This window comes from Cynocephalus volans, chromosome 12, assembly GCF_027409185.1.
Source record: "Cynocephalus volans isolate mCynVol1 chromosome 12, mCynVol1.pri, whole genome shotgun sequence".
NCBI lineage: Eukaryota > Metazoa > Chordata > Mammalia > Dermoptera > Cynocephalidae > Cynocephalus > Cynocephalus volans.
In genome coordinates, this window is record NC_084471.1 from 90,972,912 (window position 1) to 91,117,090 (window position 144,179).

General features: G+C 38.2%; 1 protein-coding gene and 1 non-coding gene across 2 annotated transcripts; one reads left to right on the forward strand and one right to left on the reverse strand.

Annotated features, from left to right (window-relative positions):
* The first annotated feature begins 1,136 nt into the window (after positions 1-1,136).
* ST8SIA1 (ST8 alpha-N-acetyl-neuraminide alpha-2,8-sialyltransferase 1) lies at positions 1,137-114,939 on the forward strand. The gene is made up of 5 exons (XM_063076402.1): positions 1,137-1,372; positions 38,963-39,107; positions 68,357-68,466; positions 74,191-74,283; positions 114,453-114,939. The coding sequence occupies exons 1-5, from the start codon at positions 1,137-1,139 to the stop codon at positions 114,937-114,939; spliced, it is 1,071 nt and encodes a 356-aa protein (XP_062932472.1).
* LOC134361453 (U5 spliceosomal RNA) lies at positions 94,244-94,359 on the reverse strand. Its single transcript, XR_010021454.1, has one exon. It is a non-coding gene; the product is annotated as a U5 spliceosomal RNA (small nuclear RNA).
* Positions 114,940-144,179: the final 29,240 nt, after the last annotated feature.

The following is a 144,179-nucleotide window of genomic DNA, read 5'->3' on the forward strand; positions in this document are numbered from 1 at the left end:
GTGCACGCACCCCTCGTGCGCGCGCTCGCTTGCGCCCGCGAGCGTCGGGGTCTGCGCGCGCGCGCGTGCGTATGTGTGTGTGTGCACGCGCACGCGCGCGCACGGGAGTCGGCTGGGGCCGCGGCTCCGGGACCGGCTAATGGGGGTGGGGGCCCAGGAAGGAATAAATCTCCGCCGGCCTCCTCGCGCCCCGCTGTGCGTTAATAACCAACCCGTTAGAGAAAGACCAGGGTGACTGGGCGGGGTGACAGCCGGGGCACGCCGGCCGCGTGTCGAAGGCTCGGGATCTCGGCCAGTGTCTGCCACGCTCAGGGATTTCTACGTACTGGGTGGGGGCAGGCTGCTATTTCTTATTGTCTGCCTCTGTCCCCGCGAACAAGGGCCGGAGAGAGGGGCGCGCGCTCCAGCCGAGCGTCGCGGATGGGAGCGGGGCGAAGGAGGCAGTTTTGCGGCAGGGGTGCGGGGAGACCTTGATTTCCACCAATCCGCGGCGTCTGTGTGCCCAGTCCGGGCGAAGCGGAAGGCTGCGGCGCGCCGCTGAATGAACTGATGAGAGCCCGGGCGGGGTGCGGAGCGGGAGTCCCGGCGGGCGAGGCGGAAAAGCCCGGCGCAGGGTAGCGGTCCCGGGCCGCCGTGGAAATTTCCAAGGACTTGGCGCGGCGGGCGCGGCGAGCGCGTCCGGGGGGTGCCTGGCGGCGCGGGAGGCGGGGAGAGGCGGCGAAGGGCGAAGGAGCATCGCTCGGAAGCGGACGCAGCGGGCCAGATGTCTGCGAGGGAGCCCAGCCTGTTCCCGGACCGTCACCGAGGGCGACCGTGATGCTGCAGAACCGGCGGGAGCGACTCGCCGCCGCCGCTCTCCGCGCTGTCCGAGACCCCAGCGGCCGCCTTCTGCAGGGGAAGCGACCATGGCCATAGCTCGTGACTTGCCCTCCGGCCACTTCCCCTAGGAAGAAATCCTTTAAAAAGTTGCTTTAAAAAAAAAAAAAATCCTTGCGCTGACCTTTGGGGCCGTGGGGGCCGAAGAAGTGTTCGTGTGTGTGCATGGGGGGCCGGCGGTGGGGGGACCCTCCGCTGCCACTTCTTCGCCCAGCGTTGTGCTGAGGTCCGGCCACCGCCCCCAGGACGCCGGGGCTGCGATGAGCCCGTGCGGGCGGGCCAGGCGACACACGTCCAGAGGGGCCATGGCCGTACTGGCGTGGAAGTTTCCGCGGACCCGGCTGCCTGTGGGAGCCAGTGCCCTCTGCGTCGTGGTCCTCTGTTGGCTCTACATCTTCCCCGTCTACCGGCTGCCCAACGAGAAGGAGATCGTGCAGGGGGTGCTGCAACAGGGCACGGCGTGGAGGAGGAACCAGACAGCGGCCCGAGTGTTCAGGTACTCCTGCCTTCGCGGCTCCTCCCCTCTAGCGTCCTTTCCTCCCCGTGCGCAGAGGACAGGGTCACCGGCGAGCAGCGCCTAGCAGAGGAGTCCCTTACATCCAGTCTTGTTGTCCTACCCACCCCCCCTTTTGTGCCATTCTTAACCTGGTGACTTTAGTCAGGGTCCCGTCCCCACCCCTTACCTCAAGAGGTGGCCCGACACCTGCTTTGCGCATGTAAACACTACGCATTTCTTCCCAAGCCTGAGTTGCTGTTTAATGATTTGCCAATAACCAGTGGGAAGGAGAACCCGGGATAACTTAGTCCCTTGCAGTTAATGAGAAATTATTTCTTGGGATCTGCAGGCATTTGAAGCTGTAGAGAACTAGAAGAAGGTAAGAGGCGCCTTCCCGAGGTTAGGTGAACAGTTGGTAACATAAATCACCCATGAGGGAGTGATGGGCAAGTCTTGGGCAGGAAAAACATGGAGGGATCCCGCAGCTTTGCGCAGTGTGCCCACAGCAAATAGAGTACTTACCGGCGTCCTAAGAGCCGGTGCTGTCCAATTTTTATGTTGAAATCGCAACAACTTTTTAAAATAACATGTTATTATCTCATCTTGCCGATCACAAACTGGATTCTTTAGTGAGACGAGTTACTTGCCCAAGGTCATTACCTTTGAAGCGTGGGTGCTGGAATTTTCATCACTTAATGCTCCAAAACTCCCAGCTCTCTTTCTTGGCTTAGACTATGGATGTCTCTGGAAGATGAGAGATGTACTTTAGGTCAGCACTTAAAAGCATAAAACAAACAAAAAATCAAAGCCAGGTTGAAAATCAGAACTCTGAGGATCACTCTGGTTGTAGTTTTCCTTCCTTCCTGGGAATTTTAGTTTAAGTGCCTAAAAATAAGTTGTTAGCAGCAGGGGTTGTATAGTCAGATTGGAGGAAAGGCAGAGCTGCTTCCCCTTTCTCTTCTTCTCCCCACGCATGCTGAGGGAGCACAGGGGTGCTTCCAGCCCTGTGAGGTGCTCCTCTCACCTTCAGTCCCTAGGGCTGCAGATGCTGCCGTTGGCTCTTCCTGTGATTGTAGTGGTCTGAATGGGAAGAGCTTTCCTTTGCTCTGCATAGGATCTTTCTAGTGAGTGTACGGGCAGGTGAGAGCCAACTTAATCATTTCACTGCACTTATCTACAAATGTTCAGAAGCATCTGTAAATTTTTTAAAACTTTAAAAACATATGGTTTATCTCCCATTCTCAGGCCTGCTCTTGCAAAGAAGGTCAGAGATAATATAGCCAGTGCCTTCAGAGGAAGTCAGCTGAATTCTCTCTTGGAGGGAAGGCTTTCTTTCTCTCTTTTTAGAACCCTACTATCATTAAGTTTAAAAATAACCCCACTCTCCTTAGAAGTATGTAAGGGTTAATTTTCTCTGGCCTTCACAGTGTCAAAAGCAGGCAGAAGGCCTAGTATCCAACAATTTTTTTCTCTAAAGACAGAAAGCACTTTCATTTCAAGTAATATAAGGAAATGAGTTAAGAACTTCCCATTGGTTTGTGATGAAAGAGTCCTTTTTTATATAGGAGGAGGAATAATGAAGCCAGAGAATAGATTTCTTTTCAGAGGTCACAATCAAGTGGAAAATGCTTCATATTCTGAGAAACACTGGCTGGTAGTTTCTGAAACACATTTGCTTCTTTTCTGTAGCCTGGAGTAATCTTCAGTGTGTTTGGCTGTGGTTTGGTCTGGTCTCTATGTGCAGAGAATTACTTATTAAGGGAGAGGGGTTAGGGAGAAATTGGGTAAGAGGCACAAAGAATAATTACAATTTGTAATAATGAATATGCTAATAATATTGATTTGATCATCACATATTGGACAAAAATAGTGACAGTCAACACTGTACCCCCAAAATATGTAAAATCAGTTATGCTTCAATAAAAAAACACATTCAAAAATAAAAAATTGCCTAAACACACATCTCTCAAAGTTAGTGTCTGTAAAACTGTGTAAGAGGCACCATTGCTTGTTGAAAATAGTTTGAGCTTCAGAGTAGAATACGGAATTTGCACATGGTGTCATGACAGATAAAAAGCAGAGTGTCTTTGGCAAATTACTTTATCTCTTGGAGTCTTAGTTTCCTTAGTTATAAAATGGGAATAAGAACATCTACCTTGCAGGGTGGTAATAAGGTATAAATAAAAGATAACAAAACTGATGCCAGGTGTCTGGTACTTTGTGTATCCAGAAAATGCTTGCTTTATAATTGTTATAAATTATAACTTCCTGTATATGTTACAACTTAAATAAGGACATCTGGACAGCCCATAGAAATTTGGAATGTTTCACCTGCCAGATTTACAGAGAAATGTTATTGGTCCATAGCCCCCTCCCCACCCACATACCTATGAGCTAATAAATAAGGACAAGGAGTTTTGCAAGGTAGGAAAAGTTTTATGGTTTGTTAAGTCAAAAAAATTATTTTGCTCTGTGCATTTAATAAAATCCATTTTTTTAATCATCTGGTTTGTTAGTATGTGGGCAGTACTATATATTTGTTAAATATTAGACAGGTCAGCCAGAAGCCTTTATTATATTGAGACAAAACTTTGGCAAACTGGTGTCTGTGTTTCTCCAGTCTGAACATCTTCTGCACAGATACAAATATATTACACAACTGTATGGTGTACACTTATGTGTGGCAATATATGCATGTTTATTCATAAATCATAAACTGATGTCATATATATGTATAAACATATATGTATGTATACATGCAAATATTTGCAATCAGTCATCGACTAATATTTAATGAGTGACTGCTATGTGCCAGATACGTGTTAGGCCCTGGGAGATAGCAGTGAATGGGATGGACAGATTGCTTCCTCTAAGAGCGCTTACCTCCTACTAGGGGATGACTGACAGAAACAAGTAAATAAATCTGATGATTTAAAGTAGTGTTAAGTGCCATGAAGACACTCAAAAGAGTGCTTCACTATGTTTCTAAGCACCAGGATTTCAGACTTTATTTTGCCCTCTGTGCTTCCATTTACTTTCATGAGTTTCTTCTTCTCTTAGTTCAGAACTGACTTCTCAGAGGGGAATCTTAGCAAACTACGTAGGAGATGGCAGCAAGAGAGTAACAAAGCCACAAGAGTTTTGAGCTAAAGGGAAGTTTTCTAACATTTATATGGTAATAAAGAGATAAATCAAATGAGTCTATCATAGTTACTTTCTTAACTCTCGTTGCTTCTGATTGAGTAGTATCCTGGGAAATGCAAACGAAAGCAACGTTTGTCTCTACCATCAGATCCTAACCCTTTGCATTTGCTCCTCAGAGATGAACCTCGGCTGAGAACATATGTGCAAGGCTTTTTCTTGGCACCTGACATGGTAACAACGATGACGACAACAACAAAACCAACAAATTGTTAGGCGCTTGTTATCTGCCTGTCACTATGCTAATATGTATAGTGTCGTTTAATCCTCTTAAGAACCTTGTATGAATGGATATATTATTATTCATATTTATAAAGATGAACATGCCCTGGTCCCTGCCATTAAGAGACTTGCTGTAATTTCATGAGAGAGACAGATACGTATATAATTAACAAACTAACTGGGAATAGGGTTATCAAAGAGAGGCAACAAAAGAGTGCAAAACTTATGGGTTTGGGAACTGTCAGAACATGGTAGGGATTCTGGCTGTTTCTCTTTCTAGCTGTGTGATCGTTGATGAGTTCAACTCTCAGAACTTCAATTTCCCCGTTGTAAAATGGGGTTTGTGATAATTTCTTACAAGTTTGTTGTGAAAATTATATGACAGCGTACAAAAAGCACTTAGAATGATGCTTACGGACACATCTTTGTTTGATACATGGTCGTTACAATAACAGAAACACAAGAAAAGGGCTTGGGATACTCACAGAACATGACATTTAATTCTACCAGAAGGAGGGAAATCAGAATGTTTCATAAAGTCGGTGGTGTTTGTACTATAAGCCTTGAAGGATAGTAAGATGGGGTAAGTGGTAAGAGGTGAGGGTAGAAGGATATTCCAAGTAGTGAGAACAGCAAAGGCTAAGGCAGAGATGTTTGGAAGTGCCTGGCATGTTTCCTGTATGGGAAGTTATTAAGTCACCCATGGAGAACATGATCAAAAGGGAGGCTGGGACAGGTAGAAGCCAGGTTACAATCTTTGAATATCTTTACGATGTGGCTTGTGAGAAATGGACAAAGACCAAATATCCAAGGGTGCTGGCTGTGTGTCAGCTTTCAGCAAAGATGGCATATCATTGTTACCAGTGGATTTGGGGATGGAATAGGGAAAAAAATACATTTGTTTTGAATATTATGTTGACTCACTGGGTGGTGACCATTACTCTAACAAGTCATATTCCTTTTTCCTTTCCCAACTTCTTCACAAACTACTACTCTAAACAGTTCTCCTTCTGTGTGGCTTTATTTATTTCCCTGTTTTTGAGTCCATAGATGGGAAAAGCTTCAGGTATTTCCATAGCTGACTTTAGTGGCAGCAAAAGGGCCTTGTGGGTAGAAGGGATGAGAAGTTGGTGCTGCCATCTGTATGTATGACATATAATTTTGGTGTTTGCAAGCTGGGCATTTGTGGAATTCACTTTTAAAAAGTAGTTTAGGAAAAAGATAATTTAATAAGTTTTGGTACTTCAAAAAATATGCTATAATTATGTTGCAAATTTACAAATGTGGAAAAATCTTATCAGCAATAATCACAATAGAAAAATCGATCATTAACATTTATTGGACACATAAAATGTACCAGGTGCAGTTTTTAGTGCTTATATATGTTATATTTTGTCCCCAAAGCAACTCTATAAAGTGGCTTTTTGTATGTTACTTTACAGATGAGGATAAGACGAGGATATGGAGATTCAGAGAAATTATGAACAAAATGATGAAGTTGGGTTTTTAACCTAGAACTATTAAATTCTAAACCTTATGCTTGTTTCCTGATAATTGTGAATAAATGAGGCATTGCTGTATATGATCTGTCCCTGATTGCTTCTCCAGTGTCATCTTTCATCAGTGTTCCTCTTTATGCTTTAGTAATATTGGAATCATTTATAGTTCCTGCAATAGCCAGGCTGTGTTAGCTGTGTTGGTTTTGCTCCAGTCATTCCCTGTGCCTGAAATGCCTTTACTTCATGGCCCTATCTTTCTGCCCTTCATCTTGCCAGTTCCTACTCTTCTCTTGACAGTGCTTTATGGTGGTGAAAAGCAAAGGTTCTGAAGTCGGCTGTGTTCAAATCCTGACTCCATCACTTGCTGTGTTTTTGAGCAAGACAGTCTTCATTGTCCATTTCCTCCTTTGTAAAATGTGGCTTCTTACAGGATTGTTGTGAGAATTAGGTTAGATAATGTATCAAAAATGCTTAGAACTGTTCTGGAGTATAATGAGTGCTCAATCCACATTAGCTCTCCTCAAGGCAGCCTCCTTTACTTCTTTCTCCCTCCCCTGGCTGTTTGAAGTTTCTGTGTTTTCTTTATACCAAGTGTGTATTATTGCATTTCTTTAATTTATATCTACTACTGTGTGTCTACCACTATTGCCATAGAAGATGCCAGGACGATAGCAGTGAACTTAACAAAATTTCTTGGAATCTGTAGGCTAATGAAGGGAGACAGAAAAGACGGAGATAAATATACACATATCTGGTAGACAGGTGCATTAATCATGGTGTATTAAAAGTACCAGTGTATTTATTTGTCTTCTCTCCTAAATTTTAAGCTCCTTGAGTACAGGGACTGTGTCTCATTCACATTTGCATTCGCAGAGCTTAGGATGGTCCCTGGCACACTCATTTTTGTTTAGTTATTGTGTGAAAAAGTTTTAGGAAGGTGTGGAACCACACAGCCAATCAGTCAGTCAACAGATATTTAATGACAACCTTCTGTGTGTCCAGCACTCTGCTTTGCAGTGTGTGGGCTCAGACAATTAAGTGGCATTGCCTCTATTCCTAAGGAGCTCTTAACTCTACAGCAGTTTCCTGCTCTCAACAGTACTGACACTTGGGGCTGGATACTTCTTTGCTGTGGAGGGCTGTCTTGTACATTATACAATGTTCAGCAGCGCCCTTGACCTCTGTCCAGTAAATGAGACAACCAAATATGTCTCCAGACTTAGAGAAACAACCTTTAGGAGGCAAAATTGCCCCTGGTTGAGAACCACTGCTTTAGAGAAACAAATCCAATCCAGTTGATAGAATTTTTTTAAAAACCCTGAAAATATATGCAATTGAAGACTAAATTTGGAAACTGCATACTACAAATGTTTTGACTTTTCAGAGAACAGAGGTGTCTCTGTGGGCTCACGTATTTGGAGAAGGCTTCCTGGAAGAGACGCGAATAAATTATATTTGGTAGATGGACAGGGTCTTGGTTAGGGAAGGGTCGGAAGAGGGGATGAATTTTAGGATATTTGCTATAAGCAACCGTCTCCATCAAAAGCATCTGTGAGAGCTGTTTAAGATTCTCTTCAGTGCCCCTCTCAGACCCTGACAAGAGGAGTCCATGCTCTGTGCCTTACACTTTAGGGAGCCACACCCTGCTCTTCCTCTGGTCTCATCCCTTCTCCATGGGGCAAGGTATCAATGGGGTCTTGCTAGACCCTGGAATTACCTGCCCAAATGACCCAAGCCCACTTCTGCAGCCTGCCTGCCTGCCTGTGGGGGGCATTTTCCCCACCCTTCTTCCTGAGGGTGGCTTGTCCCCTGGTGTGTGCAATCCTAGGCCCAAGGGATGGCCAAGCAACAGCGCTTTGAGGGAGAGGGAGGTGATGGAAGAAACGTGGATGTAGGGCTGTGGGATTCATGTGTGTGCATGATGTGGGCTCTCCCTTTGTCTCCATGTTCCACCATCAAACTTCCTGGAGTTTGAGAAGTCTAAATTTGAATCTGGTATTCCAGGTTGTTATGCAGTTATATCTGTCCAGGGAGGAGGACAGAATATATTTTAATTGATTGTTGGTTTTATTACAACTTCTAAATACTTAGATAGATACATTTGTACGTTCGTCCTCTGTCTTGCAAATGGGAGCAGTTAGAATGCCCCTGGTTTGTCCTGTACGATCAATACTCAAGTGAAATATCGTAGTGTTTTGTTTGTTTTGTTTTTGCAACTTGGGAACCTATTAGTCTTCATTTGAGAGAGCAGTGTTTTAGGAAACTAGTTGGGTCAATTGAATAACTGTGTATGTTAGTGTGGAATATGGCCCGTTTATCTTTTGACAAAGTCGTGAATCATCTTGGAAGTGATGCTATCTGTCATCAACGCACTCTTTCATTCTGGAATTGGTAAATTTCTAGTAAAATACAATGATTTTAGCTTTTTACTCTAATTTGGCTCTATTGGGAGCTGTGTGACCTTAGGAAAGTTACTTAACTGCTCTGAATCTTTCTGTCATCTGAAAAATGAGTATAATATACTATCCCACTTCATAGGTTTGTAATGATCATTAAGTCTGGTAATTAACGTTGAATCCATAGCTACCCCCACCTGGCTGGCTGAATGACAGGAAGCGTATTCCCACCTCGAAAGAGTCTGGCCTTTGGGGTCCTAGAGTATCAAGTGCTGATTCTGGTTCTGTCGTTTTTTGACTTTGTGACCTTGAACAATTTACTTAGCTTTTCTGAGCCTTAGGTGAGAGTGGCAATAGTTAACCTTGAGAGGATTAGGTTCTGAATAATTGCTGATTATTAATCCATAATGAGGAGAAGAGCCATGACTTGGGGCACATTCTTTGCTTATTAGTTGTATCTTCAGTAAAGGAATATCTGACAATGAAGAGTGACCTTACAACACACCCTCTTTTTCCACAGAGTTAGTACTAAGGGTGCTGCAATATGGCTTGAAGATTTCTAAGGAAGACAGCAGGGCCCAGCAGTAAATCACCTGATTATTCATCTATTCAGCCACATTTGCTAAATGCCTGTTATGTGCAGTTAGGCACTGGGGATTCAGTGATGAATATAAGACCTGGTCCCTGATTTTATAGAATTTGGAGTCTAGTATAGAGTCAGTTAAATCAGTAAGAAAATTGAGTAACGTGGTATTCCAAGTGTTATAGTTTGGCTGTTGTGGATAATTACAATGAGTTTTGAAGCAATTAGTTTTTTTCCCCTTTCTGTTGAACTGTCTTCTCACTGTGGCATTGCGTGAGAGGGGAGCAGCCAAACCCAGAAGAGCTGTGTCACTCCTTTAATTAGGTGCCAGGAGGATGCTGAGATGAAGATTCAGAGCCACACGGTCTCCATTTTTCAGGTCTGAAGTAACAGAGTACATTACCAGGGATTTCCAGGTGATTGTAATGAGAAAAGAGCTTTTTTGAACAAAGCACCTGCTTCAATTATTGATGTAATAAATATATAAATGATATGATGTCCCCATGTTCATTTAAAAAATTTATAGTGTTTATTATTTATCTGTTTTTGGGAATTATACATATTTACTGTAGAAAAACTCAAGATGTAATAAAAAGGAGAAAAAACCCTACTCATAATTCCATCACCCAGAAGTACTCATGGTAAATACTGCCTTTTTAAAATATATTTGTTTGCATATGTATATATTACAAAATTATGTGTATTTTGTATATTTAGTTTTATATCCTCTTTTATTTACTCAAAATTATACCTTTAGCATTCTCATATAATTAGCTTTTAATTTCCAAGGTTGTGATAAAATAGCTTTATGATTTTTATTTTGAGAAATAATTATTTATTGTCCAAATGTTACCATATTGGGACAAATTACTGTCTTAAAAAGATTATTCATGCTGCTGACAGATTTGCATGTTAGATTTTTTTCTTTAAAGATTTCTCTATATGTATTTGGTGAATAACAGCATAGGAAATCAAAAGGCCTCTTTAAAGAGTTTTACTTTCTCAAAGTTGGCATTAAAATAATAAAAGCAACACTATTTTCATTTAAAAGTAATTGACATTTAACAAACATTGCTGATATTTTGGTGTGTATTCTTCCAGACCATTCAGTGCCTTTGTGTATGTAAATTTTTTAAAAAATCATGAATTTGACAGTACATTGCAAATATTTTTCTAGTAACAGTATATGTAGATCTACATCATCTTTTTCTAATGCCTCTAATATTTTCTGTTATTAGGATACATAAAAATTTAATTAATCCCCTGTATTGGATATATATGTTGTTGCAATTTCTCACTTTTGTAAATAATAAAGTGAGGAATATCTTTTTGTGTGTATCTTAAACACTTATCTGTTTCTTAGTATAAATTTCTAGAATCAGTTTCTAGACAGTTTTTTTTCCGGCCATCAATTCTTATAACTGATGGTAGCTGACTGGTTAGCTCAGCTGGTTAGAGTGCAGCCTTGTAACACCAAGGTCAATGGTTCAGTTCCTCTTACATCCAGACCCCAAAACAAAACAAAACAAACAAACAAAAAAATTCTTATAACTGGCTTCTGTGGTGGTTCAAAGAAAATCTTTGTCCTTACCTAAAGGAAAATTTGGGGATTTCCTTCCTTCAGTGTAGATAGTGATTTCATAAATAGCTGACATGCAATGACCGTTAACATTAAATGATGAAATTTCCCTTATGTGAATTTTCAAGGGAGTCAAAGCAACTAAGAAAGATTCCCACACCACTGGATATGTACAGTGGCAGGGTGTCCCTTCATCGAGAATGGCAGAGACCCAGCTCTGAGGAATTTATTTAGTGCAGTGGTACACGCGCCTTTATCTTTCATGGTTATCCTTTCCATTACAGTGCAATTGACAGTGAGCATGCTGTTTCTTTTCATCTACATTCAAAAATCAGTGTCTTTATAGGACCATTTATATCATTTTTCTAGGACTTAAGCAATTACATAAAACTATAATTTAAAAAGGAATGTGGGGCCGAGCCCGTGGCGCACTTGGTAGAGTGCTGCGCTGGCAGCGCGGCGACGCTCCCGCTGCGGGTTCGGATCCTATATAGGACTGACTGGTGCACTCACTGGCTGAGTGCCGGTCATGAAAAAAAATAAATAAATAAATAAATAAATAAAAAAAATAAAAAGGAATGTGAACTTTTATTTCATGATAAGGTAGAGATGTCAAGGAAGGAGAAAGATGTCTTAAATAAAACAAACATTATATTTTATAAATCTAATTTTGAGTCATTTTCCTATTTGCTAAAATTAAAGTCTTAAGCATGAATCTGGAGCAGATCATACCCACCTGGTGGAGGATGAGGATGGGATAAACAGGCACAAAAATCTCATGGTATTTTCTTGGGTGAGTTTTTTGGAGGTAGAGTTTTGATGATTGTGATGAACTTGGCCTCCATAATCTCTTTTGTGTGTCCTGCTACTCCCTTGCCCCTGTGTGAAATACCTACACATGTGTTGCTTTGGTGCTATTGGGCCAGAGATTGAGGTCGTCTTAGATCTCTGACCACAGTCTTACTAAGTGTCTAACAAGTGTTTGTTGGATGAATGAAAACATTAGATTGTCTGAAAGGCCAGTAGACAGCTGTCTGAATACCATTTAAGGAGCAGTTTCATTCATTGCCTAGTATTAAGACTCTGTGCTGTAAATATTCGCTCCCTATGTATTTATTCATTCCTTCTTTTATTCCTTGTTCAACGAATACCTATTCAATGCCCTGTATGTGTCAGTCACTATGCTAGTTGCTGAGAGCAGAGTGGTAGGCCGGGAGGACATAGGCCCTGCCCTTATGGAATGTGAGCACACAGCACATGTTCTAAAGGGGACATGGACGTTGCCCTCATGGAACATGTGAGCACAAGCACACGTTCTAAAAGGGACATGGATGTTGCCCTCATGGAACACGTGAGCACACAGCACACGTTCTAAAGGGGACGTGGACGTTGCCTTCATGGAAAATGTGAGCACACAGCACACGTTCTAAAAGGGACATGGACGTTGCCCTCATGGAACACGTGAGCATACAGCACACGTTCTAAAGGGGACGTGGATGTTGCCTTCATGGAACATGTGAGCACAAGCACACGTTCTAAAAGGGACATGGATGTTGCCCTCATGGAACACGTGAGCACACAGCACACGTTCTAAAAGGGACATGGACGTTGCCCTCATGGAACACGTGAGCATACAGCACACGTTCTAAAAGGGACATGGACGTTGCCCTCATGGAACATGTGAGCACACAGCACACGTTCTAAAAGGGACATGGATATTCTCCAAAGAGTTTTTCAACTCCTTTTCATGGAAGGAAAAACAGACGCAGGTTTAAGTTCACTTTCAGAACTTAGCTGTATGTGTCTGTAGTTGGTACAGTCCAGAAAGAGCCTAGTTCCCTCCTCTGGTCCAGTCAATTTTGGGTCTGTTTTGTGATTGTGAGGCCACAGGTCTCCATCCAGTTTAGTGGAATAACATCTTCCTGTGCAACTCGTGAAATGTGAGAGAGGAAAAGCTCTTTAAAACGCTGCTAAAAGATAGAGGAGTCCATGGGGAAAGGAGAGCTCAATTACCGGTGGGATGAGAGAGCCTGAGCGGCCGGCCGGCTTGGATTGCTCACTTGGTAAGCGACTGTTCTCAGCTCAGCCGGCCCCTGCAACAACGAAGCAGAGGAAGGCAGGGCAGCCAGTGAGGCCCTGTGAGCTGTGAGCCCAGGAGTCTCATCTGGGGTCAGAACACAAAGTGGTTTTATTGTTCCTAATAACTGCTTTGACTCTGCCATGTCAGATCTACCTCCTTACCCCCAGCAACCCTTAGCGGGCTCTAATGGGTCTCTGAAAAACTTGGCCAGATTTTATTAATTTTTATCCACCTGGATCGCTGGGACGGTCTCCTTCTGGCATTTAGCTCAGTTTTGTTTATCTTCAGGCATGATGAGAAGGCCTGTGTCTACACCCTCTGCCCGCTCAGGCCCCACCCGGGCCTCCAGGAGCTGGCAGTGGAAGGTGTGGAGGTGCCTAGCCTGCTCCCCCTTCTAGGAGCTGCTGCTTCAGTTTGGGCAGGAAGGAGGTGAATGCACAAGGTCCTTCCGCTGTTGGGGATCGCTGCTTCTGCATGAACCCCGACTGTTCCGGCTCCTTCACCTGGAGGGCAGCCTTCTCAGGCAGAATCCTGATAAACACTCTGTCCGTAGGAAGCTCCCCTCTCCTTGCCATGCCAAAGGCTCTTCACCACCTACCCCCTCTCAGTCTCACAACCTCTTTCCATTTCTCTTTCCTCTTTCTCATAGCACAGGAACAGCACAACGTGCAATCCAGGAAGGAAGTGCCTGGCTCTTTACTGCAGACTCTCTCCATCTTTACAAGCTTCCCCTACCCCTTCTTCCCTTTTTGGCAGGAAAGCAAAGCCCTTGTCCCCACCCCCTCACCCCCCGCTTTATGGGGGTGGAGAGGCAGCAGCCTCACTGCAAAACATGGCACTCCTGAGGCCACTCATTTCTCCCAGTCCTTCCCCAGCAAGAATCAGCCAGGTGGTGGGAGGACTGCTTCTCTGGTTTGGCACCTCTTAGAAAACCTCTAGAGAGGTGGCTGGCCATGAAATCTGGTGGCTTTCTAGACTTAAAAGATGGGACTTGGCATATGTTGGCCTCAGTCTGGGCTTTGACCCTAATTTTCAGAGAAGAGGGAAAAAAACCTCACGTTTTTTTACACTCATCCCCTGGATAAGTTTTCGTATCCTCACAAAACTCAGTCATTATATGCTGGCTCTTAATGGATTTCTGTGGACCCCAGAAATAAGGAAATGATCCACTGAATTGAGTTTCGTCTTCAGTAGGAAATCAAGGTTTCCCATGACAAATAAGGGTCTGAGCCCCCCACCCCTGTTTAGGGGGCTTACTGTGAACATCTCAGACTGTCTCCTCACCATTTAGAATCACTCATCTACTGTGGGCTCTTTCTCATGTCCTTTTCTCCCTGCTCAGGAAGCCCAGGGGTGGATCAGCACATCTCCTAGCTAAGGGGACTCTAACTGGGGAGTGAAGCCTGTCTGGCCAGGCACCTCAATCCCCCCTCTTCTTCAGGGAAGGGAAGAATCTTCATTGCTCCCAGTTGTCCTCAACAAGTCATTCTTGCTCCCAGTTGTCCCTTTGCATTGGCCAGGGTTCAGGGGTAGTCATGGTGGTGGGGCAGGACTGCTCATCAGGTCCCTCCAAAGCCCTGCTGAGGGGCTGGCCATATATCCAGTGGCTCTTTCAACTCATGTGGGGTACTTAGCAGCTGTGTCTCCAGCTCTAGACTTAAACCATAATTCCAGCATAAAATCCCACTGAACATCCTGTTACAAAAGGAAAGAAACAATAAAAAAAAGTCAGAAGATTGCTCCTAGTGTAATAGATTTCCAGATTTATACCTTATATGCAGCCCGAAATACTCTTTTCGGGCTTTTAAAATAGAGATGTGATATGGAAAATTAAATTCAGATTTAATTAATGTTTATTGAGCACCAATTATGTGTAAACACTACGCTAGCTGTTTTCGTTCCTCAATTTAACCCTATAGTTTAAGATCAGCTCCATTTTTTAGACAATAATGATGGTATTTTTAATAATATAGTTATTTATTTTGTATCTGCCATATGCCAGGCAATGTTTTAAGCACTTTACACACTGTTATCATTGTGAGTGTTTAACATTCACAAATACGAAATGAGGAAGATATTATTATCCTCATCTTACAAAGAAACAGGCTGTGAGTAATTATTTGCCTAAGGACATTTAGACTGTCTGTAGTGCTGAGAACTTGCATTTGATGAATGCCTACTACGTGTCATCCTCTCCTTTAAATACTTTATGGATGTTAACATCATCATAGCGGCCCTATAAGATAGTCGTGTTTTATTGATCAAGAAACTGAAGCAGAAGGAGTTTAAGAACCTTGCTTAGGGTTTCACAGTTAGTGAGCGGGGATCACAGACTTCCTTACTATGCTGGACCTTTGCAGTAAGACCAGCATTCACATTCAGGGCTTCAAGTCAAAGCCTGGTACCTCCTTATATTGCAGTGCCTTAACACAAAGGCATGAATCTCAAATGATAAAATTTCAGTCCGGGAAGGTTAACTTCCTTCTGTTTCACTGCTGTTAAAATCAGAGGCTGTGTATATCACCTACTCCTCAAGGATCCTACAAATAGATCAGTAAGCTCAAATCAGGGGGCAGGAGGGTGTCTCCTTCTTTATTTACTGTCTCTGCCTAACATCTCTGATTCACCCCAGTGGTTTAGCTTTGGGCTCCATTTGCTCTGCTAACTACCTAAGTGGCACAGCCCATTTGCTTAACTCCCCTTTATTACTGTGACACAGATGCCAAGAAGATACCAAGGTCACGGGCACTAAAACCTGGACAGCTGTAGGAAACAGGAGTGGAGCAATCAACCACGTGGAGACTTTCTGTACCACCTAAAAAGGGAAATTGTTCTTTCATTTCTCTACATTGCTGAAGTCCCCAGGGACTTTTGGCTTTAGTCATTTTCTCTGAAATGGAATCTATGTGATAATGTTTTGGGTCATCTAGAAATTTAGAGATCTAATGTGTATTTTTTAAATTAAAATAATGCACTCTTATTGTAAAAGTTAAAGCTTTGTGTAAGTGTATTAAGCAAACAGAAAAGCCTTCTTCGTTTCATTTTCCAGAGATAAACAATGTTTTGATGTGTATCTTTCCAGATGTTTTCCTATTCAGAGTATAATTTATTATCCAATCTAGAATACTGGAGGTAAAATTGTATAATTACACCAAGACAACAGACATGAACTCGGACTGTTTTGAACAAACTGGGGTGTATAATCCCCCTACTGTGTATGAGTTTTTTATATCAACAGAAACATCTAGATACACTCCACATATATATTCTATAGAGAAAGGCACAGCCTCTAAGGTGGCTCCCCATGAGCCCACCTCCTGGTATTCATGCTGTTGTATCATCCCCTCCCTTTGACTGCGGTCTGCATTTAGTGACTCACTGCGAGAATAGCACAGAACACTGCAAAAGAGATGGCATGCACTTCTGAGGTGAGGTCACGAAAAGACCATAGCTTCTATTTTGAATGCCCTTTTTCTCTCTCCTTTGGACCATTTGCTCTGGGAGAAGCCAGCTGCAATGCTGTCAGGACACTCAGGCGGTCTGTAGAGAGGCCCACGTGGTAAGAAACTGAGGTCTGGTCAACAGCCAGTGAAGAAGGGACTGAGGCCACCAACAAGCATGTAAGTAGGCTGGGAAGTGTGTCCTCTGGCTTCCAATGACCACAGCCCCAGCTGACTGCAGCTTCATGAGAGACCTTCAGCTATAACCATCCACGATATTCCTGATCCTAAGAAACTGTGAGAAAATAAGTCTTTGTGGTTTTAAACTACTAAGTTTTGGGGTAACTTGTTTTATGGTAATAGATAATTAATACATGTTAATTAAATAAAAATTAATTTAATTAAATTGAATTAATTAAAATAAATTGTTTTTAACAACAGCCTTCTCTTTCCTATCCACAACATTTCAAATTTCATTACAAATTTCAGTAGATAGCTTACTTAGTATGCATAGTACAAAGCTATATCAGCTCATTAAAAAAAAAATTGAATATAAAATTCCATTTTAGGGTTGACCATAAAGTTTTTCCTTTCCTTTTCTTTTTTAAAAATCAGAAGTGCCTTTAAAACCCTTTGAAACATGTTTTCCTGCTTCTGCAGTTATCACCACAGGATGGCTTCTTAAAGGGAAAATTTCAGAGTCATGGAGCAACACATTTGATTTTAGATTGGTATTTACGAATTGTCTTCCAATTGAAGTCATTTGTTTTGTGACCAAGAGTGTTTGTATGCCTGTTTGCTCTTGTAATACTGAATAATTATCAACTTTAAAAAATTTTGCCAATATATAGGTGGAAAGTTATAATTTTACTGATTAGTGAGATTGAGCTTTCTTTTACCTTTCTTTTTTCCCTGTCAATTTTGTCTTCTGTGAAGGACACTTTAAAGTCTTTTACCTCCTTTCTTCCTGGGTTACTCATCTTTTCATTTTTGATACTCAAAGAGTCCTTTATTTATTAAAGAATGTGGCTCTTTGTCATATCTGTTGCAAATATTTTTCCTAATTTGTCTTTTGACTTTTGCTTATATTTAAAATTTTTTCTTTTCTGTAAAGACTTTAGAAATTATTGGGCAATCAACTTCATCAGCTTTTTCTTTTATGGCTTTTGAACATTTGTGTCATGATTCTTGCAGCCCAAGACATTTTCATCTGGTGTTTTTATGATTTAACTTTTTGCATTTAAATTTGAGATCTATCTGTGATTTGTTTTAACATAGTGAGGTAAAGATTCAATTTTTCCACCATATGTTCTAGCACCATTACTAAAACAAAAACAGTAACTCACCTCCCCCCCATGATTTGAAATGCCAAGTTTATTCATGCTAGGTAATCCTGTATGCGTTGGTCTATTTCAGAAGTCCCACTTTTCTTCCATAGATTTGTCTCACTAGTCCTATTTTACAGTCATAGTGTCTCAATTACTGTAGCTTTATAGTAAATTTTAATATCTGATAGGGCCAGTCACTGTTTTTTGGTCAGAATTTTCTTTGCTATTCTGCCATATTTTTCTTGGTATAACTGAGATTGTTTTTCAAGGTCAAATGATTCCTATTGAGATATTTTTTTATAAGAATTGCATTAATTTATATATTATTATTATTATTATTACAAAACTGAAACTTCGTGTCCAAGAATAAGATATATTTACTTGTATATTCAATTCTATTTTATTTCTCTAAACAGAGTAAAGAATAAGATATATTTACTTGTATATTCAATTCTATTTTATTTCTCTAAACAGAGTATTTAATTTTTTCTCATAGATTCTGTACATTGTTTATTGAGATTATTTGTAGATGCTTTATATGTTTTTGATGTTTCCATTATTGTATCCAGTAGCATATTGTTTTTATCATTATTTCTAAGTGATTATTTATATATGACGGTACTTCAAAAAGTTTATGGAAAGATTTGTATTATCTGTTAATTCTATTTACCACTAACTTTTTGAAGTACTCTCAAACAGGAAAGTCATTTTTATTTATAGCCAGCCACCTTACTGTAGTTTCTCAGTGTATTTTTCTTTCAGTTTATTCTCTTGGGTTGTCCAGATGTGCACTTATGTATGTATATGTTTTATAAATAATGATACTTTTTTTTCTGTTTTCTAGTGTTAACTTCTCCTGTTTTGTGTTCTTCAGTGAGCTTCTACAAATTCAATGCTGGATTTCTCCCTCTTTCCTCCCTTCTTCTCTTTCTCTTCAGTAGAATCTTACCCCTCATCTGTTTCTAGCTCGGTGACATTGGACAAGTTACTGACATGTGAAGAAAGTGAAGATTAGAAAGGTGGTGAGTGGCTGAGCCAGGATTTGGACTCGGGCTTCTCTGACCTCAGGGCTCAGTCTCTAAGCACTGTCTCTTATGGCCCACTGGAAAGTGATCTGGGAAGCTTCTTGCTTCTAGTCTTTCTCCTCTCTCTTCTCTCCTCCTCCTCTCTCTCTGTGTCTCCATAGTGTCTGCGGATACTATAAATCTAATCACGAAACCTCATCCCAGAATGTATCCTGTTTCAATAGTTGTCCTGGAAATCTGCAATTGATATAATAAGCATCCAGATGTGCCATGATGGTGACTGGAGATTTGTAAATCAAATGATTCTTGTTTCTGGAAATGTTATTTTAGGAGGAAGCACAGGAGGGTGGGAAGGGAAGCGTTAAGGTTTTTTTTTTTTTTGGAGGGGTGTTCCTGAATGTGTTTATTTGTGTTCCCTAACTACTCTTATCTTTTCTGGATTGTTCAAAAGTCCTTAGTTTCCTCCCTAGTTCAAGGGCTTCTGCTGGCTGTTCTCTTGTCCTTTCCTACCACGAGGTCCTTGGTTTTACAGGAAACATAGCTCACTGTGAGATGCTTAAATCAAGTGAATCTGGTTTCTGGAAATATCATTATTTTAGGAGGGAGCACAGGAGAGAGGGAAGGAAAATAGTTCAGATTTTTGTGGGGAAATGGAAAGCAAGAGGCAAAATAGATGTTCTGTTCAGAAGAGAGGAAACTTCTCTAAGTTTTGAAAATCGGTATGTGTTATTTTGGCTACATTTTCTCTAGCAGTGGGAATACTGCATGAGTCTTACTTGGGAAAGAGATTGACTGCTCTAAACTAAGTCCTTTGCTAGTGAAGCACAGGTCTGTGATGGGTGGTTGGGATGATTGATGGACAAGGAGTAGGAAAAAATGACAAAAATAGAAACTTCTTACTTGTAAGTGATAGAATCTACAACTTTGCTTAGCATATTTTCTTTTATTCTGCAAATCATTATTGAGCTGCGACTGTGATTGGAGCTTTGAGGGAGGATACAAAGACAGTGTAAGGCATCGTGCCTGGCCTCCAGGTGATTGTGGCCAATGGGTCAGACAACTAAGTAGAGACACTGGAGTAGAGAAGAGTGCTCAGCTTCCTCCTGAAGGATGAGTGGGATTTGAATTGGCAGAGAAATGGTAATGGCATATTCTGAGCCTGGGAAAGAGCATGAGAAGTGGTTTTTGTTTGAGAGTTAGTGCTGAATGGTTGGTTTGAGCAGAATTATGTAAGAGAGAGAAATGAGAGAATATCTTGGGCAGTTGACATGAGGTTCAGTAGGCGTCGAGAGCCATCGTAAGCTCTGGGATACGGAAATAACGTGATAACTGTGATAGGAGCATGAATCTGGCAGTGGCGTGGGGACAGCTGGCAGAGGCAGGTGTGGATGCAGGGATGTGGGGCAAGAGACCATCCTGCCAGGAGCCCGATCTAGAGTGTGGACAGTGGGAATAGCGTGGAGTGGGCAGATCTCAGAGACTGAGCAGAAAACCCTCCAGAAGAAGGAAATGATTTCGTAAAGTTAATGGAAGAGAAGGAAGATGCACAATAAATAGGGTTTGCGTCTCAAGTGCTACTACTCAAAACTGGGCAAAGAGGCAGATTTGACACTACCTTGGCACTCTTGCTCTGCGTCATGGAATCTGGGCTGGAGTCAAGTTTCCTTCTGCCATTTGAGCCAGTTATCATTTCATTTTTTTCTTTAAATTTTTTTCCCAATTATTAGGTGGGATTCTTGATGTGTTCCCATAACGCATTATTATCAGTTGTGTGTTGAATCGTCTTGAAGTGATCCTCCCAGCAGATGCGCTGGTGAGGGAAGAGTTAGAGCTACCACCCTGAGGGCATAAATAGAGGAGGTTAAACTCCTGGTAGGGCATACTGGCTGGCTTCCTTCTCTCTCTTGATTAACGTATTTGGATAATGTGGGATAACTACTGTATTCTAGAGCTCTTTGATGGCTAAAGATCTATGATGAATGCTAGTACTGGTGAGCATGGAGGAGGGAACGGGAGAGGTGCAAAACTAAGCCAGTTCCACATGGCCACTCTGTTAGTTCCTCTGTTCCGGCCCATGTGCAGTGGCCTTTGTGCACCTGGTAGGATTGAGCTAGCAGGGGTCTGGATGGATGGGAGAGACAGCCTCCTGGCATCCTTCTTCCTTTCCTGTATTCCTCCTCAGATAAACCAACTCCATGCATTAAAGACCACAAAACACTTATACACGGACAGACAGACAGACAGACAGACAGACACACACACACACACACACACACACACACACACACACACACACACACTATACATACCTGGAGCAAATGCAACCAAAATATTTTTTAAGGAGACATTTAAAAAAATAAAAATCTAAATTTACATTGTGAGCAAACACCAAGGCATAAATAGAGCATATCTGCTGGTGCCAGGTATCTGACCACTGATTGGTCAGTCCATATGGCCTGGGACACTTTCCTGCTGGCAACACATGCCCTTGGCTTCACAGACATTCTAGCATATTCCAGATATAACAGCACCCACAAGAGAAGTTAAAGTGCTTACCATAAAAATTGGTAAATTGAGCTTAGGTATAAATTCATCAATATTGGTACAATTAAATGTACATTCCAATGATTTTTTCATTGCTGTTGAACATTGAGGGTTTCTAGCTTAGTTGTCCGTTCACTGAAATAGGATGACATTTGTGGACAAGTGGTTACCCAGGCCCTTTGACACTGGCTGGAATCCTCTTGCCTCTCATTTTCAGTTCCCTTAGATATTATCCCATTTTCTATCCCCGATGGTTTCTTGTGGAAATAACTCTTCCAACATTTGTTCCATGCTTTTCCTAATTTCTTTATTGGCGTTAGTGCACTGAGCTTTGTTGTGCTTTTATCTCACCTATTTTTACTAAATGTTGAAACAATGAATTCAAATAATAATAATAATAATAATAATGGCTAACTTTGATTGAGAAATGTGACAAGTTCCATAAAAAGGGATTTATGTGTATGATCTTAATTAGTTCTGTCTAATGTGTGAGGTAGGTACTACAGTCATGCATGAATTAATGACAGGGATATGTTCTGAGTAATGCACCAGTAGGCGATTTTGACATTGTGCTCGCCTCATAGAGTGTACTCACACGAACTTAGAAGGAATGGCCTACTACACACCTAGGGTATTTGGTGTAGCCATTATCATCTTATGGAACCACTGTTGTGTATGGTTCATCATTGACCGAAACATTGTTATGTGGCTCATGGCTGTTTTTTTCCTGTTTTCTAGTTGAGAAAACTGAGGCCTAGAAAGGTTACGTAGCATCTTCAAGGTCTCATGTAATGAGGAATTCAAATTCAGGATAGCCTGTCTCCAGAGCCTACTAGTCATGTGCTATGATTATAACACACATTTATAGATTATTCATAGATGAACTGTAAATAGTACAGATATGTCTTAAATTAAAGTTGTTCAAAAATTATAGCAGAAAGTACTGTCAATGTAAATTCTCATCACTACACATCGAAGGGTTAGGCCAGTAACTCACAAAAGACTAGAGGTTTTTCCTAAATTAATGAACAGATCTGATTAAAACTTTTAGAGGACTTAAGTATTGAAAAGAATATGGCATACTCATAGAGTAAAACTTTGAATTTGCCCATAATGACTACTTCAGTACTTTTTATGAATTCAACTATTAAATTATTTTATAATTTTTTTTTCCAGTTCTATGATGTCCTTACTTGTTTGGCATACCAAAGACAAACATAATCTGCCTTTTGGTTAATCCAGCAATCACTAAGGTAATTTATATTTACCAACAAAAGCAGTAGCACTTGAAAATCATAGCCAATTCCCCACAACGCTGATGATGCACCTATAAAACATGTCTTTTCCAACAGTTGTGGGAATTTCAAAACTGTGCATGTGTTCATGCACAAAGGAAGCATTGTTATATTGCCAAGTGTTATACAGCCAGGCTTCTTTGTAGAATGTTGAATGTGAATCTTTGGGAAATTCTAAAAATGTGGTAATTCTAGTGTTTGAATACTAAATTTTAAGAACTCTTAAAAATTAGTAGATTGTTAGTAGGTGGTCCCCTGTCACAGATAAAAATCAAAGCCTATGGAAAGATATGTTGTTCATCTATTAGAATCCAAGAAGGGTCTTTCTGTTTTCATCAAGTCATGTCCTATCACTAGAACCCTGTTGACTTGGTATTTCCCAGTATCCTAGCCAAAAGTGAGCCAAGAAGAAGAGCCAGAAGAGGAAATTTTAAAAGCTGGTTAGTTTTTATATTTATTTGGAGGAGAGGGAGAATCTTATTAATATTAACCTTGTACCTTTGGAGTAACACACTAGAATTTATGGAGAATTTCAGCTCATCTTGATTTTGATGTAAGCACTCACAAGTCTTGGTAAGTGGGGTGAGTACTATCATCAGCATTTTACAAAGGGAGCACCAGAGAAAAAGAATAAGTGATTGTCCAGCATCACACTTACTAATTCCACACCCTTTTGAAGGTCACCCTCCTCCTTTTTGCCTATGGGATAAAGTCTAAATTTCATAGCCAGCCATATAAAGCCCTTCATAATTGGGTCCCAACCTACCCTCCAAATTTAATCTCCCGTGTAAACTATTGCATATTTATTGGCCATGTGTACTCTGCTTACTGATCATGCCACGTACCGGTGGTTTTGTTAATGCATCATGCTCAGAGTTTCCCAAATTTAGGATTAAATCGACTAGAAAATTGTCAGATCAAGAAAGTAATAAACAGTGTTGAAAATTTTATATTTTGGCAAGTAAGGAAATTATAAAATAGCGCTATTTCATCAAAGACTTTATATTTTAACATCATAAAGTAGAAAGGACATAATATGAGAATAAAAGTCACTAATTAAAATAAAATATGCAAACCTCACTCATTGCCTGTGTTTTCCTCATTTTGCTAGAGACTTGAAAAAATAATCATGGACTGGCACTAGCCTGTGGGGTTGGGGAGCTTTGTGTCTTTGTACATGCTGGTTCCTCATCAGGAATTCTCTACTTTTCTCATGCTTCTACCTTGACCATGGAAATTCTTCTGTCTTCCTCCACCTGTTCTCTCCCACTCTACCCACCCCTCTAGGTATCTCTTCTCCGTGCAGTCTGTGTCTGCTTTTCCATGTACTGATAAACAGTGCTAGGGTTGTAACACTGCTCTCTCCTGCCACAAAACCAGGAGATTCTTGAAGACAGAGATAGCATCTGATTCACCTTTATTTCCAGAGTTTAGCACATTGTCTTCAGCCCACACTCAGTGTCTAATATTTAATAGATGAATGAATGATAGAGTGAATGAGTGATTATCTGGGTACCCTTCATGCCCTTTGTCTGTGTCTTGTACGTCTTCTGTGACCCAGTTTTAAGCAAATAGGATTTATTCAAACACAAACGCTCATTGAATTGAATTAATTTATGGGTTTTGACCTCATCAGTTCTTCTGTTTTTCTTTGCTGAATAAAACTAATTGTGTTTTCTGCTATCAGAGTGTCTGGGAACAGTCTGCAGCTGCTGTCTGAAACACTTCCATGGGCTATATAATGCTTTTCTCGGCTCTTCTGGTCAGCTTGTGTTTTTCTTTTGTCCATTCATTTTGGGTTACCATGTTGAATATCCCATTTTTATTTGTTTTTAATGGGAAAAGGAATTCAAGACATGCTATAAAGTGAGTATAGAGGAGATTCAGCATTTTTAATAGTCTGATCTTTCTAAATACACAGAAATTAATGATTATTTGTCTTTTTGTTATCATTCCTTTCAAAAATACATGTTTTGTTTGTTTTTTGTTTGTTTGTTTGTTTGTTTTTGCCTTTAAAAAGAATTGTCAAAACAAGTTTCAGAAAGCATGGGCACAGCTTCTCATAGGATTCGGTGGTGATAGGAGCCCTCTCATTTGGAGACGTATGGTCTCTAGGCAATATGAGTTAGTGGATGGAACATTTTCCCAGCTCACAGGTAACTGCGATGAGTTATTTTACTGACTCTTGCTCAGTCACAGGGGACCTGCCTCTGCCTTTCTCACAGACATGCCCTAGGAGAGAGAGAATTGCTGAGACCTCTGTCTCTAAGGTTGTGCAGCCCAGAGGCCTGGGCTTTAGTCTGGGCTTGAATCTCTGCTTTGAAAGAAACATTAGCTCCTCTTCTTGAAATCCTCTCTTCCTTTATCTTCCACAGCACTCTCATTTGTTATGAAAATAATTTGCACTTATAAATGAGAAAATTGAAGATCAGAGATTAAGTGGTTTGGCCAAAGCCATAAAGCACTAAGAGGCTGGGTAAAAAACTATGTGACCACAAATTCTTTGTCTTTCCATTACACCATGCTGGCTTCTTCATTAGGTCACCTGGATCATAGCTATGCAGTTTGTGACTATAGTTAGAAATAAAAATACCTAACTCATGGGATTGTTTTGAGAATTAAATGAGTGATACATATACATATACATACATACATACACACACACATACATACGTACATACATATATACATACATACATATCTATATATATCTTACGTATAATGAGAACTAAATGTTTTTCTTAATTTCTTTTTCTTCTGGGTCTTCCTTTCTCCACTGACTCAACTCTGCCCTCCAACTTTAAACAACTCCTAATGGTTGGTCCTAGGTCTGTTTTCTTTTGTATCTCTCTTGGAGATACCATTAGCTCTCTTGGGCTGGGTATGAGGAATGTGGCTGTAACTTAATCCTTCGTTATCATTAGAATAAGAAGTGCTGAGAACCAAGGTTTGAGCCTTGAAACAGAACCACGTTTAGGTGATGGGAGGAAGAAGTGCTGTTTCATATGGAAAGAGAGAAAAAGCAATTAGAGCGGAAGTGGGTAGGTGGGATGATATACTGCCATGGGTATCCTGGGTGGGGAAGCTTGTAGGAAGGAAGGAGTTGGTCAACAATGTCAAATGCCAGAGTGGTCAGGATGAGTAAGAGATGAAAAAAGTCCATGTGATTTGATCTCATCGCTTGGATGTTTTTGAAGACCTTGGAGAAGGGAGTTTTAGTGAGGTGATGGACTGAGAGCAAGTCAAAAGGATGGTGTGGAAATAGAGGCAGTGAGTATGTTGAGATACTTGATTTGTGGAAATCCTCAGAGAGATTTTATCATATCTTGAAGAGGTGGTATATTTGAGGGAATTTTTCTTTAATTTAGGACAGAAATAAGTACTTTTATTGGCAGAAGTTAAGGATCTAGTTAAGAGAGATTTTGAAGAAGCCAGAGGAGGGGAATAATTGATTGATAAGTGTATGTCAATTTTGAAGAAAGCCTGAGAATATAGCATCAAGATCACAGGAAGAAAAATGTTAATAGTATTTTTCTCTATGTGATAGTAATTTTTTTTAACTTTTAATTTCTTCTTTATTTCTTTTTATATTTTCTAGATTTTCTATAACAAGTATCTATTACTTTTTTAATTTTTTATTTTTTAATAGCTCTTAAAAATTAATCAGATTTAAAATGATAAAGAAAACTTGTCAATGGCACTTAAAAGGTATAGAAACATATAAGATGAAAACTAAAAGTTCTTACATGTCCTAATATACCATTCCCATTTCTTTAAAGCAACCACCATCAAACGTTTTCTTGGTAGCCCTTCAGTCATTGTTTATACATGTATGTTTTAAAATCAGCACACATTATTGAAAAATCATAAGTAAAGACATTAAGCTTGTAAAGGATAATACCATCTGGCTTCTGGTTTTCTGATCTCTCTTGAGAGAATAATAAAATGAGAAGAGAAGAACATAAATGAGCATAAACTTGTAAGAATGAAGATAATGGAAGAGGAGATAATAGCACTCAAAAGACATCAACAAAATTTTAGGAAATGAAAAGCAGATGGCTCAGTGATATTTGAGTAGGAGAGTACAGAAATATAAAACTTGAGTGCTTGCAGCAGGGGAAACCAGCAAGAAGGAAGTCAGTTGATGTTGCAGAATTCCTGAAGGACAGGGGGATTTGAGGTGACAGTGCTGATGATATTACCAACAGGAAGATTGGATGGAAGTGCACCAGATCTCCCCTTACCCACAGGCGCAAGGAGTTGCCCTTGCCCATCTGTTAGAAGACTGGAGATGAAATAGAGAGACTCTGGACTTGGGGCAGGAGCTGAAAACATGGAAATTAAATGTTAAACGCTGTGTATGGAAGAGGGGGACCTCAACCCTCTTTTCACTTAGCTCCCAGAATGTTAGTGACAAGGCTTAAACCTTATCAAGAAATCAGAAGGTTTCTCTCTGGGGAAACTGACTAGTGCAAGAGAAAAGACTGTGGGTGCTGACAGTTGGGGGTCCCCTGTGAAATGGCTGGGTCCCTGTTGGATCAGCCTCTGGTGAAGCCCAGCATTTGGTAATCACCACCCAAACATAATGAGCTTTCAGTCAGCTGTTTAGGGCTTCATTCTTAAATGTAAATAGACAGCTGTGGATCAGTAAATATTTCTAGAAAGTCTCTAACATGAAATACAGAGTCCAAGCAAACCAATAGAAAAAACACAGGAGTACCCCACAAATATGTACAGTTAAAAATAAAGAAAAAAAGAAAAGAAAAAAATGAAAAAACACAGGAAACAGACAATGCAGGAAGCAGAAGAATACATAACAAATGATACGATTGTTCCAAAGAAAATATATTGCATTCATGGAGGATAGGAAGCTATAAAAATAGAACTTTTCAAAGCTAAGAAAGAACTTTTTGTTATTAAAGATGTGATAGAGGAAATTAAAATGTTAATAGATGTATTTGTAAAACAATGTTTAGGAAATCAGTCCCCAACATGTAGGAAGGAAAAATAAAGAGGTGGAAAATAGGGAAAAGGTGAGAAGTTTGGATAATAGAAATTCCAGAAAGAGAAATATAAAAAAGGGAGTACAGAATTTATTAAAGAAATAATAGAAGGCTGTTTCCAGAGCTGAAGGACCTGTTTTCTGGTTGCAAGGGACCATCAAGTGGTCAGCACAAGTGAATGCAAAAAGACAAATGCAAGACATATTAGTGAAATTCAGAACCCTGAACTTAAGATCTTACAAACCTTCAAAGAAGAAAAATAATTTTAATCAAATGATTAGGTATAAGAATGATATCAGATTTCTTAATAGAAACACTGGAAGCCAGAAACAATGGATAATGCCTTCAAAATCTGAGAAAAAATTATTTCTAAACTTTCTAGAATTTTGTATTCAGCCAAATTAGGAAGTGTTTTCAATATTGGAAAGCTCAGAATATGCAATTTGCTTGTATTCTTTCTTAAGAAGGAAATAGAATATATGCTATATCAACATGAGAGAGCCCCCAGAAAGGAAAAGAGCAGGTAAAGGAATCTTGGTAATGCAATACAGGAAAGTGGTGAAGGCAATTCCCAAGATGACAGGTGCTTATCCAAGGCTAGAGAGCAAGCAGCCCAGATTAGAGTAGAAGGACAGAAGGCTCCAGAAGAAATGGTTCCAAGAAAAAAAAAAAAATAGAACTGATTGATTTCCAATGTGATCCATGTGTTTGATCACATTGAGAAAATTTTACAGTTCTTTGAAGAGTTAGAAGGAGAATTACTGAAAGGTGCGTGACAAATGAAGCAAATGAAAAAAGTTAGACAATAACTCCAGGAAGAGTAAATTTTTTAAAAATTCTGCAAAAAAGGAAATATAGTGATAGTACACTATATGACTCAGCTGTTAAATCATACTTAGAGACTCAAAATACTATAATAGTTCTGCTCTAAATTTTTTTTATATTATTCTTTAAGGAATATGGGATAAAGAAAAGTGTATCTTTTTGCAGGGGGAAGGATTAGAAAATGATATCTTTGCCTTCTATAGTAGTATTTCAACAGATAATGCATAAAGTTGGAAAATAAAAATATCACTGTTTGATAATTAGAAAAATGAAAACTATTGCCTTTTTGGATGGGGATGAGGATATGGGGAATAAGAAAGGGAACTCCTGTTTTTGTTGCCTTACAGTAGTTTAAACTGCATATATTTCACTTTGCTAAAAACGATGACAACAAACACACAAAAGGTGGTGTAACATCTTTTTTAAAGCAGGGGGAGCCTCAATAGTATATCACTTTTGATTTAGCAAATCTGCTTCTAAAAATTTATCCCAGGAAAATAATCATGGATGTGTTCACAAATAAAAGTATGAGATGTTTATCACAGAGTTGTTTGTAGCATCAGTAAAATTGTAAATCTACTAAATTTCCATTTTCAGAGGGCAAGGAATGAGCCTGCCTTGTTTATTGCCGTATCTTCAGTCTGTAGAACAGTGTCTGATACATACTAGGTGCTCAGTAAATTTTTGTTGAATATTTACTAAGGGAGGAAGTGAATTAACACATAGGAAAAAAGCACACTAAATAATCTATTAATTGTGGTTATCTCTGTGTAGAGAGATTATCTGTGATATTTATTCTTGCCTGTTTCTCTAATTTGTATTTCTGAAAATTAAAAAAAAAACCCTAAAAATTATAAATGAAAAAAATTTTCAATTCAAAATTTAAATAAAATTCTTTATAAAATTTAAAAATATGATACAGTAACATTTCCATAGCAAACATTAATAAAGAGGAGATGGACAGTAGTCCATGGAATTGAGGCTGAGATAGCCTTATCTGTGCTATATTTACTGATCTGTGCTATATTTACTTCTGAGCTTCCTGAAGACTCAGATCAAAAGGAGATTTAATGGGTCAAATAATTCTCATTGTGCAAGTAGTAGAAGCAGACATTTTTATGTAGTTAGAAAAAAAGTTTTTCTTGGCACTAAATGCAAGGAAGAAGTTATCACATAGATATATAAGACCAAGATAGATAGTAGACATTATCTTCAACTTCAGTTTTACAGAAAATCGAACACTATTCTTGATATAGCCATTTCTTATACTGACCCTCAATAAAAGCAGAACTTAGTCATGTAACTTGGTGAAGGCTTTTCTACAGGATGGCTAGTTAATTCACAGACTCCTAGACTTTTGCATAAGTTAGAGCTCCAAAAGTTGTTTTCAAGTACAAAATGACCAAAAGTATTTTAACCTTGTATTCCCCAATGCACTTCCACCAAATAATGTTGAAAGACATTCTATTAATAGTTTTCCAAAAGAGTTTCAAGCTGTCTTTTGCAAGCAAGTTCTTTTGCTTTTTAGTTTGTAGCCAATTGGGTACATTTTTCCAGAATGGTTAGTTTTTGTTTGCCTTGAAGGACTTTGAGGCAAGTAAGCACTTTTCCTTGATGATCTCCTCAAATGTTGTAAGGGATTCCTTAGCAGGTGCTACGGTCCTGTCCTCTCTCACGTGCAGTTTCACAGTGGCCTTGAATATAAGGAACCATTTTCATTGGCATTTTCATCAGCAGTAGTTGCCATCTGCTCCTTTGAGTTTTTTGATAATGCCCTACCACTACCCTGAGTTATCGTTGGGTGATAAGCGTTTGACGTCTGCTTTTTCTTTAGCAATAAAGTAAAACATTTCTGTACTTGTCCCAGTTATATGTGTCTTATTAATCTCTAAGCACTGAGTATATCATAATAAGTTTATTTAGTTTCTAGTTTTTAGCTTCAGTTTATCTTGTCAACAAACTAAAAACTTTTTCCACTTCATGTGTCATTTTTCATCCCTTTTGCCAATTGTTTCCTTATTCACTCTTTGTCAAATGATTCATTTCATCTACACTTGTAATGTCTTTTTATTCCTCAGTGCTTTCAGTTTAAAAAAATCTCTACTTTGTTTTCGATTCTAAGCCTATGCTTCTCCTTAACTATTGCTGTCAACTTTCTTAAGGCACTTTTTGTTATGATGGCCAATGATATTCACAAAACAATTCAAAATTAAGTACCAATGTAGCAAACATAGCAACAGGTGAGAGATGATGGATAAATGAGATGAAAATGCTTACCTGCCTGTTTTCACAATATGCTGCTGGTAGGCTGAGTTGACGCGCTTCACCCGGAGAATAGCTTTGTTCATTCATATCTATGAAAGTTTATAGGGTGGACTTTTAAAAATAGTCGCTGTTTTCTTTGAAGCAACAAGGTCACTTTGTTCATTTCTGTGAAAAATATTGCCGGATACCCAAGTCTGAATAACCATAGTTTGCTTGTCAGTTGTTTACTCAAGTAATAATAGTATTCCATGAAAAGAGTAGCTAGTGCAGCTCTCAGCTCAGTTGTATAAGTGCTTTTCCTCAAGACAGTTGTACTTCTGTATGCAGCAGAAGTGCTCTATACTTAACATTTGTCACTTAGAATATTATAATGACATGTTCTCAAGGGTGGAAATTTAATAAAATTACTAATTAAAAAAATAATAAATAAAAATAAAAATAGTCGCTGTTATGTGATGCAGATAGCTGACTTGTTCGTGATTTGACTTGATATGGAGGAAAAAATATAAAGACTGTAGGTTCTAGAAGAAAATTTAGCTAACACATCCCTTCGACTCTCCAAAATACACACACATTTAATTGGAACTAGATGACAGTCAATTAAAGGTTGTCGACAATCTGAAAAGCTGATATTCTGCACTGACTAAAGAGAGACACATAGGTTTTAGACAAGCAGGTGGCAGTTAATATTCTGTAAAGAAAACTGAGAATCCCTGACTTGTGCTTACACAGAATTCCATCCTGTGAAAATGGGTCATAGCGCAAAGCCAAAGTTTTCTCAGAAAATAATTTTGAATCTTACTCACTGAAATACCGGAAGTATGTGCCATAAATCATGAAAGGGACAATTACGGTCTGGAAAATTTTCAGGACAAATGCTACTGTCCAGTCCTGCACCAAAGAGGCAGTGGAGCTGGGGTGAGACTAAGGAGCTTGACTCCAGAACTTTGCCCTCTAAACTATACCATCTACCTGCTCATCTCAATGGTTGCTGGTTCATTCCCTTCGCTTAAAATAATCTGTATAATCTGGAAATCCATAATACTGTTTTTAACACTTTTTTCTCCTTTTTCATTTACTTTGCCTTTCGTTAACGTCTACCCATCTTTCACCGAAATAATCTCAGACCTAGGTGTCATTAGAACAAGAAAGAACAGGTGTTTCTGAATAGAGTTCTTATATCTAACACATAATATCTGGCCTCCCCAGTGCTACTCAGGAGCACCATGGACCATGACTGGATAGAGGCATTCCTGCTGCCTCTCACCCTGATGTGTAAGCTTGTACATGGCAGGAGCAGCTCAATTGTAAGTCAGCGCCTGCAGTTTGGAGCATCTGCCACTTGGGTACATGTCTAAAACCCAGTGAAGTATGGGGGGTTACTTGTGGACTGGTGCTTGTGATCTGGGCCTTATTTTCTGCTGTTCTGACGATGACTGCCTGACTACAATAGTCCCCAGTGTACCAAACCTTATATATACTGTGTTTTTTCCTGTACATGCATACCTGTGATAAAGTTTAATTTATAAATTAGGCACAGTAAGAGATTAACAATAACTAATAATAAAAGAGAACAATTATAGCAATATACTGTAATAAAAGTTATGTGAATTTGCTCTCACTTTCTTTCTGAAAATATTAGAGAGAAATTGCAGAAAGCAAAACGGATAAGAGGGAACTAATGTCTTTCTGAGTGGATTCGCCTGCCCTGTCCTTGTGCATCTATCTGAGCCTCCAGAAGTGAATCTGTTACATTCCTCCAAACTCGTGTTTTAAGTTTGAGACCACTAAAAACATACTATCCAAATGTGGTGTGTATCCACTTAGCTGTTTTGTTGTGATGCTAGTACTAGACTAACAAAAACAATTTTATTCGTAATAATTAAACATATACAATAGGAAAATTTTTCTTTGTCTTTCAAATCTCTCCATTTTCTAAAGGAGGGAAAAGTAAAAAAAAAAAAAAAAAAAAATGAGTGTGTGTAATGGGTTTTCTCACACTTAAGTGTGGTGTTAAATGATTATGAGAGGAATCAAAATTGGAGAATCTAACAGAGGACATTGCTCTAGATAAGAGAGATATGAGGGAGAGGGGCTGGGCTGGAGGAGTCATGGTTGGAGGAAATGCTAGAAATGTGTCCAGGGGAGAGAGATACCCACTGGGAGGGTTTACGAAATTTCTGCAGTGTGGTGGCCCCCCTCCATTAGAACTTCAGTAAAATCCAAATGTCTTTTTATGATTTTGGACTTGGATTTATTCTTGAGGGTCTGTAAATGATGCTGCGAGAAGAGTGGTGGGGGCAGATTTCTTCTCCTTTTGCACAGAGTGAAAGCCACCTGCTCACAGCCTTGGCTGGTTTCCTGACGTCCTTTGGAAAGACCAGGCACGCTCCTTCTGAACACCTCTGCACTTACTCTTTGTTCCACCTGGAATGCTCCTGAAGGGTGCAGAATCTGCCACCCCTAAAAATGCCACTTTGACATGAGGATTACTTTGAGCTAAAGGCACTTGAAAAACTTCTGATTCAAAAAGGCCATTCTTCTATTCTTCCCCGTTTCTTCCTGAAAACAGAAGATAAAAACTCCCCTGTGAAAGATGCCCTTTCTATACCAGGAGAAAAGAAACATTCTTTGATATTTCATAGCCGGGAGAATTTTGTGCAAATAATTCCCGTCTTGTTAGAATAATTCCCGTCTTCCTTCAGCCTCTCCACATTATTTACTTTTTCATAGTTGCCTCTCTTTATTCAACCTAATACAAAAACATGTAGGTTTTGCCACTTCTTTGGGTCTTCATTTCCTTATAAGGGCTCCAATGTAAAGTCACCTAAAACTTACATTGAATAAATTTGTGTACTTTTCTCCTGTTAATGTGTCTCGAGTCAATTTAATTCGCAGACCCAGCCAGGACCCTAAGAGGGGAGAGGTAGAGTTTTGACTCCCCCACACTCTTCTCCCGGATATTCACATGGTTTACTTCCTCACCTTCGCTAGTCTTTATTCAAAGGTCACTTAACCAGTAAGGAGTTACTTAGCCACCCTTTGAAAATTACACCCCTCCCACGTCACCCCCAGAACTTATTTATCTTGTTTGTCTGGCTCCTCCATTAGAATTTAAGAGGGCAAGGTGCCCTCCTTGCCCCCAGTTAATTCACTGGTCTGTCCCCAATGCCTAGAGTGGCACTGGACATATGGAAGTCACTCAATAAATACTTATTGATTGAGTGAGTGAATGAGTCTGTCCGAAGGAGCCCAGTCTCTTCCAGCTACCAAAACAGCAAATAGGCGATTCTCAAAAGATAATGTTAGATGCTTTCTAGCTGTATAGACCAGTAAGCATAAGTAGGAAGACAGAAAATAAGCATTCATTGAAATCCTTTCTGGAAAACTTTATATACTTTAATTCAAATAGTCAGGTGTACTTGTAAATAAATTTCAAAACAAGTATGTATTAGTAAAGACAGATCATCCTTGAAATACTTGTGTTCCCAAAGTTCCTCCTTTGAATTTGCTGTGCCTGTTCTAGAGAAATTATACATGGCACTCATCTACCTTTTTTGGAACACTTTTTCTTTATTTTGCAGTCATTTCAAATGTGAAGAATAAATTCTGCTGAATACAAGATTACTTGCTATCTTAAGTACTGGATAAGAGCTACTTTTCTCTGTGTTTGTGGTTCTGGCAAATTATCCAGTAGATTAATCTTCCAAAAGATTTTTGTTATAACTGTAGAAAACATTATTTTAAGCAAAAAGCTAATGAAAGTATTTTTCCTCCACAAAATTTTTACAGAAAAATAAGATGGATACAGTTCTCCTTCCTATATCGAGTTTGTGTTTAGGACCTCTTAGGTCACTGATGTAAGTAAGCCATTGTAGGGGACCACATGGTGGGCAGAAAGGATTGTCTTTGCCCAAGAGACAGTGCTGTCACCACTAGCTTCTACTGTCCCTCATGGGCAAGATCCTGCTGCTCAAGTCTCAAAGCAAATATTAGAATCTTTCTGGCTACGAGACCAGGAAGTATACATAGGGAGACTGAAAATAAGTTCATTGAAATTCTTCAATGCACCCTCTGGCAGTTCTTGTTCTAGATCAAATAGAATAGATGTCTGGGCCCTCAGCCAACAGTGACTCCTGACTTTTAAACTGACATCAAAACAGATCATTTCAGATAAAAATTTCTTTAAGTCAGGGGAAAAAATATCTTTATGACAGCTCAAACCCTGCCTTCTATAATGTCTGTGAAATCATCCATTTAGTTTTTAAAATAAGAGACTTTTCTCATTTTTCTGTAGGCTACCAGATTATTCACTTAAAGAAAAGTTCTCTTTTATTGGATGCTAACTTTTTAGCTTCTATTCTTAATAGGGTGAACATATTAGTTATCATCCAAATAAGGACAAGTTTGGGAATAGAAGGGGGAACTATTAATAATTATGGCCAGAATACGGTCATAAACTAGAATTGTGCGAGGCAAGCAGAGTTGTATGGCCTCTAACTACTAAGAAGACAATGAAATAAATACTTGTGGAGACAATACAATGTGCTATATATATTAGCTCAATTTAAAGCCATCTTCTGATATTGGGGCTTGGGCACATTTTCAGCAGTGAATCTGAGGCTCTGTGACATTAACCCAAGAAGTCATCATTTAATATTTTAAAAGGAATTTTAGGAACTCAGCTCAGGACAGTTTACGATAAGAAGTATTGATTTAGCTGTCTGGAGGAAATGCGTTAGATACACATTTTGGCCAAAAGCCAAATGTTAACATCAATAATTGACTGAAGTCAGATATCACTAGAATAGAAAGAACTTTGGGGAGACAATATTAAATTTGAAACCTTATCAAACATTTTAAAAGTCAGCTTTTGAAAGTTTGACATTATGGTGAAGGAAAAATAATTTATCAGCACCGTCAGCTGGCAGAGGATTCCTGTGGTGGCTGTAATGCAAGTCTGCAGTCCTAAAAACATGCTCACTTCAACTGCACTAATATTTACTGCACAGTATAAGGAACTTGGGATTCATTGCTCTGCAAATTTCAGAAGTCTTGGATTGTCTACTACCGAAAATGTTTGCCCATCTATAGCAATTATTTTGGCAAGCTTTTGTTTTTTAGTCTCCGTAGACAAAAACTGTAAAGAATTGACTTCTTTAATTTCAATTTTGGTTGATGAGAACAAAATGTGCATTGAGGTCTTCTCTTGTTTCTCTGTCTTCTTTCCTTCCTACTTGTTATTTATTCAGTCAATATTATTAAGCACCTTTTCAGGCAGTATTTTAGGAGATGGGTATACAGCAGTGACCAGAAGACAAAAGTCCCTCCCTTCATGGAGTTTATTTTTTGAGACTTGGGGAAACAGACAATAAACAAGACTATAAGTTAAATATATAGCATATAGGTAGTGTTAAGTGTTATAGAGAAGAATAAAGCAGGGATGAGGGGTATGAGGGATTCTCTGTTATGACTGGATCAAAGATGATTTCTCATGGATATTGTTTTTAGAGTATTTATTTCTCATGGAAGTTTTTAGGGGAAAATTTGTCATTTAACTATTAATTCCTCATAACAAAATATGAAGAGTTCCCACCTAAGACATTTTTGTCCCTAAGCAACTCACTGTCTAAATGGAATTAAGTAACTGAAAATTAATATGGTTCTTAAAGTTTATTTTGTTTAATGTTTTGAATGTTTTGAATCACATCAAATAATTCTACAAAGATTTGAATTATGATGTAATCTCAACTCTGTTATTCTGCGTTATACTATTTAACATTTTATAAATATTTGTTGGCAGAAAAATGATGTAATATTTTTCCTGGGAGCAAAGCCATCCCACCACTTTACTAGTTATGTGACCTGAGATGAGTGACTGAAAAAAGAATCTTAAAGCTATCCAGCTCCAAGGTTACTGTGAAATTAAGTGCAAAAATATCTATGAAGTTACCTGGTGCACTGCAGGCACTTGGCCAGTGTGTCTGGAATATTCCTTCAGAGCAGAGGAAGGGAAAGGCAGATCAAAATGGTTCTGAGCAGGCAGCATGCTGAAAGGAAAAACCTAGGCTCGGATCCCTGCAGGTCTGCTTCACTTTCTGCCCTTGTGGCCTTAGCAAGTCCTGTGACAGCTCCAAGGCTGGTCCTTGGATATGAATTGGGAGTGATAATAATACAGTTGGCCCTCCCTATCCATGGGTTCTGAATAAGGGGTTCTGCACCTGCAGATTTAACCAACAGAGGATTGAAAATATTTGGAAAAAAAATACAATAAAAATAACAATATAATAATAAAAATAATACGAATTAAAAAACAATATAGTATTGTTTATATAGCATTTACATTGTAGTGGTTATTATAAGTCATCTAGAGCGGATTTACTGTGTACAGAAGAATGTGCATAGCTTGTATGCAAATACCACTCTATTTTATGGAAGGGATTTGAGCACTCTTGGATTTGAATATGGGGGAGGGTGGTTATCCTACAAACTCTTGTGGACACTGAGGGATGACTGCAAGCATAATAATAATTCTCTTAATTATCTTTTAGGGTTGCTGTAAGGACTAAAGAAAGTAAGGTTATCACCAGACACGGGTAATAGGGAACCAAAAATTTAGTTTATTTCCCACCAAGGTTTAGAGTCATGCCCATGATATTTCTCCTCAGCTTTAAAGATAGTCTTAAATCATGTCCAGGTGTTCTGTGTTGACTGAATATAGTGCCAAAGATGCTCTTTTGACAAAATGTAGGCAGCTCATTAAGAAACTTTACCCTCTCTGGTGAAGCCGCCTTTTAGGTGGTGAAACGCTGGTAAGAATTAATGGAGGTGGAAGAGAAAAGGAAAGAGGCAGCTGACGAGAAATAGAGCAGGAAGTGCCACGAATTCTAGCACCTTGGATAAGATGAAGGCTTTCTTCCTGAGCCCCTCTTCCTTGCCCTCCTTTCCATTGCAACCTTTGTGAAGGGGAGGCCAACCAAGATCTCAAAGAGTGTGCGAGAAAGCCCAGAGTGGCTGACGAGCACGGCCGCCCGTGGGCAGAGGGGCCTGTGCCTGGCTGCCAGGCCTCTAACACTGAGGACTCACCCACCAGCTTTGTTCACGTCAGCCACAAGGCTGGAGCTGTGTAACAACAATACCGGCAACACCTAACACGTACTGAACTGTTACTATGTGTTCTACCTACCCATTCTCAGTGAATTCTCAAAAAAAAAAAAAAAAAAAAAAGGCTCTCAGGCCTTATCTGAAGGTCGGGAACTTTCCCGGTCAGGGAGTCAGTAAGTGGCAGAGCCAGGATTTGAACATGTCGTCCACTCTGCCGTCCCCTTTCAGCTCTCAGCCTGTGTCCTGGATGGCTGAGGATGTCTGAGCAAGCACATGCACGTGGGGACAGCAGTTAGTTTTATTCGTCTTCCTTGAGGTGGAAGTGGAGAGTAAGCTCTCTGAGTCAGTGAGTCATCGGAATTGGTTTCTGCCAGACTGTTCATTAGGGGAGTATGTAAAGATCGCCCATAAAACAAGAGCACGGCTTATGCTTGAGGGGCAGCCGGGGAGCAGCCTGCAAACTACTTCGGAGGGTGAGGTCACCCAGGGGACACTGGTGTTTCAGACACTAAGGGAATGACGAGAGACCTTCCAAAAGTCATGGTCCTCAGCTGTGTCAAACACGACTGAGAGGCCAGGCCAAATGACAATCGAAAGGCCCACGAGATTTAGCAGTTAGAAAGCAGGCTGCTTTGCCAGTGTCTAAGATCACATTGCTCTTTTCATTGTTTCTCTTCAAAAGGGTTTCTGAGGGGGTGTTCTCTAATCGGGTCCCCATTTGGGGGAGTGCACCCTCTTTCAGCCACTCTGTGCGTTCTTTACTCCACATAGCCCATGTTATCCCCCCTCCCCCTCCGAACTGACCCACCTGATCATTCAGTCTGGACACAGATGTGTTTCTGCTGTAGCCGAATAGCTCAGCAATCTCCAAAGTTAGCTCTCCAAACCTTTTCTGGACCTAGATGTTTGAATCAACCAGTAAATCTGCAATGATAATGATTATTTTTGCCTTTAGATATATTTCACCTGCACCTGAGAGCTAATGTACTTTCCTTAATTTTTTTTTTATTATGAAGTATTCCAGTCATGCATTTTGATGGCTGGAAGTGTGAATTAACAGTAGTCTAATCACCCTGGGGACACTGATGCTTCTGTGAGCCGGCACTGAGGTAGAGCTGCACATCTCTGTGGGAATGACAAGTGACTGAGTCTGCTGCTCACTTAACCTGCTGTTCTTTTCTCTCTGTGTGTTCTCTCCTAGGAAACAAATGGAAGACTGCTGCGACCCCGCCCATCTCTTTGCTATGACTAAAATGAATTCCCCCATGGGGAAGAGCATGTGGTATGATGGGGAGTTTTTATACTCTTTCACCATTGACAATTCAACTTATTCTCTCTTCCCCCAGGTTAGTACAGAGTTTGTTGCATTTCAATATAGTTTCTTATATTTCTTGATGTCCTAGGAAAGGGATATTGAGTTTGCCTAACCCATCGGATCTACTTCTTTCCATCTTCTTTCTTCTCTTCTTAATTTTAAATGTTTTACTTTACATCTGTCATCATTTGGTGAAGAAATCACATAATGTTTTGATGCAGGGCTGGAAGCAGGATATTGTAGTGAAGTAGGATATTGTAGGGTTAGTTTTCCTAGCCCTTCCAATCTGAGTCATGTGAGACTGAGAGAAGCAAGCAGAGAATGGTCAGGAAATTGTGGAATTCTAGTGTTTGGAGGTTGGCTGTGGAATGATCTTGAGGATTTGTGATGCCAGAATGTTTTCTTAGGACTGACGTTGCTCCCAGGGAGTGGCGACCATATGGTTAGATGTTTGCTTCTTAGAGCTCTTGAATGTTAACCCTGTGGTTAGGTTACTGCTGTGAAGTGAGGAGTGGTGGATATGGAGAGAAAGATTTCAATTTGATCACTTTTGAAGTGGTCTAAATCAAGTTTTGCTTACTCAATGTTTTTCTTCTTGGTTTCCTGAGCATTGAAATAGAATGTTTTATTAGAATATATTTAGGCAGCAAGTGGGGGAAGAAAGAAAATCTTTCTTCTAGGGAACCTTAGTTGGGGAGAGGGGAGATTTTAGGTGAAATTGTCATTAGGGAGAAATTGAGAAATGAATCTTGGCCTCCTCAAGTCTTCTGGCCACCCTTGGTTTTGCCAGATGCTTGTACAGAAAGGGAATTCATGATCAGAGTTGGCAAGTGGGACTGAACCTTTCATGTATCTCTATTAACAACAAGCAAGTCTTTAACGAAGGGATCCTATATGTTTGAGGCACAGGATCTACCAGATCCAAAGTCACGTTCTCTGTGAAATCAGTCCATATTTACTAGCTCCTCCTTAGGTGTTTTAGTCTAATATAATAGTCTTAAAGTGCAGTGACAAGTTTTAAAAACATTTTAAAAATAGGAAATAGAAGGTTTAATTCATTCTATTATCTATGTGCTTCCACTCACTCTATACATCATTTGCCCTTGGGAGACTTCTTAGTGTCAAAGGAAATGACTAAAAGTCATTAAATGTGAAATTGAATTTTGTCTCCATCTCTTACTACCTAAATGCCTTTGATATCGTCTAACTCTGAGACTCAGTTCTCTCATCTCTATAATGGATAGAACAGAACCTGTCCTTTCCACCCCACAGAGTTGTGGCGATCAATTTAGATAACGCATGTGAACGTGCTTTGTAAACTACAAAGCATTATATAAATATTTGGTGTTGATGTTGTGCTGGTTCATACGTTGCATCTTGAGACTGAAGAATAAAGAATATAATTGTATTGGTCAGGGTTTGGGCAAGGTACAGAAATCTCCCTAGGTATTTTTGGCGTTACAGATACTTCATATAGGGACTTAGGCACTTAAAAAATCCTTGGAAAAATGGAGAAGCGGGAGTCAAGAGGTGGCTCCGAGAATTATTGAGTTCAAGAACCTACTGCTGTAACTGTGGTCTAGGGACAAGGAAACCCCAACTGCCATTGCTGTTAGCATGGCCAAAACTGCCTGCAGCAGAAACAGGAGCAGGAAGATGAGTTCTGGTGCTCCTCCTCCTTCCAAATCTCCTTCAAGTGCATCTAATGGGTAAAGATTAATTTGCGTCCAGAACACTGGCTATAAAGTCCAGGAGAGGCTGTTTTTAACAGTCAAGCTTCAGCAGAAAGCTAGAAGGAGGTTGGGGCAGAGGTTGAGTATAAGCCAATTCAAGATCCTCTATGTACAAATACTGACATCAGCCAGTTATGAAATGAAGAAGGGATAGGGAAACAATCTTCTTTAACAGCTCATCAAATAGAAAAATTTTTAAGGAAATCCAAATGAGGCTCTTTATAGATGAGAGCTTTCAGTCATACCTAACTTTGTATTGGGAAATAGATTGAAAGAAAAGAGATGATTGAAGAAATATAAACTAGCCTCCTATCTTATCTGTCAGTTGCAGCAGTTGGATGGCAGGAAATATTTCCCCTTTAAAGTGTGCACAAATGAATCTGCGCCTCTTTGTGCCAATTGCAAGACCGAGGAATCATCCTTGAGTAATAAAAGAAAAATGCTTTTTTTCTTCATAGCCAGAAGTCATTACATTATGTGTGTGCACAGTCATACGAGGGCTAAACCAATTCAACAAGTAGATTTTTTTTTTAAAGTTACATATGTGTTTTTCTGCTGAGATTCTGAAATGACTAATTTGTAGGAATCCCAGAAAACCAGTTTGTTTTGCAAAAAGAATGGTTTATTTCCCCCTGCACTCACCCCACTATTATTTCTTAGCAAAATGTTTCTAGTTTGTTATCAGCAAACTAAGTTGCCAGTTAATTGATATGCTTCATTAACGTTACCTGTGGGAAGAAAGGAGTGTGTGCAGATTAGGCAGAAATGCAGGTCCATGAGGCTCTGTCGTCAGTCTGCACAACATATCCCTCCTGTCTCTGAGTTTCAGCAAAATAAGGCCAAGTCACTAATTCTCTAACTCAGATTATTCATCCGTATCTTTACACTTTTCCCCTAAATGTTTAGTATATGTTGGCCATCATTATTGTTGTTATTATTTCCTTGCCTCCTTTTATCCATAGTTTTTTGTTGTTGCTGTTATTGCCAAGATGCAGTACAGGAAGGGAGATGCTCTGTACATGGTTAAATGTTAACAGGTCCCGCCCAGGGCTGTGTGTCCCCAAGAAGGGACTACTGAGATGCCGTGTACTTTACCATGCCAGACTGAATCCCCTTTATTACAGTTAGTTGTTTCTTATCTGGACCTCCCACAGCTTCCCAAAACTTTATCACCAAATTTATTCGATTCTGCCACATATTGCAGTTATTGATGTACCTACTTATCTCCATATTACAGTTTTCTAAACGTCCCTATCTGCTGTTCTCAGTACCATCTTGTGAGCTTTTGAGGAACAAGGAGTTTTTCATTTTCGTGCCCAGTGCACTACTTCCCACTCAGCACAGATATTCATTTCCAGCTACTCATAGTTGCCAAGTGGTTCCCAGTCTGTGTCCCACTTGGGCTGGACCACGGCTGTACCCTTGCTTGAACTATAGGAAACCAAGCAGGATATTTGATGTAGCTGTTTCCAAATGGCTCTATAAATGTATTTTGGCAAAGTATTCGTTGAATATTTTTATGCATGAAGGACTGAATTTTAAGCCTCATATAAGATTTTTAAAATATTGGGTGCGTGCGTGCGTGTGTGCGTGTGTGCGTGCGCGTGTGCGCGCGTGCGTGCGCGTGTGTGCGTGTGCGTGCGCGTGTGTGCGTGTGTGTGTGTTTAGAGAGGACAGTGTAATGTATTAGTGTCCCCACTCTGGAATACCACATCGTCTGGGCTGGGATCAGTTGTCTCCTGTTTAGCTGAGGACGGTCCCTTTTAAGACTGTGTGGTCCAGTGTTTGCAAGAACTGTTTGAACTCTATTTTGGCCTAAAATATATTGCTCAGAAAGAGCATAAATTTTCTTGAAAATCAGCAAGGGAGCAGCAGGAATGTTAGAAACCACAACTATGCAGATACAATCTGAAAAAGATTTCCTCTTGGTGTAATTAAAACATGGTCGATTCTCCATTCTTTCACGTTGTGCTGAATAGTTAGTCATGTGATTTGAATTACAAACTAGACTGTCATTTTTCCCCAGAATATCCACCCAAGGCCATATGTAAAGAATCACAAGACATTGTTAATGTGCCGCACACGGAACCGCATTTCCAGCTTCTTAAGTTGGCCATAGTCTCCCTGTCATATTCCACTGGGCTTGGACCTTCAGTGTCCTTGGCCTGTGGGAAACCCAGCAGGACATTTTGAAGCAGTTTGTCAGAATGGCCTTGTCAAACTGAAAATACACATTTTTTTCCTTCACAGTAATGTACTTAATAGAATTCTCCAAGCTCCAGGATATCCCTGAATCTCACAGCAATTTTTTTTCTCTCCTAATGAAATTTGGATCCTACTATATGATCTACAGAATGTGGGAGCTTTGTTTTTTTACTTATCAATATTATTATAATCATTTTCCCCAGACACATACCTTTTCAACTGGAAGGAAACAAACGGGATTAATGCTTGATGGGCATAGATCTTTGCCAGGCTTGTGTTAGGTTATGTTGTTAGGCTTATATTTGGCTGCTTTATAACAGAAACCTGACACAGGGGCTTCGTGAAATAGGTGCTTCTTTATCTCAAGCAATCAGGAACTAATGAGTGGGTAGTTCAGGGCTGGGTGATGGCTACATGGTGTCATCAAGCTCCCAGGGTCTTGTCTGCTTGCTTGAACATTCTTAGCTGATGGCCAAGGAACCTCCTGGTTTGGGTCCAGGATCCCAGCAGGATGGAGGAGGAAACAGGACAGACTCTGCTTATGTGTCGTTGGTCGGGACCCGGTTGCCTGGGCATGTCCAGATGCAAGAGAGGCTGGGAGGTTCAGTACTTTGGCTCTAGGCAAATGCACTGCATTTGCTGGCCTACACTGTCTGCCTCAGTTTCCTCACATGTTGTCTCCCTCTGTCCTTACAGCAACTCTGTGTGGTTATTATTGTCTCCATTTCATTGATGAAACTAAGATGGAGAGGGGTTTAATAACTTATTCCAGGTTCCAGAACTGGTAGGTTGAAGGGCTGGGATGTAAAACCTGGCCTGTCTGATTTTAAAGGTTTTATTATTTATTGTGTTGTTTATTTCTTTAAAAGGCATGGATTCTAGTGGATTCTTTGTACACTCTTAGCACTCAGTCACCTTGAACCCATTTTAAGAATACCCCTATAGGATTAGTTTAAGACTAAATGGCAAAAAAAAATGTTGCAGTTATTTGGGAGAAAAAATAGAGGGTAGATATGCAGGCTATCAGATCCTATTCAATACCGTAGTTTTCCTTTGAAACAGTACTTTCCTGTACAACATTGTAGTCTCGCTTTGACTCTGAACTGCCCGGTAGCCCATGTTGAAAGGAGAAATAAGAGCAGTTACATTTTTTTGATTTTTATAGAGGAGAAATCCAGGTTTTCAGAGGGAAACAAAATTTTTTTGGCACATTGTTTGGGAATCCAGAACATGTTTTCACTACCGTTGAATAATTTCTGTAATTTACCCCGTCATTCCTAGCTAAATGCCAACATTCGAGCACTTTCTGGGGAATGGATTCTAAGGACCTGGGTTCTAGACCTGGCCTTTCTGTGATGACATTTAAGATCTCAGATAAATACACAACCATTCTCAGCCTGAATTTTATAGTTTGCAAATCAGGACGAATAAAACCTTGTCTTTATATTTCACTACTAGTATGAAAACAAAGTTAAAATGAGATTATGGATATAAAAGTGCTTTGTAATGAATGTACGGCACAAACATAGAATGTCATTGCTGTTGTTATCTGCCTAAGCATTAATGGATATAAGCATTTCCCTGGCATTTTGGTAATGCCAGGAACTGATGGGGGAAAAACCAAAAACAAAACACCACTAGAAAAGGGGTGAAATCAATTTTCCAAGACAGTGAGAAGAGAGAAATCTGTTGAGTCTTGGATTTAGGGAAATGTAAAGTAGTAATGGAGAATGCTACAGACTCTGCCAGTTGTACATTTGTGTCATTATATTTGGATAATAGTTATGATAAATTAAAAGTGCAATGTGAAGTAAATTATTAATTTCCAGTGAATCAAGATTGTGTATCTGAACAATGGATTCATATCCACTGTTCTCCAAATTGCTCTAATTGAGAAGGCAAGGCGAGTGGATGATCACAGGACTTCAAAGTATCCATTATCTTTGTAGGGAAAGGAAAGGAAAACACATGACTAGAAGTGAGGCGGTACCAAGAAGTTGCCCAAAAAAGTAGCTGAAGGTGAACTATAAGATGTCCTGTTTTTCAAATTTAGAAATAATTAAAACTTAAGACTTTAATGAAAATTCACAGGTTGTCTGTGGTTGAAAACAAACAGAAAAATAAATGTAAGGGATGGTCTGTTTTGCTATGGCTTAGACCTTTCTAAAGTACTTGACAATGTGTAAAATTTAGTACAAAGACTGATCAAGGCTCGGGCTTCTAGCTTCCTGGGAACCATTGAAAAGAATGCAGGACACCTGTTACGCCAAGTCAGATCTCATCCGGTTGGTCTGATGAGAGTGCTAACTGCTCTCAGGAGGTATTACTGTTCCATATAACATTTTTGTCTTAGGTTTGGTGACATGAAATAGGTTTTTTTTCCTGCAGAAAAAGCTGGTATATCTTTATTTTTTCTCTTTAATTAATTTCTTCATCTTGGTCCTTATTATTAGTAAAGGTCCACGTGTAGAAAGGACTGCCCGTCCTATTTTGCTTCAGTTTTGAGCATTTGTTTGGATACCATACCAGGAAGCCTTGTCCTTCGTAACTCTATCAGGAGTCCCTAAAATGCATAAAAATCCATTTGATTAACTTACAGACAGGTACCACATCAACGCTGAATTTCTTCTGGCTTAATTAATTTGGTCAAGAAATAAAGTGTATATATAAGTACAGAGAATGTTTTTTTAATGTTTGTAGCTATTCAAACTAATTCATGATCTTTCTGCTAATTGGCCTGTAATGCTTAGATCACACGTGAGACAGCACAATATTTTGAACAGCACTCATGGCCTGACTAGCCATACCCTGTGATTTTCAGGGCTCAGAACTTCTGGGTGGATTAGAGAGACTAATCCTTTTTTGTTTGTTTGTTTGTGACCGGTAAGGGGATCGTAACCCTTGGCTTGGTGTCGCCTGCGCTGCGCTCAGCCAGTGAGCGCACCGGCCATCCCTATACAGGATCCGAACCTGTGGCCTCGGCACTCCCAGCGCCACACTCTCCCGAGTGAGCCACGGGGTCAGCCCTAGAGAGACTAATCCTAAAGCTAGACTTGTCCAACAGGCTGGGGGAAGAGATGGGCAGGAGACGGGATGGGGAGTGAACATAGCTGCAGAGGTTGAAAGCAAATCTAGCCAGTAGCCAGAAAGGGATATTTAGATTCTCACCATAGGAAACTGTTGGCAATAACCAGAAGATAAAAGGAGTAGCATGGTGTGCCAATAGTATGCAAAACTCAGAGATGAAAAATGGGGATGGGTGGAGATAGACACAGAGATCCAAATAAAACAGCAACTGACTTCAAGTTTCCAGCTGGATGTTTTGGCAACTGGCAGTTTCCAGAGGTACTGGTCAGAGGTAGACAGGATCCCTACCTTCTAGAGGCTTGGGAACTGATCATTTTTATCAAGGCGGGGACTCAAATGAACAAGGTGAGGGTCCCCAGCATTGGTGTCAAAATTAGACTGTTTTTGAAAGCAAGGCTGAAGCACAGTTCCTGGAACTTGATATGAGCAGGGAGACAGGAATCTGGAAGGGCAACCTGGGGCTGTTTTGAAAAGAAGACACAAGCCAAGTTACCAAAGCCACACCTCAAAGCCAGGGCCAGAAGAAAGCAGATATAACTTGATTCCCACAACTTTGGGTGACCCATCCCCAAATCATTCCCCTAAAGGCCACGATTGATCCACATTTCCCAGGGCTCAGTCTGAATCTGTGGTGGCCTCGTATGTGGGTTTGGGATGTATATAGAGGTTGAGAATTGGGCCTGATAAAGCAGTAGAATTTTCCAGACAAACAAGTTGTTACCTGCTCCTGTGTCTAGCTCTGTGGAGGCTGACAGTTCAAAGGGAGCAAAAACTAAATGAAGGAACGAATTTGGGCACATTGTTAATTAAGAAATTATATAGCAGCTGGTCAGAAAAATAGGTAGAAATTTAGGACAGATGGCCTGTGGGTCAAGATCTGTTGGCTGTAAAAGAAACAGAAGTGCTTTTTGAGGGTATGGCAACATTTTATAGTCTGAAAACTATTATACATAGGATTTTTCTTGCTAAGTTTTATTTTTCCTGTATACCCAGACTAAACGCTTTGCTAAGAAAACAAAATAAGTGCCAAGAGAAAGGCAGTTGGAAATTAAGTTAATTTGATAATCTCTTACCTGGGGTGGCCTGCTATTAATAAAGCACTAACAGTCCCTTAAAAATAAGTGTCATCTTGGGCCGAGCCCGTGGCGCACTTGGTAGAGTGCTGCGCTGGCAGCGCGGTCCTGCCGCGGGTTCGGATCCTATATAGGACTGACCGGTGTACTAACTGGCTGAGTGCCGGTCACGAAAAAACGACAAAAAAAAAAAAAAAAAAAAAAAAAAAAAAAAAAAAAGAAGTGTCATCTGATTATTTTGCTTAAATTCTCCTATTTCTAGAGTTCGGTGTACTCTGATTTTATATACATCTGGGGTCTAATCTACTATTCTGAGAACAGCATATTCACAAAGTATTGTTAATTCTGGAGCCATCCTTTATAAATTTCCTAATTGTTTTTTCTTGTTACAGCCTGACCCAGTCTTTGACTGTAACAACCAAGGTCAGTAAGAACTGAAATAACTATAGTTTGTAGGTGCTTCCTGATGCCTGACATGGAGATTGTTGGAGGACTTTTTTAAATCCAAAGGCCAATGATATTTATAGACTCAGGAAAAAATATAGTACTTCTATATGAGCCATAAAATTTAGTATAAATTGAGAATCTGCAAAATAAAATCAGAGTTGAAATTAAATTTAAAATAAGGATTTGATGCATCAGAAATTACCTTTTACATTTGTTGGACTTGTCACCTAAATGAATATGCCCTGCTGCCATCAAAACTATGCCTTCCCCAAATTTTGATAATTCTATGTAAGATAAGTGTTCAACCATTCATTTTAATCAACTTTTTTTTTTTTTTTTTTTTTGGTGGCTGGCTGGTACAGGGATAGAACCCTGGACCTGGGTGTTATCAGCACCATGCTCTAACCACCTGAGCTAACCAGCCAACCTCTTCATCAAGTATTTGTTGAGCAACTACTGCTCTTTGCTAGGGACTGTGCTGGTTCCTGGGGAAATAATGGTGAGTATAAATAGACCCAGTCCCTGCTCCTGTTGGGTACTGTCCTTAATGTCCCATAGGTTCTGCACCTTTCACGTTTTCACAATGAAATTCAGCCCCTTCCCCCCCTGCTTCTGTTCTTCCATCCCCTGTGTCAGTTAATGGGACTGTCATCTACTCAGCCACCTGAGCTGGACACCTGGGTCTCAGGTGAATTCTACTCTCCAAATACAATTTTATTTTATGAATATCTTTTGAATCTATCTCCGTTTCTTATCTCACTGCTACTGTGTTAATTCAAGGTTTATCATCTGTTATCAGAACTAATTCAAGAGCTTTTGAATAATTTCACTATTATGAACTTGTCTCCCTACAACATCCTCCATCCTGCTGCCAACTTTGTCTCTATACAATGTAAACCTATAAAGTCACTCTTCACCACCTGCCAGGCAAACAAGAGCGGTCAAACAGCACCCTCACCAAGCCTGCTGGAGCAATGCTTGTGGAGAGACTCAGGAAGGACGAGCAGCAGCTGGCACGTACTCTGTTGACTTTTCATTGTTAAAAATGATGAAATTCTAGACACTCTAGACTCCAGGAAAGAGACCCTGTAACTGCGATGGGTTTTTTAGTTGTCTGTTTGGGGGAGTATTAACCCTCCCCCAATGTGATTCAGACACTATGGTATAATAGTACTAAGATATGGCAGAACCTTGCTCTGTTTTATCGACTCAGCATTTGCAGGTGATGGAAGCCTCTGTAGACATGATTGGAGGCTAGGGTACAAGTCAGGCAGATACAGTTGAAAGATACAGCTAGCTAGAAAAAGGATTTACCGCATCAGCTCATGGTTGGGCAAGAACTAGCCTCTTCCCTGGCATGATGAGACTGCCGGGGTCCAAGCCTTGCTTTTGACCAGTATTGAAGGCTTAAGCACTGGGCCTCACCTGGTTTCCATGGAACTTTACTGGAGGTCATTTCTTTCTCCTGTCTGCAGGGGATTAGTCTTGGGCTGGTTAATCCTTCCTCATTACCATCTGTAGGATGAAGTTCAAACTTCTTATGGTGGCACACAAGGCCTTCAAGATTTGAACTCCCTGAGATTATAAACTAATACAAGATTATCAACTGCCACCCACCTTCTTTCCCCTGCTTCTCATTACTTTATAGTCTGTTATTACCAAGCGACTTGCATTTCCCAAAATAAGTTGTATTTTTGCATTTTCTCTTCACATTTGCATGTTTTTCCCCTGCTCAGAGTGCCCACCCTATCCTTGTCTGGTGGATTCTTACTTATTTTTCAAGATCTAGCTAAAGCAAATTCATTTCTATAAAACCTTTCCAGTTTTCTCTTCCAAATCTCTATTGCCCTGCCATGTTGATTATAAATCTGTTCTTTTCTCCCTCCATATTTACATATACCTGTTACTGTACTGTTGAATAACAATGCTTTGATGCTCACTAGATTCTTGAAGGCAGCACCTGGACAGGGCCTGGTAATGACGCAGCAGGAGGTGAATGAAAATGTGCTGAATGAACAATAGAATGGATGGCCATTCTTCCAAAGCCCTTGCACGCACATGGCATCAACCTCATCCTTTTGGAAGGAGGTGCTTGCCTCCTGTGCCAGAATGACCAAGGATCAGTCCTATGCAGGCAATAGCAATGGAGGAAAAGAAAGTTCTGGGTGGGAATGATAATGCATGGAGCGTGGGATGGTGTGTTGACAATCACCCTCTAATTGCTCTGAACTCCACCTTGATCTTGAGAGAACAAGATCATACGATTTTAAAGTCAAACCCCAATATCAGTACTGGCAATGTAGTGATTTTGTTTTTGTTTGTTTTGCTATTGTTATTCACTTTTAAGACATGAATTATTCTTAAGAAATTGTTACGAGATGGAGCTGAAGGACACTTTGATGTTTGTGAAGACAATTACTTTCTATTTCTCATACCCATTCCTTATTTTCTACCATTGCCTTTACCATTTCATTCCAAGTGATGATGGCCTCTTGCTTAGAATTCCACAAAAGTCTCTTAATGGGCTTCTTGTATCTAATCTGGCCTCCTCTCCAGTCCAATTTCCACATTGTAGCCTGAGTTATCTTTTTAAAATGCAAATCAGATCATGCCATCACTTTGCTTAAAACCCTTGATTGTCTCCCCATTGATTTTAGGATAAAGACAAACTCCTTAAGGCCTGGTCTCTTCCTGTGGTTCCAGCATCAGTTTCCACAAGGTTCCCCCTCACCCTTTCCACTTTGCCTTACTGGCCTTCTCGTACACACAAGGCTGTCTCCTGTAGAGCTTTTCAACACGCTGCCTCTTTTCCTGTAAGACTCTTGCCTCCTCTGGTCTAGTTAACTTATGTGCGTCCTTTATACCCACTGGAGCATCATTTCCTGGGGGACCTTCCTCACAGCATGAGGAACCTCTCACTCGCGACTTCATATTCAATTGTATGAGTGTTCGATTCGAGTTTCTTTATCCTACTAGCTGGAAAGCTCCCTAGGGATAGTGTTTAATTTGAGGGGATGGGGCGATAGGGAGCTGTGGTATCTCACTTCTTATCATAGTGCCTAGGACATTGTAGAGATTCAATAAATTTTAGCGGAATGAATGACTGAGTTGAGCTTCTTGGTTTTGCTATATAGCGTCACCAGCTGCATCCTGGTAGATGTATAGCCTATGTTTTGATAGAAACTTTAAGAGACTGGGAGTTCATTATTAGGGAGCACAGGGGGAAATCCTCACACTGGAAGCAGTCAGCTTAAGAAACCTCAGAATGACTGTCTCAGACTGAAGCTTTCAGGAGGTGACTGTGGACATGGTCAAACAGGGCTGTGGCTCTGTTTCACCCTTGTGTGGTTAGACATCAATATAAGTCTCAGGTGTTTGCAATGAAATCAATCTTATGAGACACCATAATGAAGAAAGTGCTTCTCATTCTGAAGGTTTAAAGTCACAGTCAGAGATGTCAGCTCAGCCAGTCTCTGCCCTTTCCACAACCAGACGACAGTGATGGAGCAAAAAGCATCTCTTCCCTATCGTGAGCTGGCATCCCAGGCTCTTGGCTCCTGCAGTGGGGTCCTGGTGCTCTTGCTTTTCTTCAGTCTTCTAACCCTCAGTATTCCTGCACCAGTTTCCCCACAAAACACATGAGTGGGATTTGTATTTTGAAATCATAGCTATTATAATACCACCACCTCCCTGCTTGTTTGCAAGTTATCCTGGCCCAGCTGCTGGAGGAAAGCATTTTTTAGTCTTTGTAGCACTGTGGAACCAGTATGTTTAGGAAACAAGTCAGCCGATATAGCTCTCAAAGTACCTCTTGCCAGAGACAGTAATGATTTTTTAACCCCTTGGAAATCTAAACAGGAAAAAGGTTTCAGCCACATTATAGACACTAGCTGAGTGTGTGGTGTGGGCAGTTAGAACAATCATCCTTTGACTTGAAAACTTCGTGATTTTTCTGGAATTGTTGTGAGGCTGCTGCATGGAAAAGGAACCAGAACACCCAATTGAGAACTTAAAAGCGGGTTTTTATTGGCTGGTCAGTGACTGTTCCTCCAAGAAAGCCTTGGAAGGAAGCAGTTTAAGTTTAAGGGGTCTTTTAAAGGCACATAGTCACACAGGCAAAAAATCATATAGTCATACACTTACAGTTATCATATAGTTACACACACACATACATACATACCCTCCTGGCATGAGGAGGGGGTTTGGAGAGGCCTAGCACAAGCTGATAACAGAAGCTGAAAGAAGCCAGTTAATCACTTAGGGATGGCAAAAACTTTCACAGGGCGGTTTCCTCTTTAGGTTGTCTTGGTACATCCAGATGCAGCTCTTCGTGTTATCAGTCAGGGACAGCATAGGAGGGAAACAGCAGAGGCAGATAGAACTTAACATTTCTCTAAGTACAGGACAATTTTTAACCTTCAATTTTCACCACGGATGTTGGGGGGCTTTCAAACAAGAACACTTTTCAAACAGTAAAAATGGCATAGGCTAAATCAATCTACCTCGTCACAGAATTAGTAAAGGACATAAATTAAGTAATCCCCCAAGACTTCTTTTTCAGATTGTACTCACGTTTTGAGCACATGGCCCTGTAAAGAAGTAGCAAAATGCTCTGCAATGTTCAAAAGTAAGGATATAACGGGTCAAAAATTAAAAATTACAGTCACTAACTTCTTAAGGCATTTTATAATTTCATTGCTGACTTTTTGCATCATAAACAAATAGAGGCAAGGAAGGATTTAGAAGATGAAGATTTGGGCTTAGGAAATAAATGTTTACGAGTAAGGATTTATGAGACGTGACGTGGATGAAATGAAGGCCGAGAAACCTTGGGGAAACAAGGAAAACTGTTATGGTATTAATAAAAATAGTGGTAATAAAATGTCATAGATTGTGTCTTGTCTTTAAAAAGAGTACCTGAAGGAAACATAAATTTCATGTTTTAGGTTATATTATACCATGGGAATTTTTTTTCAATTGACACATAATGATTGACATATTTTTGGGTACAGTGCAATGTTTTGATACATGTATACATTGTGTAATAATCAAATCAAGATTTTTAGCATATCCATTGCCTCATACATTATTGTTAGCCATAGTCACCCTACTGTGGAATATTGATGTGTAGAAGCTTCCATTCCATTTTCCAGACGGTTGAGAGAAGAGGTAAGGACAGTAGAGGGTTCAGAGTACATGAAGGCAGGAAAGGCCCATGTGGGGAAGAGGCCTTCGGAAAAATTACATAATCAGGGAAGTGACCAGAGCAATGTGATGACTGGAGCATTTATATTTTGAAGATATTAAAAGATAATATTTACTAGGTGATTTCTAAGTTCCAGGCTTGGCACTTTTTAGAATTTTCATTTTTATCTAATTCTTTTAATAACCCTATAGAGGTAGTTTTTTGTATTCCCCCCACCCCCCCATTTTTTAGATGAGGAAGCTGAGGCTAAGAGAGGCTCAGGAACCGTCTCAAAGTGACATAGTAAGAGGCAGAATCCTCTGATGCTACGATTTGTGTGCATAACCATTATATTCTCCATGACTTGGGGGGGGTCACTGCTACAGCCTGGGCACTTACGAGACGACTGAGGAATAATTTAGGTATGTTACGTGGATAAGTATAGAGTTTATATGTTATTGTTCCATCTGTCTGTGAAGTTTTCTTCAATGAAGATGTTCTTGAGAAGTACTGAGGATGAAATTGGCCAACCCTGAACTTTCTATTGCCAGTGCATCTTGTGGGCTTGGCATTATGCTTAGTGCACTTGAAAGAAAATCATGCTAGTCTCAAAAATCATCCTGTCCATGCAAACTTTTTCTCACTGACTCAGTTAAGGGGTACGTGAGCCAAATGGTCCATCAAAGCCACTGCTGACAACCAGTACCTTATTTTTTTGAGGCGCCTATTGGAAAGGAAAAGGAATTCCATGTTCCTATGGGAAATGAAGACATAAAGAAAATATGCTACCTCATGTGAAAGACTGCCACAATTGCATGAGTGATGGGGTGGCAATGAACAGCAGACTCAAATGAATATGGCCAAATAAGTAGGAAAAAAGACATATTTTAATGAAGTTTCAAATATGTTTCCATTTACTAATTATGATTCTATAGCCAGCATGTATACAAACAAAGCAATGAACATAAACTGCATACAACTCCTACAAAAGTGTCTTAATCGAAATATATTGATTTAGAGGAAAAATTATATTGAACATGTATTTGTTTTAATTCAGTGTTTATATTTTAAATTAGAAATAATATATACGTTCATTTAAATAAATTGAGTCGATTCCCCAAAATGTACTATTTTTGGTAAAATGTCTAGGAAATATTAATGAAAATCAAACATATTAGAGAAAACCTACCAAAGAGTGGTTTAATTATATTTCTGTAATTTGAATTGGTTTTGTTGGCTACACTCTACAGCTATAGTTTGTTGTGAACTTACTCTGTGCTAGGCTCTTTGCTAAATGTTTTGCATACCTTATCTGGTACTCCCAACATGTAAGGCTGGTATTATTGTCCCCTTTTTACATGTAGTAACTGAGGCTGAGAGATGTTAAGTGAACTGCCTAGGATTTCCCAGCTAGACACTGGTTCCAAGCTGTGAATCCAAGTCAGGATTCAAACCTAGGCCCGTAGAAACCAAAGTCTACAGATTAGCCATTTAGATTGCACTGCTTTCAGATAGAGAAATACTGCATGTTCTCACCCATAAGTAGGAGCTAAAAAATAAACAAATAAACAAAAAAGAAAAAGAAAGAAAGATACAACAATCACAATAATACATTGAACTTTCAAAAGGAGGGAACAGAACTGAGGTTATGAGAGGTGAGAAAGGGCGGGAGGATAAGGGAGGAATTGGTAAAGGGACACAAAAAACAATTATATTGTCTAATGTTGAATATACTAATTATCCTGATTTGAGCATCACATATTGCACACAGATGTTGATATTCAACTCTGTACCCCACAGATATGCACAATCAACTATGATCCAATAAAAAATAAATTAAAAAAAATAAAATTTTATACTAGGGGGAAAAAAACTGCCCTGCCTTTTCTTTCAGATTAAGTAATACACCATAACATGATTACAACATAGTGAAGTCTCTCCCTGGTATGTCTGAAATAGCTGTAATTTTACACAAGGAGATTCCCATTGTGGTTTTGTTTTTTTTTTTTTTTTTTCAGAAACAGAAATAGTTGTAAATTTGTATTGATGTGACCCAAGTTGTTTCATGGAAGCCAGATGAGGATGTGGAGATGTAAGTGCTCTCAGGTACACTGGTGCTGGTGAAGCTGGTACATTTTTTTTAGTGAGTAATTAAGCAGTATGTATCAAACGCCTTAAATATGGGCTTATCTTCTGAGCCAGAAATTCCACACTGAAGGATTTATTTTAAGGAAAAAACTGGACAAGTGCTCAGATTATATGTATCAGGCCAGTAACAACAGAACAAATTATGCATGGAATGGGTTAGTGATGGTAACTTGTTAAAAGGCGCTCTTGAAGAGGCTCTTGTATGGTGCTTTATATAAAATTAAGCAAACTTTATTGTTTATTTCAAAGGAGTGAAAAGTGTGGGCTGATCTCCCTTTCCTCATCTACCTTCCCAGATCTGCCACAATTCAAAGATGTTATAAAAGTGTTGTTTATGATAGTGAAGAATTGTGAACAACCTAAAATATTCAAAATTAAGGAATTGGTTAAATTACGAACTACCCATACAGTCGAATACTATGCTAATACTACAGTCATGATGTTAAGGTATTCATTATAAGCACACATGTTGCAACAGTATGGATAAGATGGTCCCATTTTGCTTAGAAAATAAACAGCTGTTTAGGATGAGAGGTCTCTGCAACAGAGGGCTGAGAAATCTCTGTGCATAATACCTGAATATACCTAATGTTATTTTGAACAGAAATTAGGGACACTTTGAAAAACCCTTTGGATTTCTCTTTGTCACTTAGAATCCTGAATTATTCACCAACTGCCTTATAAAAGCACCTATTATTTTATTTGAGCCAGCAAGAAGGGAGTCTTTCCCAATCTTCAGCTAAAAGTTCTCTAACACATGTATTTTCCTACGTCTTTCTGACTAATTTGAGATTTACAGTCATCTCTAACTGCCTACTCTTTGAGTAAATGTTAAGTCTGCTGGGGGCCTTGTCTGGGTTCTAGAGCAGAATATGCAAACTGGCTACCAGCAAGCCAAATCTGGCTTCAATTGAATTTTGTTTGGCCTCTACTGTTTAGAAAAATCATTTGAACTGTATGCCAACGTTTAAAAACTAGGAGATTTCACATTAAAATCTGGATTTTTAGTATCACTTGGGAAAAAAAATTAGAATATCTGGCAGAGTATCATGAAATATGATATTTCATGAACATCGTGACCATCAACAGGGTACGAGTAGCTCCTGATCCTTTCGGTTTGGTCATGTGTCCTTTGTTTGCCACTGTCCCTAGCACTCCCTATTGCCTTCCTTCTGTTCATTTCTGTTACCTGCCTGAATTGTATAGGCATTTGATTTTGCAACTCGTGTGTGCTAGATTCTCAAAGCATCTAGAAAGTTCACCTGTGTATCATTTAGCAGTTTCCTCAACTTTTATATCAGCCGTCTGAAAAGTAAACAAATTTGTTCCATTTGCTTAGATTCCTGATGGCTTGTCTCTAGATGGCTTGGGGATGGGTTAAATCAATCGTTCAGTTAATCAATCAACAAAAGCATCTGTGTACCTACTGTGACAGGCTCTGAGTACACTAAGAGTTACAAGCCATGATGTATACACTTAAGGGGCTTATTCTCCATTTGTGGAGGATGGGTGTACAAAAACAGCAGCCAGTAAAGTGGCACCAAATGCTAAGTGCCTAGAGTGTCTCATCAGTGGCATTGATAGTAAGTGCTGCAGGTGCTTCTGTGCGGGTGGGTAGGATGCGGATGGGACTGGTCAGAGAAAGTTCTGGGGCTGGAAGACTTTAAGCTGTATCTGAGAGTTGGAGGATCTGGTGGGTCACTAACTTCTTGGACGCATGAACTGTGCACTGACTTCATTGTGTAGGGGAACTTTGGATTTCTAAGCTCTCCCCAGAGATTCTATTTCAAGAGGGTTGAAGTGGGACCAAAAATATGCATCTTTAATACACATTCCACGTGATTCTGATGTATGTGGGTCACACTCTGAAAAGAGCGGCAAAGATAATCTAAGCAGGTAGGAGTAGAGCTAGGAGTGTGGGTGGGAAATTTACAGGCTACAAAATTCAGCTTATTGGGAACTCGAATGCGGGAGTCCTGGGAGATTATTAAGGGAGAAATACTGGGAAGAAATATACTGGGATGCTCTGGAAAAAAAGTTATTTTCCTTCTTCTCAGCAGGAAAGGATGACAGATACTTTTTCTAAAGTTGGGAAAATAAAGCATCAGCATCAGTCAGTTATTCCTAAAAAGAATAATCTCTACTTGATTTCTTACCTTTTAATGGAGTAAAACAGTTATATATGAGACAATCAATCATGAGCTTGCTTTTTTAAAAATACAAATCATAGTTCATTAGCAGGCGATTGATCCCAGTCCTGCTGGTTCAGGTGCCTCGTCAGTTAAATTGGATTAACAGTGTAGCAATCTGCTGCATAGTGTGATTGCACACTATTTATAGTTGAAAACAAAATGGATGTCCTAATTCACACCTTTTAGTGGAACAAACACTGAACTGAAGCTCAGGGGTTTTGACCCAGTATCTCCTATCATGACTGGCATATTGTTGGTTGGCACTCAATAAATACTAGCCAAATAGACTTAACTGACATTTGCCTGATATTTGTAGTTCTTCATTTCTGAAAAAAAAAAAAAAAATACAGCTTGATTAGGTTAGCGCTTTTCTGCACCATCAAATTCCTTGGATGGTGTCTTACTGTCACTTTCAGAAATGAGAGAGACCAAGAAATTGGGGATGGGCTCCCACCTCTTCCTCAAATATCATCTTCTCTTTTGTTTTTCTATGTTTTGTTTTTGAATGGGGGTTTTCTGCATATAACCTTGTGTGAAAAACAACAACAGAGGCTTCCATTTTGAAACACATGAAATAATAGCAGCAACAAATATACATCTGGAAGTCTCTGAAGTATTGAAGAGATTATTTGATTCTCTTTCACACATATTTACAAGCCATTAGTACATAATTCTGCACAGCTTCAGGTACATAACTCTCCTGACTCCTTGAGCATAAATGAATGACAGTGCACCACTTGCGTGCTTCAATTATTGAGCATTCCTTGAACTTGTGGGAGATCTTATTAGACACTGTACCTACAGATATTTCACAGATCTTAAGGATGAAAAATAATTTGGTAGGTAGATAATAGAGTAGGGAAAGTCGGGGGGAGAGGAAGGAGGCATGTTGCAGCTTCAACAAAGGTAGGGAGACAAGAAGTTCTGGCTGTGTTTGAGGAAACACAGGGAAGTAAAACGGTGTGGAGGAAATATTGGGTGTATGCAGAGCTAATGTGGTGGCAGAAGAGGATGAACAGGAAGTCTGGAGTGTTGGTAGGTCCTGGGTGCCTCAGCGATGATCCCAAACATGTTTGTCTGTGGGCCAAAGGAAACATGGTACGTTTCTTAGAAGGGGAGTGACTTGCCAGCCTCTGCTTTAGAAGAATTAGGATATGAGAGTGAAGGACTGATGATGGTAAAGTACTGGAAGCCAACTCATAGTAGGAAAAAAAAAATCTTTAAAAAAAAAAAAATTTACATGGAGAGTGGAAAAAGAAAGAATAAACGAGTAAGTCTGCAGAGGTAGGTGTTAGGGTAAAATGAAGAGAGATGAGCAAACAAGTCTCCAGGATTTCCAGCCTGTGTTGCTGAGAAAATGTTCATTCACTAAAAATAAAAGTATGAGGGTACTTCAAAAAGTTCATGGAAAGATTTGTATTATCTTTTAATTCTGTTTTTCCACGAACTTTTTGAAGTGCCCTCGTAACAGTGGTTAATCACTTACCTTGAGACAGACATAACTCATTTAATCCTCACGACAACTGTACGGAGTGAGTGGCATTCTTACAAATGAGAAGACAAGGTACCGAAGTTCAATAACTCGCCAGTGCTCATAGAGGAAACATGAAAGCCGGGGTCGGATGCAGGCAGGCAGGCTTCAGTGGAATAGGAAGAGGCACGTTCTGTACTTAGAGGGAAAAAAAAGATCTTTCAGTGGTATTTGCAAAGAGGGAATTGCAAATGCAAGGTCTAGCAGTGGCGTGAGGCCCAGTTCCCGCTGCTGCTGCTTCCGTTTTCTGCTCCACTATGAAGAATGTTCAGCACTTCCTTTCAAATGTTGTACATGCACTTCCTATTTCCTTTCTTCTCCACCTTGGAAAAAATCACCAAAAGTGTTGAGGACTTTTGAAATGTGTGCCTAAAGTATAGTCACAGCCTTTGTCCCTGCTTTGGCATTCATGGATCAGAAACATCATCAGTAACAAATTTAAATCAACTGGGAATTAATTCTGAAATGTTTAATAAATCTGCTGAATGGTCACATGAACTGAAGCCATCTGGGGCTGTAATCAGAATAATAGATCATATGTGAAACATACAAAATACTCCTTGGAGTACTTAAGTATGATTTCTTTTATGATGAATTGAGTACAAAATTTTAATAGGCAAATATTACCCAATATATAAATATTCACATTGTTCAATTTCCAGAAGTGCATCCAGTGTAGAAAACATAGTAAAACTGAATTTATCTTTTAAAAGTCACAATTTTTTGGGTAGAATGGAGAATAAAAATCTTAGTAGCAGCTTTCTGGAAATTTGTTTTCCTATAATTGAAGAACAGTTAAATGTTCTTGAATGGCAGGGATCTGCAAATATTCTGTGATTAGTATTTATAAATATGTATCCTCAGGGAAAGTTTTGGGTAATGTTTTTTTAAGAGTTCACTAATTAAATATCTGCAACGAGAAGCATTTTTCACTGAAATAAATGAACTAATTACTAGATATTTTCATCATAAAAATGCTTACACATGCAAAGTAAGAAAAGAGCTGAAATTTTAATCTGGGCTTCCAAAGGGCTAGTTAAGTGACTGAAAAAGCAAATACATGTTAGCTTACTTTCTGGAAAGGACTGAAGCTGCTTTTGATTCCGCTGCATCTTGTCATTATTTTGCCTGTTCAGTTAGGCGCCATGCTTGCTAGGAAGTCACTTGTGGGAAGTTGCCAACCTTTAGTCGAAATAATAAAGTGACGGGAGTGCAGAGATAAAGAGATGCGCATCTGAGGAATATCGTTGGAGGGCTGGGGGTTTAATGGATGCAGTGCTTAGAATGTAGTTAGGTCCCTGAGCAGGGCAGTGCAATTAAGTGTGTCAAAGAGGGCATAATTAGATGGGTGGCTGAATGGTGTAATTACATTCATAAGAGGGGGGCTATAATTAGATGTGAGGCAGGGGGTGTATTTAGATGATTAAGTTGAGGATATAATTATCATATGGGCAAGAAACTAAATTATCTGTGTGGGTGAAGCATAATTACGTGTGGGGGTCCAAGTGGATACGTGGGTGAGGGTACCTAAAAATGAATGGTTTGAAGTGTGATTAGACGTGTATATTGATGTTCTTAGGACAAAAACTTGAGATTTTCATCAAGAAGGGCAGGCATGTTTTGACATAGTGACTAATAGTAGGTGGCATGTAGTGACAGCCTTTCAGACCACTCTGAACGCTTGCAAAGCAAAATCTCTGCTTTTGCACTATGATTTGAGACCCACATCTAACACTGATGTTGATATTTCTTAACAGTGACATTTGATGGTGTTCTAAATGCTGAACGGCTGAATACCTTCTAGATTTAAAACACAACTACATGACAAGAAAGACTTGCTTCCCCTTCCTATCAAAGAGAAAAGAGTTTGAAGGGAGTAGTAGGGTAAGCAAACAGACAACAAAATCCAACTATTACCACCCCCCCCCCCAAAAAAAATCCCCCCAAAACAAACAAAAAATTTCCTTTGTGTTGTCAAGGATGAAAATAAGCGGCAGCTCTTTTAGCTAAAAGAATTTCACATAAAGTTACATATGTACCAAAATCAACAAAACTTCGCTATGGTAGCCTAATTGTTCTAAAGTTCGAAAACAATATTTATTTATAAATAATTATGGCATCCTTCTAATATAAAAGCAACAAAGCAACAAATGTAGGCTACAGGTAAAACAAATGAGGGAGAGGTAGAAGGAAGCTAGAGGAAGAAGAATCAAAAGCAAGGTAGGTGAAAAAATTATTTGGTGCCTCTGAGAAACACATTGAAGAAGTGAGGAATGGTTAAGCGTTACGGTAATAATCTGGTATATCTTCTGTTAAACTTCAAACATGGATTCTTTTGTTGCCATCTTCAAAAGCAAGAGAGCATTTAAAATATTTGTTTGTTGCTTATTTAATTGTTGAAAGATATTTAATTGTCCACTCGTCTCTTTAGTCTTAATTACTTAATTATCTTAAACCCTGGAGTTTCAGAGTCTGCTCACGTCTGTTCAGGGTGTAGGTCAGGTTCTAGCAGAGTTCCACCACTGATACAATCCTAGCAGGTTGTTTCTGGGATTCCAAATCTTTTGGGTTCCTTGTACTTCCAAGAAACCTAAATTTAATGTTAATTATTTTTTTTATAACTTGAGTACAGGGTCATTATGGCCTGCCCCCTAATCTCTGGTCTGCCCTTTAGTGGTTCTATAGAATATTTTCTATTCTTAGATTCTGATTTTACATCAAAATGCACAATGCTGACTTTTTAAATTGTGGACATACTTCAAAGGTGGCCTCTTTCAAAGACTATTACAATTTAATTTGTAATCAGAGGTGACCTGAATAAAATGTTGTACATTGCTGTGAAAATAGTTATCACAGCATTGTTTAATCCAGTTCTCTATCTACGAAGTGCTTTACTTTTTTTTTTCTCTCCATGCACTTCCCTCCCATACCCTCCCTCAAAGACCAGCTAAAAGTCTAAAACAATGAGTGATTTATGGTGGTTAACTCAGGTGCTTATAGAGGCAGTGTAATGATCATTCGAGACGTCTAGTTATGTCTGCGGGATGGCAGATGAGTAAGCACAGATCTTTTTTGTGGCGGTGACTGAGGTCACAGTGCTGGCTCTACTACTCTGGGGTGGGGGTGGAGTCCTAGCTCACTGGCTCCTTGTTGCTTTGTGTGATTGCACATTGCGGGGAGGAAAAGATGAGGCTTCTGGCTTTGGAAATAACACTAGTAAATAATGCTTCATTCATTTTATTACCAAACCATTCTGGGATGCTCTGGTATTATTTACATAAGGCACAAAAAACAGCCTTTAAATTTTTCAGATTTTAATAGCATTCTTCTAGAAGTCAAGTTGTCAGCCAGGAATATCTTTATGGTTGGCAATTACAGTTTGTTTCTGAAAAAGTCTTCTAGCCTGTAAAACAAGTCTTTTCACCCTTATTCGTGTCATAAAACATCAAAGACCCTAATTTTTGTTTGCCTTTTTTTAACCTTCCTGAGATTATCTATTAGACCAGAAATCTCAACAACTTTTCTTATGCCTAAAAACTAAAGATCTCAGTTGAAATCTTACTCTCTCGGAGAAATTTTCCCTTACCTTGTATCACTCTGTACTTTCCTATCACATTTGTTAAATTTTGTGTTTCCTGTTAGAGTAGAAGCTCCATGAGGGGGGGTTACATGTCTATTTTGCCCACTATCACTGGCTTGTGTAACAGCTCCCGGCCTGTAATAGGTGCTCAGCTAATCGTTTTGAATGAAAAGGGAAGTTAGGTGTCGGGGGTATTGAAGAAGAGGCACAGGCAGATGCAAACGGTGGAAGATGATAAGGGTAAGGGCAATTTCAGAAGCAAGATTCTGGATGACCTACTAATTGGCTTGTATTTAGAGAGTGATTTAGGGGTTCATGCTTCTTCTTTAAGTTTGGAGATTAATTTTTATATCCATTACAACATAAGGAAATGCCACTTTAGGTCCAGGCACTGCTGAGAAATGATTAGTGCTTGACAAAGATCTGCTGATGAAGTAATTAATTTATTGAATAAATTGCTGGTCATCTGATCTGTGCTTAGTTTGGATAGAGAGTGTCAAACAACAACAAAAGATATGTTAGCTGCAATGATTTCTACAAAAATGTACATTTTAAAACTCCTTGCTTGATAGCAGTAGTAGTTATATCCTCAGAGGGCCAATGGTCAAAAATATTATTTTGGTCAAAATCTATATAAGTCTTTGAAATTGAAAATATCTCATACAAAGATAAACTATATAGTATAGTGTTCTAGCAATATAATTTCCCACCCCCATTGAATTTAATTTTCTTACTACATAGCAATATACCAATATCGTATATTTGTGCAGGACTTCAGAGTTTCCTGATGACATTCAGCACTTCACCTTATTTTAATTCTCGTGTCGTGCTGAAAGATAGATGGGATTTTCTCCTGCCTGCTTTCCAGAGAGGCATTGAGAGGCTGAGAGGCCCAGCAAATCAGAATCTGAATCCAGATGGTTAATATAATATGGTCATTAGAAAGACGGCCATTAACAGATGGATAGATACAGGTGAAAAACTTTTGACTAAGATCCATAGGATGAGTTAGTGGCTGAGCAAGGACTGAAAAAGTTTTTGAGCTCATTACTGTAGTTAATCTGTCCAATCTATTCTTTCATTTAGAGTAATATTTTGTAAGGTTTGCAGGAGTGTTATAGTATACTATATATAGTAGATATTTTCTTGCATGGGTACAAGGAAATACATTTGAAAAGAGCATGCAAAGCCTTAATAAAAATACTTCCTGACAAAAGCATAATATTCTTGTGACAATGGATGACCAAAATTTCTATGTAGTATAACTAAAAAGGAGAACATCTTGTTCTATATCCTTCTAGAAAGCATTGACCATTGCTAAACTGTGTCCAAAATAGTATGATGATAGTATTATCTCAATTAGCTATACAAAAACCCAAAATATTTTCTCTGTTCAGTTTTTCCTCCCTGTAAAGCTTTGCTGTGCTATTATTATTCACTTCTGTGTAATCAATGCCCAGAAGAGTGCACCTAGGCATGTGAGAAATATTTATTGAAATGAAATGAAATAAAACTTCTTGTGTGAGAGCTAGTAGTGAAAATGAAAAAGGAGCAAGCAAATATTATCGGAAGTCAGAAAAGACTTTTTGTTAACTGCTGGACTTTGGTTTGAGGATTTTTTGGGAGGAGAGGGATTTTAATAATGCCTGGATATAATAGCTTAATTTTCTGCTAATAAAATTATTCCTGATTGTTAAGATATAGTTAGATAAGTCACTGTTTTACCATGTTCCACAAAAACCCATGAAATCTAGGCATTTGTGGCTTGCACAAGTCAGTGAACTCTGCTAGAAGGAGCAAAGGCATGAGAAAAGGGAAGGAAGATGAGAGGCCCACCATGCCATGGCTCGGCTAGATGTTTTGCACATGTTGTCTGATGTAATCTCAGATAATGCTGTGCAGTATTATCCCCCTTCAGAAACAGGAAGCAGAATGCAAAGGAGTTTGACAGTCTGCCCCACAGGCCCATAATCCCACCATTTGGAAGTTAGAAGGTAGTGTTTGCACCCAGGTCTATGTTGTTGCTACTACTGCTTCCCAGATCTTCTTGTTCTGAGCCCAGATTCTTGCCTGAAAATCTGCAGTTGCCAGTCTATGAGGATCAAGGCATTTGAATTGGCTTTTATAAAGCAAACTAAATACTAGTTGAGGATGAGTGAACCCACACTTTTCAAATAAACGACAGCAGTCCCCTCTCACCTGCAGTTTTGCTTTCTGCAATTTTGGTTACCCACGATCAACTGTGGTCTGAAAGTATTACTTGGAAAATTCCAGAAATAAGCAATTCATAAGTTTTGAATTTTTCTATTTAAATTTATTTATGATTGTTCTATTTTATTATTAGTTATTGTTAATTTCTTACTGTGCCTGATTTATAAATTAAACTTTATCATAGGTATGTATGTATGTATAGGAAAAAAACATAGTATATATAGGGGTTGGTACTATCCATGGTTTCATCCGTCCACGGGGGCTCTTGGAACGTATCCTCTGTGGATAAGGGGAGACTACTGTATACCGAAGTCAGTACACAAAAATACATGTAAAACTCACTGAACTCAAGTCAGGCTTTTGTCCTTACTGCTGAAACAAATCTGTCTTTGTCAGAGTGACCTCCATGTTGCTAAGTCCAGTGGCAATTTTCAGCTGTTATCTTATTTAATCTATCAACAGCACCTGATGCAATTTTTTTCCTTCCTTCTTGATGCATTTTTTTTTTTTTAAAGTTGAGTCTTAGACTTCTTCTCTTTTCTGTCCAAACTCATTCACCATCTGGTCTCCTGACTTTACCTGTTCTGATCACTCCCAACTTTCTAGGAAAGACCACTTCCCTAACTTCACACTCAAATATTTAACTGCCTGCTTGACATTGCCACTTGGATGACTAATGGGCATCACATACTCGACATATTTAAGATTGAGCTCAAATTATTCCCCCAAATCCTGCTTCTCCTGTAATCTTCCATACCTCAGTAAATGGCAAGCCCATTTTTACAGTTGTTCAAGCCAAAACTCTTGGCATTATCTGTGGAGTATGCATAAAGCAAATGTACTTCACAGGACCTGGTTTTCCAAAGCCTTGCAATTTCAAATATTGACCTTGCAAAGGATAGGAAATTTTCCCCAGGCTATATAGTCTCTGTTATAAGATAAAAAATTATAACCCAGCAAGGTTGCTGGCTCAAGGACAGACAGGTTACTGATTGATATGTAAAGATACTGGGAAATTGCTGTAAGAAGAGAATGTTTGCTAAAATCAGGTTTTGTTAGTGGATTGACTTAACTGCATTATATAATGTCACCTTGCTTGTCTTACTGAATGTTACCAGCTTCTATTGTTAAACTTGTTAAACTGTACTTCGCAAAAACCCCACCTATGTTCTCTTCCTGTAACTTCCTGGTCTGGAGAATAAATGCTGGAAGAGAACACCAATTTGTGGTTACTTTCCCAAATGGGAGGAATGCCTCTATCTTGAGGGTTCTGGGAGATTAACCCCTTTTTGGGGATTCTCAATGCTCAGAAGAGATGGGCTTTGAGTAATCTTTGGTGGCTCCATTACCCAGGGGAAAAGGGGTGACAAATCTGTGGGAGGCAAAGCAACAATTATCTTTGATTCCTTTATTTTTCTCTTGCCCTGTTTCCATTGCATCAGCAAATGTGGCTGGCTCTTCTTCCAGAATAGCTCCAGAATCTGGCTACTTCTCACCCCCCTCCCTTCTCACCACCCCCAACTACTGTCACCCTGGTCCCCAAATCACCAAAATCTCTAGCCTGGATTTTTACAGGAGACTCCTAACTGGTCTCTCTCTTTCTGCCCGTGACATCCTACAGCCTATTTGCACATAATGTAGTGATTGCTCCAAAATATGTTGTAATGTCACTCCTTTGCCCATCCCACATTGACTCAATTCTCATCTTAGAATAAAAGCCAGTCTTTACAGTACCCTATAAGACCCTGTAGAGCTAGTTCTGCAACCTCCCCACTAGTTAACTCTCTCACCTTTTTTCCTACTTCTCTCTCCCTTATGTACTCATCTCCAGACACAATGGGTTCTTCCTTTCCCATCCAGGAATGTTCCCTCTACTATCACCTCTTGCAGGGGTTTGCCCACATGTCTCCTTTGACTCCCTCCCTGATTACCCTATTCATATTGCAGTTTCTCTCCAAAAGCATCTTCTGATCCCCTCATGACAATGCTTTCTTTCCACAGCTCACATCGCTATCTGACATACTGTTCATTTTACTCATTTATCTGTATTTATTATTTATTATTCCAAATAGAATATAATCTCTGTGAGGACTGGGATTTTCCCTTGTGTCCCTGTCACACAGGACAGTGCCCGACACATAGTGGGTACTTAGTAAATACAAGGATATTTCAAAAGGTTCATGGAGAGATTCGTATTACTTTCTAGTTCTATTTTTCCATGAATTTTTGAAGTACCCTCGTAATTGTGAAATAAGCAAACAGCTAACTTGAGCGTGACACTTCAGTCTTCACCTAACAAATTATAGATCTAACTAATGTTTTTCCAGTGTTGATTCTAAACCCACTTCTCAGGAATGACAGAGAAATACCACGTATCCTCCTGAATGTGTTAGAGTGCTGTTCTTGCCTATCTTCTGTGTCTCACGATCTGGACTTTATTGGACTGGTCTCTGTTGTAATAATGCACAGAACTCTTAACTCTCTGCTGGCAAATGCTTAGACATTCCACTTTAAGTACTATATCTTTATCAACAATATTTCTGTAGCACTGGCTGTCTGTTTTATATACTAGAAATCAAGGAAATTAAATCCTCTTGTGCTGCAGAAGGCATCCACCTCAGCTATCAATGAACGCAGAGACTCCTAGAATTTTATTTGTATTTATTTATGTATTTCTGGTTGAACCACTTCATGCCTGTGAGAGGACGTTATAGTGTATATTCATGTATTTATTCCATTTATTCTTTTGGTATAATCCATATTATTGGCTTGAGTTTCCTCCAGGGTGGCCTACTTGGTATCAGTCTAGTTATTTTCCGTACCAGTTACATATATGAGTCTTCCCCCAGAGAACTCTGGATGCCATGCAGGAAATTCTGTACCTGGCAGTTCTTGCTGACCCAGCTGGAAAAGGCCAAATGACACATTGCACTTTCAGGGACTATTGCTGGGTTTTCATATTCCCTGGCACTATAAATAGCACTTCAGGGAACACTCGGGTACACTGAACATTTTCTTTGCAGTCCAGTTCAGTGTTTGCAGAAAGAAAGTCACACACCATCTGGTTCGACACAAGTCATTTTCCCCTTAGTGCCTCCTGAGCTGTGGATAGACCCACCCAGAGTGTTCATTTGCTCATGAATATGGCCTTTGCTTCAGCACATACTTTCGTGCCTTTGTTGGTGCTGCTTTCTGTGCCTGGTAAAATCCTGTTTATTCTTCGAGATACATCTCAAGCGAGAAAGCCTTCCCTGAGTTGGCTTGGCAGAGATGCCTTCTTGCTCCTCTGTGGGAGTCCCCGTAACATTTGGGGCGCATCTCTTCTGCATTACATTAGAGTTTGTTACCTAAGTCTGTATAGTCACTCTCCTCACTGCTTTCTCTCTTCACATCCCAAATTGTGCATCGTGAGGCCTGTGACCTTTGTATGCTTTATCTTTTCCCAACACTTAGCATAGGAAATGCTCAGAAACATTTGTTGAGTGAAGGCTGATTGTATGAATGAATGACATCGCAGTTACAAAGGGAAATAGAATTCATTTGAATTTGTTCCCAGTTTAATGCCATTAAAAGTAATCTTATATTTAGTTTGGGCTTTTCTATTTTCCCTAGCAAACACCCTCTACTATGTGCATGGCCAATCTAAGACAGAAAAAGAATGTTATATTTAAATGCGCTTCAGGGAGTTTTTTTGTTTTGCTTTTTTAATTTCAAAAGGAAGGCTAGTTTGGCCCTTACAAACTTTTTGGCATCGTTCTTTGCACATGTTCCTTTTTACCCGGTCCCGGTCTTCAATCAAATTCCTCCAAAGGGTCTGCTGTAAACAATGATTTTGTGAGCGGTTGTGTGTTCTTTGCAGTGAAAACCCGCCTTGTTTTCTGTTGCTAGGCAACCCCATTCCAGCTGCCATTGAAGAAATGCGCGGTGGTGGGAAATGGTGGGATTCTGAAGAACAGTGGCTGTGGCCGTCACATAGATGAAGCGAGTTTTGTCATGCGGTAAGAGAGAGCACCCGCAGCGCGGCCTCGGCCTTCTCTCCTTTCCCCACCCCTCCTGCAAGCCCCGGGCCTTTCAAAACCAGTCACCTGTGGTTCATCCAGCTGTAGGACGCTCTTCAGCTCCCCTGCAAGCTCAGGAGCCAGTGAGTTCAGGAGATGGATAAGGGGAGAGAGAGAACATGCCCAGAGAAAATACAAAGCCTTGAAAGCTCAGAGGTAACAGATATCCTCTCTGCTGCGAATAAAGGCAGCAGGGAAAAGTGGAAAACCTTGGATCTTATTTTAGATTATACAGTTGATTATACAAGTGATTAAAACTCTTTAAATTGCTCTTCCATTCAAGCTAGCTCTCTGTGCATAAGCATTTTAATATGTTCATTGTATTCCACGCCCATCTTAGTTTTTCACAAAGGCATTTGTAAGTAGCAAGTGGGATTTGAAGAGGGATTGATCTGTGCGTGATTGGGAAAACTGAAAAGAAAGAGGGGGAGTAACTTTCAAACAAGGCGGAAGCTTAGTAAAGGGACTGAGAGTGGTGAAGGGTACATCAGTTCTAGGGGAACACAGGAGGCCCCCCAGGGGCATGGGAAGGGATCACTAAGACACTCCCAGCCAAGGGCAGCGGACCATCGAGTTGTAGTGGCAGGAGCCCACACTGCTGAGTGACTTTGACCAGACGTGCTTAGCAGCCAGGTGTAGAAGCAAAGACGGCAAGTGACTGGATTAGGACAGGTTTGGGATTATCTGGGTGAGAGGCAAGGACAGAAAGTGACAACACGGAGGGTTCTGGCTAGACAGAGTGTGAAGGAACACACCTTGAAGTGTGGGCTGGACGAGAGTCCAGTGTGGGCCCTGAGACGTGTACAGGAGAGAGACAGAGGCCAAAAGACGGGGTCATTGAGAGGCAGGAGGGGTTGGTGGTAAAGATGAGGGAGAAATGGAACAGTCAGAAGCCAGCATCAAGGGTGGCTCCCTGGAGTTAAGATCTCAGAGTTTAGCTTATCTCTGGGGTGATCAGACATGTTGCAGAAAAAGAAGACATTTGCTGTTGAGGAAGGGAAGTAACTTTGGGCATAGGCTCTGGGAGGTCTTCCAGGTGGACCCTAAAGTCTCACTGCAGTGGGAATGACTATGAGCTGGGTGCCAAAAGGCCCCGTGGCCAGGAAGGCTGAGGACCACAGCGATGCAGAGGGCGGAAAGCTGAGCAAAGGCGGGGGGAGGTTTTGTGTTGGTGTTTATTTCTGAAGATAAATAAGTAGCAGTCTAGGAGAGGCAAAAGGTAGCTAAGGGAATACTAAGCCACCTCTGAGCTCTGAGCTCTGAGCTCTGTGGGGTCCGGGAGAGTAAAGATTCTATTTGAGAAGGTTTCAGGGGAAGCCATATTCTTAGGGGAGGGTCAAGTTCCGTTTAAGAGAATGAGAGTTAAGCTCCTTGAAAGACGTTTTATCTCTGTTGGTGAAGCCTCTGGCAGAGTGGGGAGACCTTTCTATACTGACCGTTCCTTCATGGAGGTGGCCCAGCATAGCTTTTCCAGTGTTTTCCTCTCCATTGCACCTTTTTTTTTTTGCCATGTATACAAATGATAGGAAAATGAAAAAATGAAAATGTAGTTTCTCTTTATCAAGTCAAAGCAACATCTGTTTATTGAGCACCTGCACAGGAAGGTGGATCTTAATCCGGGTCTGAAATGGTATGTTGAGAAATTCTGTCGTGCACTTACATGCTGGAGATGTGCTTGCTATGACGGGGGAAATTCAGACACAGAGAGTGCGGCAGCAGGAGCTTCTGAGCACAAGTGGTGCCTAGGCTGAGTCCTCTTTCCATGCCACTCTGGGCAGAGACACAGCCTTTCCCAAGGCTATAATGTGGGAAATACGCCAGGCGCAGCTGCGTGTGGGAATAATGCGGGGGAATGGCGTGAGAAGGAGCTGGAGAGGTGTGTCAGCCACAGTGATAAAAGCACCTAGAGAGCACACAGAGATGAGAACAGCGGGGCTCTGGGCCAACCTCAGGCACCCACTCCAATGTTTTGGCATTAGGTGAGGCCGAGGAGCCAGCAAAGGACACAGAGGCCTAGGAGGACAAGCCCTTGACCTTAACTAGGCCTGTGACCTACAGCACGTCATTTTACCTTTGCTGGGGCTCAGCTTTCTCCTCTGTAGGGGAGGTGGGAGTAGACAATTCCTCCAGCCTTCCCCTGCAGCAGCTCCGATGCTATGACTTTATGATGCTGTGTCACTGTAGCACAATTTATGTAGTTCAGTTTAAATTTTCAGACTGCTCTCAAGTATGTTTATTTGCTTTTTCCAAAAACTGCATAAGGAAGAAGGAATAGATAACATTAAACTCACAGATTCAGAGAAGTGTAGTGATTTCAAGTGGTCAGACTACAGTGTAGAAGGAGCCAATACAATAAATGTGTTTTTATGTTATTCTTGAATGTGTACGTGTGCGTGTCACTACATTTAGGAAGATAAATATTTTAAACTTCACATGGGGAAGACCAGGCCTAAGCACCTTAGGGAATTATATTATCCTGTGGGGCCATATTTATCACAAATAAACAGGATTAAGTTGGCTTTGTATACAATCTGGTGTGTTTATATTCAAGTTCAGAATTAATGAGTATCCAGTATAGTATTAATCATAATGCTTATAGAATGATGAGGGAAGTGAGGATTGAAAAGAATTCAAAGAGGATAACATCAAAACTGGAGCTATGTATGCTCAGACCTTCGATTTAATTTCAAGAATAGCCGTTTTCATAACACATTTGAATTTTTAAAAAATTTTATTTGTGGTTTACAATATGGAAGTAATAAATGTTGGTAATTATTTTAAAATTAATACTTGACCATTTACATGTCTATTTATAAATAGCTGCTTAATACATATTTTGGACATATCCTGAGAAAATTGAGGTAATATCATATGTATTAAAAATTAAACATTTAGTGAGTAAATGTGAATTAGAGAGCACATGGTGTGTCCGGTCATAGGCTATAGGTGCATGGACAGATACAGTGAGGAACGAAATCCAAAAATAGCCCTCCCTGTACTCAGAGATATACCAATTACAGTTCAATTGTCTTCCAGGACTAGAATATAACAATTCCATAATTTTCTTTGCTTAGATGGTTTCAAACACTTATGTCTTCTAATGCCAAAAGTCAATTTCCCATTTTTCAATGTTAGCATTTGCTCTATAACCAAAAGCCATATTATAAAAAGTAGTATTGCTTAATTCAATTTATCTGGAAGGTCTGCAAGATGGAAGTAACGGTGATTGCATCTCTGAGAGGAACTGGGTAGCTCAGGGACACAGTGAGGACAACATAATTTTGGTCCCTTTTGAGTTATGCTCAGATGCATCCTTTGCATACTTAAGTATACATAAAATTTGAAAAGTGATTTTATGATTTTCTATTTAAAGATTCCTTTCCACGTAGCCCACTGTCCACCTACCTCCACTCCCTAATTCAAAGAATATTCATTTCTCATCAATTCTGTGATCAGATCTCTTTTAGGATCATGAACATAGTTACTAAGACACTTTAGCCATGAATGTCTATTAATTGTGCCAACAAGCAATAATGTAAAGTTTGAAACACTTTTACACAATTATGCCTTATTAGAAACAATTTGATTGTATTAAATGTGCCTTTTATGTAAATCCATGTAATTATCAATTTAGGAATCGAGGAGCTAAAATTATAGTGTTCTTTCCTAAACAAAGAGATGCAGGAAAGTGTCACAGATATTTGTACTTGAAGAGAAAATTTACCTCAAAAAACTTAAGGGAGATATTTGCACCAAAATGGGTTGTCATTTTTCCAGAATGCATTTATAAAATATTATCTTTATTGTTTTAAGCATTTTCCTTTGTTATAGAATATAATCACTATCTGAAAATTTTTCTTGAGCTTTTACTCTGTGCTAGGAGGTATGAAGGGACCTAGACACATGAGCCATGCACCAGACAGAAAAGCAAAGTATTTACTCATGAAAAACAACTTGTTTCATTTAATAATGGCAAAACAGGTTGACAGCACTCACTGGCAATATTCAGAGTGTACAGTTTTAGTATAATGTGATTGATTCTCAAATGTTACCAAGGGCAGTCGAGATCAAAACTTCTTTAAGAGAGAAGAATCCAAATGATCGTCTGATTTACATTGGAAATCATCTTTATCTTCACAAAGATCAGTTAAATCACAAGACTGCAATCAGTCCCACAGGTGGATGAGCCTGACTGCTAATGCACAGCTCCCTCCCTCCCTGTGAGAATCCTCAGGAAATCGCACAGGATGTGATCCCACCACCAGACTGCAGATGCCTAAGTGTAGGCTCCATGACTTGGGCTTCCCCTGAGGTCCCCGTAATGCCTGTTGTGTTTGCTCTCAGTGGGTCTTTAGCAGAAGTCACCGACTGGCTGACTTGACTGACCTGTGGGTAGCCGCCAGATTACCAAACAGCAGATGAAAGGAAGATTCTAAATCAGCAGAGACAAGTTTCTGCCTGGGATGTTCTGATGTGGCAGGAGTCACAGGGTAAACACAAGACAAAATCAAAGAACTTGAGTGATCAGCTGAGTGAGTACATGGACAAGTCCATTTCCTGTAAGAAATTTACGGGGAATATTTAGTAGTTGGGGAACTGGCAGAGACCTTAATATTTGTGAGATATCTTTACGTACAAATAAGTGATGCTTTGATTAGCTGAGGTGATAAAAAGTGAGAGATCCCCTGAAGTATAGGAGTCAAGTTAGAAATATGGATGGAGAGGATAAATTAGGACACAGTAATAAAAGAAAACCTAATGGAAACTATAGGATCATTTGGGTTTTCATAAACAATAAATGTATATTTAATTATATTTACACGATATTTCTAACTTGTGGTATTTTTGAGCTTTTCCTATATGTGAGGCATCAAGGTACAGACTTCTTAAACATTACTTTTCTTAATGCTGAGAACAATCCAGTAAGAGAGGAAAAATCATTATCTTTATTTTATGTAATGGGGGAACTATGGCCAGGAAAATGTATTAATTTGCTTAATGTCCCACAGGTAGAATGCCTAGGGATTTGGATTTGCAGTGGCCATATTTCCGATTGTAAACGTCGATAAAACGTTGTGGCCAAGGAAAGCAGCAGGGCTGGGGGTGGTGTTTGGGGGTGAGGGTAGAGTGGCTATTTCCCTCACCAGGAAAACATCACCTGCAGTCTTTCACTTGGCTGAAACCATCCCAGTGGTGGAGAATCGTGCACTTCTTTGGATGACAAATTATTATGTCTTCATCAGTAATCAACCTATGCACTGGCCACATACACAAAAGTCAGACATGCACTGATTTAAGTCCTGTGCCCTCTGGTGTACCACACCCTCCTGATCTCTAATTACAGATCTAATACTTCCTTTCCTAACACCTCAAAAATATTTTGAATGGAATAAATACATTCTACTTACTGTCTCTTTCCTTTCATTTACCTCTCTCTGGCTGACATTTTCTTTCTTCTTCTAAAATAGGACTGGTTTTTTATGACAGCATTTTGAAGATGCTGATGGTTAATTAGTCATCTAATGTTTATTAAAAGGGAGAGGTGGTAAAAACAGTTCTTTGTGAATTGAGCTAGAATGAATAAAGTTCCTGTTTGTGTCATTATAACTGATTTGATTTAAAAATATGCAAGTCATTTAAAAATGTTTGTTCTTGTTTCTCTAGATGCAATCTTCCTCCCTTGTCAAGTGAATACACTAAAGATGTTGGATCCAAAAGTCATTTAGTGACAGCTAATCCCAGCATAATTCGGCAAAGGTAAGAGCTTATGGCTTCTGTTTGTGAGGAACTAATAAAATGGAAGGCTGTTGAAGTATTTAGCATCTTAAAGGCAGTGAGCATAATTCAGACTGGGAAACAAAGAGAAAAACCATCTGGACAGGCAGGAAGGATGAAGGAGGAAATTGTAAATAAACTAGGCAGGATTATGGGAATCCAAACAATATTTTATGCTTCTTCTGGGATTCTGTTTCTTGCCTTTAGAGATGGTAGAAATAACATGAGGATCAATTATTTTGCTCAAAGAAGCAGCACAGTATCCTGTTTACTCATTACTACTACTTTCCAATTTGTTGGCTTCAGTCCCAACTTACTGACTGGCAACTGTGAACTGAATTAATATCAAGAATAAAAGCAAAGAAACGACCAATCAGCCTGCATCTGCATGCATTAAAATAGCAATATTTTTAGAATGTACAAGAATAGTGATCAGATCAGATCAGATCATAATATATTTAATCCAATTTGGAAGAGCAGTTTGAAAAATTCTTGTTCTGGTATCAATTCCAGAAATCTTGGCAGCTGCTGTGGGAGCTTCTGGGGGGCCGGTCTCCAGTCGATGAAACCCGTCAGTGAGCTATCCGCTCCAAGGACTGTTCATTGTTCAGAATGAGTCAATCTCTGAGGAAAGGGGCATCAGACATTGCCTTTAGACCCTCCTGTGTACTTATCAATTAGGAGTGAAATATCCAGATGTTCTGGGCCCAGGTACTTGTCACCTAAGGAAGTTCTAGCCAAGTGAATAGTACATGTGTGTCACTTTATACACAATGGGACACTACTGATTTTGGTTCATAAGTAAATATTCTCTTAAAATAGATATCTAGAAATGCAATTAAACAATTTTTAATTCTGAGAGACAGTGAAATTACCCTCCCCAAATGTGCCATTTACCTACTTTTCTGTAATGGGTAAAATTGCTTGTTTCCCCATATCAGAAACAATACTATGCACTGTTAATTTTTTTGTCTTTGTTAGTGTGTTGAGTGAAAAATAATACTTTATTTTTACTTAATTTGCACTTTTTATGAATATAAGAAGGGCTGAGTGGGTATTGACTATCAGTATTTCTTCTTTTGTGAATTGTCTGTATGTATTTTTTTTTTTTTTTGCCTATTTTTGCTTTCTTTTTTAAGAAAATATTTTTTCCATTTATTTATAGGAACTGTTTTTATTAGGGATATTAAGACTTTGTTTGCTATATTTGTGGCAAATTTTTTCTCCTAGTCTGTCACATACATTTTAACATCTGTTTTATTGTAGTTTAAAATTTTTTATACAATGAATTTGTTAAGAGTTTTCCTTTACGGCTTCTTTTATTTTTAAAAAACCCTTTCTTTGGACTATCTTCCTAACCTCCAACCCCATGAAAAAATATTCTGTATTTTCCCAAGCATTTGTAGTTTTAGTTGTAGTTTTCATTTTTCATGTTTAAGAAATGTAATCTATGTGAATGTATTTATTTTTATTTTTATAACATTTTACTTTTTTTTCAACACATGTTAATTCTAAGAAATTATACAAAAAAGTACAAGGAAGATGAGAACACTTACAGAAATAATTTTCTTTGATGAATTAAATTTTTTAAAATTTTGAATACTTATATATTCACAGGAAATTGTAAAAAAAAAATATACAAGAAGGTTTCATGTACTCTAAACCCAGTTTTCCTCACAGGTAACATCTTGTATAACCATAGTCTAATGCTTTGACTATTATTTTGAGCTAGGAATAAAATAGCTTTTAAGAAGGAATACACATTCCTGGGGAGGGAATGAAACATTCAGCATATTGTCTCCAGGAGCAGAAGATTCTGTTTTCCCAACTGACTATGTGGAGTTGGTGGTAAGATTTTAAAAAAGAAAATTTAGAGCAAGATTAGAGCAAACGAGGGAGAGAGGTAGAGATGGAGAAGAAGGGGGTGGAGGGCAGAGAGAGAGAAATTAGAGAGAGAGAGAGAGAGGGAGAGAGAGAGAGAGAGATTGTGTTTTTAAGGGAACAAATATAACTACAAATGGAGTAAGGACAGGGTCACAAATTAAATCAAAAATTAAATATTGAAGAGCAAATACACCTGCTGATTAGGACAAGTTCAATATGAAGAAAAAATGCATGGACAAGCAAAGATTGTTATTATAATATTAGTACACATTTAGTTAACATTTCTATGTGCCAACTTCTGTGCTCTTTATATACGTTGCTTCACTTAATCCACAGAACAATCCTAATAGATTAAAAACTATTTTCACTTATGCATTTTACAGAAGAAGTAACTGTTGACATGGTAGGTTGAGAAACCTGCTTATATTCACAGCTGTTACTAATCGATCTGGGATCTCTTCACCCAGGCCTCTCTTATTCCACAGCCCATGTTTTTAGCCAGTGACCATCGTGCCATTTGATCTTCCCAGGTGATCCGTGTATTGCACAAAGAGGCAAAAGAGTTTTCACAGGTGATAAATCATTTGGAAAAATAAATGAAAGTTTCCTCATTTAAAAACATATATTCAATGGAACATGGTTTCTGGATACAAAATCAATATACATACACTTTCTATTTTGTGAAATACAAAAAAAAATTCCATTTATGTTATAATCTAATAATATGATATATGTAACAATTAAACAAGAAAGCGAGTCCTCTATGGAAAAGTTGTGGAATTTTATTGAGATACATTTCAGGTAACCTGATTATATGCAGTGATATGCCATGTCCCTGATTGAAAGACCTGGTATTGTAAAGGATTAGGTCTATCCAAATTGATCTATAGACTCACTGAAATTCCAGTAGAGACCCTAACAGTGCATGCATGTGTATGTGTGTGTGAAACCTCACAAGTTGATTCTAACAGTTAGTAGAAATGCAAAGGGCTAAAAATAGTAAAAAAGCTCTTGAAGAAAAAAATGGTTTGAAGGGTTGCTGTATCAGATGTTAAGACTTATTATAAAGCTATTTTGATTAAGACCATGAATGTGTCTTCAGTGCAGGGATAAACCAATTGATTAGTGAAACAGAATAGGGGGCTCCCAAATAGTTCCATATATATGTAGGTCCTTATATGTATATGACAGATGTATGACAGAAATAATATTGTAGATCAGTGAGAAAAGGACAAACTTCTAAAACGATGTTGTTATAATTAGATATCCATATAAATAAAATTAAATTAGACTTCTACTTCACAACTTACACTAACAATTATTTTCAGATGGTTAAGACCTAAATTTTAAAAGCAAAACAAGAAAGCTCATAGAAGGTAGCATAGGCTTTGTGATTTCTTAAACAAGAACCAAACAACACTAATTATAAGGAAAAAGACTGGTAAGTTTGATTTTATTAAAATTAGGAACTTTTGTTCATAAAAAGTTATGGCAAATGTAGGACAAATACAACCATGTTGTAGAAGAAAGCAACTAACGAAAGGATTTATATCCAAAATATTTAAAGAACTCCTTCCTTTATTTAATTTAGAAAGAAATTAATGTAATAAAAAAATCAGACAACTTAGCTGGAAAGTAAGTCAAAGAGTTGAACCAGCACTTCAAAGAAGAACAAATCCAAATAACCAATAAATGAATCAAAATATGATCTACTTCATTAGTAATCATAAAAATGCAAATCAAAACCCTAATAACATATCATTACACATCCATTAGATTGGCAAAAATTACACCAACTGCTGGTGACAATGTGAGCAGCAGAAGCTATCATATACTGGTGGAAGTGAACATAGTTACAGTTTTGTAACTCATTTTGATATGCAAACCCTATGCCCCAGCAGTTCCGTTTCTGGGTATATACCCTAGAGAAAAACAGAACTAATTATAAAGGGAAAATGTATAATGATTGTTTATAGTAGTTAAAAAGTAAAAACACTTGACTGTGCATCAGTGGTAGAATGAATAAGTAAACTGGGATACGTCCGCATGGCGGAATGCTTTCTAGCAATGAACTGTAACTACACACAATAAAATGGATGAATTTCGCAAACCTAATGTTGAGAAAAAAAGTGAGTCTAAAAATACAATAGTATTCCATATGAAGTTAAAATTAACACCAATTAACAATATGGTTTAGGTACACACACATAACAAGTAAAACTGTAAAGTACAGCAGGTGGTCACTTCTCAGGGTAGGAAAAGCATTAGGTTCAGGTGGGCAATAATGCAGACATCTAGATTACTGGAAGTGTCATTTTCCTTGACCTGGCTGGTGGTTAACATGGATATACAATAATTATTCTTTAAGCTGCACATATAGATATATTAGATGCACTGTTATGTATGTATGTTTTACAAAATAGAAAGAAAAAGTATCCTGAGTGATGGAGGGCTGTATAACTTGTAATTAATTTTAGATGATTTCAAACTGAATTTTTCACAAAATTGAGCTCCAAAGAAGTATGCTAGAATATAATTCTGTGTAAAAGACATCTCAGAGTCTGGAACATAAGGATTCATGAAAAGATTTTAATAGAAATATAGTTAAAGCTTTATCAGCACTACTCAAAGTGATGTAAAGCTCTGTGTTAAAATTGGAACACAGACAATATTTTAACCTAAGAGTCATCAACTTTTCATTCTACAGAATGGATCAAACAGATGTGAAATGGTGGAAACCTTTGATTGATTTAAATACAGCCTATGGTACATTCATACATCTTCTTCAAATGGCTAGCCATATATGCAAACAAGATGTTTTGCAAGGTGCAAACACTGGTATATGAGGACTAAAGTACAGATGATGGTGTTACACTATAATCACACACTAAAATGGAAGAAATAAAATTGAAGTGGTATAGGCAGTGTGTATTTCTACATTAAAAGATTATCCTGTTTTTATTACATATTTTATTTATATCTTGTAGTCTTAACTCAAAGCTGTGCAAGCCCTAAGACATCAGCAGTATCTTGCATTTTCATGTGACTGAAAATTAAATTCATTGGGCAAAGATGTGCAGTGGAAATATTATGTACTACTAATTTTCATAGCTGTTCTCCAAAGCCTTGATTCTTCTAAAAATATTTCATTGAGTGTTGTAAGCACTCTGTGTTTTTAACTACAAAATTCTCTTAGAAAATGTCAGTAACAAGATAAAACATGTTTGAGAAAATTAATTATATATACAAACATGGGTTTTTATATATATATGAGACACATAATTATGATAACAAAAATAAAGTTAGGGAAGGTAATGTTCCTTGCTGTATCTAAAAGAAATGCTCAGTGAGAAGAAGCTTTGCTACAGCCTTTGTTAGGATGTTTTGTATAGAGAGCATTCTTATTGACAGCGCCCAGAACAAAAAGATTGATTAGGGTGCCTAGGACGTAAGATTAGAGAGGGCTTTGCAGTCACATTCATCCTCTGATTGCACTTTTATGGGCAAGGAGAAGAGAGGTCATTCTAACATGGCATCAGAGACTGTTGGATCTTCAAACCCATCACTATTGTCCTTTTGCTTTCTTTGCAGGGTTTTGTGGGTAGAAGGCAGAAAAGATCCATTCATAGGGTTGCCCATCATCAACATTCTACCCATTAGTCTTCAAACATTTTTGTTCGAATACCCTTTAAAAGAATTTTCTAAGTCCATCATTTCCTTGAGCATTTTAAAGTTATCTACTTTTTTTGGCATAAAGGTAAATTGTTGCCAAGTATGGATTTTAAGTGTATTTTATATATTGTGCATAAACTTTAAATATATTGTCAAAAATCTCAGAAGTGCAAATTTAGTTCTTTTGATGTTACATGTCCTCATGGCAAAGTCAAATTAATTTATTGTTAGCTTTCTGTCAGAAAAGACTGACTACCTTTTTAATTCAAATGAACATTACAGTGTAATCCAATATAATCATCTGACTTCTAAAGTCTCATTATTCAATATATAAATAAGGTATGGGGAATTGCCAAGAGTTTGTCCCCTGGATAAAATAAGGCACAGCCTCCTCCTGTTTCTTCTCAAGAGATGTTTACCTTTTTTCAGGGGTTATTCCCTCAGAAGCTATGCAGTTTGAAAATGTTTGTTTGGTGGCCTGGTGGTTTTTACCCTCTGGAGCAAAGCATCCTTGTAGTATTTGGGATAATAGGAGGGATGACTTTCTTTTGTGAAGTAGAAAAAGGAAAATTATGAAAGTAGCATTTGGAAAAAAGAGAATTCTTTAAACTGCCAGGTTAGTCTTGAGCAAATACATTTTAGAAAGGGTACATATGGAAGTTGAGCATCTGGAAATTCATGGAGAGGAGGAAGATTAAAATGGGAGCTTCACAGGAACAGAGTTGCAGAGTTGCTCATTCAACAAATATTTTCTGAAATCTGCTCTGGGACAAGGAACACAAAGTTGAATGAGATGGGACTCAAACCCTGAAGTTGCTCACAGCTAGTAGATGTGCCCAGCCTCCATGGAAGGTCTTTTATAAATTTCAGTGACCTCTTCTGAAATTCATAAAAAAAACTTGGTGTGTGTTTGCGTGTCTAGATTTTTCATCATATCTTCCAAGGGCTCCGTTACTCCTGAAAGGTTTAAAATTCACTGGCCTGGCCTGAGTCATTCTATGGTAACGCAATGTAAAGTAGAGATTAGAGTTCTTAAAGCTGGTTTCTTAATTTTTCAATGGAGTTGAAAACTCAATGAACATTTTGCCCATAACAAGAGTTCATGTTATTCTCAGGGACAATATGTATTTGGGCAAATGATTATGAAAGAGTAAAAACTGAAACGTAATTGATGGTCCTTTTCTGACATTAAGAATTCATTTTTTCCCTTCTGAAACATCTAGAGAAAAAAAATCTGTGGTTACTAGAGTGGGAGGAAAAGGGTGGTTGGGAAGAGATTGGGTAAGGGGCATAAAGAATAATTACGATTCATAATAATGAATATGCTAATAATATTGATTTGATCAACACATATACACAGGTGATGGCAGTCAATGCTGTACCCCAAAACATGTATAATCAAATATGCTTCTATAGAAATAAATGATAATTTTTTAAAAAAGGATTCATTTTTGAACTGTGAGGCTAACCAACTTGGGAAGTGATCGTTATTTGCAGCCACTTAAAAAGAGCAGCAAGAGTCTGAATATGCATGTACTCTTGAGACCCAAGCAGGATGTTTGGCACACAGCACATTCATAGTAAATGCTTATGGAATGAATGAATAAGTGAGCAAATATATTTAAAAGTCTTCCCCAAACTGAATTTCTGGTTTAAGTTGCCTATTAAAAGGAAATTTAATGATTTTTTTGTGTGTGTCCATTAAAATGCTTTTATGCTTTTGAGCTGAGATGAATTTTTTAGTAACAAATATTACAAAATGGGATTAATGAAGTGTTTAGCTAGGAAAACTTCAGTTTCTCCTTTTTAAGAAGTTTACATGAATTAGGAAACAGAAAAGCTTTTAGAACAAATGGAGTAAAATCATGATGGAGTTAACTTTTAAAAATTTGTAAGTGCCTAACTTTTAATTCAGTAGGAGGACTCAATATGAGACCCCAATGTTTATTTTGAGGTTCCCAATATCAGGTGTAACCCGAGTAATCTCTTCCCATACAAGTGGAAGAGATTTTATTTAATGGTTGTTGGCTCTAATTTTAGTAAATGAAGTTGGGAGTGTGGAGATAATAGCAGGAAGAACAATCATTTATTTTATTTATGTGCTTTTTAACAAATAATTTGAGCTTTGAGGAAAATAAGTTGGGTCCAAAAAGGTTATGGCAATTTCTCTTTAAATTTTATGACTCATGTCACAGATTGTTTCTAGAACTTCTGCATCTCTTCTGCCATTTGACTCCGTTTTCTTTTCTCTCCAAACTCAGAGCAGCTTATCAGTGCTTGCATCAAGGCTTGTCAGTCATTGACAGCCATTCATTCTAACATTGGCAGCGATATCTGGGGATTTGAACTCAGATGTTAAAACTGGAACAGGAGATAGCAAGTAGGAAATAGAAAAGACATGGCTCTTAAAAGGATATGAATCTATAGAGTTTGTGTCTGAGAGGCAATATTACGTAGTGGTGAAGAACACAGGTTTTGACTTTGAACAGATTTGTTTTCAAATTCTAGTGGCAATGCCAGTAAGCGCTTCTACTTTCTAGATGTGTAACCTTAATGACGTAACTTCCTATCTGTCAATTGAGGATAAAATTATTCACCTTGAGCATTGTTGAGAGACATAAATGAGATAGTGTAGCTGTATCAAGTAGAAGCTATGCTGACTGATATCCAAAATAGCTACTCAAGAATACTCTCTTATTGCAGTACATTTTGTTCTTAAATAAAACACATTTTTAAATGCGTTATTGGACTCATCAAATTTAGGGAAATCTCCAAGGGTATCTGCTTACCTTCTCCCCAACCCCTGATAAAAAAACAAACAAACAAACAAACATACAAAAAAAAGCCCCCAAAAAACCACACACACAAAACAGAAAATCAGGGAACTAAAACTAGACCAAGCACTGTGAACTATCAAATTCAGATACCAAAGCTTAGAACAGGAGACCAAACCCTGGACTCATCATATTAATGTGTGTCCCATATTAAGCCCTGAGAAGGGGCCTAATAAAGTCCCAGGTCAGTACCAGCCCCTGGCTTCCAGTAGAAGTAAACACAAATTTCTTCTGGAGGAAAGCTCTCAGAATTTCCCATATCATGTTCAAGCAAATATAGCCCATAAGCAAGCACTCAAATGCACACAAGCCATCAGTAGTGAGAGTTCTCAAAAACAAAAAGCAAACAAAAATAATAGATATAAATATGCAAGAACTTACTGGATTGTCAGATGCAGTATGTAACTAAATATGCGATCTTTGTAGAAAAAATAAATAAGAACGAGAAACCTGGAAGAGAATTTCAAAATTATCTAGGTAGACTTGAAAAAAAAAACAAATTGAATTTTAGAAATGAAAAATGATGGTTGAAATGGACAGACATGAGATTAGACATAACTGAAGAGAGAATTGGTAAACTGGAAGATAGAGCAACTAATTCTCCAGACACTAGGATAGAAAATATGAAGGCAAGAAAATGAAACATGGAGGATAGAAGGAGGGCTACATTAATGTGAAATTATGCAACTATAAAATAGAGAAAAGGGTTAAGACTTTTTAAAGAATTAATGAATAATGTAATCCATAAATATAGGAAGCACAAAGAATCAAACATGGTCAGTTAAATTTTTTAAAAATGCAAGCCTAGGCAATTTTAGTGAAACTGAATTAAAGATAATAAGAAGCTTTTAAAAGCACAGCCAGAAGGAAAAGACAGATCACCTGCACAAGAATAGTTAGACTAAAAATAGGCTTCTTCTAACAGTGGAAATGAAAGTCAGAAAGCAGTGGAAAAATATCTTTAAAGTGCTGAGAGAAGAAACTACCAACATAGAAATGTATACTCAGCAAACCATTTTTTAATAGTTGTTTCAATAAGAAACATTTTCTGAAAAGCACACAAATCGTTTACCACCAATAGATCTTCACTAAAAGAAATTTGAAAGAATGTATCTCAGGAAAAGAATATGTTACTCCAGAGGGAAAATATGGTATGCAAAGACATTGCTAAGCATATAGATAAATCTACACAAACCTCTTCTGTACAAAATAATTATTATACATTGTTTTTACATATGATGTGTATGGTCAAAACAAAAGACAAATAAAATGTTGGAAAATGACATCATGTAAGTCAGGAGGGGGACATTGGCATGGAAGTGTTCTAAAGCTCTTGTTTCAGTTATTTATTGCTCTATAACAAATCATCCTTTCTGGCTTAAATAGCTATAGTAATTTTAGTTATCTTTCATTGTTTCTGTGGATCAGGAATTGGGAAGGACTAGGCTGAACAGATCTGGCTTTTGATCTCTCTCTCACAGTGGCTGGAACGGAAATGGCCAAGGTTTGGAGCAGGTGGGACTGGCTGGGCATCTTGCTTTCTTCATGTAGTCTCAGGGTTCTCCATGTGATGTCTCCTGTGGCCTAGTTTGGGCTCCCTCACAGCATGACATTCTTAGGACAGGTGTATTGTTTCCCTGGTTGGTGGCTTCCCCCAAAGCTAGTCTCCACAGAGAACAATTGGAAGTACATGGCATTTTAATAACCTCACATGGGAAGTGACATAGGTCACTGTCATCATACTCTATTGGTTGAGGCAATCACAAAGTCTCATCCAAGTAGAAGGGGGGAGAGTCATAGCATAGATCCACCTCTTGCTGTGAGGAGTTTCAAAGTTACATTGTTAGAAGAGCATGTGTGATGGGAGATGTTGTGGTGGCCATCTCTGGAAAATATAATCTGCCCCAGTCTGCCCTTAGGCCTCAATAATTTATATCCCTTGTACATTCAAAATAAAGTCAGTTCCTTCCTGAAGACACCCAGGACCTATCCCAACAGCATCAACTTAAAGCCCCAAGATCTCCAAAAAGTTGGAAGAAGGAACTACTACAACAACCAGAAGAGAATAACCTAAAAACAAAAATACAACAGAGGGGATGCAAAAAGCCGAAGTTGATTCTTTGAAAAGTCGAATACGATTTTAAAAACCATTCGTAAAGTTGATAAATAAAAATGATTTAAAACTAGATTTTTCATTATTGTTTTATGAATTCATCCTAAAAACAAAGAAGAAACCCCTAGTGCATACAAATATATGTATCATGTATGGATAATCTGGGGAAAAAAAATGACACTCTCTAAACATATAAAAATACATCAGTGGTTTTGTAACTTATGATAGATCTATACTGATGGAATATTATGCAATGATATTATGGAATAAAATCTACGAACAGTTTTAATAAATGGTAAAATGCTCATTTTTAATATTAAGTGAAGAAATAAATATATAAATGTGTATGCTTCAATGTATAAAGTTATATGCATAGAAAATTTCTAAGGAGGTAAATCAACATTTTCCAGAATTACTGCAAAATTTTATGAGGAAAAAATTATTTAAAAAGCAGGCCTTGTTATTTTGTAATTTCTCTTACTATTAAGGCATTTTGTCAATACAGCAGCCCTGTAAATAAGAGGCGCAGACAATATGAATGAAGCCCCAATTGTGTGTGTATGGGTTCCTGCCCTTTTAGATCTAAGTGAGATTAGCTTGAACCCCAAATCTGATGTACTGAATTCAAAGTCAGAACATTCTCTGCATCTGTCCAGTGTCATTGTCTTGGGAGCAGCAGAGATGAGCATGCACTAAGCACCCAGCATCTGACACAGAGGAATTACTGCATAAATGTCCATTTGTTTTTTTTCTTTTTCTTTCCCTTTGTGAAGCTCTAACCCCCAGCATTAAATAGCAGATCAGATCAGACATTACTCTAAAAGCATAATTAGTACATAATTAATAAATAAATATTAGAATAGGCTAAATTCTCTTGGTACTTTCATGCAGATCCACTGAGAGGGGGTTGTATCCCAGTTGAAAAGCATTAGGAGGCCGGCCCGTGGCTCACTCGGTAGAGTGCGGTGCTGATAACACCAAGGCCACGGGTTCGGATCCTATATAGGGATGGCCGGTTTGCTCACTGGCTGAGCGTGGTGCTGAAAAGCATTAGGCCATCCCCTAGCAAAGGGTATCAGGTTGTGAATCTTTACACAGGCTTTATGTTGACATGCAATGTATTGGGACCTCTGGGCCAATAATTTGTACCAACTTTCTCCCAGCCACCACTCCTCAGCCCTCTTTTCAATGTTTTCTTTAGTTGTATATTTCTCCTGAATGTTAGTGCGTTTCCATTTCAGTGGAAGAAAAAATGTGCAGAAAAATTGCTGGAAGCCAGTAGGACAGCATTGGCGTGTGATCTAAGATAAGTTGCTTAACCACTCTGCACATAAGGTGATAGGAAAAATTTTCTTAGTAGTCGTCACCAGAATATTTCAAAAGTGTATGTGAACTATATCTGGCTAACTTCTGGGGACCAGGGAGAGACTCAGGGGCCTGGTATTGGTTCCAAAGTTGGATCTTAGCAATAGGAGAATGTGGAATTGTTGGGATGAGCCAAAAGAGAGGAGATGAGGAGAGAGGGGTTGGAGAAAGGAGAGATGGTGAAGGAGCAGGACAGAAATCTTTGGGAACCTTAGGCAGGTTGGCTAGAAAAGAACTGAAATGTCTGAAATCAGTTGTAAATTGTTCTTCAGAAAAGTATGTGTCCTGAGACTGTTTCCCCTTAATCCTCTTGTTACCTGCTTGGTCTCACCGCCAGATGCACACAGAAGCCCATGAGATGGTACCAGCTTTTGAGAAAAGAAAAACGCTTTACTGTGAGGTTGACCAGCAAGGAGACAGGAGGCAAAGGTCAAATCTGTCTTCCCGATCCAGGGACTGGTCAAGTTTTAAGGAGTACTAGGCAAAATTGTCTGGCTAGCTTCAAATCAGGACATACAACTAAGCAAAAGTGGACTGGCTAGCTCCAGATCAGCCCATAGTGGTAATGGAAGCTGGGTGCAGATCTGGCTTGCTGAAGGAGCTCTCTACTTCATAGTAGGCGCCCATGGTTAAATTTCCGGCTTTTTAGTTCCAGCCTTTTAGTTCTGCAGATTTCTGGTTCCTGTGGTGTTAAAGGTCATCAGGAGGGGAAGGTCCTCTTTGCACATGCTCAGCATATCTCCTGCAAGACAACTTGTAAAATGACCTGAGATAGCAAAATAGAACCAATTTAAACTAGTTTTAGGTGGTTTCACTCTCACTTTTTCTGTCAGATTTCTAATATGAGGAGGGTCTTCAGAAGTTCATGGAAAGATTCGTGTTACCTTTTAATTCTATTTTTCCATGAACTTTTTGAAGAACCCTCATATATTAATGCATTTTTGTATGTGATATTAATATGTGTTTGTGCACCTGTGTGTGTGTGTGTGTGTGTGTAAATGGTGGAGGGATTGTGTTTCATTCTTCTGGGATCAAGATAGTCTGTGCTCTGGATAATGGCACTGAGCGGGCAGAGAGGACCTTGGAAATGTAACCCTCCCAGGGATTTTCACATTGAATTCTGGGAAATGCTACATTTGTACTCCCGCATGCTCCCTTTGGAATGTGGAGACACCCTTTTGACTTGCGAAGATAGTTTGTTCCAGCCAAAGCATGTGCACCCCAGCTTAACTGTGGGAGGCAAACTTAAGTATATCGTGTGAAACTGGCTAATTATCTTACAAACTCCAGATGTGCCAAGTGCTTCTTTGGGCAAGATGTTAGGGGTCCATCTGTGAACAATTACACTTCACAGAGTTGATTATGTATTCAGGGATTTCAGATTGTTCAGCTATTAATGAACTTTCCTAATTATCCTCATGAAAAAGGATAAAACAATAATAATTGTTTATTAGTATGTCTGTGACTATTTCTATAGTCTCTGTGAGAATTACTTTATTGTTAAATTTATATTTGTAATTAATTTACTAGAGAATACAAACCATGCAGATTAAATACAATATAATTTCAGAAATTACTAATTGTATTGTATTTGGTTATATACTTATTAAAATAATCACATATTCTTATTGAAAAAAGGTTTGCTTTCCAACTTGAATTATAAGAACACATCTGTAAGTTTCTGTTACTAAATTGCTTAATTTTTTAAATAGACATTCCTTTAAATCAGAGCTTTTGTGTTTGATTGGATCTATAAATCATGATATGCATTTTAAACTTGTTTCCACTATTAGCTTTCATATCTAGATCTGTATAAGACATACACCTGCATATAGACAACAATGACGGAGGAGACACATCTTAAAAATCAGAGTCATAATGTAAATTGTTGACAAGGGCAGAATATAAATTGGTAAGAGAGATGTCATATTTGGTAAGTGTTATTGCAAGTCCTGATGAAGGGAAAGGCAGAGGGAAGGAAGGGATGCCCACAAGATAAAATTACCATGTTTTATTGATTACGAGAGGCACAGTTTTTCATATTTTAACATATATGAAACTGAGCTGCCTCCTAACAGTCCCCGTTGACCAGCTGGCAGCTGAGGCATAGTTAACACTGCAAGAGCAAGAGTCACCTTCATCATAGCCACTCCTGTGTTACCATCCAAATTGAGTTATGTGCATTTGGTACTGCACATGTTGAGTTTGACTGGCATTTAAAACATCACCAAAAAGACTGAATACCTATTGGGTATAAAGAAGGAAACAGAGCAATGGGGTATACGTTTGATTTATAAGCAACTGATTTCATAGAAATAATGGAACCAATTTTATATTTTCTTGTAAAGCAGCAAGATAAAAGAAGAAAATACCCACAAGTAGATGGTTTATTTTAAGTGGTTACTAAGACATGTGCATGCCAAACAATACAAATGAAAACAGGAAAATTGCTCATTTCCTTAGAATGGATGAAAGAAGTGTCAAAGCAAGAAGAGGCTTATATACAACATTATTACGAAAACACTGAGTCACAGTTTTATCGGCAGTGTTTTTTTCCTTTATTATTGATAAATAATATAGCATCTTAGATTCAATGAAATATAATCTCTTTTAAATAAACAACATCTGCCAATTACTCTGTAATAAAAATGATCAGATAGAAAAGCAAAGATTGAATGTTTAGAGGAAGTGACACACAAAAGAAAGAAAACAGGAGACAGTGCATTACCGTTAGGTGCATGGAACCCACACACCGAGAGGCGAGTAATGCAAATAGCATCTTCCTGAGTTTTCAGTGAAAACATTTCAGACAGACAAGTTAAGTGATTTGCTTCAATCAGGTAGTAAGTGGCACAACTGGAGTTTGAACCTAGGTCTTTGGATTCTCTTTTCTTTTCTTGGAAAGTAGTTGGAGAAATACCACCTAGGGGGTTATAGTTTGTACCAATTAGCTGTGTCTCACTGTGAGAGAAAACTCCAAGAGGTCAATAAAGAGTTCACCATTTAAAAGGGAAAGGGAGTTTACCGCTTAAAAGGGAAAGGGAAGATTTATTGACTTAGAAATAATTGGGTGAAACTCCTGAGAAGGCAAAAGAGAATGATTTATGATTTTGTACTTTGTATTTCAAAGATTCTGACAGTAACAGAAGATACGAGAGGGTCAAAAAATACATGCTCAATAAATGTTAAAAAAAAAAAAAAACCCACAAAACAAAACACCACAGTAAGTCCCAAGATTACTACTTTAGCATGATGAATCAGCAGGAAAAAGATCACAGGCCCCTACAAGTTAGTACAGGGAACCTTTTTATTAATGTCTACTTTACAATATTTCCTATTTCTAGCTGATTGTTGGAGCTGTTGAAAACAGAAGCATCCTATCACAAAATAATCGCTTGGAGTGCTAGATTGAAACTAAACCCCAACCATTTGTCTAACATATAAACGGTGATGATGCATTTCCAGGATAAATTGTGATTGCTCTCCTTACTAGGTCCTCTGCTCCTAGTACCATCCGCCTTTCACAGTCAATTCTCAAAGCCACCTTATCCCTTGACATTTTGACCGTGAGGCCTTCCTCTTTAAATTCTTAAAAGTGCCTTCAGATGAGGCCATCCAGACCACGCCTGCCAGCTCCACAGGTATTGTTCTTTGCCCTCCGTATTAAGGACCACATAGAGCTTGGTGCCTTCTTTTCCTTATATGGGAATAGTTTCTTCTCTTCATTGCTTCCATCACCTTCCATTATCTGTGTTTAACAAACCAAAGAGTTGGCAGTTGGCGAGCTCTTTCAGGTGCTGCTAAGAATCGGTAGGCAGTCCCACAGCGTTTCTCCCGTCCGTCACTCTCCCACTTTCTATATGACTGTAGCATGTCTCTTCCTCTCAGACCTCACACACCACTCCCCATCCCCCTCCCCCAAGGCAATAACCTTGCTTCCTACTTCCCTGAGAAAAGAGAAAGCATAGGAAGGAAACATCCCAGCTTTCACCCTCATAACCAAATTCCCTGTATCTGTGACCATAGACTTACAGTCACTACGTGCCCAGGATCCCAGTCTGTCCTGCATAGAGTTAATGTAAGTCTCGTTTCTTCTCCCTCCTTCCTTCCTCTCTCCCTCCCTCCCCCTCTCTCTTCCTTCCTTCCTTCTTTTTTTAAGGCACCTATTTCTAATACAACTTCCCAAGTCTTAGTCAGTTGTTTAAATGGCTTCAACAGCATTCAGCAGTACCAACCATCAATTCCAGCTTTTTAAAGGGTGGAGACTTAAGTCTTCGTACATGTTCTGATGCAGGGTTGTTACCCTGGAATCTCCCTTCACCATCATCCCAGGGATTCCTTTCACCTTTTACCTGTGTTGGATCTTCTCTTTCCTGTATCTTCTCTCTTGGATGCTCTTTTTCAGTGTGGTGGTGCACAGTCTCCAGTAGCTTCCTGAGAAAAGGTACCAACAAGGGAAGTAAAGACTTTGAGACCTTGCATGTCTGAAATTATCTTTATTCTACTCTTATACTTGATCAGTATTTTTGCTAGGAGTTTATTTCTAATTGGGAAATCCTTTTAACATTTTGAAGACAATCCTTCAATGTTTTCTATAGTCAGTGTTGCTTTTGGGAAAATTGATGCCATTCTGATACCTGATCTTCTGTATATGACCTGGATTTCTACTTCCCCCTGCGTCCCCTCCACCCCCCATCATATTTTGAAATTTCACAACGATGTGCCTGGCCATTGGCCTGTTTTCATTCCTTGTGCTGGCACTCAGTGGACCTTTTCAGTCTGCAAGCTTATGTCCTCTCATTTTGGAAATTTTTCTTAAGTTGTTTCCTGACTCCACATTGCCAATTGCAGTGGTCAGTTGTCAGTTCTCATCTCATTTGGCCTGTCAGCACCATAGGACACATTTGATTCTTCTTCATTTTGAAGCCACTACTTCTTAGTAGCTTTTGCTGGTTTCTTATCTCCTAAACCTGTAAATATTGGAGTGGTCCAGAAATCTATCCTCTGATTTTCCTTTTCTGGATTCACTCTCTACAGGATTTTGTCCGGTCTTGTGGCTTTCAATACTATCTATACTGTGGTGACTCCTAAATTTGTACTGCATCTAGGAACTATTCCTTTATCTTAAGACTCATATACTCCACTCTCAGCTTGGCTAATCTATTTGGATATCTAATATGAATATTAACCTTAAAATAAGCAGTACAAAACTCCTATTCCCTTTACCCCCAAAACCTGTGTATTCTGCAATATTCCCCATCTCCAAAAATAGAAACTCCATTTTTCAGTTGCTCAGTTCAAAAACTCTGGAGTTCTCCTTGACTTATTGATTAAATCCATTGCCAAATGATGGTGGACCTACTTTCAAACATTGTGACATTTTTCATCTTCTCCATTTACAGGGCCTTGGTCCTGGCCACCATCATACTCTTTTGAATTATTTCAGTAGTCTCCCAATGAGTTTTTATATTTCCACCTTTACCTCTTGTGCCATTTAGTAGGTTATTTCCTCTCAGCTACAAACTTTCTTTCCTGTACTCTGTTTTGTGATGCTGAAACCAAGACTCTGCAAATCGCATTTCTCCTTTGCCAGCTAGCTCCCTGTGAAGCTTTCCGATTGGGGCCACTAGAGGAAGACTGTGGGAGGCTGGAGAGGTAAGAAGAGATTTGCTCCTTCTTGTTGGTGTCCTGTAAGTTTCCTGTCTCCTTGTGGGTCCTGTGGGTATCATCCTAGCAACCATTCTTTTCCATTGTAGTAGGTGAGTCCAATTGGCAGTTTTTCCAACACAGTTAAACCAGTCAACAAGCAGATAAGAGATTCTTATCCTTGTCTTTTAATAACTTGGCATTTGCAAAACCACATCAACCCAGTCTAAGCATGAAGCCTGTTGCATTAAGTAGAAGAAAAGAAGAAGAAAGTCTATACTTGGCTATCTCAAACTTATGCTTCCTTCCTTATTCTTTTCGGGCATTTTCTCCCCATGTGGGCTAGTTTTTTTGCTTTGAATTTTTGTTTCAGCTATAACAGTTATTTTCTGTAATGCTCCTCAGCTTGGAAAAAAAAATGGCTTATACTAATTAATTTGATAAAAATTGTTTGCCTCTTACCTGTCTTGAAGACGTTAATGACAGGGGTGGTGATGGGGCAGCAGCAGGAATGTCATCAGGATTTTCAGCAAGGCATGGGTCTTTGGAAAAGCATGTGCAGTATTATAGCATAATTGCATATTTGACTGCTCATATTTGGAAAATTTAAGAAATTTTCTTATTATTTTTCACAACTCAAATTACAGAAAGTCAAGCTTACCAACATATTTTTGGTTGTTTGGGATATGCACGTTTATGATTCTTAGAAGTCACACTTTCCTTGGGAAGTGCATCAGACTCTGGAGAGGCAGTGGTCCAAGCGATCTCAATGTTTATTAAAGATGAATTTGGGTTAAAGAAAAGTGAGAGAAACTCTGCTTTACATTACCGCCACCCCTCCATTTTGGTGTCCATTTTCCTGTTCCCAGCGGTATGGTGTTCCTCAGTTACAAGAGCCCTGTCCCCCAGGCAGTGCTCTGTGACTCACATCTTCCTGACTCAATGCCTAGCCTATTCTTCTCCAGGTGCTAGCAAGTCACTTGTGTGATAAACAGATCTTCATTGAAGCATTAGTGGTGGTGGTGAATAGGTTTTACCCTCTCAGTGATTTTATATTTTAACTGGAGCCACCTGGTGGAAACTAAGTGCTTTAACAAGATAAAAGAATTCTTTATCTGGAGGAATTTCAGACACCTTGACTCTCTTGGGGATGCGGGGTGGGGAGGTATTTTTGGTGAAATATTGGAAAGGAATGTTGAGTGTTCTTTACATCATACTACTTATATCGCTGGTTATTCCTAAGGCTGACCCTGCTGTCATAAGATTAATGATGGCTCTTGGCGAACTTATGGGAAACTGAATCTGCATTAATGTACTGTTGTACAACGCCCCATAGAGGGCAGGATGCACATAGTCTACTGCTGTCCTCTACCACCAGAAGCTCAGTTGTCTTTTTCTTAGGTTACATCTCACTCCAATATATTCTGTGTAACAAAGAGTTGCGCTTCTCACATATTTGCGAGATAGTAACCTGTGCCTGACATCACTAAAAGCCCAGAGGCAGAGGTGTCATGACACAAATTCTCATTAGATGGAAAAGTTTTCTGAGTATTTGAGTAAGAGCGTTCTTGTGCGAGAGCTTGCAGTTATTTGTTTAAACAGTTCTTAAATAAATATTTTGAAATAGAGATTTAAAGCCCTGGAAGATTGAAACTAGTGGTTGTTAGTACTCACATGACTTGACTTATGCTGCACCTAACACTGTTGTTTTCTGCATCCTTGAAATTCTTTTCTCCCCAGAATCCCAACGAACGTCTCTTTTCTGTTTCTTGTTAGCTCCCTTCTCTGGGTTTCCTTCATCGACCACCTTCATGTTGGCGTGCCCCGGTGCTGCCTCTCAGCTCTCTCTTTTTTCCTCACGTTTGCCTTCCCTTGGGGGAAATCTCCATATCCTTTGCCCTCAGTCCTAAGTACTGCTAGAGCAGAGCTCTCCCAGGCCTTGATTCTCCTCTGTGCTTCAGACAGCCATGTGTCTAGTGGCCAGTGCCATTCAGAAGTCCCACAGGCACCTCACATTGAGTGTGTCCCCAAAGTGAATCCATTGTCATTCCCGTCAAACCTTCCTTGCTCCCGTGGTCCCCATCACAGTTATTAGCACCATCCATCCAGTCACCGAGGTGGCTAACCATTTGTTTTTTTAATATACTAAAATTAACTTCACTTTAAAAAATAAAATAAATAAACATTTATTCCACAGTTTCTGGAGATGACTGAACCAAAGCTGAAATGGTTACCGTGAAAGAGGAGGTCAGTGTGTAACTCTGCTAATAAAATAAGAGGAACTGTTCTAGAACACTTGCCACAAAATCCAGTCACTAATTTGCTAGAGCTTGCATTGTTAGTTGGACATACCTTGAACTGCTAACTACCTAATGTCAACTGAGTAAGAAAAATCTTAATAAAGTCTACTTTTAAAACAACATAAGGAAGCCTTGCCGAAACAAGGTCTTGAAAAATTGATTTAAGACTTAGAGCTGTTCCTCTCCACAGAAATCTTTAGGAAAAGGTGAATGATTTATACAATCTAAAGAGAAGCTGGAGTGTATTAATTAAGCCATTCTTGTACCTCCTTCTTGTCATGATCCACAATTACTCAACTCCAAAACCCTGTCAACATTACTGTCACATTGTCCATCCGCTCTGCTATCATCTCATTATTTCCACTGCCATTGCCTTTGTCCAGGCTATACTAACCCCTTGCCAGAACTCAAACAGTGTCCTGAGATCTCCCTTCTATCCTTTTTTTTTTAAGTATAGATTTTTCTTTTAAAATCCAGAATTAACATTCTTCCCTGGCTCCCATTACCTTCTAAATGGAACCACAGCTCATCCTCCCACACCATTCTCTCCTGTGTGCCTCAGCTGCCAGCATCACTCTCTGAGGACCGTGCTTGCCGCTAGCTCTGTGCACATGCAGAGCTCTCTGCCTAGAAGGTCCTTCTCTGTCTTGTCCCTTACAAGGCTTAGCTGACACAGAGTGAATCTTCAGCAAGTCTGGGCTAATATGTGCCATTCTGGTGAAATGCTCTATACCAACTTTTAAATTAAATCACCATAAATAAACAAAAAGAGAAAAAAAGTCCACAGGAAACCTGAAAAATAAGGATAAGAAAAATAAAGTACTAGCATCTGCAGGGAATTTTCACTAGCTGCAGCAAGGAGGGGGTTGGGTGGAGAGTCATAATCCTAAACAAAGCCTGCTGGACGAGAATAGCACAGAAATCTGGGAAGAAGATGGGAAAAGACTGTGACTCAACCCCACTCTATCCACTGGCAAAGAAACACAGAAAATTCCAAAGCCTAGTGAATTATTTTGTTAGCTGGCTAGAGCCATGCCCTCCCTTGTCCTCATCAGTTCTCCGTCTTCAACCACTTGAAAACCATACTTCACAATACAGAACACTGCCATGGGGAGAGCCTGAAAAGGAGAGCAGTAGCACTTTGCAGCTGAGATGGGTAAAAACTTCAGGAAAACAGTCAAGGAGGGAAGATGAGAAGGGGAGTCCTTAGAATAGTGCAGCTGAAGGTGCAATTTTTATCCCTGTCACTGAATAAAGAACTGAATTCTGCATATGACTCCCTGGCGATTAGACAACCTGCCAGTTGGAGTAGAAGATCTTTCCTTGGTTTAGCAGAGATTTTAGATGAGTGTTTGGTAGCCATGAGAAACCAGGCTCAGGACTCAGCATGTCAGCATCTCTAGATATCCAGATTTAAGAAAGAAAATATACAAATATCTAAATGATTAGCAACTGCAGATAAAAGTATACCAAGTATACTATTTTGAAGCTAAATGTGATTTTGGAACAAGTTTTTTGCTTTTTGTTTATTTTGTTGTTGTTGTTTTGTTTTGTCACTATTTTAAAAAAATAATAGGAAAAAAAGTCAGCACAGAAATTCCCTTAAACATTTTGCAACAAGAAAAAGTGAATTAAAGACTCAGGAAAAACACACAAACAAACATGCTTTTCCAAAGGGCATAGAAGAAAAAATTTCAAAGCCTTAGCTTGAAATACTTAATAAGAATTAACTCATTGGGTGCAAGGGGTGGTTAGAAGACTAGAGAATGAAATGAAAGTAGAGACAAAAACAAAGATGGCTGAGCGTGAGCAGAATTGTGTATAAAGCAATAAAGTTCACATTGGATGCTGCAAAGAGCATAGTTATAGTGTAGAAAGCAAAGTCTGTAATATTCCAGTTTTAAGAGTATAGAGGGAAAAAACCCCAAAGAGATAAATGTGATGAGAAATAAGATGAAGGAAAAGGAAAGGGGATTCATCCTATAGATTACAAGTTTTCTGAAGAAGAATCAAGAAAGAATAAAAAAAATAAGAGATCATCAGACACAATAAGAAAAAAATATTTTAAGAACTAAAAAACTTCCCAGAGCTGAAATAGGACCTGGTCCACAGATAGAAATACTTATCACATTTCAGGTAAAATTAATGAGAAAAGACCCATGTTTAGGCATATTGTGACAAATGTTTACATTTCAAGGATAAAGAGAAAAAATCTACCAAGTGTCCAGTCAGAAAAACATGGTGGGGAGGAGAGCCTTGATTAGTAGTGTTTGCTGATTTCCATGGTGTAAATACTTAGCCTGTGGCCGATATAAAGCTACCAATGTGAAGCTGGGGAGTGATGAAAGGTAAACTGAGACACAATAAAATTTGAAAGAGTTTATTTGAGCAAACAGCAATTTTTGAATCAGGAAGCACCAAACCGAAGATGGTTTCAGGCTCTGCAGAGGGAATGCAAGGGGGCAGGCTATTATAGGGTGAAAACACATGAAATAGCTCAAGTTAGAGTTACAAGAAAATGACAAGAAATAGCTCAAGTTAAGTTTTACTTACGTTTGCAAATCAAGCGAGGTTAAGGTCTCTTATGAGACCTATCTGTCTTTGTCTGCTCGGGCATTCCTTGGGCCTCTTCTCCATTGTAATTAACGTTAACATGAGACATGCACAATTGGCCCTCAAATACCTGTAAGATCCAGCTTCAGCCTGACCAGTTAGTTCACTCTTAGAGAAAAATCCTCATCTCAGACCGTATACCAAAATTAAATGTGTAATGATCTTTCTTAGTTTCTTAGGGCTGCTATAACAAATTGCCTGTACCACAAACCAAGTGGCTAAAACAACAGAAATTTATTCTTTCACAGTTTTGGAGGCTTGAAGCCTAAAATTAGGATGTCAGCAAGGTTACGCTCTCTCTGAAGCCTCTAGGGTTCTCGAGGAGGATTCTTCCTTGTCTCTTGCCAGCTTCTAGTGGCGGCCAACAATACTTGGCTTTCCTTGACTGGCAGACTCAACACTCCAGTCTCTCTGCCTCTCCTGTCACATGGCATTCATCCTGTGCGTGTCTGTTTTCTTATAAAAACGCCAGTCATTGGACTAGGGTCCACCCTACTTTGCTATCACCTCATTTTAACTTTATTATATTTGCAAAGACCCTATTTCTAAATAAGGTCATATTCTGAGGTTCTGAGTGGCCATAAACTTTGGGGGGACCAGTACAAGTATTCATTAAATGTAAGAAGAAAACCACAGCAATAAAAAGCATTGATTTGAATACTTATTTGTTCTCAGGATACAATACTTTCTGTTGGCAGAAATCACAGAAAAATGATTTAAACATTTGAAATTTGAAAACTGTTCTTGTCAAAACATGAAAAAAATTTAAAAACCAACAGTCGTTCAGGAAAAAGATGCATCAGCTATAACAAGAAAAAGGGTAAAAACTTTTCCTGTATAAACACAGACTGTAAATAGGTTTGAAAAATATTGCAGTCTCAAGAGATGATTGGATATAGAGGTGGAAAAGTCACAAAGGAGTAAATGCAGATGGCATATAAAATAGATAAGCATTCAACCATATTAATAATTAAAATACATTTTAATACATTTACATGAAAACAGCACCAAGTTATATTTTTTAACTACCAAATAGCAAAATTAAGAGATAACAAGGCTGCTGTATATTCTCATGTGCTGCTAATGGGGGTATAAATTAGTGCAAACTTTCTTCTAGAAAAACAAAAGAATTGACAGCATCAAGGACCTTAAAAATGTTCCTACCTTTTGAATTATTAATAACATTTCTAACAAAGTCCATCTTAAAGTAATAATTTTGGAATATATACAGCATAAAGTAGAAGAAAGCAAAAGACGGTATCACAGAATTAAGCATTATCTTGAACGATTAGAAACACTCTATTGTTGAGAATATTGCAGAGAATATAATGCAGTCTAGCTAGCCTAAGCATAAAGGGGCTTATTTAAAGGGATTTTAGAGTTGTTGGGAGGGTGAAGAAACAGATTCTCCATTGAGGGAATGGGAATCAACTCCAAAAGCCACAGTACCAATCTTCTCCAGCAATCCGTAGAATCAGATAGCCACCTGCCACACTGGGACACCACCACTTCAGCTGCCAGCTCCAGGCTCATGCTGCTTTAGTCAGCATCCGACTTTTTAACAGGGGCCCTATCTCTCTACTCATTTACCTCCATTCAAGATTCAGGACTCACACAGGTGCCTACATCACAGCTGGAACCCTAGCTGTAAAGAAGCCTGAGAAAGGCAGTTCTTAGCTTTCCTGCTTTGGACTACAGGAACACACGGGAAGAGGTTGGAATGGCTACTGTGTGATCCAATCCATTTATTTACCACACACTAAATATCCAAAATATAAAAAAATGCATTCAGTGATTTTTAGTGACCCTGAAATATGAGGGTACTTCAAAAAATTCGTTAAAAAATAGAATTAAAAGGTTATATGAATCTTTCCATGAACTTTTTGAGACCTCATACTTTTGATTTGACATTATTTAAAAAGCATGGAATAAAGTGTATGTAGTGTATGATCGTATCTATGCAAAAAATTTATAGCAAACTAAACACTCTCAAGAAATATGCCAGTGCACTGAGATTAAGGGAGATTTTTCAAACTACACCTTTTACCTTTTCTAAAATGAGCATAAGTTAATTTTATAATCTTCATTTTCCATCAAAACAATAAGATTACTTACTTTTCTTTCACACGGAATGGTATTCCATTGGTATTTTGAATAAATGGTTTTTACTATTTATTAACTGTAACAAGAATCATAAGTCTTTTCTCTCTTTTCCTTAAATACTAGAGATTTTCTTTTTTGGAAAATTCGAGATTTTCAAATGTGAATTAATTCCTGCAGTAAAGCTACACAAATAGAGCAAATTGTTTTTTTCTAGGGTTCTCCCTCACAAGGCAGCCTCTCTTGCTGAACATATGTCTGAACCAAGCTTTTCAACTTAGCATATGATCTAGTGGAAGAATTCCCTCCGAGATTCTGAGGCATGATTTAACTGTCCCAGCTCGGGCCGAACCCGTGGCGCACTCGGTAGAGTGCTGCGCTGGGAGCGCAGCAACGCGGCGGATCCTATATAGGAATGACCAGTGCACTCACTGGCTGAGTGCCGGTCACGAAAAAAAAAAAAAAAAAGAACGACAAAAAAAAAAAAAAATAACTGTCCCGGCTCATCATAAGAAACCCCTTCAGGGTGACGCTAAAAGTATGAACTAAGATGTTTTTTAAAAAATAATAAATATAAACTAGCAAACTTTTAAAAAATTTATACTTAATATAAATATAGTTGGTCCATCCTAACATGCTGTAATTATAGCACCTGCTATTGTGATTCCAGTGTATGCTCTGTAATGTTTTCTTTTTTTTAAGCTTGCTTTTCCATTTTTGAAAAGTAGGTGAGGAGTGATGGTACTAACTATATTTCAGAGAGAATAACCACTTTACATAGATAACATAAAATTTGTTACTGAAAATACTCTTTAGCCTAGGTAGACAGTAACCGAGGACTAATAGAAATGGAGGAAATTGCTATTTGCCCTACATCTGATATAGGTGCAAGCCAGGAAAAGGTTACTTTAAAAACTGATGTCATTCACAGACACTTGAATCACAACATGAAGTGAAAATAGATGTTCTCTTTTCAACGACTGTGGTATAATGAACTCTTAGGCTCTGTTTTTACCTAGCCGCTGAATCCAGTGTTTTGCATTCTGCTGAGGTTTGTTTGGGGCTGTTTGCAGTACATGATTTGGATGAATTGGAGGTGAGATGAAGTGAGTGTATAATTCGTCTTTGAAGGTGAAGAGCACGAGTGAGACATACCTTCTCACCTCCTCCTCTGTGTTATTTTCTTCACTTTGCGATTTCCCTCTCCATCTTTGTTCCATGTGGCAGAGCGATAATGGTATCATTTCCTTTTCTCCCTTTGCCTCTCAAGCTCTGTCTCTACATTGCCTGATTTTATCTTTCCAATTGTTTTTGGCAATATTTTCTTATTTACCCCCCTTCCTCCTGTCTCTTTGTTTCTTATTCTTCTGTCCTCTCTTTCCCTTCCTTCCACATCTGTCCTCAGTCTTTATCTCCTTTTTTCCAGGTGATGGTGTAAATTGGAGTGTTAGGGCAGCAGTAGTGTTGATGAGCGGGGGGGGGGGGGGGGGGGGGGGGGGGGGGTCGGAAAGGACTGAGTGTCTCTTGGAGAAGATGGAGCACCTTGGAGGAGGCCATCTTGGTGTTGATGCTGGGAGGTGAATTGAAAATGGCTGAAGGGGGTGCCCAGGGCTCGGCTTGAGATGGTGCCTCCAGTTCTCCATAGCCTGCATGTGAAGTGGGAATCATGACATTTCCACGCTTCCAGTGGGGAGATAGAAAAACACTGAAAGTACTGCTAGAGCAAAAGGCACCCACAGTAGGGAAATGGCAGCCACGGCTTACTGGGACAACAGAGGAGGCCACAGACTTGAGTAGTGGTTGCCAGCTTGGTGTCCAAAAGAACCAGAGGTACCTACCATGTCTCAGCAGTGCTGGGTCCCAGGGACAAGACCAGGTCAGCCAAGCCGCACTGGGGACAGCATAAGATCCACCATTTCTATGAGGATCCAGAAGGGAGAGAAAGAGGGAGAGAGGACCTCTGAGAGGGAAAAACCAGCTCTGAAAGAGTTTTGCATTTAACATGGATGGACTATATACCCCCAAGCACTGCTTTACTTTGAAAGATGCTGGATTGCTTTTAATTGGCAAATTTAAGTTTTTTTCTGCCATCACTGAAAATGGGAACATCAGAGCAAGGTAAAGGTAGTTGTAAGGAGGAAAAAGCTAGACATTTTCACAGGTGAGCTGGGTATAAACATTCGATCCTGCTTTTGGGGTGTTTGCATAAAAGAGAAATCAGTATATTAATAGAGGTCAGCTCTGAATGGTGGAATTGTTGCGTGGTTATTGTTTTATTTTTTCTTCCATCTATCTATACCTGTATCTGTTATCTATCTGTCCACCTATCTGTCATTCAGCATACATTTATTAAACATTTTTATATTGCAAAAATACTTCTTTTTGCTTATCTTTATTTTCTAATTTTGCTACAATTAAACATTACTATATTTTGCTTTTGTAAAGAGGAAGAAAAAACTAGATGTTACTTAAAAATTAATCTGTCCCATGTACTTGTTGTGGTATTTGAATAATACATGTCCCACCATGTGAGTTGCAAACCAGGCCTTGGAGTTGATGCTTCTGTTCCTGAGTATATGCTTTCAAGGTTAGTTAAATATAAATTCCATGCTTTCCAGGAATCATTTTGTACAGCTTAGATAGAACTTAATTCTCATGCAAACTTTTTCATTCACAATGTTAGACTTACTATGTCGTGATTATATACATACCAGTATTTTGTTTTGATATTCAGAAGTGAAGCAAATTTCACAGTAGCATGATACTCTGGTGCTCAAATAATTATATACAAAATGGATCGGGAAGATTCATGTGAAAGTCAAAGTCAAGTCTGGTAGCTGATTTTCTTTTTTCAGTAATGATTTCTCTATGTGGGACACATTTTTATCTCACCAAATACAATGGGTATTCTTTGCCCGATGGGATACCCTGACATGTCTTGTGGCAGTCTCTAAAAGTGGCCTTTGCACAGTCTAGGTGACACATGCTAGCAGATAGAGACATTTCCATCTGTTTTCCCACAACTAGGAAATATACTCTCTAGTGGGCTTAGAGATCCTGTAAATGATTAGTTCATCAAGGAAGTCCCCAAATTAGTTATCTTTAGGCTTGCCATAGCCGACATTCAACCTAGTCACGCAGCAGAGGCAGGGAAGGTGGAATATTAAATCCTCTCTTGTTGTTTCTTCAGATTTAATGAGAGGACTGGGCATTGGTGTCAAATGCCCTTGCCCTGAACTCTGTCCTGGCTCTTAAGTACAGCTGACATCACCACCAACACCTCCCCGTCCCATCAAATTCCAAGGGGAAAAGGATCCCTGCCTTCACATCCTTCCCAGATTTTTAGTTTAAGTTGAGTTTGTGTCACAAAAGAGAAATGCAAGTTATTTTCCAGCTTTTTAATTGAGAAATAATCAGAGATTATAGAGATATAATATGTTTATATAACTACAGAAATATAATAAAATTAAAGCACTATGTAATTTAGATTTGTGACATTTCATTGGCAAAAATTTAAAATTAAATAATAATCAAATAATAAAATGCATCATTAATTAAACAAATGTGATACCCAGAATAAATGTGCGTTATATTAAAAATGTTCAATGCAAGTGCAAATAGTTCCATTAATTGCTTTAAATTGTTGTATGGAGGGCATAGGTAAGTTCACAATAAAATAGAGATGGTGCATTTTGTAATAATTTGGAGGGATTCCATTCTCTTATAAAACTGGTTATATTTAGCTTTTTTCTTTTTGATTATAGAAAAGGGAGATCATTTGACATTACCTTCTGCTCTAAATGAATCTGTGACAAATGACATGAAATTTGCCGTTTTTACTGACCCCTGCACTTACCCTTCCTTATTATTTCTGAGTGCTCATTGACAGTTGGGAATATCAGTCATATGTTTAATTTTTTTTCAAAATATAATGAAAACTGAGAAATAAACATTTATTTACATGCATTCCAGTAATGCCTATATAATAAACACATGTGCCAGCCATACCCTGCTAGGAAGTGGTTTTTCTGTTAATTTATAACTTGCTTTGTTGGAGATGAAGTTTATTTCTCTAGAAGAGTTTTTTAAGACTCAGATTCTCATGACTTGATCTTGCAAAGAGGAGAGAAAGGATGATGATGATGATGATGATGATGATGATGATAGCTAGAAATTATAAGATCTAGTCAGATACTATTCTAAGTGCATCATACATGTGAACTCACCTAGTCCTCACAGCAGCCTTATGAACTAGGTGCTATTATCTCCATTTTGTCAGGTAAGAAAATCGAGGCATAAAGAAATAAAGTAACTGGCTTAAGGTTGCACAGTTCACCTGCAGAGGACACTGAACATGCAGTCTTCTCAGAGTACCTTCTCTATAAGTGGAAGCCACATTTGAGACCATCATCTATGTTGGAAGCATAGATTCAAATGTGGAAAAGTCAGTGGGCCTCTAAAATGCAATCTGTTTTTCAAAATACAGCATTATTGCTTTATGCCAAGATTGCCAATTTTTTTTTTTCCTGAAATGGTTGTATTTCACAGATTAGAATATGCTTCACTTAATTTTATATGTCTCAACATGAATCAGTATCTCTTTTTAAAGTTTAGTATGGCTTTAATTTCATATGGAAACTTAAAGAAATAGATATAATTGCTATTCTGAGACCTATGGGAGAAACCATGAGAGAATAATGCCTATGGTCAGAAAAACAGCAAGCACAATTTTATTCGTCCTGGAAAAGATGAGATTTTTCTAAATGGTTCCTGAAATTTAAAATGCTTGTATGATTCCTGGAAGGTTTAATGTTTGTCAGAAATTAGCATATTCTATTTACGAGAAAATGAACTAGTGTCTAATGAGAGATTTGTATTTAAGGGTGCTATTCAGTTCCTAATTACACATTTTCTGGTTTCAGGCAGGGGAATAGTTTGCATAAAGACCAGTGATAGAAAGTGTTGCTTGACAAATGAAAGACAATTAGGCAATCAAAAGTAGCTTTTATATCATCTCAGTGTTCTTGAAAAAGCAAAACCAATGTTTTGAGGGGGTGGGGGTGGGTTTTTTTTTTTTTTTTTTGCTTTTTTCTGTAGTGTAGTTTGGAAAGAATTAAATGCATTTTGTGAGGAAGATGTAAAAATGCCTAGAAATTCACTAATTCCTTTAGGCATTTATTCATTTGACAAACACTTAATAGATACCTACAATATGTCAGGCATAGTAGTAGGCTTAGAAGACATTAAAGGTCATTAGCCTTTTCTGAAGGAATTCACGAAAGGAGACAAAACATTAATGAAATAATTACATGACAAGGTGCTAAGTACCTTGATAAAAATAGTGATCAGAAGAATAAAGTTCAATACCTAACCCAGGCTCAGGGTCATGGAAACTTTTCTATAGTAGATGCCATGAGTCAAGTCCTGAAAGCTTTGTAGGAATTAGTAGGGCAAAGGGGGCTTTCACTTCAGCCGGAAGGCGTGGCATGTACAAAGGCTTAGAGGCATGAGTGAGCATGACCCATCTGAGGAACGCCCAGTAATTGGGGAAGGCAGGAGTGCTGATGAGCAGCAGCAAGAAGAGAGACTGGAGATGTGGGCAGGGACCATGCCATGAAGGGCTTTGAATATCCAGATTGCTTGGACTTTATCTGAAGATGGAGAAAAGCCATGGAAGAACTCTCCCTTAACAAGGAGTGGCATGGTCAGATTGGGGCTTGGGACAGTTACTTAAGGGAGCATTAAGAAGTACATCCTAGAGACTGAAAGGTATGTTTGGATGCTGTTGCAGTGATGGGTACAGAGGAGGATTGATGGTAACCTGAAATTAAACTGTGGCACTGAGGATATGCATTCGTAGGGGGGGCCAACTACTGTAACAAACTACCCCAAACCTTCATGGCTTTAAATACAATAAAGTATTCTTTCTCACCGACATACAATTTGAGGGTGCACGGGGGTGGGGAAGTGTTCTGCTCCATGCTGTCATTTGTGGATGCAAACTTCTCCCACCCAGTGGTTCCACCATCCCCTTACAGCCATAGAGTCCTTGACTGGGTCCTCTTTATTCTGTTGCTGACAGAGGAAGCAACAGTTTTTGACCTGCAGAATGGCCATTTCATGTGGCACAGCTTATAAGTAATAAGTAGAGAGAGGTGGGAAGGTAAACTCGAGATGTTATAAAAGTGGAAGTTAGTGACCAGCTGGATATAGAAGCTGCAGGAAAGGGCAAAATATATGTTTTTAGCTCTATTGAGTCACTGGTGGATGGTAGCGCAACCTGCTCACATAAGGAATACGGTTGTTGCAACAGATTTTGGAGGGAAGATGTTGAGTTTGAAATGCTTCCACGGAGCTCCACAGGACTCACTCCCTCGCCCTTCTTCAAACCTTTGCTAAAATGTCACCCCCAAAAAGTAGCCATACCCCACAATTGAGTTTTCAACCCATGAGCTAGATTGATTTCTATTGAAATAGTTCATACCACTGGTAACCTTCATGTTGCAAGTCTCCAAAGAGCGTTTTCTGTCTTCAGTTCACTTGATCCCCCTCATATCTGCCACTGTTGATAAACTTCTCCCGAAACTCTTTCTTGCTCTGTTATGAACACTCTTCTGATTTCCTCTCACCTCTCGGCCCATCTGTCCTTTGCTACAGCTCTGCCCCTTTTGCCCCCTGTTTCAGAGCTATAATTTGTTCGTGTTTTGTATTTTAGCCCACTGTTCTTCTGGGCAGCTCATGTCTGGAGCTCAACATGCCCCAAATTAGATGATAGTCTTTCTCTTCAAACCTCCTTCTCCTGTTGTGTTACCTGTCATGATGAAGGGAGTCACCAGAAATCCAAGCCACCAATCCCCCAAACTGAAACCACTCTCACATCTGGGCATGATAAATATTTATCAGCTGGCACAGGATAGGAGCTAAATAAGAGTGGACACTGCCATCTGCACCTCGCCATTGCCTCCCAGCTGAAGAGCAGCCCTGCTCCACCCAGTTACCAAAGTCACCTCCTCCCTCTCGCACTGCCCTGTGGTATTGCCATGGCCTAACAGCATGCTAATTAGAGCCATCTTTCCTTATAGGAAAATCTCAACCTTGCATGGCAGTAGGTCCTTCTTTTATTATGTCCTGTGCATCAAGCTAGCCTTATCTCTAGCTACACCCAAGGCTCTAAAGCTTTATCATATTAAATTGTTTGCATCTCCCTGGACATCACCCTGTCTCACCTCCTTGCTTTTGCCCATGTTGCTCTTCCAGCCAAGAATGCTCTTCTTCACTTCCATTTGCATAACTAATTCCTACTCGTTCTTCATTCCAGATATATCCATTATATCCATTTTTGAAAGGACTGACCTCAATTTCTTCCTTCTTAGTGACATTCCCAGTCTAGGTTTGGAACCCTCACTCTGTACATATTTTAAAAGTTTGCATTCTTAGGGCATATTTTTTGACGTCTTATCAATGGAATAGCTTGGTATGGAGTGGATTTTGTAATCTGGTAGAATACCAGGAGTCTTCAAAAAGATCATGGAAAGATTCATATTATTTTTTAATTCCATGCTTTCCACGAACTTTTGAAGTAACTTGTATTTTGCTGTAAAAGAGACATACCTATAAGATGGAAAATTATGGAGGAAGAAAGTATTGTAAATCAACACAGAATTAACAGTCATTGACAGATGGACAGGAAGCAACAGCTGGGTAAACAGCTGCTCAAAGGGACAGAAAAATGACCATGGGCAGCCATGAATGGGCAAAAGGTACACAAATATCAGAAAAGTGAGTAAATAATCTGAGGAAATGAGTTGACCCACTGGAAAACTGCTGAAGCATATGACAGGAAGTAAACAGTAAGGAAAGCATTCAAATTGAATTTATTGCAGAGAAGAAAATGAGAACAAATATTCTATGTAAAAAAAATGGACTTTTAAAATGAAATATGCTTAGAAGATAAATAACTTAAACGTTTCTGTAACTTTTAAAAATAAATGTGTTTTATGCTGCACAGACAATTTATAATAATATTAAAAAATGAAACAGAATAAAAGTACACCATAATTTTATTATTGTGTTGAAAAAGTAAAAACACAATTGTTTTATTTTGTATTTATATGATTATTAAGGAGCCTGACTTTTTAAAAGAAAATATTGAATAACACAAGTAACACATAAGTATATTCACCTTCTAAAAAATGAAAGCATTGTAGATAAGGCTAAATTTCCCTTTGATCCCTGCCCAGACCACTGCTCTCCCCCAAGCTAACCATTTTCAGCTAATGTTCATCCTCCCAACATTTTCCCATGCATTTACCTACATACATATAACTACAGAAATATGTATCTTTATCTTATATGATATATATGGGTATATGATAATCTACTATGCAAAATGCAATGGTAATTCTACAACTTCTTCCTTTTTCTATACAACATTTTGTCTTGGAAGCATTTTAATTTCACTAAAAATAGAGCTGTGTCATTAAAAGAATAGCTGTGTACCCATAGAATGGATATAGCATAATTTATTTGGCATTCTGCTAGTGATGGACATTTAGCTGGTTTCTAATTTTCTGCATACTTCAGCAAACATTCATGGATATTTACTGAGTGCCATGTGTGAAGCACCTTCTTGGTGCCATGGATTTAACAGTAAACAAAGTCCTCTTCCTTGCGGATATGTTCAAGAAAACACAAGCAATAAACAAAGACATACTTATATAATAAAATGCCATGTAATGATAGGTACTATAAATAAGTACAACAAAGGTGAGAGAGGGAGTGTCAAGAGAGGCTTCTCTGAGGAGCTTTCCTTTGAGCCAAGAATTAAGAGAAGTGAGGGAGGGAGCTGGAAGTCACCAGCTGACAAGTGGGAGTGCTGGGTCAGTAGATGTGCGTATTAGAAATGGCAGGTCAGTAACAATTTATACTCCCAACCAAAGCATAAGAGTACGTGTTTCTTATACTCTTTCTAACACTGGTTATTATCAAGTTCCTTAATTTTTACCAGTCAGATAAGTGGAAAAGTTATTTCTCTGTAGTTTTAATTGTTATAATTTTAATGCTAGTGAGGTTGTGCATATTTTAATAAGCATACTGCCCCTTTGCATTTCCTCAGCTCAGACTTCACAGTTCTATATCTTTGTCTGTTTTTCTGTTGAGTTATCTGTATGTGTGTTGTTCATTTTTATTGTTTGTATTCTGGATACTAATCCTTTGTTAAGTATGCTTTAAACATTTTCTCCCAATCTGCTCCTTGTCTCTTTAATTATGTAAATTTTGTCTTGTAGAAGTCTTTAATTTTAAAGCAGTCATGTTTATCAATCTTTTCTTTTATAGATCTTGCATCTGGTGCCTTATTTTGCAATGCCTTTTGTATCCCCAGGTCATAAGGATGTTTTCTCTTATTTTCTTCCAATTTTATAATATATCATTATTCCATCTGGAACTTAATTTTCTGAACAATGTGAGGTAGGAATGTATCTTAGTTTCTATTACTGTATTGGCTAATCAACTTATGGAATAGTCAATTTTTTATGAATTGGTTTGAAATGTCACTTTTATCATATAGAAAATCCCCAAATATTCATAGGTCCATTTCAAGACTCCTTTCCCTCTTCCATCATATATTGTTTATTCATGCATGAGTTCCAAAGTATTTTTATTGCTATAGTTTTAAAATCAGTTTTGATATTGCTAAGTAAGTCCCCTCTCTTTGTTTTCTTTTGTTCAAAATTGTCTTTAGTATGCGTACTGATTTATACCTTCCATGTGAAGTTTAGAATCATCAAATTTCACTTTAAAATAATATTGGGATTTTGGCTAAGATCGCATTGAACCTACAAATTTATTTGGGGAGACATCTTTCAATATTCATTACTATCTCTGTTAAAATGTTATATATTTACTTTTAGGTTTATTTCAAGGTGTTCTGGAGCTTTGTTGCTATTACCAGTGAAATCTTTGCCTTTTATTTCTCTAATATGCAATTGCTGCTGTATAAGGAAGCTAAAAAGCTGATCTTGTCTAAGTCTCTATTGGGTCCAGTAAATAATTTTTCAGTTGGTTCTTTTGTATATTCTAGATAGGTAATTATATCATCTGCAAATATTGACAGATTTACCCTTATAAGCATACTTGAAATATGTTTCATAAAAATTTTCTAGTACTCTGTATGTCTGTGTATCTTTATGTTGACTTATTTAACATTCTTGATACATATCAGATGATGTGGCCTGCATGTTAATTTTTTTAATATACTGGTTTTTCTTTTGTGACACAATGTGTGGTCACTTCTGAAAATTTTCTGTTTTATGTTTAAAAACAAAATGCATTTTTAAATTGAAGGCTCACTGTGATTGTGGATCTGTGAATTTCTACTTGTAGGTTTTATCAGTTTTTACTCTATATATTTTTTGAAACTAGCTTATTAGGTACATAAAGTGTCTTCACTATTACATTTTCTTGATGGTCTTGTGCATTTGATCAATATAAATTGTTTTATCTATTTTATGATTTTAAAAATTAAATTTTTATTTTTACCAAAATACTGCATATACATAGTTTTAAAAAATCAAATAGCACAACAGAGCTTAAATTGAAAAACATTAATCTCCTGTCTCAGACCTCCCCCTCCCCCAAGTCTTGTTCCCAGAAGTCAATCCCTTTCAACTTCTTTAGCTAATTTGTTTCTTGTTACGTTTGAAAGCAGCCTGCTTAGTTAAAATTTTTAAATTTTCAACTTGTCTATTGATTTCTCATGCAAAAAAAGATTTAACTCTCTCAACGTGCTCCTGACAGCAGCCCTTCCCCCATACACACTTGGACTTTCCTGACCTCCCAATCCAAATATGTCACAATCAAATCAGTAGTCAGGCCTTACTTTAGTGTCTACTGTAAGTGTAGTTCACGTCTGAGACAAAAAGTCTATTATGAGTATTTTATATCCTGTCCAACTTTTAATTCTCCCCCAGAGCTAATAAAACCTTCCTCTGCAGCAGCAGTCACTAATTTACCTCCAGACTCCCTTTAGAGCTGCAACTCTTCTTTCATTACTGCCAAACATGGTAATCTGTCAGGGGCACTTTTTGTTGCTGTCGAGACATCCATCCTGAGCTGTCTTTTTCTCTCACTGGAATCAGATTGATGACTTTCTAGGCCTACTGTGTAGCTATTTTCCTGGAGTTTCCTTTACAGAATCCATCTGTTGCTGTATTTTAAATTGCCAACAGCTTTCATGTTACCTAAATGTTCTTTTTCTTTCTATAGCATTTTATTCTGGATGCAATAGCTATTAATATTTCTAAACAAACTAATTATAGATTTTTAAGAGTTTTCTTCTGCCCCTTGGATGAACTTGGTTTCCTCTGAGTTTCTTTGTTCTTCTGTCTTGTTCTGTGACTCTCATGTTAGAGGCTGTTTTTCAATGTCTTCTGATCTTGGCTTTCTGTTCTTGTTTGGTGACTGGAAACTCTGTACAGAGACTGGGCCTGTCAAGAGGTGGGCTTCACCGTGGGTTGAGAAAGTGGCCAGGTTGCTTTCTCTCAGGCAGCTCCCGAATGTCATTACCTCTGGGTCTTTTCTCTCGGGCCAGCCAGTGTTATATTCCACTTGGGAACTCTGAGTCTGGCTGCTGATATTATCTGAGTTGAGAAGAATTCCCAGTTGCCCTGGGTTGAGCCTGCTATCTGGGCACACACCCAGTGTTCCTGCCTGGAGACTGACACCCCCTCCCACACCCACAGTAATAATTAATCAGCATAGGATTTGGGGGTTCAACCCCCTGGATGTCTCTGCTACTCCATAATCTGAGCAATAACCTTGTTGATTGTTCCAAGATATCCACCATCCCCAGTATCTCCTGCCTCTAGGCACAAGATATGGCTGCCTTTTAGAGTAATCCTTGGCAAATTAGTTCATTTTCTGGTTTCCTTTGGTAAGCGCTCTGTTTTTCAGAGGTAACCCAGATTTGGGATCCACTGGGGGTTTGCCTTTCCTTTTTTCAGAGTAGGTATGGATTATTAAAAACATCTTTTCTCTCATTTCTAGAGATCTGTTGTAGGACGGGAGAGCTGGACCCTTACCCTTTCCTTGTTCTGTTCGATTTGCATCTTGATTAGCCACGTGTAACTGAATGCTTTAATGTTTTTATTAATTAAAATTCCTTTGAGATAGTCTGTTTTGTCCATTTTTATGTCAATATATTAATATATTTAGACTAATTTTATCGATGTTAATTTTCTACTTGTCATATTTACTATATTTTTTAGAGTAATTCCCTTTTTTATTACTGAAACATAATTGATTATACATTTTGGTGGGGTACAGAGTTCAATATCAATACCTGTGTAGAATATGGGGTGATCAAATCACGATAATTAGTATATTCATCATTACACAATGTAATCGTTCTTTGTGACCCCTTACTAATTTTTCGCTAACCACCCCCACTCCTTTCCCACCTCTGGTAACCTCCATTCTGTTCTTTCCTTTTGAAAGTTCAACTTTTTATTGTGATTGTTGTATCTTTTTTTTTTTTTTAATTTATTTGTTTTTTTCTTTTAGTTACCACTTATGAGTGAGGACATGTGGTATTTCTCTTTCTGTGCCTGGTTTATTTCACGTAACATAATTTTCTCTAAGTTCATTCATGTTGCTGTGAATAGCAGAATTTGATTCTTTTTTATGGCTGAGTAATCCATTTCGTATTATACCACATTTTCCTTATCCAGTCATCTGTTGATGGACTTTTAGGTTGGTTCCAACTCTTGGCTATTTTAAATAGAGCTGCAATAAACATGGGAGTGCAGGAATCCCTTTGACATGATGGTTTCCATTCCTTTGGGTACATACCCAGTAGTGGGATTGCTGGATCATATGGCAGTTCTATCTGTAGTTGTTTGAGGAAGCTCCATAATGTTTTCCAGGAAGGCTGTACTAATTTATAGTCCCACCAACAATGTAGGAGGGTTCCCTTGTTCTCCACATCCTTGCCAGCATTTTTCTCTGTCTTTTTGGTAATAGCCAGTCTAACTGGGATGCAATGATATCTCAGTGTGGTTTTGATTTGCATTTCCCTGATGCTGAGTAATGTTGAGTATTTTTTCATATGTCTGTTGGCCATTTGTATATCTTCCTTTGAGAAATGCCTATTCAGCTCCTTTACCCATTTTTTAATCAAATTACTTGTTTTGTTTGTTTGTTTGTTTTTACTATTATTGTTTGAGTTTCTTTTATATTCTGGATATTAATCCCTTGTCAGATGCATAGTTTGCAAATACAGTCTCCTATTCTGTAGGTTGTCTTTTTACTCTGTTAATTGTTTGCTTTGCTGTGCAGAAGCTTTTTAGTTTGATATAATCCTGTTTGTTAATTTTTTCTTTCGTTGCCTGTGCTTTGGGGGTCTTATTCATAAAGTCTTTGCCCGGTCCTACATCCTAGAGTGTTTTCCCTATATTTTCTTCCAGGAGTTTTAAAGTTTCAGGTCTTATATTTGTCTTTAATCCATTTTGAGTTGATTTAGGTATACGGTGACATGTAAGGGTCTAGTTTCATTTTTCTACGTATGGATATCCAGTTTTCCCAGCACCATTTATTGAAGAGGCAGTTCTTTCTCCATTGTATGTTCTTGGTAAATATATCTTACAGACACCTGTATCAGAATCACCAGGGAGTACTGGATAAAAAATCAGCTCCCTGGATCACTCTTACCAGAATCCAGGAAGCTGTGATATTCGTGAACTCTCCTGCATATTCTAACATGTGAGAACCATGGTTCAGATGGAATAGGAGATTATCTGCATGGTGTGTCTACATGACTGGGAAAGCATTAGTATTTAGGAAGAGAGCAGAAGGTGGAGGTGGACCATGAAGAAATAAAAGAATTGCAGAGCAGAGCCCATTTTGAAGTTGGGAAACAGGAATTTGTGTTGGAGAGGCTGTCCCAGCTCCAGAATATGGTTGCATGTGCTTCCATAGCTTCTTTTAGGGGAATGTGATTCTACCTAAAGACTCTGTAATCACTTCTCAATTTGTCAGGGCCCTGGGTAAATTACTAAAGCAGGCAGCTGGATCAAGGACAGGAAAAAAACTTGAAAGATTTCCCTTCCTTCCGGCTTGAGGAATACTCCTTTCTTGGCAGGCAGAGTAAATAACACTGATTGCTACATACGATGCTGTGGATTTGTTTATTCAGAATTTTAATTTCACATGTCTGTGATGAGCCTGCCCACACGTCAGGCCGGACTTCCCTCTGCTCGCTGTGGCTCAGTTCCATTCTTAGGTGCGGACACAACCCCAGACAGGCAGCTCCCCTCGTGTGAAAGAAATCTGAAGTTGCAAGGCCCTAGTCTCTAGTTCATTGCCTTCTCTCTCTCTCTCTCTCTCTCTCTCTCTCTTTTTAACTTGAGTATATCAGCAGCCTCCTACCTCTTCTCCAGGCTGCCGGCCTCCTTCCCCAGATCACCTTCCATACCACCAGAGTACCTAACATGACTCTGACTGACAACCTCCTAACTGCTATAAGCAGTCACTGCCATGAAGATTCCCACCACCAGAGTGATGGCCAAATGTGTTAGGGGGACCTAAAGGCTTTTTGCAACAGGTCTTACCTTCAACAACAGCCCCCACCATTCCTGCCTCCCTCATTCCACAGATGCTGAATCCTCTCTGTTCCAGGACACTGTACACTCTTGCCCATGACCAAAGTGTCCCTTCTAGTTTAGTTGTTGGTGGTTGCCTAAGAAGGTGTATTTAAATGTTATCTCCTCTCTGTAGCTTTCTCAGACCCCACTCGCTCTTCCAAGGCAGAATTATTTTTTTCATCTGTATTCTATAGTACTTTATACAAATATCAACTGTTGCATTTAGAACATTATATTGTACCCATTCATAGTTTTATTTAACTGGACTTGAATTTCTTGAGACCAAAAATTGGGTTATTAATTTTTTAATTCCCCAGTGCCTGACACATAGGCTGTATACCATAAATTTTAGGTGAATACATTTAACCAGATATTCTCTCTTTATGTAATGCAAACAGAAAGAACATAGGAAAGTAGAGTTCTTTGGAGCAAGCAATATGGGCAACTCTCTGCATCATCCTGTAATAGTAAAAAGTTCTTTCTTTTTCCATGCAATATTATAGTTATGATATAGTGTTGATTAATCTGAATACTTACAGAGCCATAGAATTTCAGTGGGAAGAGGTATCTTAAAAGTGATTCCTTTGATTTGCAGATGAGGAAATCAGTTCTGTGCTTACGTCAGACCACACAAGTAGGTTTTATCAAAATCCCAGCCAACAGCCCGTAGGAATTCATGAGTATTAAACTATTTCACATTCCAGGCATATAAATTCTGGAAGAGAACAAAATGTACAATATATTTATTTCAGAGGGAACTCCATTAAGGAATGCTCATCTGAGTTTAAGGTATTGGGGCTGGGGAAAGCCGGGCTACTTGATGAGAGATAATTGGTAAGTTCAAGGAGGACTTTAAATACAAGTGAAGAGTTTTTCATGTGTTTTGAGGAGATGGTTTGAGCTATCAGGGCCAATAGAAGACAGTAGAGGGGTTTTGATGAATTTCTTTTACTCTAGGTTTAATTGAGTCTCTTTTCTTTAATAGGTTTCAGAACCTGCTGTGGTCCAGAAAGACATTTGTGGACAACATGAAAATCTATAACCACAGTTACATCTACATGCCTGCCTTTTCTATGAAGACAGGAACAGAGCCATCCCTCCGGGTTTATTATACACTGTCAGATGTTGGTGCCAATCAAACAGTGCTCTTCGCCAACCCCAACTTCCTGCGTAGCATTGGAAAGTTCTGGAAAAGTAGGGGAATCCATGCCAAGCGCCTGTCCACAGGACTTTTTCTGGTGAGCGCAGCCCTGGGCCTCTGTGAGGAGGTGGCCATCTATGGCTTCTGGCCCTTCTCCGTGAATATGCACGAGCAGCCCATCAGCCACCACTACTATGATAATGTCTTACCCTTTTCTGGCTTCCATGCCATGCCTGAGGAATTTCTTCAGCTCTGGTATCTTCATAAAATCGGTGCACTGAGAATGCAGCTAGACCCATGTGAGGACACCTCACTCCAGCCTACTTCCTAGGGACAATGGAAGAAGAAGGGACTGAGCAGGGTATTTTTGTTAGTTTTTCTATGTGACTCCAAAAAGGAATGGTCAAGTTGTTTCATGGATTTGCATGGGCCACTTGGAAAAACAAGAAAAAACAAAAAACAAACAAAACTTTACTTTTAATGTTGGCTTGGAGGACAAATTAGAAATGAAACGTCCTATGAAACATTTCATAGCACATCGTGGATTTGCACCTAGTAAAAAGCTTTTGGAGTGATGTTGGTAAAGTACATTTACATGGTTCAAATCTAGAATATGCAATTCAAAAACAAGACAAATGCTAGTTATTGAGGCTAAGGAACTAGTCAAAGTAGAATAAAGGAGATGCTGGGGCAAAAGTGTTGCTGATTTTTAACACGAACTGGCTTAGTAATAATAAGAAAAACTTGTCTTATTAAGACTGGTATTAGAACTGTAGGTTTTTAAAAAATTATTATTTATTTTTGCCCTATTTAAGGGCAGCAGGTGGGTGGTGGGGTAGATTTAAAAAAAAAAAAAATCCCTTACTGAGTAATAAGGATACAAAACGCTACAACTAAATATTGTGATTTGTTGAAACACGTCTGTATTAACTATTGTTAAATGGAGGGGTCCATTTAAAAAATGTTTTTAAAGAAGAATTGCTTCTTCCCCTTTTGTCAAATCTACTTAGGCAATATGAAGCATTGTTGAGTTTAGACTGTGTTGATTTTCACAGTCTGGATGACATGAGCCTCTTTCCTGCCTCAGTATTTAAGACGTAAACCCAGTTTTAGGTCTGCATTATGTAAACCTGTTTGCATTGTTCTTATTATTTAAGTGCAAAAAGACTAAAAATGTCAGTGCATTGTTTGTTTGCAAATTGGCATAATTGTCTTCATAATTTAATGTTCAGAGATGAAGTCAAGTACAATGACATAAAGCTTAGTCTCTGCAGAAGACAGACCAGAAGGCCAGTCCCTTTTCTATCTACCATGGTATATTCACTCTGAGATAAAACACATGTATGCTCACATGCAAGCCTGCATATATACATGTGAAAACACACAAACACACACTCACAATTAAACAAACTCATTGCTGTGCAACTATGAAAGCTGAACTCACATGACCTGATATGAAAAAATCTGTAACCAATGTCGGAGAGCCACAAATGTATTATGTACTGTGCACTACATGGTGATAGAAGACAAGCCAGTTTAGCGGTTGCTGCTCGTAATGCCCATACCAGCAGGAGATGCAAGTCTTACTCTGACCAAATGCTTACCAGAATAGGTAGAATTGTTCTGCAGCTTCTGACTCCTCTCATAATCTCATGAATGGGCCCTATGTTGAGCATAGTCACACAGGCATGGTTGGGACAAGTAAAGGATGTGAATTAGTAGCTATTTATTTCCTTAGTAGCATAGGACAGCTTAGACAGCTTGTTACACCAGCTTTGACATATGGTAAGAAAATTCTACTGACAGATCATAAGCAGCCAAATGTGGTTACATATAAGAGAAAGGTAAAGGAAGCCTCTCATTGTCCTTGTGTTTTGGGGATGTCTTAAGACAAAAGGAAACACTAGAACTCATTATCTTCATTCTTTTAAATGTCACCAAAATGTAGGTACACTCTACCAAAAAGTACTACTTCAATTTTAATGACAGAAACTTAGGATGCCATGTAGATTGAAACAGGTGGCATTTTTTTGCGGGTTAATTTACAGGATATCAAGATAACAAAGCCCTTGGGAAAATTCTACATTATTGGAGTAGGCAATTTCTAAATGCAATTGAATATTGAGGTTATTATAGAAATTAACAGTTAAAATCTGACTGGTTGATGCAACACGAATTATATTGATACTTAGAAAGTTAAAAATTTGAGAGTATCAATTCTGTACAGAATTGGTTTGTTATTTTGATTCCTGTATGGCAGCAAAAATGTAATGAGAGCAGACTGTGAGTGAGCTGTGTTAAATTTTCATTTTATGTGCAACCCTGAATATATTTCCTCCTTTGAGCTATTGTTATTTAATAATTGCCTTAAAAAGGAATACATTTTTACTAATACACTTCATTAAAAATGTAAAAGGTCTAACAAAGAACACACAGAAGTGTTAATATGTGTTACTCAGATTAGTGCTTTAATTGTTATACCTGTTAAAATGTAATTAATGAGCTCCATAAAGCCCATACATTGAAGTTCCATTGAAGATGCTATCTGGAAATTTTACATCTTACTTATTATGATTCCTGAGATGGATTTATGCAGTAGGTTCGTATAATGTTTAGTCTGTACATTTGTGGAACTATTCTATTTAGCTTCTGAAAAACAAAACAGAAATGGCCAATATTTGTAATGTTTGATTAGACCTATGCTTCTCATCTGAGTGATTCCCCTCCCCACTCTGGTGACATTTGCCAATATCTGGAGACATTATTCATTGTCATGACTCAAGTGCTACTAGCTTGTAGTGGGGTAAAGGCCGGAGATCCTGCTAAACATCCTACAATGCACAGATCAACCCCTCACAGCAAATGATTACCCAGTCTATAATGTCAGTGGTGCTAAGGTGTAGAGACCCTGGATTAGACCAAACTAAAATTTTGGCTGTTCCACATTGTCTTTACTTAAAGATACACATACATACACACTCACACCACTCAAAGTGTTAATGAGAATGTTTTCTTAGGGGAGACTACAGTTTGGCATTACTTTATAGTGATAACTCACAGACGTGCCATACAGATACCTTTTTCTGTGTCTGGTTAGATAGATGTATCTAAACAAGAAGTGAGAGAGAGAGAGAGAGAGAGAGTGTGTGTGTGTGTGTGTGTGTGTTGCATAAAGTTATGAATCTTTATCCTTATTGAAATATGTGTTCCTCGATAAGGACCTCTCTAGAATTATCTTGCAGAGTGTTCTGGAATACTCTATTACTATTAAGAAGTTGAATTCTCATGTTCAATTATTTTATTTTCTCTACCTGAACTTAAAACCTTCAGAATTGGATTTGGTACTTTGCCAAATTTGGTCGATTATATTTTAATATTACTGACCTTTAAGATTCAGCTCAGAAGACTTTCGTGTTATGGTAGACACATTCATTAAGAAAATATTTAATCCCTTTCAATGCATTTTCCAAGAGAGGACATCACTTTTTACCATCAGACTTCTTTTCTAAATTGGTTTTTTAGTGGCACAAATTAGGTTGCTCTATTAGGGCAAAAGTGGAGTGGAGAGACTAAAAACAAGTACCCTGATAGGACTTTTAATTTTTATTAGCCCCAATTTGAGAATTGTATCGATTCTAAAGATCCTGAATAGGGGTGACCGCTATTTAATTTTAATCACACTTTAGGATTAGAATAGGTGAAGGGTTAAACCATTCCATAACAAGGAAAAGTAATGCTTCATATGAAAGTTTTTATATGGAAGGGGACCCTTGAACACATATGCTCTATATAGAGTATTTTACCAAAAGTTTATACACAATCGTGCATCTACACTGCACAATTCTCGCACAAGAAGTTAAGGAAGTGCTCCCTGGATTGTGTTTCTGTACAGTTCACTTTGAGCTATTTTAATAAAGGTAGGAAGTAAATGTTCCAAAGTGGCAGATGTTCAGACCATACCCTGTGTCTGGCTTTATGATGTCTCATGCCCTTCTCTTGGCTAAAAATTTGTTTAGGCTAAATATAACTTGTACCTGAAGCAATCTGGACAATGTGGCTTCAAATGGAAAGTAACTGAAGAAATCCTGGATTCTAAACTTGCCAAAAATATTCTTAGATTGGTCAAAAGCTTTACAGGATTGTTACAGATGATCTAAAATGGAAATAATATCTACATTTCTTCTTGTCAGCAGTTACGTAGTTTTATAACTATTACGTACAACTTCCTATTTCTTGTTTGGAAAATTAGCCATCTAGTTTTAATTTCTATGTTTGAAAGTACTGACTGTGAAATTTTTAACTGACAAATTCTTGTTGGGAGGGATCTAAGGGGAAAAAATGTCACCCGTCTACTGAAAACTTAGGAAGTGATAATTGTATTATACAAATACTTTCCCACCAGGACTAGGTAATATCTGCTGTATGTTTGTAGTGTTCCAAGCATCAAGAGCTGTAAGGACTTTTGTGTTCACGGAGGACAAGTATGTGGAGGAATAAGGACTGAGGGTAATACTGTGCTTTTTATTCCTTTATCTTCCCAGTGTAGACGTTGATTCTCAGATTATACGACTTTTGATGGGCACACATCAAGGGTGGAGGTGGGTTAATAATTTCAAAGTACCTGCAGACCTATGTCAATGCCTCTAATAGAGTCAGCAGTAAATATAACTAGCAGTTTTGGCAACTTCATTCCACTGTGTTCTAGGGAGACAATCCTTCCCCTAAGCCCTGAGCATACAAAGGGTCAGAGATGTCTCTACCCTTGACCTTGGCTTTCCAGCACCCTCTGTCTCTGTCCTCTGCCAGGGGAGCAGGCGTGGCTCTGGGGCTGAGCTAGCAGCATTGTGACTAGAGAGGTGGTGTGAAATTTTGCTGAGAGATTTAATATTTTACACTGACTTAAACTGTTTTGTCTCAGTTTTGCTTAAACTAGTGCTCTCTAAATTTGGGTGTTCTGGGGCGGATTCAGGTCATCCTGACCTAGTTATTGCCCTGCCAGTGATTATGAAAAGTGGAGATTTTTCCCATTCAGATGGATTATTTGAGTCCTTGAAGCTGGGGAGTAATCAAATATTTGACCAGTTCCTATCTAGCCTATTTGAAAGCCCTGGGGTCTAATTCACAGGAATTCTGAAGCCCAGAGTGCCTGTTTATAAACTCCTAAATATGAGGTCATAATGTTTAGATTGAGCACTATAAAATTTCTCTTTTGTAAAAGAAAGGAGATTTGAATCTGTAATTGCTGTAGCCTTTTTTCTTCCTATCATAAGAAAATGGATAGTATCTGCTTTACCCTCCGCCTGTCTTTGTTACTTTTTACATGCATCCTAAAGGCGAGAGTTCAAAGCCAATGCACGAATGGAAAGTTTATTCAAACATAACACAGCCTCTGCTCCTTATTGCCGTACGGAAAAAATACATGCTTCTGTTTCCTCCTCCTGTTTTTCTTCTTTCCAGTGCCAGCATTTATGATTTCTTCTATTTCTAACACATAAGGAATAAGTAACATATTAAAAACTGACTTATAATACCTGTGAACATTTGCATATAACCAATGCCCATGACTACAACTTTTTAAAGCACAGAAGAGGAGTTATATTTTATGGTCACTCATTTACCTACCTCCTCTGTGTTTTTATTGAGCTCTGTGTTGGGCTAAAATCCTTTCTGATTTTGTTTTCCTGTTGAAGCTGTGAGATATAATCAATGAGGAAAAGCTGTCTGGGAGCTTTATAGAATAATATCCAAATATATTGATCCTGTCTCTTTCTGCTTCTATGTAATTAGACTTTCTCCAAATACTTGTCATTTTAAAAATATGTGTTTTACACAATACCAATAAACATCTAAGAGACGTGATTTAATCCAAGGCTGAGAAAATCAGAAGTCAGATAATGTCTGTTTTTCTCTGTGCGGTAAGAGAAGCAGAAAATTGTAATGAAAAAAGTTTTAACCAAAATTTAAAAAAGAGAAGGTCATGGTTTTAATTTGAAAGGACCATTGGAAGGGATCTCAGAAGGTAGCTAAGCAGAGAGCAAGAAAGAGGCTCTTGTCCTTGAATGTGGTCCCAAGAATGGGACCTTTTTCGGAATATTTTAAAGGAAATATGTTGTCATCCAGTAATTATGATTAATGATGAAAAGGTGCTGGAGGAAGCAGTGTGAGAACCAGATTGCAGGATACAGAGAGCGAACAGAAGAGCAGCACTTGTGCCTTGACAGTCTCCAGGCTCCAGCCCTGCATGCCCCTCTCCCAGCAGCTCTTTCCTGGGTGCTTGGGCCTAATGAGACAGACATTCCCATTTTCATATTCCTCTTCATCTGCACATGCTCCTAAGATAAAATTATTATCTAGATCTCCTGTCATGATGAGGCAGTGATAGCTGGAAGTGTCACCTTGAATCTCACCCTTTGGAACACGGTCATCATATGCTAGGCAGAGCTAAGAGTTTCAAAGCTACTCCAAGGGCTCCACAGTTACTTCAGTAAGAGGCTTTTGTATCCATCATTACTTAAGCAGACTTAGATGCATTTTCTCCCATGTTCTAGTGTACATACACACATGCTGGCGCATACATAAACACACATTATTTGTACCCATGGAAAAGAGGGAGATGGCTGATTGGGTGGAGGTGGCAGAGGGTGCCTTAACTTTTCTGGCTTGGCTCCCACTTCCTTAAGTATTTCCTTTAGGCACCTCTGTTACTTTAGAGGTGTAACTTTGTCTGTTCCAACTTGTATCTTTATCATCTGCGAGAACACCTATAAATGTAGCAAAAGTGACTATTTTATAGAAATGCACAATAGTATATAGGCCTTGGAGAAGTCTGATAACAGTATGTAAATATCCTTTGTTGAAGTAGTAGAACCTTCTGTTAGGGAGCTCCTTAGGCACTATGTAGCTACAGGAGGATTCACAGATTAAAACTGTTTGTCCAGCGAATTCTAGTATTCATGGAAGCAAGGAGTCAACCTGTTGCTGTTTCTTGTTCAGTCTTAAGCACCAATCCCGTCAGCTTTCCTGTTGGTAGGTTGCTGTAGACACCCCCCTCCCCTCATAATATACAGGACTCCCAATTTAGGATGACTGATGGCCACTGGGGTACATCATAGTTAGAGACACTAGAGAGAAAGGGAGAGACAACCTAATATAGCTCCATTAAGAAGCCTGCTTAACCTTTAAAAAGTCTGAGATATTGCTAGAACTGTAGTTCTTACATCATTAGTTGGTCTGAAAAGTGCTGGGGAAAAAAAAGTTTCTCTTGGGTCTCTTTAATGCTATTATTGCACATTACGTATTATTCCAAATGTGCATAAGCTGCTTTTCAAGAGCAAATTTCCAGAGGCAAGAAGAATATAGAAAAATTCAAATATTCTTCTTTTTCATGCAATGCAGTCTGAGTGCCAGTCCATGGGTGTAATAATTCTGGAAAAGATTTTAGATTAGACCATAAAATTGAAATCACCTTTGAAGTGTATATGGAATTGCTCCTTCCTATTAAAATCAAACTCCATTGGCAGGAAGTGTGGGGAAAATCAGTGCTCCCCCTTTCTTTTTTTTAGAGGTTCATATAAAATGTAGCAGGTAAGAAAAAACTTTAATTGGTACTTTTTATAGTGTGACTTGGAAAAAATAGTGTCTCTCTCTCTTGGTTCTGCTGAGTTGTTTCTTTCCACAGAATCTAAATGCAATGTCAGAGGAGGAGGTTTGCTGTAAAAACATGTCTTTTTCTTTGGTGTGTTCATTGTAATTATGGCTGGCAGTGAGACGGTTCAGTAAGTCTCAATTTCTCTACCTCCCTTACTTGGAGAAAATTTGGAAATGTACCCTGTGAATAAAATAATTTTTTTTATAGCTTGTGAAGTCTTTTTATTTCACAGAAGTGAGTGGGTAATGATCTTTTCTTTTCTATTCTTTTCTGCTTTACTTTGTATCCATATTAGCTATCCTGTTTTTTGTTTGTTTGTTTGTTTTTTGGGTTTTTTGCCCCTATGGATGAAAAGGCATGCTACTTAGTGAGAAAATTATTTTAGAAATACTGAATTATATAATTGTGATCATTATAGAACACTATTGCTACCTCTTATGTGGGTGAAAGGCACTATCCATTGGGTGAAGTGGAAAGAAAATTAAGCAATTGAGCATTTGTTTAATACGATTAATATAGATGAGCCTCTTTTTCTGGCAATAAAAATTTTCATTTTTGTAAGAAGCCAATATTAGTATGTGTGTCCTAGAGATACTTTAATAAGTTCCTAACAAGATGCAAAACACTTAGATTCCCCTACTGCTCATATGAGTGACTTTGAAAAGCCCAAGTGTGCCTTCTTGTCTAAATCATTTAGATAATTGCTTCAAACTCCCATTTCTCTTGGGCTCTAGTGGCCCAGTTCTGCCAGATACATTCTCAGAGGGAGTGACATCAGGAAAAGTGACCTTGGTCCGTCCTTTATCATGCACATCTCCTCAGAAATTGATCAAGTTACTTTGTACAGATCTCCTTATTAATTTTCTGACTTCATTCTCATATAATATAGCCTTTTGCGCTACAGCTGTTTTAGGAAATGATATTCTATTACCTAATGGAAAATCTGCATGGTGTTTAGCTGAATCATTTGGGGGGAAAAAAAAAAGGCAGAGCTCTGGTATAAATGTGGACTACCCTAATGTATTTGCAGACCATATGAAGAAAATAGATTTAACTTGTTTTCACCAACCATCATTATGTCAAAAATCTAGATTGTACTGAGTCTTTCTGTTCTACTTTGTTTCAATTTAAGCATTCAAAAGTATCAAGAATCCAAAGGCATTAATTACTCAAGAATTCCCCCCAAACCTAAAAGGATGATACTTATGTCATAGACTATATTTTTGCTTGAAAACTTATTATTTTGGATATACAGTTAGATCCTTGATGATACGAAGAACTAAGGATGCAGAATGATTGAATTCATTTATAATTCATATTATCTCGTTTTCTGGGCTTTTGAAAATATGGGAAAACAAGCCCTTTGTTATTTCTTTTGTACAGATAAAGTTATTCTCTCCATAGGAGCCATAGTTTCTGGGCATGAATTAAAAAAATCAGCTTCGATATTTAAGAACTATTTTTAATGATAAACAGTGCAATCAAAAGTTAGATTAAAAGGCAATCAAGAGTTTGTTGGTTTCAAGATAGACAACAATCAAGAAGATTCCAACTTTTGTATGTAGAGGCAAAGGAGACAGAAGGAATAGGATACAAGTGTTCATTGGGTGGGGCCACTGTAATCACCCTCCTGCCAGGAGGATTACTCGTCTCCTGGAGAAAGGTTTTCTACTGAGGATTTAACACTGGTCTTTGCTGTTGTTCGCTGGGCACTTGGCAGTGGTGGAAGCCAGATTATTTTTGGTATCTGTTACTGATTCCATGTATAACTTCCACACCTGCTACCCAAACCACTTTGTGTAGAAGCCCATTGAGAAAGTAGGGTTACTGAGAAAAGAGACTATCTGATATCCACTCAACATATTGTTTTGTCTGGACCTCTTACAAAGGTTAAAACTGAGATAGAGAGGTTAATTCCTTGAGTGGTAAAGAGTGGTAATCAATGCTTTCCGTTATGGAGCATGTAGCAATTTGTAAGACCTGGGTTTGCCTTTCCTATCCTCAACGCTCCTTCCAGCAGTACCATCTATGAACTCACAGAATGACTCATTATCATGTTGTTATCATATCCAACATACAATATCCTTCTGATCAGGGGAGACACATTTGACAGCAAAAGGGGCATAGCAAAGAGCTCATGCCTATGGAATTAACTAGTATTACTCTTTACCAAATCATCTAGAACATACATTGTCAGTGAGAATAATATTGGCCCCAAAAGAGGCCAAAAATTTGTTCTACAGGGCAAAAAAAACTTAGATATTACAATGGTTAGGGGAAAATATCTTAAAGGTTTCCTTGGAACTGGAAGGTGGGGATAAAGAAAACAGTGGCCTAGAAGCAACTGCCTACACAAAGTTGCCATGGCCTAATAGAGATTCATTTTAAGGACCATCTGGGAGAAAATGTCTTGGGAGGTTGGGGTATAATCTTACAGGATGTGGTGCATATTTTGGACAGTGACCAATTTCTCTTATTAGATATTTGGATCCTATTTAGAAAATTTGGATCTGGGAACCAAGGACGTTATGCTTTTATTATTTTTTAATTCAAAATATTTTCACTTGTGATTATTCTTTAAATTTCCAAATACATGGGAGATTTTCTAATATCTTGTTATCTTTTTTCTGATATAATTTTCGCATGATCAGAGACTACACTAGTCTGATTTGAATTTTTAAAAAGTTTGTTAAGATGTTTTATGGCCCAGTTCCCATGAGTACTTCAAAAAGACATACATTCTGCAGTTATTGGCAGTAGTGTGCCAAAAATGTTTATTTGGTCAAGTATATCCTTATTGATATTTTATCTATTTGCTACATCAATTACAGAATAAAAAGTGTTAAAATCTCCAAGTATGATATGCCCATTTCTCCCTTTAAGTCTACATATTTTAGGTTTATGTACTTTGAAATTGTTATAAGTTGCATACACTGAAGACTGTAGCTCCAGGCAAAACTACTCTGTGTGATCCTTCATGCCTGACCATAGACAATTAAAAGGCTTTGGGTGGCAGGTGTCATGGGCAGAGGCCATCCTCCCCACACCAACCTCGGTGCATAACCAAATCATTGCAATTTTCTGGAGTGAGTTGCAGTCAAGGACTTAGGACCCTTGGGACAGCCATGCTCACATGCATTCCTGGCCCAACACCTTTATGTGGAGGCCTCTTTCAACAGCCCCACCTAGGCTGTGACACTTTTGTCTACTTTGATTCAGACCCTTTCCACTGCTATCCCTTCCCTCTCTCCTTTCCTGAGTCCATAAAGAGGTTCATAAAGAGGGGGGAGACTTTGGCAGGGGGGTGGGGGAGTCCCTTGGCAGTGGGACAATTCTCCCATCTACACTGCATCCACCTGACTCTTGCCCAATACTATTTTATGGGGGGAAAATGAAACCATGGTGCTATGGATTAAATGTGTCCCCCAAAAGTTTATGTTATTGGAAACTTGCCCCCATTGTAACAGTGTTAAGAGCATGGGCAATCCAATTACGGTATTTGAAAGGTAGGGCCTTTAAGAGGTGATTGGATTGTGAGGACTGTGCCCTTCTGAATAGGCTGATCCATTTATGGAGTAATGGGCATGGTTCTGATGGCTTTAAAAGGAGGGCAAGTGAGAAGGTTACTTCTCTTGCTCAAGCCAGTTTCTCTCACCATGGGAAGAAGACCCTCACCAGATGCACCCCCTGGACTGTGACCTTCCCAACCTCTGAAACTGTAAGAAATGAATTTGATTTATTTATAAATTAACATTTTCTGGTATTCTGTTATAAGCAACAGAAATGGACTAATATACCTAGGGAATTGGTACCTCTTTTTGCTGTTTGCTTGCAATGTCATAGTAAGTGACTAAAGGTTTGATCATTACTTTCAGTTTGGCTCATTGTCCTAATTGACTAACTTGACACCTGATTGCTTGAAATATATATTTAAGATTGTGATATTTTCTTCAGAAATTGACCCTTTTATTATTATCTTTTATAACAATATAAATAGTGTAGTATGAATAAATATAAAAATAAATATATAAATTTTTCTTCTCTACTTCCAGTAATATTCCTTGTTTTGAAGTCTACTTTGATGTTAATAGCCTTAGGAGATTTCTTATGGTTAATATTTACATCTTTCCCCATCCTTTTACCTTCACCCCATTATATTTACTTTTAAAATGCATCTCTTGTAAATAACATAGAGTTGGGTCTTGTTTTGTTTTTGGTCTATTTTGACAATCTTTGCCCTTTAATTGGAGTATTTAACACCTTTATATTTAATGCAATTGTTGATATGACTGGGTTTAAGTCTATCATTTTACTATTTATTTTCTATTTGTTCCCTCTGTTCTTTTTGCTTTTCTTGCTGCTTTCTTGTCTTCTTTTAGATTAATTAATTTTTTTACATACTTTCATTTTAGTTGTTGCTCTAGGGATTATAATGTGCATCTTTAACTAAAAACAGTGTAACTTGAATTAATATTACATCAGTTCACATATAAAAAGGTTAGAGACTGTAAGCAATGAACTTCGTTTTCTTTATAAATCTGTACTCTGTTACAGCAACACAAAACAGACTAACACGTTGGGTTTCAGCACTTTGACAGAGCTTTCATCTTTGAATTTAACAGTAGTAGTGCTCTCGGTATTAATCACTAAAATGTGCAAAACTATGTGAGTTCTTTGTGTGTACGTGTGTTTAATAGACTTTATTTTTAAAGCAGTTTGTAGGTTCATAGCAAAATTGAGAGGAAGGTACAGAGATTTTTTCATACACCCTCTGCCCCCACATATGCATAGCCTCCCCCATGATCAGCATCTCCCAACTGAGTGGCATATTTGTTATAAATGATGAACCTACACTGACATATCATCATTACCCCAAATCCATAGTTTACATTAGGGTTTACTCTTTGTGTTGTAAATTCTATGGGTTTGGACCAATGTATAATGACATGTAATCGCCATCATCACACCATTGTCATATGCCACACTGTATCACACACAGTAGTTTCACTGCCCTAAGAATTCTCTGTGCTTCACCTTTTCATCTGTCCTTTTCATCTAATCCCTGGAAACACTAGTCTTTTTTACTGTCTCTATAGTTTTAACTTTTCCAAGAATGTCATTTAGTTGAATCACACAGTATGTAGCTTTTTCATATTGGCTTCTTTCAATTAGTAATATGCATCTAAGTTTTCTTTATGCCTTTTTATGGCTTGATATCTCATTTCTTTTTAGCATCGAATAATAATCCATTGTCTGGATATACCACAGTTTATTCATTCATTCACCTTCTGAAGGACAACTTGGTTACTTCAAAGATTTTGGCAATGGATAAAGAATAAGCATTTGAATATAAATAAAGCTGGTATAAACATATGAGTTCAGGTATTTGTGTGGATGTAAGTTTCAACTCCTTTAATTAAATACCAAGGAGTGCAATTGCTAGATCATATGGTAAGAGTATGTTTGATTTTGTAAGAAACTGCCAAACTGTCCTCCAGAGTGGCTGTACTATTTTGCATTCATTCCCATCAGCACTGAATGAGACTTCCTGTTCCTTCACATGCTTGTCAGCATTAAATGTTGTCAGAGTTCTAGATTTTCGCCATTCTCATCAGTATATAGTGGTGTTTCATTGTTATTTTAATTTACATTTCCCTTATGACAAATGATATGAGGCATCTTTTCATATGCCATTTGCCATCTATATACCTTCTTTGGTGAGGTGTCTGTTAAGGTTTTTGGCCCATTTTTTAATTGGGTTGTGCATATTCTTTATTGCTGAGCTTTAAGATTTCTTTGTATACTTTGGATCATACTCCTTTATCTGATGTCTTTTGCATATATTTTCTCCCATGATCTTTTTTTCCCTCTTTTCCTAAGGTGGAAGCTGAGATGATTGTGTTTAGACCTCTTTTCTTTTCTAATATATACATTTAATGCTATAAAATTCTCTCTAAGCACTGCTTTTGCTGCATCCCACAAATTTTGATATGTTGTGTTTTCATTTTCATTTAGCTCAAAATATTTTTAAATTTCCTCTTGAAGTTTCTTCTTTGATCCATGTGTTATTTAGAAGTGTGATGTTTAATCTCCAAGTATTCTGGGACTTTCCAGTTATTGATGTTTAGTTTAATTTTGTTGTGGCCTGAGAGAAAACATAGTATGATTTTTTGGTCTTTTAAATTTGTTAGGGTCTGTTTTATGACCCAGATGTGATCTATCTTGGTGAATGTTCCATGTGAGTTTGAGAAGAATGTGCATTCTGCTGGTGTTAGATGAAGTAGTCTGTAAATGTATATTATATCTGGGTAATTGATGGTGTTGTTAAGTTCAAGTACGCCCTTACTGGTTTTCTGCTTGTTGAAGCTGTCCATTTCTAATACAAGAGTGTTGAAGTCACCAACTATAATAGTGGATTTATCTTTCTCCTTGCAGTTCTATTAGTTTTTGCTTCACATATTTTGATGTCGTGTTGTTAGGTGCATACTTTCCATGTGTTCTTGAAGAAATGACCACTTTGTCATTATATGATGCCCTTCTTTATCTGTGATGACTTTCCATGCACTGAACTCTGCTCTGTCTAAAATTTATATGGTTGATCCCACTTTCTCTTGATTAGTGTATCATGGCATATCATTCTCCATACATTTGCTTTTATTTATACGTGCCTTTATATTTCAAGTAGATTTCTTGTAAATGACATATATTTGGGTCTTACATTGTGATCCACTCTGACAGTCTCTTTTAATTGGTGCATTGATGTTCAAAGTGATTACTGATACAGTTGGATTAATATCTACCATATTTGTTACTATTTTCCATTTGTTGTTCTTGTTCTTTGTTCCTATTTTTGTATTCCATTCTTTTTCTGCTTTTTGCGGTTTTAACTGAGCATTTTATATAATTTCATTCTCTCTTGACAAGGGAAAATGATATCAGTTTGGTCAAGGCACCTAAAATGGAGCTGTGAGCCATCTCAGCTTGAGCTTCAGGTATGTCTTACCTGAGAACATTCTTGAAATTTGCACTCAGCCACAACACAAAGGTCACAACTTTTGCAGCCTCCTCCTTCTTTTCACAGCTTTTTTCTTTAAATACCCAGCCTTCTCTGTTTCCCGGAGCACATTTTAAAATTGCTTGAATCTGTGTCTCCCAGGCTGCAGTTCTAATGAGCTTTCAAATAAATTCTCTTTGTTTTATATCTCAACCAAGTGGTTATTTTACTTTGTATTTTTATATTATCAACATCAATATATGATTGTTTCAGTTTCTTCATATTCTCAACAATACTTGGTATCATTGGCCTTTTTAAAAATATATATTCTTGGAGATTGTATAATGATATCTCCTGTGGTTTTTAACTGTCATTTCCCTAATGACTAATGATGTTGAACACATTTTTGGTTCTTATTAGCCATTTGTGTATCTCCTTTGGTGAGATGTCTATTAAAATCCTTTGCAGTACACATTTGTGTGTGTACAGATTCTAAGATCATAAAAAATATATTCTGTATACAGTCCTTTTTCAGATATAATGTTTGCAAATATTTTTTCCTTGTTTATTGTTTCTTCATGTTCCTAATGGTGGCTCTTGAAAATCAAAAGATTTTCACTTCGATGAAGTCCTTTTTTTATTTTTTCATAATTTTTTCCTTTGGCATCATTTGCAAATAAAAACACATTTATTTCTTTCTTTTCAATATGCATACCTTTCATTTCTTATTCTTTCCTTTTTGAACTGGCTAGAACTGCAAGCACAGTGTTTTATAGAAGTGCTGAGAATAAACATCTTTGCCTTGTTCCTGATCTTAGGTGAAAACATTTCATGTTTTGATTAATATGATGTTAGCTATAGTGTTATTTTATTTTTTTTGTAGATGCCCTTTATCAAAATGAGGCATTTGATTTTTATTCCTGGTTTGATGAGAGCTGTTAACATATATGATTCTTTGCTACTTACAAGTGCATTTTTGTGTGTCTGTTGAAATGATCACCCTTGTTCTCTTTATTCTATTAATGTGGTGTATTGAATTAATCAATTTTAAGATATTAAAACAATCTTGTATTCTTGTGATAACATTCATTTTCTCATGTTGTATAAAGTTTTTGTGTGCTTCAGGATTTGGTTTGCCAATATTTTTTATTAAGGATTGCAGCCATGCTCATTAGGGATATTGGTCTGTAATTTCTTTTTTGTGATGTCTTTGGCATTGGTATCAGGATAAAACTGACTTTATAAAAATAGATTGGGAAGTGTTTCCTCCTCTGCTTTCTGAAAGAGTTTGTGTAGGATTCATATTATTTCTTCACTAAGTTGTTGGTAAAATTTATTAGTAATATCACTGAGCCTCACCATTTCTTTATGGGAAGAATTTTAATTACTAATTCAAATATCTTCCCTCGATATATATCTATTTAGAATTTCCATAAGTCAGTATTATTAATTTGTGTAATTTTTCTACTTTCTTGGCATAAAATTGTTAATGATATTCTGTTATTATCCTTTTAATTTTTCTAAGGTCCAAAATGATGTCTCTTTTTTTATTCTTGAAGGTGTACTTTATGTCTTTTTATTTTATTCATTGTCAGTCTCATTAAAGATTTATCAATTGTTTGGTCTTTGCACAAAAACAATCTTTTGGTGTCAAAAAAAATTTTTTTTCTATTTCATGTCATTGATTTCTGCTTTGAGTTTTATTATTTCCTTCCTTCTACTTTCTTTCAGTTTACTTTGTTCATGGAGAGATAGAGATAAGAAAATTTTTAAAAAGTAAAAACATAAGGACCTGAAAGAAAAAAACATAACACTTCTTTTTGAAGATTATAGAAAACCCAAAATAATCTGCAAATTCACCTAGCAAAACTTCACAGATTTGTAATATTAATGTACAAATTTAGCAAGGTTACCAGACACGGGCATGTGAAAGTCAATTTTATTTTTACATCAATAGTAATAAATAGCTAGAAAATGCAATTTGAAAAACAAAACTACTTACTATAGCAACAAAAATAATGAAATGTCAATCCATAATAAACACAATAAAAAGTACACAGGTCTTATATGGGATAATTATAAAATTTATTGATAAACAATAAAGAAGACCTGAATTAATTGAGATGCATTACATTCATAGACAGAAAAATACAATATCTTAAAATGTCATTGCTGCTAAAATCAATGTAGACCTATAGAGTTTGTTATATAACTTAATTAATAATTTATATGGAAAAGCAAAGAATCAAGAATTGCCAAGGCACTCTGAGTTACTATAGTTTTTGGTGAGCATTTTCTTTCCTTTTCTTGTTATCTTTTTCTTTCCCTTTTAAAAATGTATTTATTTACTTATTTTTGACTCATATAGATTGTACATAAATATGGACTACAGGGTTATATTTCTTTTTTCGGATTAGAGTTATTTCAATAAAGGTATACAATGCACGATGACCAAGTTGGTGCAATTAGCATATTCATCATCACAAAAATGTATCATTTCTTTGTGATAAGAACATTTGAGCTCTTCCCTTCTAGCTATTTGAGAACATACAATAAATTATTTCTAATTATGGATGCCTAGCACTATTGTAGACGACTAGAACTTATTTTTACTATCTAGATGTAATTTTGCACCCATTAACCAACCTTTCCCTATTGCCCTCTCCACTCCCCAGCGTCTTTTCAAACTGTTCACATACATGTGCATGAAATGCATCGAACCTTAAAGTTTTGTGTGGGTTATGTGATGCCCTTTTATATCAAATCCAAATGACTTCAGCAGTCCACTATTGGCTCAATCACTAACCACCCGACTATTTTGGCATTGATCCACGACGGCATTTTTGGAGAAGATCTCATTCTTAGATTTCATGTTGTGCCTTAAAATTAAATAAATGGAGACAATTTTTAGTCATCAGTACATATTATCATAGTGATATTCTAATTTTTATAACTTGCAATCATGATCTTGGTTTCTTTGATAACTTTAATATTACCAATATGACTTTGAGGAATGGTTGTACCTCAGCGTTTTGCCAGGATTTCCAATTTGCCATTTCCATGTTTTACTCGAATGGATCATTTATCACTAAACAGCTTCTATTCAAAATTATAAGGAAGGTACTGGCAAATTGACATCTTAATGATAGTGTTACACACTTAATGAATGATCATATCAGTCTCTCATTACTTTGAAGTTTCTTTCATTTATTCAGAAGAACCACTGTGAATTTTCATGCATCTAGTTGCATTGCTTGGCATGAGATAAGCAATCTCTTTGCATGAATCTCAGTAATAGAATATAATTCAGCTCTATGTATTTCTGAGTATCTTCCCTTCTTAGGTTTTGTAGAAAAGTTGGTTGTTGTTTTGCTGCATAATCTGAAAATGTGGTCATCCTTCCAAAAAATAATAAGTTTACACCAATGAATTTATATCCCACTGCATAATTTTCCTGTCTTTTTGCACATACAATAGTTTTGTGTTTTAATGCCCAATTATGACTCTCTCTCTACATATCCATGTATGTACATAATGTATAGATACTATTATTTAGTTTATCATAATATATCTTTTTAAAGATATTAAAATAGCAGTTAAATTAAACAAAACTAACACAAACAATGCCCATAATTCAACTGATGTGAGATTGACAAGTGCTATAATGGAGTTTGCATATGTGTAGGAAATGACATTTATGTCATGAAATAGAGCATCAGTTGTGAGATGTGGTTTGAGATTATGAATTTTAAAGTGTGCAAAAGGTGTATCAGAATCAATGAAATACTTTTATCCTCCATTATTGGGGTGAAAGAAAAGGCATTTGGAGAGTGAATGTGTTCTAATATTCTAAAACTTGTCTTTCCTCTCAGAAGAATAAATCAGGGCAATAAGAAAAGAAAAGGATCTTGAATTAAAGGAGTGTGTCAGAGATCATTCTCTTGACAATTAGTTCAAATTCCTGTTAATCTGGGCTCCTTTAGACAGATGTTTTTGCACACTCAGGGACTCTAAGACACAACAACATGTCAAATGAAAATATTGATAGCCTGTTTTTTTGTTTGTTTTTTAATTTTGTTCCCTCAACAAATATTTATTGAGCATGATCTGGTAGGCATTATACTAAACTTTGTAAGGAATATAAAATTGACTGTCTTCTGTACTTAGCCTATAAAGAGATTTACAATTTGGTAAGGGAGATAGAGCACAAATAAAGTTAAAATAAAAGGAGGCATGAGACAAGTTGGAAAACTAGACCAACGAATTATAAAAATTCAAAAGTGTAGTGAATCTTTTCCTAGATCATCAGTTCAAATTTCCTTGACTTGGTAAAAAAATGTAAACATCTTCTTAATGAAGTGGCCAGGCACTGTTCAGTGGAGCTTCCTGACCAAGGTTTGTGGGAAAGGTGAGAACAGAAGCAGCCACATCTTGCAAGTGTCCTTGAGGGGCCACTGAGGAAGTCTGGGGGCACATGCTTATTTCACACCACAGACACTACAGTCGTCCCTCAGTATCCGTGGGGGATACCACAATCCACACATGCTCAAGTACCTGAGATAAAATGAGGAAACATTTGCATATAACCCATGCACATCCTCCTGTATACTTTAAATCATCTCTAGATCACTTATAACATCTGTGTAATGTAAATACTATGTAAATAGTTATGTTGTATTGTTTTTTATTTATCATTTCTATGGTAATATTCTTGTTTTTTATTGTTTATTTTTCCTGGATAGTTTTCATCCACGGCTGGATCCACCGATGCAGAATTCACAGATACACATGCATACGGAGGGCCAACTATCCTCTTCTGTTATCCTCCTCTCCTTTCTTCCCTTTTCTTCAGACTTTCCTCCGTTCTTTGTCATCCTTCTTGGGTTATTCCAGACCATAATGACTTGGCAGTGACTGTGATATAAAGTCTTAATCTTGTAGATGGCATTCTGGGCTAAAAAGGTTGCCCATTCTGGTACCAAGGTAAATTCTGGGACGTCTTTTTTTTTTTCCTGAAAATTATTGTGGCCACCAACAACCTTTGCCAATATTGCTGTGTTGTATATTTTCCAGTGATGCCAAAATTGCAAGAGAATGGTTACAGCCCTTTTGATTAGGGAGGCAAAGTTGCAGAGCAGGAGCAGGAGCCCAACTGTAGAAACCCTGACTCTTTTCCTTTACCATCACACATGCACTCCCTAGCCCACTTACCACCCAGGCCATGCTCTGACCGTCCTTTAAGCTGCTGTATCACACGACTTTATAAATCCATTTGAAGTCTTTCCCAAGAATCCAAGGGGTCTGCCCAGTTTCAGAAGCCCAAGGCAAAAAAAATTCCCTGCTTTCTCATTTTGGCTTTCCTTCTTAGGGTTGGTGATTGAGAAACAGCTATTTGTAGATTTATTTTATTTATTAATTTTAACCATTTAATTTAAAAGAACCACAAAACATAAAGAGTTGCAAAAATAATACTCCCACATAACCTTCACTCAGAACTATCATTTATGTTTTGCCATATTTGCTTTTTAAAATTTTGTTTATTTTAATTTTATTTTTTAATTAATTAATTCGTTTTTTATTGTAACATAGTTGATTGTACATATCTGTGGGGTGTTTTAAATCTCCCTAATTACTGTTATTGTTATTGTTGTTGAAACATTTGACAGTAAGTTGCAGATACCATAATCCTTTATGCCCAAATAATGCTGATATAATATTATCTAATATATAGTTCATATTCAAATTTTACCAATTTTCCCATTAATCTTCTTTATGGCTTCCCCCCCCCCATTCCAGAATCTGACCTAGGATTCACATTGCATTTAATTGTCATATCTTTTTAATCTCCTTTCATCTGGAACTATTACTCTGTCTTTATTTTTAACGTTGACATTTTTTAGAAGTTCAAGTCAATTGAACGTCTCTGAATTTGAGTTTGTCTGATGTCTCCACATAATTAGATTTAGTTAATGAATTTTTGGCAGGAATGTAACACATTCTCATATAATATTCCAGATTCCTCTCCTAAGGGATTAAACCATTTCCCCCCCCCTCCCCCAGGCCATATCAGTGCCCATTTCCCCACAGCCTCAGCAGCAGAGTGTGCTGTCAAGGTGTTGGATTTACTGCCAGTGAGAGGTGAAAAATGGTATCTTGATGTAGTTTAAAAAAAATAAACATGGAAGTAGAATTAGAAAACAATAAAATTAATCCATTTCAAGCACACAGTGCAGTAAATTTTGACAACACATTTAAGATATAGAATATATTCTAACTCTAAAAAGTTTCTCATTCTGTTTTCAGTAAATTCCCCCAAATTCTGACCCCAGGCAATCACTGATCTTCCTTCTGACACTATAGGTTATATTGTGTACTCTAGAACTTCATATAAACAGCACCATAAGGTGCATAAACATTGCTGTCTGGGTTATAATAATAATAAAAGTATTATTATCTGCATAATACTTTTGAGATTCACCCATTTTTTGTGCATACCAGTAATTTATTTTTCTTATTACTGAGTAATATCCCATTGTGTGAAGATACCACAATTTGTTTATCCATTGTCTGGGTAGTGGTGTCTTGTTTCCCATTTGTGGCTTTTATGAATAAAGCTGCTATTAACATTTATGAACAGGTCTTTGTGTTGACATATGATTTTGTTTCTTTTAGGTAAATACATAGGAGTGGGGATATTAGGTCATATTATAGGTTTATATATAACTTGGTAAGAACTTTCCAAACTCTTTTAACTGTTTTCCAAAGTGGTTTTACCATTTTACATTCCCATCAGCACTGTTTGAGAGTTCCCATTTCTCCACATCCTCCCCAACATTTGGTATTGTCAGTCTTTTAAATTTTAGAATTAGTGGGTGTGTAGAGTGGTTTGAATTTGCATGTTCCTGTTGACTAATGATTTTGAACATCTTCTCATGCTCCATTTGTATATCTTGTATTGAGAATTCTCCTATCAAATATTTTGCCCATTTAGTATTTGGTTGGTTGTCTCTTCATTACTGAGTTTAAGAAGTACTTAATCAGATGTATGGATTGCAAATATTTACTCCAAGTTAGTGCCTTGCTATTCCATTTTTTTAATAGTATCTTTTGAAGAGCAGAAATTTAAATTTTGATAATATCAAACTTATCACTCTTTTTCTTTATGGTTTGTGTATTTTGTGTGATATTTAGGAAACATGCTCTAAGGTTGATGTGATTTTCTCATGTTTTCTTCTAGAATATTTATAGTTTTATCATAATATATACATATATCAAAATATCATATTGTATATAGTAAATATATAAAAGGTTTGTCAGTTAAAAACAAAAAATAGAATGATACAATAAAATAAAAAGCAAAAATATAAATTACATCTAATTTTATTTAAAAAGATTATTTGTAGTTTTAGTTTTACATTTAAGTCTATGATCCATTTTGAGAACCTCGAATCTTTTGTCACTCCAGCTTCATGAAAATCTCTCTTTTTCCCTCTGTGTTTCTCAGCAGAATCCTTCTATCAAGGGGTGAGCCTGGTTTCTTCACCCTGGCAATGCCCAGAATCAGCAAATATCTAGAGATAGCTGCAGATCCTCAGCTCCCTTCTGAAGGTTCCCACCACTTTGGAATTTTACTCCAAGTCCTTGTTGCTTCCACCACTTTCTGATGCCTTAAAATATGCAATTTATGTAATTGATCTGAATTTTCTAGCTGTTCATTTGGTGTCTCTGGCGTGTTGTAAACTCCTCCACCCTATTAGAAATGGGCCACCTTTTCTGACTGCTTTTAATATTTTTTTAGAGCTTAATTTTCTACAGATGTATTTGCCTTGCTTGTAGCTGCAGGCCTTCTTAAATGGGAGACCCAATGTCTTTCATCAATTGTAAAACATTATTGCCCATTACCTTGTTAAAATGCTTCTGCCCATCTTCTCTTTTCTTCTCCTTAGACTCAAATTTCATGTACTTTAGATCTTTTCACTATATCTTATATGTCTCAGGCTCTTTTCTGTATTTTTTATTTTTTTGTTTCTGTGTTTCAGTTTGAATAATTTCCTCTGCGCTCTCTTCCATTTTATTAATTCTTTCTTTAGCTCTGTGTGATCTGATTTTAAATGTATTCACTGAGATATTAACTTTTTTTATTTTTAAGTTCTAGAATTCCCCATTGTTTCTTTTATAAATAATTTCCAATTCTCTGTTGTTCTCCATTCTGTCATTTAATTTTTTGAATATATTAATCATGCTTATTTAAATCTATGTCTAACAACTTGAATATCTATGTTTCCTATGTTTATGGTTCTTTTGTCTGCTTTTTCTTTGGTTTTCAATTTTTTTTTTTTTTTTTTTTTTGTATACCAGGTAATTTTGGATTGAATGCTGGACATTGTATATTAAAAATTGTCAAGATAACTTGAGGTTCTAGATTATTATTATCTTCTGTATTAGTCTGTCTCTGTTGCTTATAACAAAATATCCAGAACTGGGTAATTTGCAAAGAAAAAAGCTTTATTTGGCTTATGATTCTGGGACAGCTGCATTTGCATGGGTCTCAGGCTGCCTCTACTCATGATAGGAAATAGCAGGGCAGCCAGCAGGTGCGAGCAGACCAGATGGCAAGAGGAAGTGAGGGCGGGGAGGTGCCAGGGTCTTTTAAACAACCAGCTCTTGTGGGATCTAATAGAGCAAGAACTCAGTCACTACCCATACATCTACCCAGGGAGGGCATTAATCTATTCTTGAAGGGTCTGCCCCATAACCAAAGCACCTCTCAACACTGCCAGGTTGGGGATCAGATTTTTGACATGAGATTTTTGTGGACAACATATCCAAACTCTGTCATCTTCCTTCAGGGATAATTTATTTTGCTTTGACAGGAGGTTAGGGTAGAGGGAGGGCACCTTAAACCTTTCAAAGACTGAGTTGATGTGAAGACTTCAGACTTTGTGAATGTGGTCTATTTCCAGGTTACCCTTACTCCTGAGTAAGGGATCTTTACCAAAGCCCATTTTCCGTGGAGAGCCCTAAACTATAATTTTTGTCCTTCCACTCTCTTAAGACTGCCAAAAGCTCTGCCTAGTGTTTAGCTGTTTTTGCTTTTGGAACTATCAAGCAAACTCAGGGAAAAATTGAACACAAATGCTATGTTCACCTCTCATTACTTCTCTCTTCTAGACTTTGGGTTTTAAAATTCTCACTGCCTTATTAGCGCTCTCCCATCTTCAAGTGGATTTTTCAAAATTTGTCTGTACTTTATCATAGTGCTCAATAGGAAAGTTGGTCTAAAGCAACCTAATCATCTAATACCAGGAATGGAAACTACAATTATTTTATGTTTGATTTCCAAAGGTAACATTTGGTACGCACTAACAATATTTTCCCTTCATGCTAAACTGAAAGAATACCTCTTAAAGTATTATGGGGAACTGGCGGGGGGGGGACAGCTTGGGTGACTGAGAATTTTCCCCCAAATCCTCTTCTATCATATCTGTGGCCTCAGAACAATCAACAGTAGTGGTAATTGCAGTGCACTGCACACATCCAAGCAGCGGTGAGGGAGAACTGGGCTGCTCCATGAGAGGATGTACTTGGTGAATTAGTCATGGGTTCTTGGCTTTGTGTCATGGAAACCCTCAAAAATGATCAGAAGGAGGATACTGGTGGTATCCTTATAGGATACGAGAAAAAGGAATGAGATTTATTATTTTTAATATGGCCCCATTTTTATTCATAGGTTAGATGGTCTGAATATACATAGACTAGGAATAAAACAGAATTCCTCTAATTTTAAACAAAACACATTCTCCATTCTGAATTTTCTTATTGATCTGGTTACTGCGCCACTCCTCTAAGCTTCCAATGAAGGGCAGAATTATGGTATTCATAGGAGTCTCAAGGAGTCATTTTTTGATGAATCCTGTCCATAGTGTCAAATAACTTTTTATTTTTAAATTTTAATATTCACTCGTACATATTTGTGGGGTACAGTGAGTTGTCTCAATATGTGCATGTACTGTACAACGGTTCACTTCGGGCAGGTGACATCGTTTTGTACCCTTTAGTCCACCACTTCTCCTCTGCCCCACTCCACCTCTGGTAACCTTTATTCTACTTTCCACTTCTGTGACTTTCTATAAACCTACTATAACAAGGGTTTTTTATCTTCCAAAGAAACTGTTCTCTGTTGTAGAGAAGTGTTCTTTTTCCCTCAGAAAACTGTATATTGGGATCAGTTTTTTAGTCCTTAAAAAAAACACAACTGAGTGGAAGGCTTTATTCTACCTTTTCAAAGAAACTCATTCTGAACAATCAAGTGTTGTGAGGGTTATATGAGGGGAGAAGAGGAAAGAAATTGCTCTCATTCATTAAATTTTCTTTTCTCTCTGGATTCTTGATTTGCCAGGGGCACATTGCATCAATGATCTATCAAATAGTTGATTCATACCATCTTAACTTTCCATAGGTCAGTCTTCCAAGGTTCATGAGAAAAAAGCGAAACTTTGCATCTTTGATACTTCATTTAACATCGACTCCACTTGGTGTTAGTGCTGCTTTTAGCAACCTTTGAGGATTCATATGTGCCTGTGAGCATGGTGTACAAATGGAGCTGAATCGATAATGCAAGACCTACTTGACTGAAAATGCTAATAACACCTCCCAAATCAATCTCTACAATATGCCTATTCATAGCTAAGCTACTTGGTGACTATGGACCAAAACATGTGTGAGACCCAAAAGAAGAAAAGCAATTAATTTTCTGAACTATAGAGAAACACCCACAGTCTGGGTATAAAATAGTTTCCAAACTAAACCTCATCTGCATGAAGTGTGTCTTTGAATCAATAGCCAAACGAAGAAATAAAACCCTGATATGCAAAGTCAGTGATGCTTTGATTCAATTTGCCTTTTTGTGTGCTACATTTTCATGGTTGAGAGGAAGACAATGAAAGACCTGGAACAGGAGGGGAAGTGGGAGGCAGTGAGGATGGAGAAAATTGGAGCATAGCTACTGAGAGGAGGAACATAAAAAATAAATAACTCCAGCAGGAAAGACACCCAAATAATTAATCATATGATATTTCCAATAGGTCTTACATTAATTTAAAAACTACTAATCAAATTTCTAATTAAAGAGACTTATAACAATTTGTTAAGTGATTTATGAGATAATGTCAGTAGCAATTTCGAAGACCTACCTTATACTAAACACCCACATTCACACATTAAATAGTAAAGAGTGTTGCAGTAGTCTTTTGATTACTGGGCTCTAAATATTTAGATATTTTCCTCAATAATTTCAACAGCTATATTCAGGTATAATTGTTACACAGTAAACCGTACAAATTTAAAGTGTATAATTGACATATGTACACACTTGTGAAACCATTACCACAATCACCATAATGAGCATATCAGTCACACCAAAAAGATTTCTTGTGCCCCTTTGTATTTTTCCCTCTTGCTTCTACCTACCTCCTTCCTACCCCCAGGAACAACTGATCTGTGTTCTATCATTATAGAAAGTTTGCATTTTCTAAGAAAGGATTTTATATAAATAAAACCACACTATATGTACCTTTTGCTATTTTTTTTTCCTCCAAGCAAACTTATTTTGAGATTCATCCATGTAGTTGAATGTATCAACTGTTTATTCCTTCTTATTGGTGAATATAATATGTATGGATATAATAAATTGTATATCCATTCACTTGTAAATGGACCTTTTTCTTCTTTCCAGTTTTTAGTTATTGCAAATCAAATTGCTATGAGCATTCAGGTACAGATCTTGGTGTGGAAGTTTGTTCTTATTTCTCTTGGGTAAATACCTAAGAGTGGAAGCTGGATCATGTAGCAGAAATATGTATAACCTGTTCAAAAACTCCCAGACTATTTTATATTGTATCACATTCCTACCTGTAACTGTGAGAGTTCTAGTTTCTCCACATTCTCACCAAAACTTGGTATGATCAGTCTTTTAAATTTTAGCCAATTAAATTCAGTCATTTAATTTTAGCCGCATAAGAAATATTTGGTAGTAGTAACAGGATAAACTATGCTGCCTGATGTCCAGCGTCTTAAAACCACTGCTTACTATATTTTCATTTTTTTTTAAAACTAGTTTCAGGTTGGAGAGTAAGCCTCTTACTCCATCTTCACCAGAAGCCTCCCTCGACTTATATCAAGGGCAAGAAAACACTCAGTGAGAGAAAAATAAAACAATGAAGTAAACAAACAAATTAAAAACAAGCTTTGACTCATCAACACTGCATTTTAATCAGGGCTGTATCTGTGTTCAGCTGAGAATTTGCCCTACTATTAAAGACAATTTAACAGTATCAGAGCTCTCTTAGTAAATTCCTAAGTATCTGTATTCCTTGGCCCGAGGAGATTCTTTTCACTTCATACAGTTGTCCACGTTCACATTCTAGATGAAGACTACCCCTGCGATACAGCAAATTGAGACCAGCCCCTCATCAGAGAAGCCTTCCTTGACCACCCAAATTAAAGTAGCCCCCAGTTATTCTAGATCACATCACTGGTTCTGTTTTTGTATTATACTTATCACTACTTGATATTGTCTTATTAATTTGTCAACTTTAAAAAAAATTATCTGTCTCCCTGAACTAGAATTCTCTCCATGAAAGAATATACCTTTCAGTCTTATTCAGGGTCTATTTCCCTTGGGCACAATAATACCTTGCCCATTGCAAGTGCTTGATAAAGTATGTTGGAAGACTATTTTCCTGCTCCGACTTTGAAGCAACTCTTGCTCCTATTGGAAAGAATTTCAAAAGAACTTATAAAAAAAATTAGTATCACAATGTAGCTCTATGTTCACTGATATCTACACTTGGTCTCTGCTTTTGACTTCATCGCAGTTGCCTGTGACACTTTCTTGAAATCTTATCTGATTTCTTTCTGCTAGTTACTGTTCCTGTTGCTTAACATTTCCTATTCTGAGGGCTATTTTGCCTTGGCCTCAAGGTCACTGTCATACCTTCCCCTGGTACCACAGCCATAGAAGAAAAAATAAATAAAAAGCCTCTTTCCCCGAGTTTATTATTTCTATATATGATTGCTGCACTTCATGTTTTTGAGTTTTTTACACCCCACATCCTGCTATCAAATGCTAGCCATTCTTTCCTCACAGTCCTATATCTAAAAGCACCTTTCCATTTTATTGGCTACTTGGTCAATGCAAGCCGAGCATACCGCTCATTCTAACTGGTCTGCCTGTTTCCAAGTTCCCCTTTTGCTTGAGTTCATTTTATGTACGGCCCCTAGATAATGTTCCCATAGTAAATTCTTAACATGCAATCCTTCTATTAAAGAAACTTCAATGACTTCCCAGGCAAGGGTTGCAAATGAGCAGCCTATGGTTCTAATTTAGATGGAATGTATGTTTTGTCTGTTTGGCTTCCTTAGTTTTAAAACAAATGTTTTAGCCATTGTTAAATAATCAAGGGATTTTATATCAAAATCACAATTTCTAATTTCTCATGAAAAGATCTGAAAACACTGGGCCCAGGCTCCCATGAGGCACTAAGCAGCCAAGTATTGGCTTTTCCCTGTAGATAAAGTAAATACTCATCACTCTGCAGAGTCCCCATCACTCATTATCTTCCTGCTGGGACCAAGTACAATTTGTTGTTTATGGCTATACTTGTTCTGTTGTTTTTCTTCGAGTAAAGAAGGATTTGTCTATCCCCATCTCTCTTTCAAACATAAGAAAATAAAAGCCACATATTTAAATTATAAAGGAAAGACAACATATTTGCTTATGGGAATGAAAACAGTTTCTAAGGGTTTAATATGAAAAAAAGTGCATGTCTGCATCTCACACTTGCCACTCTTCACTTGCTTACGTTACCTACTCTGCCTCTGTGGGGATGAGAATTTGTGGCCCTGTCCTGTTATGCCCCAGGTGGAGAACAGGCCCCTCTGTTGGCATTCAGCGCTCTGCACAGTGGAGCTCAGCCTGACTTCCTAACCTCGTCTTCTGCTGCTCCTATTCCACCCTCAACCGAAGTTGTTGCAGCTGAATTTCTCATGCACTGTTCTCTAGGCCTAAATCTCTCTCCTGTAGACCCACTCTTTTCAGAAGTCACAGCCCACCCACACTGTGTCTGTGAAAGCCTTTCCATCTTCAAGTCCCTTGTCAAGGGCCACCTTCCCTAGAAGCCATTACCAACCTATCACTCACCAGATGTGTCTTCCATCTCTCAACATTCCTAGAATGGTGTTTCTACCTCACTTATGGGGCCTGTATTCTGCTCTCGGTTTTAATTCCCCACTTCCCTGTCTAGGGTTCTGGAAGACCCTAAAGATTCAAATAATATTTTTAGAAATGAAGGGAATGAAAGAGCTTAGGATAATAAAATGCAGATATAAAAGTGTAATGCTTAAATATTTATTACTCAGGACATTTACTCATACATACATGTGTACACACACTTTTGCACAAATACTTCTAGGAGGAATATCACTGACCGTGGTATTCTAGCTAAGTATATTCTGGGGTAAATTACTTAATTCCACTAAAACTATTTCTTAACACTGAAACAAATATGTGGGTTTAGTAATATTTCTTTTATAGTGTTGTTGAAAAGATTAAATGTAGAACACTTAGCACGCAGAGTACTTAGCACAACCTTGGCATGTAATAAGTATCCTATAAATGGTACCTGGTGTGATAGGGGTAATATTTATAAAATAACTAATATAATTTTCTATTTTGATTTTCCAAGTACACATCCTTTACCCCAGTGCTACAAGAGGTGGGGAAGGGAATTAGCAATGTTACAAAAGGAAAGTGATAAAAGATCATTTTCCACATTTGACGTTGAAAGTAGAATTATGACAGAATATAGTCTAACAAACCAGATTATCATTTTGAGAGAAGATTTAAAAATTTCCTTAATATCCTTTCCAC

What these genes read in the sequence shown, in the direction of transcription:
- ST8SIA1 (XM_063076402.1), top strand. Translation starts at nt 1,137, where the DNA reads ATGAGCCCGTGCGGGCGGGCCAGGCGACACACGTCCAGAGGGGCCATG. An exon ending in ACAGCGGCCCGAGTGTTCAG is followed by an intron (nt 1,373 to 38,962) that starts GTACTCCTGCCT and finishes GTTCTCTCCTAG; the next exon opens with GAAACAAATGGAAGACTGCT. An exon ending in CCCAGCATAATTCGGCAAAG is followed by an intron (nt 74,284 to 114,452) that starts GTAAGAGCTTAT and finishes TTTCTTTAATAG; the next exon opens with GTTTCAGAACCTGCTGTGGT.